This window comes from Emydura macquarii, unplaced genomic scaffold (assembly GCF_026122565.2).
Source record: "Emydura macquarii macquarii isolate MOO-44397 ecotype Brisbane River unplaced genomic scaffold, CSIRO-AGI_Emac_v2 contig_1253, whole genome shotgun sequence".
Classification (NCBI taxonomy): Eukaryota; Metazoa; Chordata; order Testudines; family Chelidae; genus Emydura; species Emydura macquarii.
In genome coordinates, this window is record NW_027131390.1 from 38,580,928 (window position 1) to 38,719,319 (window position 138,392).

General features: G+C 58.5%; 3 protein-coding genes across 4 annotated transcripts; 1 reads left to right on the forward strand and 2 right to left on the reverse strand.

Annotated features, from left to right (window-relative positions):
* Window positions 1-1,819: 1,819 nt before the first annotated feature.
* LEAP2 (liver enriched antimicrobial peptide 2) lies at window positions 1,820-11,858 on the reverse strand. The gene is made up of 3 exons (XM_067549785.1): window positions 11,613-11,858; window positions 3,408-3,613; window positions 1,820-2,782 (listed from the first exon to the last, which is right to left on the reverse strand). The coding sequence occupies exons 1-3, from the start codon at window positions 11,703-11,705 to the stop codon at window positions 2,746-2,748; spliced, it is 336 nt and encodes a 111-aa protein (XP_067405886.1). The 5' UTR covers window positions 11,706-11,858; the 3' UTR covers window positions 1,820-2,745.
* An 11,756-nt stretch (window positions 11,859-23,614) lies between these two features.
* On the reverse strand, window positions 23,615-30,004 carry BMP15 (bone morphogenetic protein 15). The gene is made up of 2 exons (XM_067548524.1): window positions 29,203-30,004; window positions 23,615-26,405 (listed from the first exon to the last, which is right to left on the reverse strand). The coding sequence occupies exons 1-2, from the start codon at window positions 29,546-29,548 to the stop codon at window positions 25,552-25,554; spliced, it is 1,200 nt and encodes a 399-aa protein (XP_067404625.1). The 5' UTR covers window positions 29,549-30,004; the 3' UTR covers window positions 23,615-25,551.
* Window positions 30,005-42,238: 12,234 nt separating this feature from the next.
* On the forward strand, window positions 42,239-89,829 carry SHROOM4 (shroom family member 4). Of its 2 annotated transcripts, none has more exons than XM_067548526.1 (11): window positions 42,239-42,271; window positions 66,567-66,718; window positions 72,469-72,600; window positions 73,833-76,212; window positions 77,694-77,755; window positions 80,542-81,210; window positions 82,662-82,792; window positions 82,875-83,145; window positions 84,466-84,643; window positions 84,869-85,141; window positions 85,674-89,829. In XM_067548526.1, the coding sequence occupies exons 2-11, from the start codon at window positions 66,603-66,605 to the stop codon at window positions 85,941-85,943; spliced, it is 4,482 nt and encodes a 1,493-aa protein (XP_067404627.1). In that variant the 5' UTR covers window positions 42,239-42,271; window positions 66,567-66,602; the 3' UTR covers window positions 85,944-89,829. The 2 variants fall into 2 exon arrangements, with proteins under 2 accessions (XP_067404627.1, XP_067404626.1); XM_067548525.1 differs by lacking the exon at window positions 42,239-42,271 and adding an exon at window positions 44,951-45,126.
* Window positions 89,830-138,392: the final 48,563 nt, after the last annotated feature.

The window sequence follows — 138,392 nt, forward strand, 5'->3', positions numbered from 1 at the left end:
GTTCCAGTCGCTAATAAACCCGACTGTTCTGACAGCGCTTCTCAAGTGTCACAGCAAATATCTGGTGAGGCGCATTAATCCCTGGGGCTGGACAAGTCTCTACCAGAAGTCTGTTTCAGTTGCACTGGCTGGGCAGAGTTCACAGTATGAAGTAAGAGGGCTGTGCCTCCAGCTTTGGAGGTGAGCCCCCCTCCCCTCCCCTCCCCACCGGGATGTGCCAGATCCTCCAGGGTCCCACTCTTCCTTTAGGGCAGGCCACGTGGCCTCGCTTCCTCCTGAGGTTGATCCTCTGGGTTCCAGCCCTCTTGCTTTGTGAACTCTGTGAACTCTGCCCAGCCAGTCCAACTGAAATCTTTTTAAATTTGCTCTAGCTCAACCAGGAGCTATGGGCTTCATGCGATATCTCTGTTGTTCCCTGGCCTGTGTTAGACAGGAGGTCAGACTAGGTGATCACAATGGTTTCCTACTGACCTTAGACTCTGTGAATCTCTGTGTTCTGGACGGAGCGGCTTTGCTCAGCCCCCAGAAACTCAGAGCCCGGTGACTGCACTAACCACCCCTAGCGAGTTTTTAGATTAGAGCTGAACCACTGAGAGCAGCCAGCAGATGGCAGCACCAGCACAGAGAACCCAGCACTTGCACCACAGCCGGCTGGTGCTGGAGCCTCCCTGCGCCAGCCTGTCTGCCAGGGCACGGGAGCAAACTCATGGCAGTGTCTGTTTGGGGCTGGGGGTCATCCCACACAGGCCCCTATCTGAGTTTTTCTTTGGACTTGGGGGCAGTGGAACCTGGGCTTGGACTGAGACCTAACGCAGGAGCCCCAGCTCCGCGTGGGGCAGGATTGCTGCAATGGGAGAGCGAAAGCCATGGAAAGCGGATTGGAGGGTCAGGGGAGGGGGAGCTATAGAGCAGCATCACTTATAGCAACTGCATCTCCTGCTGTCAGCCTCTCCCCAGGGCAGGGCAGGGCAGGGCAGGCACTTTCCCAGGGTGTGGCTGTCATTTACAGTGCAAAATGCTTTGCCCTCTAGTGCTGCCCTAAACTGCACAACTCCACCTCTTCCAGGCTGGCCCAGGCCCCGGCACAGTGCGTCAGGCCACGCTGACATGGTGCCTTTAGAGCCGGGCCGAGAACTGTTGCTGAGCACACTTGGGCTATGTGGGAGTTAGCGGGAATAGGGGGAGTTTAGCACTCCCTGGGATCAGGCCTTACCTGAGGAAACTATCCCCCTACCTCCTTTGGCCTGAGGGTGCAGGAAGGAACTAGGCCCATGTGCTGGCAAAGAAAAACCAGAGGCACTTCTCTGTTGGCCTGGGACATATTTGTTTGGCTTCCCCAGCTAAGACACAACAGCGGGCCGGGGCTATCAGCTGAGTTATCTCTTCAGAGAGGCATGGCCTGGGCCTGCCAACCAGCAGTGTTTGCAGTTCAGACAGCCCAGGGGCCGGGTCCCTGACTGGTAGTGGGGGAGCTTGTGGGAACCATGTGGTCATGCACTGGCCCTCTGCCGATATTCTCCACGTTGCTGTTCCCACACGCCCTGCCAGCAAACCTGCATGCTGGAACGGTCCTCTTAGCATATGTTCCCTGGGCACACAGGCCAAAGGAGCTCAGCTCACAGCCAAGGGGCTATCAGGGGAGGTGGGTATTTGCTCAGCCCTGATAGCGACCCTGGGATGTGTCACATCCCAGCCCTTAGGCACCGCTGCCTGGGGTGCCCAGAGCTGATCAGTTGCAGGGCTGGATTGCTGGGGAAACCCGAGAGCGACTCCTTTCTGCTCTTTTCGGGAAGAGTCAGGAAGTCACAGACTTTCAGGCCTGGTGCATTTATTGTTTGAGAAAGCGACGTGGGTTCAAATCAGTCCATGAGGTGCAGTCTTGCGGAGCCCGGCATGCTACAGGTGATGCAGCCAGCCATGAGCCGTGGGGAATCCAGGGCTCTCCAGTAAGAAGTCCATGTTTCTCCCAGGTGCCACCTTGGGGTCCCTGGAGGGGCAACTTTGGGCACTGTCTGTCACCTTTCAATGGGCAGACTGGGAGTCTGCCCAGCCCATAGGGAGCTCCCACACAGTGGGGGAGAGAGACAGGAAGCCCGAGGAGGGACCCCAAGGTGGGATGCTCTCTGGCCTTGGCAGGAAGACACGAAAAAGATCCTTCTGTGGGGTGGGGTACACAGGGTATGTGGGCATTTCCTTTGGGCTGGCTCTGAGGAGGGATCTTAATCCCCAGGTTGCAACTGCTGGCACATGTGGCTCCCTTAAGAGCCCTAGTTTTCCTTGCACAGAGCAAAGCTGGGGTCAGGTAGAAGCTGGTCTCCCAGCTCTCGTTGGGGTCACCCCTGCACTCTCAGTGCCCATTCGGTATCAGGAGCAATGGCAGTCCCTGCGAGGGGCTCTGGTCTGTGCGGGCGTCGCAGTGGGCTGGGGGAGCCCCCAGATGACTGTTTTGCTGGGGGGTGGGAGGTGCTGAATTCAGGGTTGGAATTTGCCCCTGCTGGGACCAGAGCACTTTCCCCTCCACCGAGGGTGCAGTTGGAGGGGCTGGGACTTATTCCCATCTGGTGTGGGGCAGCTGGAGCCCCCAGCCCCTGAGCAGTGATTGCAGGGCTCTGTATACGGGGCCGTGTGTCTCTCAGTCCCACCCAGGGCCAAGTATTGAGGGCCTCCCATCTGCAGATGGTCTTCTGAGCCTGGGGGCAGACGGGAAGCGTAGTCTCCAGCTGGGATTTCATCAGCTTCCAGCCTTCAGCACTCGTACTGAGGGGGAGCACAGTGCCCATTCCTGGGGAGGCAAAGCAGTCATGAGTCTAGGGGCGGGTACGTCACCCCCATGCCCTGGGCAGTGGGCTCCCCTGATCCTCTGCCACCACCCTCATCCCCAGTTCATCTCCAGCTCCTGCACAGCCAACATCAGGGCCCCCAGCGCAGCAGGGTGAACTGTAGAAACAAGCCCAAACGCAGTCCCCAGCTCCAGCTTCCACCAAGCAGGGGGTGGGGGGTCGAGAGCGAGGGGCACTGGAAGAGGTGTGTGTGGGGAGCCCAGGGCTGGGATAGCAGGAGGCTGCGGGTCGGGAGTGAGGGGCACTGGCAGAGCTGTGTGTGGGGCTGGGATAGCAGGGGGCTGCGGGTCGGGAGTGTGGGGCACTGGCAGAGCTGTGTGTGGGGCTGGGATAGCAGGAGGCTGTGGGTCGGGAGTGAGGGGCACTGGCAGAGCTGTGTGTGGGGCTGGGATAGCAGGGGCTGTGGGTCGGGAGTGTGGGGCACTGGCAGAGCTGTGTGTGGGGCTGGGATAGCAGGGGGCTGCGGGTCGGGAGTGTGGGGCACTGGCAGAGTTGTGTGTGGGGATCCCAGGGCTGGGATAGCAGGGGCTGCAATGCAGGTTGCCTGCCCTGGCGCTCCAGACTCACCTGCACATCTTGGTGCTGCACTCCAGGCCGTGCCGGCAATAGGCTCCCAGGGGTTTGCTGCCCACCATCCTCCAGAAGGGCGTCATCCTGGCTGCCCGGCGGAGTGCGGGTCCCCCAGCAGGGCCTGACCTGAGAACGGTGGGTGGGGAGCCCTGGCTGGCCATGACTCCAAACAACATCCTGCTCCCGGTAGGTCCCGATGTTCCCTAGAGTGACAGGAGAGAAGGGCTGGGAGTAGGGGCATGGGCCTGGCCCAGTCAGCCCCACAGAGAAAATTGCCAGGGCTCACGTCCCTCCCAGTGCACAGTCCCCACCTCCTCTGGGCCTGGCGTCAGGACAGCACTGCACCCCATGGTGGGGCAGGCCAGCCACAGCGAGGGCTTTGTGATCTGAGGCCGTGGGGCAAGGAGAGCTGGAACAGGAGAAGCACCAGCATGAGAGGCAGCCACCTGGTGGGGGGCAGGGGGAGCTCTGGGCTGTGTCTGGGAGAAGCTCAGGAGGGCACGGTCCCATGCCCCCTCGGCTCAGTGCAGAGCATCTCCTCAGTTATCACCTGTCCTCTAATGCCAAGCCTACAGGCAGGCCCCAGGGGCTATTGGACAGCTCCAACATCGAGGCAGCTGGGTCAGGCCCTGGATGTGGTGGAGAGAGAGCCAATGGATGGGGTGTGCAGGGAGCTCCACGTCTGACTGACCCGTGCTCAGTCCCAGCCACATGGAGTCTAGTTATGATGTGCAGCCCGTGCGGGGGGGTTCAGGACTCTCCGGGGGAAGTGTGTGGCTCTGGCATCTCACACATTGCTACCCAAAGCCCCACCCCCCATGCCCATCACCCCATGTAACAGATGGGGAACTGAGGCACACTCGCTTAGGGCCGCACACGGAAACAGTGTCAGGGCCATGAATAAGACCCAGGAGTCCTCTTCTCGTCCTCTGCTCTGCCAGACGGCACTGCCTCTTGCCTGGCTGAGCGCTCCTGCTGGAGCTGCCGAGGGGCTGTGTACTATGTGCCTGGTAAGTCCGCAGATGAGTGTCACCCCAGCCCCAGCGCTAGGATGTGCAGGCTGGCGGGGCTGGACTCCGAAAGGAAGAGATCCCGGGCAGCAGTAAGAAGCAAGTGGGAAAGGAGCCATGCTGGCCCAGGCCCTGAAGTGCAACCCTGTCCCTGTGGGTCACCTCCCAGCAGCCCCTGCTATGCAAGTCCCACTGATGCTGCTGGTCCAGTTGTCCCTGTGGCCTCAGGATCCGGGAGGGAGGGAGAGGGTCCCAGCATGGGCACCTTCAGCACCGTCTGCCTAGCTGTGATTTCTGGCCATGGTCTCTGCACCAAGGCAAAGGGTGAGAGTCACAGAATCGTAGCAATGTGAGGTCACGCTGAAAAACCGCCAGCGTTGGAGTGTGACCCAGGGCTAGCGATAGCACCCTGCTCCCCTAGACAACTGCCTGACAGAGAAGGTTGCAGGCTTAATTGGATCAATTAACTGTCACAGTGGGGATTGTTGACACCTGGGGGCATTGGGGAGGCTGATGGGGTAATTAGCTCAATAAGGAAAAGATCTATAATGTCAGGAGCAGCAAGTAAAGTGGGAGAGTGAGCTGTGGGTGCAGCGGCTCCCCCTGCCATGCCTGTATGGTAATGCTGGGAATCTAAAGATTAAAGGTGCACATAGGGCAAAGCAATGGCCAGCGTGTATGTGGTGCGTCAGAGACCACCCCAGTGGGCCAGGCAGCATGGCACAAGCTGAGGGCACACCCTGTGCCATGGGGATCCCATAACCTCCCTTGGAAGCCTGGCCCAGTGCGGAACTACCCTGAGCGTTACCAAGTTTTTCCAAATATCCCACCTAAATCCCCCTTGCTGCAGATGGAGCCCATTGCTTCTTGTCCTCTCTTCAGTGGACATGGAGAACAATTGATCCCAGTCCTCTTTAGAACAGCCCTCGGCATATAGAATCATAGAATCATAGAATATTAGAGTTGGAAGGGACCTCAGGAGGTATCTAGTCCAACCCCCTGCTCAAAGCAGGACTAACCTCAGCTATATCATCCCAGCCAGGGCTTTCTCAAACCTCAGCTTAAAAACCTCTAAAGATGAAGATTCCACCACCTCCCTAGGTAACCCATTCCAGTGCTTCACCACCCTCCTAGTGAAAAACTTTTTCCTAATGTCCAACCTAGACCTCCCCAACTGCAACTTGAGACCGTTGCTCCTTGTTCTGTCATCTGCCACCACTGAGAACAGCCTAGCCCCATCCTCCCTGGAACCCCCTTTCAGGTAGTTAAAGGCTGCTATCAAATCCCCCCTCATTCTTCTCTTTTGCAAACTAAACAAGCCCAGTTTCCTTAGCCTCTCCTCATAAGTCCTGTGCTCCAGACCTCTAATCATTTTTGTTGCCCTCCGCTGTACTCTCTCCAACTTGTCTACATCCTTTTTGTAGTGGGGGGCCCAAAACTGGACACAATATTCTAAATGCGGCCTCACCAATGCCGAATAGAGGGGAATAATCACTTCCCGTGATCTGCTGGCAATGCTCCTCCTAATACAGCCCAATATGCTATTAGCCTTCTTGACAACCAGGGCACACTGCTGGCTCATATCCAGCTTTTTATCCACTGTTACCGCCAGGTCCTTTTCTGCAGAACTGCTGCCTAGCTCGTCGGTCCCCAGTCTATAGCTGTGCATGGGATTCTTTCTTCCTAAGTGAAGGATTCTGCACTTTTCTTTGTTGAACCTCATTAGATTTCTTTTGGCCCAATCCTCCAGTTTGTTTAGGTCCTCCTGTATCCTATACCTATCTTCCAGGGTATCTGCCATTCCCCCCAGCTTAGTGTCATCCACAAACTTGCTGAGGGTGCAATCTACCCCATCTTCCAGATCATTAATGAAGATGTTGAACAAAACCAGCCCCAGGACCGACCCCTGGGGCACTCCGCTTGTGACCGGTTGCCAGCTAGACATGGAGTCATTGATCACTACCCATTGAGCCCTATGCTCTAGCCAGTTCTCTATCCATTTTATAGTCCATTCATCCAACCCATACTTCTTTAACTTGCTGATAAGAATACTGTGAGAGACAATATCAAAAGCTTTGCTAAAGTCAAGGTATATCACATCCACCGCCTTCCCTACATCCACAGAGCCAGTCACCTCATCATAGAAAGCAATTAGGTTGGTCAGGCATGACTTTCCCTTGGTGAATCCGTGAATCATATCTGAAGATGTGATCAGGTCTGGCCTCAGTTTTCTTTTCTCAGGACTATACACACCCAGGTTTTTAAACCTTTCCTCACAGCTCAGGTTGTCTGAACCTTTCGTCATTTTTGTTGCTCTCCTCTGGACTCTCTCCAATTTGTCTTGGACAATTAGTACTGGCCACAGTACAGCTAAGGCCTCTAAGTGCCAAGTGGAATAGGACAATTACCTGCCATATCTTATATGCGACGCTTCTGTTAATACACCCCAGAGGATGGGACTTTTTCACAGCTGCATCACAGTGTTGTCTCATATTCAATTTGTGAGCCACTCTAACCCCCAGACCCTTTTCGGCAGTGTGGCCATGTTGCCAGCTATTTCCCATTTTGTAGTTGTGCATTTGATTTTTCCTAAGCGTAGTACTTTGCACTTGTCTTTATTGAATTTCATCTGATTGAAATCAGACCCATTCTCCAATTTGTCAAGACCATTTTGAATTCTAATCCTGCCCTCCAGATACTTGCACTCGTCCCATATTGGTGTCATCTACATATTTTATACTATCCACTCCACCAATGAAAATATTGGACCTAGGACTGACCCATGCGGGACCCCACTAGATACACCCGCCCAGTGTGACAGCTACTCTTTGATAACTGCTCTCTGAGTACAGTCTCTCAATCAGCTGTGCACCCACCTTACAGTAATTTCATATAGACCACATTTTCCTAGTTTGCTTATGAGAATATCACGTGGGACTTATCAAAAGCCTTACTAATGTTAAGATATATCACATCTACTGGTCCCCCCATCTATTACACCAGTAATCCTGCTAAAGAAGGAAATTACGTTGGTTTGGCATGATTTGTTCTTGACAAATCTATGCTGGCTGTTTCTTTTAACCCTATTTTCCTCCTGGTGCTTACACATTGATTGTTTAATCATTTGCTCCAGTATCTTTCCAGGTATTGAAGTTAAGCTGTCTGGTCTACAGTTCCCTAGGTCCTCTTTGTTCCTCTTTTTAAAGACAGACAGGGCCATCCCTTGGGTAGGGCAGATCGGGGTGACTGCCATGAGCCCCAGGCTTTGGGAGCCCTGCTCCAGACTGGGTGGGAGGTAGGTGGCTGGAGCCTGCCTCCAGGCTGCATGGTGGACTGGGCAGGACCTGGCGGTAGCTGGGCAGTCGTGTACCAAGGGGGCCAGGCCCCTGGGAGCTGGCCTGCAGGGGGGTGCCAGGCTGGCCCTTCAAAACGCACAGCGGGGACAGGGATCACAGCCAGCTGCCTCTCAGAGCCTCCTGCATCCCCCCCGTCCCCGCTGTGCATCATGAAGGGCTGGCCCGGCACCCTCCACCCACAGGCTGGGAGGTGAGGCTGCGGGTTGCGGGGCTGGAGTAGGAGAGCCAGGCGCTGTGTGGCAGGTAAGTGCTGGGGAGGCGGAGGTAAGTGGCATGTCATCACCCCCCCGCAGGTACTGACCCCCTCCTTCCCCAGGGCAGTTGGGGGGCAGCACCATCTTCTGGGAGCCAGAGACCCCTCATGTCCTGTGGGGGGGGGGGTGCTTGAGGCCTGGGGAGAGGGCCCAAATGCAGCCTTGGGCCCCTGGTCGGTGACCCAGTGTCTGCCACTGGAGCCGGGCGGGGACCCACACAGTGTGGTTTGCCCCGTCACCCGCACTCCCTCAGGGATGGCCCTGAAGACAGGTACTATGTTTGTCCTTCTGGGACCTCAAATATAATTGCTAATGGTTCCAAGATTGCTTCAGCTGAAGGATAGGCTTTGTCAACATGAATACAACCTATTTAAATATTCTTTAACCTGTTCTTCCCCTGTTTTGACTGGCATTCTTTCTCCCTTGTTAATTCTAATTATGCTGAGTATCTGGTCACCATTAAACCCTTTAGTGAAGACTGAAGCAAAATAGATATTAAGAAGCTCAGCTTTCTTGATGTCATCAGTTATTAAATCTCCTTTTCTGCCAAATAGAGGGCCTACATTTTTCTTCATCTTTCTCCTGCTGCTAATTAATTGCCTTCTATGTCCCTCACTAGGTGTAACTCATTTTATGCCTTAGCCTTTCTGATTTTGTTCCTCCTGGGCAATTTGTCCATGTTTCCACTTTTTGTAGGATCCCTTTTTGATTTGCAGATCATTAAAGAGATGGAACTATATTGGCCTCTTCCTATTCCTTCCTATCTTTCCTTTGCATTGGGATAGTTTGCAGTTGTGCCTTCAATATTGTCTCCTTGAGAAACTGCCAGTTCTACTGAATTCCTTTTTCTCTTAGATTTTCTTCCCACAGGACAGGACCTTATCTACCAGTTCTCTGAGTTTGTTAAAGTCTGCTTTTTTGAAGTCCAGTGTCCTTATTCTGCTGCTCTGAGGCTCAGGATTACCAATTTTGGTTGGCTGTGTTCCTGAGGGTTTCATCACATGACATAATCTTTAATTAAAGATTAATTCCTGGAGACTCCAGGACAACCCTACTCATGCTTCCTTTTCTTAAAATCGTGAACACTGTCATTGCATGATCACTTTCACTCAACTTGCCTTCCACCTTGAGATTCACAACCAACAAGTCTAAAATGCCTGGCCCCCAGGTTACTTCCTCCACTTTCTGAAACAAGAAGTTGTCTTCAATACACTCCAAGAACTTACTCGACATTTTGTGTTTGGCTGTATTACTTTTCCAACAGATGTCTGGGTAGTTAGAATCCCCCATTACTGCCTGGGCTTGTGTTCTGGATATTCTGTTATTTGTGCTAGAAATGCCTCATCCGCCTCCTCTTCCTGATTTGGTGGTTTATAGCAAACCCCTACCATGACATAGTCCCTGTTTTTCACCCTAATTACCTTTACCCCAAGGATCTTAACTTGTCTTCCTTTCCCCTCCTTCTGGACCTCAGAGCAAGTGTCCATATTCTTGATGCAAAACGCAAAACCTCCTTCCTTTTCCCCCTGCCGGACCTTCCTGAACAAGCAGTAACCCTCTGTACCAATATTCCTGTCATGAGATTATGCCCCCAAGTCTCTGTGGAGCCTGAGTCATAATGTAGCTTCTGAACTAACACTTCCAGTTCTTCCGGTGTATTCCCCAGACTCCTTGCGTTTGTGTAGAAACATCTAAGCAGCTGACAGATTCCCCCACCCTTTTCCCATTTGTTGCTCTTACAACCTTGTTGTATTTTCCATATTCCCCCCAAAATCTAACCCACTGTTAAGGTGGGTCCTCGCCTATGAGCTTTTGTCACCTGTCCTCGTAGAGCCTCGTTTACCCTCCTCCGTGGGGTGGCAAGTGGGTGCACAGATTTACTCTTTCCCTTCTCAGGCAGGTGCACCCATCCCTTCCCAAGGATGAGGGGCTGTGTCTTTGCTGGAGCTGGGCACTCATAGCGCAAGACCAGGATTCACTTACCACATCAAGGTGTGTGGCCCTGGGAGTGTGGGGCATGGTCCTGCCCTGTGTGGGGAGACATGGTATGTATGTGGGCACTGACCCATACCTATGCACCCTGGCCCTGAGCCTCAAAGGGCGTTTGGGGAGTTAGTCATCTAAATACCTTTGAGGCTGTGCCCCAGCATGGAGTCGCTCATCAGGAAAGGCAGATAGGGCAGAGTGGGAGCAGGGCAGTAGTCTGGAGAAACTGAGCGATGCGTTTTCCTTAGCCAAGCCCTGGTGTAGGAGCAGCTTCCATCCTGGTCTCATCCCCTCCCATCTGCACGGGCTTCTCAGGCTTTCTAAACTCTGAGCTCCATGCCCCATTTCCAGCCAGGACTGAGGGATGTCAGCGGAGCTGGGGGAGAAGCCAAGGACTGGAATGGCAGGGGGCTGCAAGCTGGGAGTGAGGGGCACTGGCAGAGTTGTCTGGGGGGAGTCCAAGGCTGGAATAGCAGCGGCTATGGTTCAGGACTGAGGGACGCCAGCAGAGCTGTGGGTGGGGAGCCCAGAGCTGGGATAGCAGGGGGCTGTGGTTCAGGAGCGAGGGGCACCAGCAGAGCTGTGTGCGGAAAACCCATCAAGCACCTGCCTGCATTACCCGATCTGCCTTTATCAAACGCCATCCGTCTCTCACAGGTACCGACAGCATCCAGCAGTGCCCTGCCTGCAGGGGAAACAGCCTGGGAAAGGAGCTGGGTTCAGAGAACCAGACCCTCATACAACATCTTTGCAGGCAGCCGCAACCCCTGGGCCCTGCTGCAGGGACTTGGAAGCCATGGGAACCCCTGACCCCAGGCTAAGGAGTCTACCAGGTCTTCCTGCTTCTGATGGCCAGGCACAGGGAAAGGAGAGGGAGCCTTACGGGGGCTGTCCGAGCTCTGTGCTTGTAGTCCCCTCCCCAGTCTGTGCCTCCATTTCCCCTGTGACATGGGGCTAACCGTATTGCCTTCCCTGATGGGCGTGGGGGTTGTGCAGCACTGGATTCTCTGGGGATCAGCCCCGTAGCAGTGCCTGTAGCTATGTCAGTGGGCCCCATCCTGCTCTCATTGGCACTGGTACAAATCCAGAGGAGCTCAGCGTTCGTGGATCTCCAGCTTCATGAGTTCCCGTGCCTGCTGCGTGGCCCCCTCATCCCCACACCCTGCTGTCAAAGGCCACACTCTGAGAATCCCTGGCTTAGCGAGAGTCAGCCCTCCTGGCCCTGCGATTCCCCCACGTATTCTCCCACCACAGCAGCAGAGGAATGGTTCCTTTAAGCAGTGCCCAGAGCTCTAGCACCCTGTGCCCACCTCACCCACCGAGGCACCCCTGGTCTAGTTGCTCTCCCTCTCCATGTGGGTCTAAGCCTCTCACTAAGCCCCTGGCCATGGTGATCAGAGCTGTAGGGGGTGCAGGGGGCAATGCTCTCCCTTGGCAATGAGCCGTCGCACACATTTATATTAATACCCAGCCAGCACTTTCCAGGACAGTCTGCTCCACTGCAAAGCCAGAGTGACTCTGGTTTCACTCCAGCATCCCCCAGAGCAGCACTCAGCCCCCAACCCCCAATGCTCCGTGCAGACCAACCAGACCCACCTGCCAGGAGCTGAGCAGCAGCAGCACGATGCAGATGAGCAGTGCCCTCCTGGTGCCTGCACCCCACAGCGCGGAGGGGAGCCCGTTGGCCATGCTGCCTCTGCTCACGGCCAGGGAAGGGGGTGCGTGAGGGTCCTGCTCTGAGGCTGCCCACCCAGCACACACCAGCCACTAGCCCTGGGCTCCTGTGTGCTTCCTCCGGCCCCCTGGGTTTCTTGGCACTGTTTCTCCTGTGATCAAATATTTGACAGGTGCCCTGCTGTTTGGTAACTGCCTCGCCCCTGCCTTTTATCCAGCCTCCTGCTGTCCCTCCCCCATGGCTAAATCCACAAGGCTCCCAACAGCTGCCCGATCAGCCCCTTGTGACCCAGGGAGATGAGGATCCATGGGGGGGTGGGACCACAGCTGAGTGACCCAGTGGGGCAGGGGAGGTGTGGGCCCCAGAGCACAGTCAGACTACTCTTGGACTCCATGCAACTGAGCACGCCTGCTCCCTCAGCCACTGTGCCCGGCCCTGCTCTCCTGGCTGAGGGCCAATGCCCCCAGGCAGGGGCGTCTGGGGGCAGTGTTCCTATGCACAGCAGGAACTGGCCCAGCGTATGTGCCAGGATGTACCAGGCCCAGTGCGGCCTAGTGGAGCAGGCACTGGGCTGGGAGCCAAGACGGCTGGGTTCTAGTCCCAGCTCTGTTGCTGGGTGACCACAGGCAAGTCCTGTCGCTGCTCTGTGCCTCAGTTTCCCCTCCCACCCTTCGTCTGTCTGGTCTTGTTAGCCTGTGAGCTCTTGGGGGCAAGGTCTGTCTCTCATTCGCTGTGTGTGCAGCTCCCAGCACAATGGGACCCAGCGCTCAGCTGGGCCAGCTCGGGGTGACTGTCACACAAAGAGGAATTAGAGACAATGGGCCCAGCTGTGACCTACGGGAAGCTGGTGTGATTCCCTAGGCCATTACTTAGTCCCGGGGGGCACAAGGGGTTAACCCCAGCTCCCCCTCCCCTTCACCTTGCACAGAGGCTCAGGAAAGGCCCCTGAGCACGGCACAGCGGGGTGGGGTGGGAGAGTTCATAGATTATAAAGCCAGAGGGGACAGCTGTGATCATCTGCTCTGACCTCCTGCAGAACACAGAGCAGAGAGCTTGCCCTGCTTTGTGCCACCTTAACGGGCTTCCCAGGCTGGAATTAACTGGTGCAATTAACCCAACAACCTGGGGGATGATACCGGGTGAAAGGGCAAACGTGGCTTTAAAACCCCAACCCTTCCTCAGGGCAGCCTGAGAATCACTGAGCCAGGGCAGCGGGCTGAGCCCTGTGTGCCACCCGGCCAGCTGGGGACTGAGCTGGCATTTCCAGCAGCTCATGTGAGAGCCCAACTGCTGCCAGTTCAGGAGGCTGAACAATACCGGCCATGGAGGGGGGCAACAGGGATTTCTAGAGGGAGCTGCTCTTAGCAGGACATTGGTGCTATTCCAGGAGCCTGCCCTGCCCGCCGACCTGCTGCCAATGGGCCAGATCCCAGGGGGCAACTAAAAGGGGTAGAGTCCAGCCAGGGGCTATGGAGGGCCATACCCTCCCCCCAACTCTCCTATTTACCTCTCAGGAGCTGCTGCCCCTGCAGCCTGACCCTACATTCCTCCCCCCAAATCTGAGTGAGGGGCTTTGTGATCTGACATGCAGGGTTGCAGGGACCACTTTGGTCTGACCTGGCCCCGAAGTAGTCCCTGCCGTGGCCTGGAGGGCTCCAGCTTTGCAGGCGAATGTCCCAGCTGATCCTGGCTTCTGCCACTGGGCATCCCTCTGGGTCAGGGTCACAGGGCTGGGAGGGGCCCAGCTGCGCTGCCACAACCCCCACACGCAGGTAGTGCTGGATCTGAACTCTCATGAGCCCTGCGCCTGGCAGAGCCACCCGCCTGCTGAGCTGGGCAGTCAATGCTGAGTAGCAGCCGCTGGAGGACAAGTCACTTTGTAGAGAGGCAAGAACATGACGTGATGCTGAGTCATGACCAAGCCCCCCAAGGGCCCCAAGAAATCCGGGATTGTCCTCCCCTATGCAGCCACCCAGGAATGGCCTCTAGCAAAGAGGGGCTGCAGGCTATTTCATCCATCTACAGCAGCGGTTCTCAACCGGTGGTATGCGTACCACTGGTGGTACTTTGAAGAAGGCTGGGTGGTACGTGAGCCGTACCACACCGCCGAATCCGCTGCTGAAAGTCCCCCCCCCCGCCGCTGTGAAACCCCGCCGCCGAAAAGGGACAAACGGCGGCAGGGTTTCAGCGGAGGGCATTGTTCCCCCCATGTAACCTCGCTGCTGCCGCCGCAAGTCCCCCCCCCCCCTTTTTTTCCCGAGTGGTACTCGGGTCAGGTACAGTCAGGTCAAGTACTGGGTGGTACTTGACCTGACTGTACCTAACCCAAGTGGTACTCGGCGAAAAAAAGGTTGAGAACTGCTGATCTACAGGACAGGCAGTTGGTTGGTTGGGGGGGGGGGAACGCCAGGTGCTCTATCCCGAGGCCCCATTCTGCCTCGTTCGCTGCAGGCCTGCCCCAGAGGGCTAAGGGTGCCGCCTGCAGCGCAGCTTTCCCTGCAGTCCAGGGCCCATTCAGCACACCCATTACACATAGCGCTGAGCACCTGGATGTGAAATGACCCAACTGGCCTTTGCATTGATACAGCCCGGGTCAGACTCTGCTGTGTAGCCTCAGTCACTCTAGATTTGCAGCTGTGTCGCTGAGGGCAGAAGGTGGCACTGGCTCCCACGCCCTGTCATTTATCGGAGGGGTGGGTGACCCAGAGAGGTCAACTTTCAGGGGCGATACGATCCCCAAAGCCTTCCCACCCAACCTCTGATGCTGGGACAGCGGTGACACAGCTCCCCCCGAAATGCTCTGGACGTTGGGCTGGAGTGTCCCCTCGATGACAGCCAGGGAGCCCCCCCATCTTCCGATGGTGCTTCCAGTGACACCTGGGCAATGCCAGGGGCTGCAGGGACAAGGCTGCCCAGCTGCCTGGAGGTAGGGTGACCAGACAGCAAGTGTGAAAAATCGGGACAGGGGTTGGGGGTAATAGACGCCTATATAAGAAAAAGCCCTGAATATCGGGACTGTTGCTATAGAATGGGGACATCTGGTCACTCTACCCTGTGGTCACTGTCTCCCCCAGCACTTGGAACGTATGCGGGTGATTTGCGTAACGAAGGAGGTGATGTGTGAGCCAGGCTAGATTCTGGCTTCGGTTATGCTGAGTCCGCAGGGTCGCCAGGTGCAGAGAGCAGCACTTTGGCAGCTTAGCAGCCCTGCCTCTGCCACACACGGGGCCAGGTCTGTGCAGGAGCCGTTTCTAGCAGAGAAGCTGCCAGAAGCACAGAAGAGAGCATGTCCTGCAGGGAAAGGTCCTTGCCTTCGCTGGGGAAACGCTGAGGGAACAAGGTTCACAGATCAAGCCTTTCTTTCCCAGTTGCCTATAGCTTGCATTTGAATAGGCCGGGCCCAGTGCCCACTAGCACCCCCAGCTCTCCTGGGCACACCAGAGCTGAGCTTGGTGCTGGGACTGGATAGAATTGTGCATGTTGCATCATCCCTGGTCAACATGATTCAATCTGCTGTGTTTAATAATTGACCAGGCCAGTTCCCAGCCTGTGCCCTCACCTCCCATCAGGACAGGTTTATTTAGCAATGAGAGCTCATCGGGGCTAAAAAAAGCCCCTAATCAGCTTCCACTTGCTCTGACCCGAGGCAACGTGGCTGGGATGGGGCAAGGGTTTGGGCTTTTGCTTGCTAGCGTGGCCCTCAAAGAGCGTCAGGAAGCTGCCACCAGAGCCCTCTGAGGCTGGGTAGCCGGAAATAGCTAGGCCAAGGGCACGGGGCTGGTAGATGGTATTGAGGTGTGCAGCAGGCGCCTCGAGCAGGTCTTTACAGGTCCAGCAAAGCTTGTTGGTGGGCACTGCTAACGCGCTGCCACTCTTGGGCCTCAAACGCCACTGAGAGCACAAACCCGCCAGGCTAGTCATGGGGCCCAGATCAGATCCTCAAGCACAGCTGGGACCCCGGGGGTATCTGAGCAGTTTATGGGTAGGCACCCTTGAGCCCCTTTTCGACACCAACACTGGGAAATACAGAGCTGTACTCTGCCCCGCTCTGACTGCGCTGGGCTACTCTGCGTTGGGAACTGCCCAGCCAGCCAGGGGCAATCCTCAGGCTCTGTCAACATTGCACTTCAGTGATCCCCAGCTGACAGAATAGCCCCGGAGACGTAGGGCAGAACAGCCCTGAGGCTGCTCTAAGCTGTGCCAGGACTGCGCTGTCCTCTGGCTGCCCCAGATCGAGGCATAAAGCCACCTTTCCCCCCCCCCCTCCATGGATCAGAGCAGAGCTCAGCTGCGGACTGAGCCCACAATGTCTAGTCCTTCCATGGTCCAGGTCCAACCTCAACCCCAGTCTGTGCCTCTGCTTCCATTCTCTGGGCCTGATGGATAACACACACTCTGGGCTCTGCCCACTCACCTCCCATACGTGGCACAGACCCACCTCCTCCCAGCTGGCTCCAGTAATTCCCCCATAGCATCCAGCCCCTTCCCTGCTGAGAAACGCAGCCCTCAGACAGGCCCTGTCATGCCTGTCCTTTCCCTCTTGCCCCCTTCCCCATGAGCTACCAAATCGTCACAGCTGGCAGCAGCTGGTAGTCATTAGTAACCAGCATGAGCTGTAACTAACGCTCAGCTTCAGGCCTCCCGAGGGCCATGTCATGCCTCTTCTCCCAGGCCCTGGCACCACCGCTCTGCCGGCTCTTCTCCATCCAAGGAAGTACCCTGGGCCAACGTCTTTCCCAGCAGCCAGTCAAGTCAGCTGGCTCCTGCTTTATGCTGCGGGAGGGACACAAAGTGTGGGGACTAGCTCAGAACGGGAGCTCTCCTTGGGGCAGTGTGGCCTAGTGGAGAGAGCACTAGGCCTCAGGAGAGCTGGCGTCTGTGTGTTCTGTTTGTGACTCTGCCACTGGCCAACCTTGGACAAGTCACATCCCGCCCGCTCTGTGCCTCGGTTTCCCCATCTGTAGCATGGGGATGAGGACACCAGCCTTCTGTGTAAAGAGATCTATGGATTAATTATTTTGTAATTGGTCCAAGCCAGCCCCTCACTGAGTCTCCGGGAAGAGAGGAGAGGTCCCTGCTCCAGCTCAGAAAAGCCCTGTAATGCAGCAGGTTAACAGCCATCACTGTATCCCATAAGCCTGCCCTGCACTCCCTGCAGCCACATAGGCTGACCCCACACGGGGGCTGTGGGAACCCAACAAATGGAGGGGCCAGAGAGCACCGTGCAGGTGGCACCTCTGCCAGATGCCCAGGAAGCAGCATGACTGACACAGAGAGATGCCCCCACTGGGTATGAGGCATTTCTCTGAGCCTGGCACCATGATGTCTGGTTGCAGTGCTGGCCAGTGGGAGGGATGGAAGGGGAGCCCTTGCCAGTAAGAGGGGGCTGGGCACTAACGCAGACAACCAGCTGCAGGAGAACTAGTGTGAGAGAGGAGCATCAATCCACTTCGCAGCTGAATGTGGTGAAGAACATGGCAGCCTGTCTGCTAAGGGGCATGCCCCACTGCCAGCTTGCTCATGAGATCCACTGGGCAGCTGCTGGGGGAGCAGCGTTCAAGGTGTTGGTTTTGTGCTAGAAAGTTCACAAAGTTAGGGGCTATATCCTGAGATCACCACCCCCTTAGCTATAGCTACCTTGGCTATAGACAGTCCTAGACCAGCGTAAAGCTGATGGGTGTGCTAACCACCCGTCCTTCAGGCTGAATGGAAGGAGCAATTAAATACCCTTTTTTGGACTGAGATAACTGGAGACAAAAGAAGCCACTGCAAAAGGCAATTGACCGCATGGACATTCTGGGCAGGGCTAAGCCATGTGGTCTGAAGGGTATCCCTGGACTGATTGCAAATGCAGGACCTGGCAGCGGATTGCCTGGCAAGCTAGCTGGCTGTGAGAGGCAGAAATACAGTCATGCGTGTGGCCCTGGGAGGAAGCTAGGAGACAGAGCTCCTTGGGCACAGGACTGGCAGGAAAGGCAGGCTTGGAAATTGTGCACAAGGAAACTGCCTGCTGCCGTTTGCTCCTGCTGTGTTCAGGGAAACAGGACTGCATGTACCGCCTCTGTAAACAAACAGAGCCGTGTGCACCTCCACTGTAAATAAACAGGATTGCACACAAAATACCTGTCTCCTAGCACTGATTTCTCCTCCTAATGGAAACAACATGGCATGGCCTAAATATCAGCAAACTACTCAGGCCAAGAGCCCCAATTTAGGAGGCTGGGGTCAGTTATCTGGGCATTTCCCCCTTTACAATTCTCCCTGAGGGCCCCTTGCCTCCCTCCTATCTACAATAGCCCAAATCTGTCAGCCTTCAGGACAGGCTGCAAGGCACGTGTCTGTGAGAAGGCTGCTGCGGAGTGAATATCACCTGCAGTGGGACGCTGGGGAGTTGGTTTGTCCCTGCTCTGCTGCATGGTGATTTGCAGATTATCAGAGCAAAGGAGACGGGGCAATTGGTGGGCTTTCGAATTTCCTGGCGATCCCAGCAGGATGAGGGAGCCACTTCCCTCTAAGAGCCAAACAAAGCCATGAACTAAATATGTTGGTTTCCAGGAGAGGGTTAGGAGAGCTGCAGGCAGCTATCCCTTAGGTGTGGTATCCTGCAGGGAGCCCCTGGTAATTTCTACTTCCCCTTGGCAGCCCCACGCAGCTGTTAGCCCAGCCCAGCCAACTGTAGCCCAATGGCTAGGGCCCTGGACTGGGATCCAGGAAATCGTCTCAGAAGATAGGCCTGCCCCTCTGTCCTCGGTTTCCCCTCCAACCCTTTCTCTGCTCTGTTGGCTTTGATTGTAAACTGTTTGGGGGCAGGGACTGTCTTTTCCAAGGTGTTTGTGCCATGCCAGACTCCCAGGGCACTGAATAAAGCTGAAATAGAGCAATGGAAAACCAGTCTTAATGCTCCAAACAGCCTTCCCGGCATGCACAGATTTCCTGTGGGAAGTTAGCACATGGATTTCCAGCATGACAGGCCTCACACGCCATGTGGGCTCACACAACCGTCCTCCGCTGGGCAGGCAGGGGGCAGAGAAGCTGCCATACACACATTTTCTGGGAGTGCCATATCCAAACCCTTGCTCCCCCATGGATCACGGCTGAGAAAGACTCTGTAGCAATCAGTGTGATGAAAGCCCACGGCGCACAATCTGGCAGCTATTCCCCTCTGCCTTCAGCACCACTGAGCCACCAGTTCCAAACACAAGCAGCAGCTGCTAGGAAATGCAGCACCAAGCAACGGGTCCCAGGAGAAATATCCACGCTGGAGATGTGACCGTGTAAATATCCCCGCAAATGCCAGCAACGGAGCAAGACACAGCTCAAATCAAGCAACCCCATGGCCCATTCACTGACTGAGGGGTCGTGGCAAACTATTACTTTACTACACTCAGGACAACAGTCAAGGGGCTCAAACCCTGTACCTGGGCACTTCTACGGTGGGCCCACTTACACATGGAAATTGTAGGCTATGCTCAGGACAGGTACCTTTCATGCACCTAAAGCAGCTGCCACCTGCTGTGCACCTTTGAATCCCTGGGTGTATGTGCATTGGACGCTCACCTGTTCCGAGCTCCCTGTGTAACTGGCGTGTATACCTGTCATCCCGTTTATTCAGTTAACCAAGCAACCCTTTCAAAACCTGGGCAGTTGTGTTCCAGAGAGCTCAGCACACAGCACAAAAGTAGATACCACTCATTATCCCCATTTCTGCAGACGAGGAAATTGGCCTGGGGAGGGGAAGTGACACAGTCATGCCCCGAGTCATAGAATCATAGAATATTAGAGTTGGAAGGGACCTCAGGAGGTCATCTAGTCCAACCCCCTGCTCAAAGCAGGACTAACCTCAGCTATATCATCCCAACCAGGGCTTTGTCAACCCTCAGCTTAAAAACCTCTAAGGATGGAAATTCCACCACCTCCCTAGGTAACCTATTCCAGTGCTTCACCACCCTCCTAGTGAAAAACTTTTTCCTAATGTCCAACCTAGACCTCCCCAACTGCAACTTGAGACAGTTGCTCCTTGTTCTGTCATCTGCCTCCACCGAGAACAGCCTAGCCCCCTCCTCCCTGGAACCCCCTTTCAGGTAGTTGAAGGCTGCTATCAAATCTCCCCTCATTCTTCTCTTTTGCAGACTAAACAAGCCCAGTTCCCTCAGTCTCTCCTCATAAGTCCTGTGCTCCAGCCCCCTAATCATTTTTGTTGCCCTCCGCTGGACTCTCTCCAACTTGTCCACATTCTTTTTGTAGTGGGGGGCCCAAAACTGGACACAATATTCTAAATGCGGCCTCACCAATGCCGAATAGAGGGGAATAATCACTTCCCGTGACCTGCTGGCAATGCCCCTCCTAATGCAGCCCAGTATGCTATTAGCCTTCTTGACAACGAGGGCACACGGCTGACTCATATCCAGCTTTTTATCCACTGTTACCCCCAGGTCCTTTTCTGCAGAACTGCTGCCTAGCTCATCGGTCCCCAATCTATAGCTGGGCATGGGATTCTTCCTTCCTAAGTGAAGGACTCTGCACTTTTCTTTGCTGAACCTCATTAGATTTCTTTTGGCCCAATCCTCCAGTTTGTTTAGGTCACTCTGTATCCTATCCCTACCTTGCAGGGTATCTACCACTCCCCCCAGCTTAGTGTCGTCCGCACACTTGCTGAGGGTGCAATCTACCCCATCTTCCAGATCATGAATGAAGATGTTGAACAAAACCGGCCCCAGGACCAACCCCTGGGGCACTCCGCTTGTGACCAGTTGCCAGCTAGACACGGAGCCATTGATCACTACTCGTTGAGCCCTATGCCCTATGCTGTCCACTATGCTGTCCCTGATGTCCACTTTGGTGCCCAGAGATCCCATGTGACAGACACTTGCTGGGCCTCTTGGCAGTGAGCTGCAGCCTTAGTCCCATTTTAGGGGTGTGGATTTAGTCTGCATTGTCCAACTCAGGCCCCGCTTCCTAGGTCTGTGCAGGGCCATGCCACCTACAGCATGCCACAGCTTGTCCAACCAGCCAAGCAGCCAAGCACTGCATTGGCCATGGTGCCTAACTGCCAGGAGGGCCCCTCCAGCCCAGGGCAGCTTACCCAGCTCTGGTCCACCGTGTACCCATTCTGAGAACGCAGAACTTCAGCCACCAGTACCTTTCACCAGGTGATTGGCCCTCTCTAAACAGCAGGTCACTGCCCTGTTGATGTGAGACACAATAGAATGCCAGTGCCAACCTAGGACTGGCCAACCAGGGTCCCTCCAGACCAGTGTCTCCAGCAATGGCCTGGACCAGCTACTTCCAAGGAAGGCACAAGAGCCCCCCTTTTGGATCAGATGATACCCAGATAACCTGCCCCTAAGGGAGGTTCCTTCCCAACAGGCAGTAGCTGGCTGAGGCCATGGGACATGGTCATTAATTGCGCCTGGCTGTTGTCTCTATGGATTTTCCCACCAGTCAGGGAGGGTATGTTCCTGTCTTTACCCCCTTTCAGCCATGGGAAAATAGCATCTCTTCCCTCTCAACTATTGGGTCCTTCTCTCCCCCTTTCCCCTGACAACAAAACCAAACTTCATGGCCTTGTAAGTTCTTTCCTATGGACCTAGAACAAACCAGGGTCGTTTGCTTGTATTTATGTTGCACCCGCATAACTAAGGTCATGAGAGCTGTGAAACCCTTGACTGACAGGTTTGGGGTGACAGAGCTCTGCTTCTGTTCCCTGTGCACTCCCCCAGTTAACCCTGTCCACAAAAGCATTCAAAGGATTGACATGCAAGAGCTACATTGCTCACCCTCACCTGGTGTTTGTTCTTTCTTTGCCCCTTTTCCCTTACGTAGCATAGACACCACCTTGATGGGCAATGCATGCTTTGTGACTGGAAAGCAGTATTCTCCCATTTCTGTACAAGGAAGCTATAGCAGGATGGATCTTTATTATCTATATTACTATAGCACCTTTTGTGCTAGGTGCTATACAAAGACAATCCCTGCCCCCAAGCTCTTGCAGTCTCACTATAAGATACAAGACAAACAGCTGGATACAGTCAGACAGGGGAGTACAATGAAAAACTGACACATCTAACTAGAGCAGAGAGACCTGGGGGAGGGGGAGAACACCAGCAAGTCACCAATATGATGGCAGCAAATGGTACATTAGTTCTACGGTGGGTTTTTTTGAGGGAGTGGGGGGGTTAGTTGGATGGGGATCAGCTACATGGAAAGAGAAGGGAATGAAGGAGGGGGACAGACAGGTATGGAGTGAGGCTGAGGAGGGAGGATTGGAGGAACTTGGAGCAAACAACTGATCCACAGAGGGCAGAGATGACCAAAACGTGCTGGTTTTGAGTGGAGTGTCCCCAGCTCCTTGCTTTGGCTTCTCCTCTTCCTGGTGGCTAGAGACTCTGGCTGGCTCCTCTCTGCAGTTCCTCCAGGCCACATGGCTAAGATGAAGGGAGACATGACCTTCCCCACCCCCCACACACCTAGGGCGGGGGGGGGAGCGGCACACTAGGGCCTGATCCATTGTAGTTAAGAGCCTACATTCCTTTGCAGATCTGGGCACTAGTGACCCTGGGGGTCCCCCCTACAGAGTTTGGGCCCAAAACCACCCACCTGCAAGGGGGGGGGAAGGGAGGAATGTGCTACTCAAAAGGATTTCCCATCTCTTCCCCCCCCCCCCTTCACATTTTGGCATGTGAGATTCTCAGAAGCAGAGCTGGTGTTGGACACATCCTTACCCAGCTGGTCGGTTTCACTGCCTGAAAGCCTCCTGGCCCAGTACTACCAGCCGGGACCTGTGCCAGGCTGACTGACCAGAGCTCAGCAGCACGGCTCTGCATTTATATGGAGTTGCTGAATATCTTTTCAGATTCAGTTACTCATTTGCTACGTGCCTAAAACCAGCCACCCTCCCTAGAAAGCTGGGATTGCTTTACACACCACCCCTTGATCCCTGCGTAGGGGACTTCCCACCTGGGGAGAGGCAGGCCTGGGCAAGCCAGACACTCCCGACCTGCAGCCAGAGGCTAGGGCCAGGGCCTGGTGAGCAGCCACTCTCCTCCAGCCTCCTTTCTTTTCCCCTTTCTTCAGGAGCACAGCCACGGCCACATGTAGTCAAGCAGCCAGTCTCCCACCACACTGGATTGAGCATTTTGTGCAGCTCAGAGGGGCCCAGGCTAGCGTGGGCCGTGGAGCCCGAACTCTGTTCACGGCTGCTCAGAGCACAGGAGCAGCTCGGGGAAAGCCTGCGGCACACCACGTGGGGGCAGGTGTCTGCTCTGAGGGACAGAAAACCTGCAGGCTCTGGGGCTGATAGCTCCAGCTAGCACCCCTGTACATTGCACAGTAGTTTTTACTCCCCTCTGCCATCATGGGCGGCAAGAGGGAACCCGAGTCCATTTTAGCACAACCCCACTACATCAGTCAGCTCTGCAATTGTCCATCTCTTGGCTCCTGTCACACGTGAGACAGGGAAAAGGCTATGGACAGGCTCAGAGCCACTTGTCTGCCCTCAGCTCTGCCACTGACCCAAAGCGATGGGCCCTGCCCTCCAGCATAGCCCAGCTTTGGATCTGAGCTCTGGGGCTTCTGCCTCAGGCACTGGGTAACTTTGCAATGGCTTCCTTTGTGCTGCGCAAGGGGGCACCCCGCTGCCAGAGCCCTGGGCAAGTCTGTGCCTGTTCTCGACACGAGATGCCATACCTTCCTAGCAAAAGGGCCTTGTGTTGTATGGATCATCGCCATAGGATTCCCCTGCACGGCCTTGGGCTTGTGGACCCAGGACCTCCCAGAAGAGGAAAGAATTGTGCCACCCACATCACCTTCCACCGCCAGAAACATAAAGCTCTGCAGACTCTTGGCCAGTGAAGCAACTCACCGCCCCTGGAATATGGAGGAAGGGGAAGGCTAGCTGGGGCCTGGACTCAGCCCATGGGAGCTGCATGGCAAGATGGGGTCCATTGAAGAGGATCAAGATGATTTCAGGCAAGCAAGGCTCTGTCTGCCCCTAGCCTTAATTTCCACTTGGCAGGTAGTGGGTTAAGAATTTGCCCCATTAAGGATTGTTAGAAAGAGCTGCCACTAGGAGGACATGTCCCTCCCACCCAAGAATAGACTGATTCTCTTTAGCAAAACCAACCAATTTATTTACATAACACTTAAATACAGCATATAATAAATAGAAAATATCCAGGCTGTAACAGGAATTCATTAGATTATGGCAGGTGACAATACATTCATGGAAAGGGAAGAAAATGAAAGCCAAGCAGAAGTGTAACCAGAGTTCAGTGAAAGAAGGGAAACCATCAGGTTGGTGCAGCACGAGGTAAAGAGGAGAGACGAGAAGAAAGGTCTCTGGACTCTGCTTCTAAGGTGCCTCGAGCCAAAAGGAAAGGAAAACCAAGGTTGCATTGAAGACTAAAATATCATCCAAGTTGATCTGGGGGAGTGATGGGTTTTATGTAGTTCCAAGAGAACTACTGTTTGGAGTCTAAAACACGAGTGTCTGGTAAAGGTGGGCAATTTACTAGAGATCCCAGCTGCTGGGGATTAGCCAGAACTAGTGCTAGGAGATAATTGTACCTTGACTCCATTGGGCAGGCCTGCAGGGGATTGCATTTTTAAGTTTAAAAAAAAGTTTAGCGCTTCACTTGAAGTATGTTCTTTTCATTTCCTAGAGAAGGAAATTTTAAAACCGCCCTAGCTTCCCACCCCAAAAGCTGTGGCCCAGAAGGACACAGGGCTTTGAAAAAGTGACTTTCCAGATCCTGAGCACCTCCCACACCATGCATTGTCTCTAGAGCCCTCCAGTCAGCCCCTAGCTCACACAGCCCAACACGCTCCTGATGCACTTGGACAGGTTTTTATTTGGACAGGTCACATGTACATGCGATCTATCGGGATTAGTGGCCAACGCCAGAGGTGGAAGGGAGGAACAGAGCAGATACAGACATCACCACAGGACAGTACAAGCCTAATCTCAAATTAAGTATATGGAAGCCCTTAAAGTGAAGGGCCCACACAGAACACAGCAAGCCATCCCTGGGAAGAAGACAGGCATTGACCCAGGGGAAGCCTTTGAGCATTAGAACCAATATATTTTAGATTCCATTTGCCTACAAAAAAATTTAGCTTCCCTGCTCCAAAAATCTTCAGTGGAAGAGGCCCAAGCTCCAGGCATCTCTCTCCCAACTCCAGCCCAGCTACTGTCACTCTGGAGAGTAGAGACACACATACTGCCATCTTCTCAAGTGGCACTTTGGAGCAGTGCCCAGTTCACACCAAGCAGCATGGCCATTGTTCAGGAATGCAGCTGGAGCAGTGTTTTCATACAAGATGGATCCAGTTCTGCTTCATATGTGGAAGCTCAAAGAGCATCCAACAAAACCCAGATGGCATGACAGTTAGCATCCTCTCCAGATGCCAGTCCATCTCACCTCCATAGAATCCACTGAGCCATCAACTAGTCGTGCTTCCATCCAGTTCCCTAGCAAGAAGAGGAGTGCCCCAAGAAGATACGAAGTGACAGTCCTTTAGTACAGAGCCCAGCAAGCTCTCCCTTTAAAAACTACTATTCCACAATGTTTGCATAAAAATCCATTTGTAAAACGTCCCAGCAGAGCCTAGTGTGCAATAGAGGGGGAGGACAAAGCAAAGAGTTGGACAAACTTTCTTTAAAAGCCAGATCCTTTTGTGTGCGTGTGGCTGTCAAAAATGCAGAAACAAAATGTAAAGGCACATGGAACAAATTGATTCGGACAGCTGGGCTCCTGGTTCACAGGAGACAGTCGATGTGGGGGGGCCAGGTGAAGAGTCACCACATCTTCATGCAAGCGCTGGTGTCATTAGATGTGGTGAATGGCTCAGATGCAGAGGGTTTTATCTACAGGTGCAGGACTCTGCTATCATGTCTTCATACTCTTTGTAGAGGATGCTGCCACTCGGCTCGATCATCAGCACGCTGATGGGGCTGTATTTGTAGGGCACGCAGGAGGGGCGGGGGACGCCCTGGTCCACCAACTGGTTGATGAAGTTCTGCACGATGGCATGGTTGGGGGAGTTGTAGCCATAGCGCAGGATGCGGGGGCATGTGCCCTTGCAGTACTTGGGGTTGTACCGGTGGGGGGCAATGATCCAATGGTCCCAGCCCAGCTGGCTGAAGCTGACCCGGAAGGAGCGGAGAGCACACTCGTCCTTCTCAGCGCTGTTCTTCTGGGGGTAGCTGGGGAGATCCAGGCCAATGTTGCCTGCCTGGCGAGCTTTGCGACTCAGCACTGGCCCATCAGGAACCTCCCTCCAGCCAGCTTTCCCTATCTTGGCCCGGAGGTCTTGCCGAGTGTCGTTGAGGTAGAGCAACAGGAAGGGGTCATTTAAGGAAGCCCTCTCCTCCCAGCCAGCTTCAGGCTCTGAGCCATCAGCCTGGCCCAGCCAGATACACACATGACTAAGACGGAGCAGCTGGCTCTTCTTGGTGTCCCAGGCCCAAGGCAGAAGGTGGGAGGTGATGTCCCTCTCCACCCAGCTGTCCATCCTAGAGGAGATGGGGTTCCTCTTGCCTCTTCGTGGGGGTGAGCGCTTTGGGACCTCACCTTCCCCAGGCAGCTGAACCACACACAAGAGCTGGGCATGAGCCAGCCGCAGAGTCTTAGAATAACCCACAGTGGCTCTCACCAAGCGTTCCGTCTCCGGCTGGACTTTCAGGTGGTAGTCGAGGGTCTGCACGTACCAGGGACCTGCAGGGGGGGGGAAGGAGAGATGGGAATTAGTGTCCCCAAAAGCAAGACAGAAATGTCAGCCTCAAGCTTACCTACCAGCCACTTTGGTGAGCCTTTGTGCCCATGCCCCTGGAACTGCCAGTTCCCCCTTTCACCCTCTCCTCCTGGAACTTACTGCCCACACCCACCCCAGAGGTAGCTCACACTGTCCCAGGCATCTCTTGAAGCCCTCCAAGGGGCAGTAAGAATGACCTGGACAGACAGTGGCTTTCTGCCCAGTTTGTTTCTTTAGAAAAAAAGGGCCACGGGTTTGTTTTTAAATAAAGTTTTTAAATCAGTCCCCCACTCCTCCCCGCCCACCCACAAGTCAGAAATTCAGGTAATTTCTACCTGCTTCCCACCGCCTCCCCCCCCCCCCCACCACCCCCCCCACAAGGCTCTATGGACAACTGGAGAAGTTTAGGACTTCACAGAAATCACGGAGGTGACACTGGATTGAGAGGCGAAGCCATTTACACAGACTGCTTTGGTTAATGCCTATTTAACCAAAGCATCCAACAAGCCCTTGGAAGAACGCTGTGTATCAAGTTTCCAGGCTATTACCACAGGTCCCCACCCCTACCCCCGGGAGAGATCTCCAGCAAGATAGAGCAATATTCCTGATCTGCCAAAAAAGAGATCTTATTCCTTCTAAACCTTTGAGGCTCTTTATGCAGCAGAAAGTAGGATAGCAGGAGAGATTTCCCAACCCGCCCCCCAGTTTGGCGAGCATTAAGATGGTCAAATGGAAAGCACATGGAAAGTCCAGAAGGGCGAAGCCCTAGCCAGGAAGCTGCTGGAAGCTGCTAGAGCCAGACCAGTGTATCAGAGCATCTTGCAATACTGCCTGGAGGAGCCCTCCGAGGGCGAGGCGAAGACAAGCCTGCCGGCACAAGACAAGGTAGTGGCAGAGCTGGGAATAACCTCAGCCCACACCTGGAGGGCAGGAGCTTTCCTTGAGCCATTGCTGATCCACCATTTCACATGGCCTCTGGCTGAACTGTAACCCCACTTGCATGTGGGCACCAGCCACTGTGAGAGGCACATGCTATTATCCTTGGGGCAGCAGGGTCTAGTGGTTACAGGGCAGGAGTCAGGGGTTTCATTCTCTAGATGCCATGGACTGGTCGTGTGACCCTGAGAGAATTTTTTCACTTCTGAGCCTTGTGGGCCCCCATGGAACCAGGATTATCCTGAAAGCACCTTCCAGGGGGCAGGGCCACATTTGGCAGCAAGCAGGATGGCCTGACAGATCAGAGACTTAGAGGTCTGGGAAGCAGCTTGACCTCACGGGCTACTCATTGCTTCCCCAGGAACAGCAGGCGCTTTGCTGAGGGACTCAGCAGTTGGGCAGGACTGGCGGCTGATGCTGAGCATCTCCAGCAGCAGAGCAGCCATGACCCAGAGCAGCCATAGAGCAGGGCTCCAGGCCTCCAGCAAGAGGTCAGCACCAGGCCCACTCCCAATAATCTCTTTATGGCTCCTAATTAGAGCACTAATGGGAAACACTCTCCTTCCGAGCCCAGACTGGGGGCTAGTTTGCTCTGGCCTCACCCAGTCACCTGTTGCTCTTTCAGAGCTGCGTCACATACTCCCTGTCCTGTCTGCTAAGCCAAATGGGCCCTCAGGAAGGGGGTATCAAGGATTACACTTGGCTGCTACTTGCGTGACCAGCTGCGAGCCCCTGCAGACAGCCAGCAGAAGATACCAGGGCAAGTCAAGGCCAGCTGGGTGTTGCAGAGGGTAACCCGAGTGCCTGGGAGGGGACGACACCTTGATCTGCTCCCCAGGGCTGCAGCTTCTCCCCACCCCCGGCAGGGCAGCCAGTTTTGGTTGGACGTGTTCCTGGAGGTTCTGTCACATGGCCATCTTTAGTTAAAGATTAATCTTTAATTCCTGGAGACCCTGGGACAAACCTGGGGGGTTGGCAGCCCCCCCACTTCCAGACACTGGACAACCAGGGAGCAGGAGAGATGGAAAAACTGCAGCTGCGTGCTCTCTGCCAGGGGCTCAGCAGCAGAGCAGGGACAAGGCAAGGTCCAGAGTCCAGTCCACCTCCTTGGCCAAGCGCTCGGTACAATTCCCATCGTGCACAGGCGCTCAGGGCCTGGTTAGCAGGGGAATGTGTGGGCAGGACGCTGCCTTGGCCCTGCCAGCCTCTAGCTTGGCCAGCCTCAGGCCCCAGGCTTGGGGCTGGAGACCGGCCAAGGCACGGCTAGTGCCAGCATCCAAGCTGCTGCTGCAGAGTAGAATGGGGCCATGGATGGAGGGAGGAAGCCCCCATACACACCTGTCCCAGCTGGAGGGGAGGGGGGACCCTGATCCTAAGAACCCCCTTTGGGGCCTGTTCTGCAAACCCAGGCCTGGAGCGACAAGCCTGTCGAGGCCCCTTGCTGCTTGTGCCCTAGCTGCTGCTGGCAGATCAGCACCCAGGGGCTCTGGTGCCACTGGACTAGAGCCAGAGTTGGGTGGGCGGGGCGGGGCAGGGCTGAGCTCAGGGACCCCAAAGGCAGCACAGAAGAGGGGGCCGGGGGGAGTTCTGGCATTTGGTCCCATAAAGAAGCTGCAGCCTCCTGACCAGCACCTCCTACAGATGCGAGCAGGAGTTACAGCAGCAGGGTTCCCAGTGCCCCCTCCCAGGGCAGGGCCCATCAAGCCCTGGGCATGGCACAGCCCAGCACACCTCAATTCAAAAACCAGCCCCACAGGGAGAGGCATGTTCCCAGCAAGGCACCGGCTGTGGCAACCCTGACCACCCCTGCACACAGAGACTCACCTGCCCCAGGCTGCCTCCTCTTGGCAAAGGGCTTGACCAGGCGCACGGTGCTGGTGCCTAGCTTGCGGGGCCGGCGGGGCCGCCCATTCCTGTCCGCCAAGCTTTGGTACAGGCTGAGCATGTAGTGCAGCGGCTGGCCGCTGCCCAGCTTCTTCCAGCGGCGGCGGGGCCAGACGCTGGGGACCTGCTCTAGTAGCACCTGGACCAGGGGCAAAGAAGGCACCCCAGGCAGGGCACTCAGGGCAGCAGGATCCTGCCCATCCTCCCCCACGCTCAGCTCCAGGGGGAACAGGGCAGCCAAGAGGAGCAAACTCCCAAGGGAGCAGAGAGGGCCCCTGGCCAGCATGGCTAAGGGGCAGGGAAGCAGGCTCTGGTTAGGGCTAGGCTAGGCTGGGCGGCTGTATGGCCAGGGACCTCAGAGGGCTGCTGCTATGGTATCCACCGGGTAGGCGGAAGCATCCTCCTCCCCCTGCAGGGAGGTAGGTGCGGTCTGCCTAGCAATGGCAGGGCCCCAGGCCTCCTCTGCCTGCTTTCACTCAGCTGTTCCCACCCTGGGCCCTCAGACAGTTTCCTTGGGACAAGGGGAGTCAGGAGCAATCAGGCAATTTCTGCTTCCTGCCTAGAGGGCAAACCCTTCAGAATTAAAAACAGCCCTGCAGCAGCCTGACTCTACAGGGCTTCCCTGAGTGCAGCTTGAGGGTGGGTGGGGAAGGGGCTAAGCCAGGTCAGTGGGACCAGCGCTTAGCAGGGGAGTGACTTTAAAATCCTTGGGACCCAGACTACTCCAACCCCTCCTCTCTGGCTCACTCCACTGGGGTGAGAAGGGCCCAGCCCTCACACCCATTTTAAAGGACCCATATCAATCAGGATTTAAAGGGCCGGGAGCTGTTCCCGAGCTCAGCTCCTGCTGGGGCGGATGAGGGATAGTCAGACCTACACACACAGGCTGAGCTTGCACTGGCAAGAGACAGTGCTGCTGGACCACCAGCGTTTTAACCCCTCTGCCACCCAGAGCAGCTCTGAGAAAGGGGGTGAAAACATCTGCGCCCCCAGAACCTGGGGCCCCCTGCCTGGCCTCAGATGTCAGCCTTTACCAAGCGGCTGCTAGATCAGGGCAGGAGCATGTTGCTGCTCGATAGGCAAGGGTGTAAATGGCGATACTAGGTGCCAGGCAGGGGAGAATAGGCCCTCTGAGAACCAGCCACTCTGCTGCTATAGGAGCTTCTGGGAGAGTTGATACAGCGGGGGCAGCCACTTGCAGATTGTCCCATATGGATCCTGGGGCCATCGACAGCTTGCGAGGTGGCCGACTTAACAATAATTCACTCCTGTCCTTGGGTCTGCCCCATAGGGTCTCCCAGCTCTTTGGAACCTGAGGGAGGATGATTAGGGGCTCAGGCCTGGGGTGGGAAGGCTTCAGTGCTGTTCCCCACCTGCCGCGGGATTCCTGTGCCATTGTCAGTGAGTCACTCGCCTCCCTGCTCTGTGTCTCAGTTTCCCCATCTGGAACATGGGGTTGAGGATCATGAGCCACCTCACACAGGGTCATGAGGCTTGATGGGCCAATGCCTGCAACACACTTGGAGATCCTTGGAGGAAGAGGGCTGTGGGAGTGGTGAGTATTATTGGCCTTCTAGAGACTGGGAAACTGAGGCACTGAGAGGGGAAGTGACTTGCCCAAGGCCACTCAGGGGGTCAATGGCAGAGCTGAGAACAGGACCCAGTTTGCCTGAGTTCCAGTTTCCTGCTCCAGAAAGCAGCAAAGCTGCTCCCCACTGATGCAGTGTGTATGGGATCTGCTTCTCCACAAGGATCCAAGTGCCTGTGAGTCTGGTGCTAGGTGTTCCCTGATGGTGCCAGCCTTCAGGGCCAATGGCATGGAGAAGGGGTGGCAGGGTTTGCTCCCAAAGATTCACTTCCACTGCTGTGTTCTCCAACTAGCTGGGGCCAGGACCCCACCCCAGCAGCAATCGCCTCTCTTAGGTGTCAAACTCTGTTTGCTTTCCCTCTCCACACGGACCAGAGTCCATCTCCCCATCCCGCCAGCCTCACAGAGGGGGACGCGGAGCATCCATGGGAGAACTGGCCAGGGCTCTGTGCAGGGACAACATGATCCAGTGTTTAGAGTCCATTCCCAGCCCTACCTCTCACTCCCCATGTGAGCTGGGGCAAACGCTGTGCCTCAGTTTCCCCTGCTGTACTGTAAGGTCTGCAGGATATGCCCTGAGGTGGTGACATGCAAATGAGTGACTGATTATTATCTGTGCTGCTCCTGACCTGCCTGGCACATGCCTCCTGCTGAGGGCAGTTGTCAGGGGAAAGAGCCGTGTGAGGGGAGAGGGACTGGTCCCCACCCACTCCCACCCCAGTCATGGAAGATTTTCTTTGCCTGAGGCTGGCAGTTCTCCACCCGCCATCTCTAGCCAGGCTCAGAGGGCATTCCCACTCCTGCTGCCACTAGGCGGGAGACGCCCATGCAAGCCACCCCATTGTGCCTGGGGCAGCACATCATCAGCCCCCTCATCAGTCACCTGAGCCCTGGCCGCTGCTCCCAGCCACTGAGCATGTCATGCACTGGGCTGCCCCCAGGGTGGTGGGATCCCAGAAGCCGGTCGAAGGGCTGGTGCCAGTGCTTCCTGCAGTCGGGGCACAGGCCGACCTAAGCTGTAGGTCTTAGCTCCAAGCTTGGAGTGTGTGCGTGCGTGTGTGCGCACGTGCGGCGCATTCTCTTTCCCTCCAGGACATTTGCTTTTCTTTCATATCTGTGGCCATGTGGCTGCAGCTGACCTGATTCTCCAGCAGAGGTCGCTGCAAGCCTTTTCCGTGGTAGGGGGGCAGGAGACAAGGGTTTGGGGATCCGTGTCCCGTAGCGTTTTGGGGAGGGGGGTTCTCTGCCTGGGTCAATGAGCCCTGGAGCAGATGATGGAAATTGCTCCGAACACGCATCTCATGTTGGGGTTGGAACCTGGGGGGGATTTGGTGGGAGTCTGCTCCAGCCCCTCAGAGCTTTGCGGCGTAGCCAGTGTGCGGTGTTAGCACTGCATGCCCAGATTTCCACTGGGATTAGAGGAAAGGAAGAAAGAACCAATATAAAGTTCCCCCACCCCTGCGAGGTGAGGGCAGAGTGAGCAGTTCCCCTGAGTCAGGAGGTCTCCCATGCGGCATTGCCTAGCAGCCCTGCCCTCTCCCCACAGTGTATATCCAGGTGCAGCATCCAACACACAGGATCCGGACACTGTCAGGGCTCGTGCGTCCCATCAAGCTCTGTTCCCTTTGGCAGCGGGGGGCAGCCCCCTGCAAACACAGCATGAGCTCCCCTCTGGTGGTACTGCAGGGACATCGCACTAAGGCTGCAGGGCTTCTATGGGTGTCTCTCCTCGGCAGAGGACAGGGATGCCCTGTGTGACACTCCGTGCTCCAGGCCTGTTGCATCTGCCAGGCAGATTTAGCTCCGTAGCAGAGTGCCCCCCAGCAGGCAGGTAGCTGCTATGCCAGCTGCGGCTCATGCCGGCACCTCCCAGCCGAGAGGCAACCTTTCTGCCAGGGGAGCTGTCAGGCAGCAACACTGATCTGGGCCTTGCTCCTTCCAGAGCCCGCCTGGACCCCAATGGGTTGAGCCAAAGCCCACTGGAGTCAATGGGCATCTGTCCACTGGTGTAGCAGGCTTTGAGGTAGGCCTGAAAGCGCCAGACCACTTGGAGAGTTTCCATGGACAGATAAACAGGCCAAGAAAGAGAGAATTCACTGGCCACAAACCTATGGGCCACGATCCCAGCCACCAGCTTTATGCCCATTACATCTTTTCTTCCCATTATAAAAGCAAAGGATCAAGGTCCCTTTTCTGCCCTTCCCCGCTGCATTCAGGGCTGGTAGCCCAGAGACCCATGGGCCAACACTGCAGCCTGGACTCTAGGTACATCCAGGGCTCCCTGGCCGGCAGAGAGGAAGAGCATGACTCTTTGTCAGTTCAGGGGGATGTGAGGATTAGCCCTGCAAAGCCCTTTGAGATCCTTGCCCTCGGGGAGGGTTGAGGGCTGGAGAGAACGCAGAGATGAATAGACGGGGTGGGATTTTTGTGCTCAAAGGCTGTAAAGCCAAATTGACTCCCTGCCCCCAATGCCACCAGCCTTGGTTCCATTTCACAGGTGGGGAAAGTGAGGCACGGGGTGGGTCAGGGCAGTATTTTCAAGCAGCCAGGAGAACCTTGTGTTTGGGACCCTGAGGGTGCAACCCTCCTCTGCTGCGTCAGAGGACGTGGTGTGAATCGATGGAGCCGGGCGGTGGAGCCGTGGCATGAAGGGCGAGATAGCCCATACCCTAGGATGAGCTGGAGATGAGCGCCCTCAGCTGTCATCGATGTCTCTTCAGTACCTCTGGAGGCCGTGCCCAAGGGTCTCCTCCCAAAATCACTGAAAGTGTTGGACCTGGGGACTTGCCTGAGCTCAGACAGCAAGTAAGCAACAGTGCTGGGAATTGAACCCAGGTGTCCTGGCCCCGGCTCTGTTTTTAACTAGGCCACTGGTAGCTTTTAGGGCTGAAAGGGACCATTGTGAACATCCGGTCAGATTCCCTGGCTAATGCAGGCCAGGGATTTCAGCATCTCGCCCATGGCTCCCGGGCGAGCTAGACCACGCAGGCCTCTGTCCAAGAGACAGCTTATCCAGCACCCACATCCCTAGGTGGGTTGTTCCTGGAGTTAATCTCTTTCCCTTGAAAACTGTGCCTTATACTAGCCTGAATACAACTCACGTCAGCCCCTGTGCGCCCGCCCCTACTAAACTGAGCCTGTGAGCCCACCGGGTTTGCCCGACCCTGAGGGAATGGCCCCAGAGCTTAAGCCCCCAGACTGGTGGGGCGAGTCACATGTCTGGCCCATGCTGGGCGTCAGGTGGGGGCTCTGGTTAGCGCCCCGGCTCTGAGGCGCTGGGTGACTCACTGCTTAGGGTGTGCACGGAGGGGACTGTGTGGGCCCAGCCCCACTGGGGCAGAGCATTGCGGTCTGGCAGATGATTAACCTCTGCAGTGCTGGATCCCCCTGGGGTTATTAGCTGGGCAGAGGGGAGGCTGCAGACACTGCCCCCTTTTCACTGAATGATGTGTGGGGCTTATGGGAGTGGAAGGCTGGCCCTGCAAGCTTAAGCTGCTACAATGGGCGAAGGATGGGGCAGATCCCCCATGTCCCATCTCAGTTCTGGCAGTGCCTCACACCCTGCCTTGTGCTTCCGCAGCCCACGGCCAAAGCAACCATGCAGCTGTGCCAAGGATGTGCAGCACGCCTGCGATTCCAGCCTGGAGCTTTCCACACGCCCGGCTCACATCTGCCAGCACTTGAAAGCTATAAATAGGGACACGTGGGGCAGAAGAGGGACCCACCTTTAATCTCCGGTGAAAGCCTCCGGGCTGAGCTTTGCACAGAGCTGGGCTGGGGAATGCTTCCAGAAAAAGTAAGGATTGGGCCTCCTAAATAGGCTTTGCCCACGCCCCTCGGTCCCGACCTGCAGCCCTCCTGTGGTGTCAGCCTTGGGCTTCCCGCGCACACAGCTCTGCTGGTGCCCCCCAGTCCTGATCTCAGCTCACCCACTCTTCAAGCCCTGGGCCTCTTTGGAGCAGCCTCAGTGCTGAAGAAAGGTCTAGGGAGCATGCCCTTCGCACAAAGCTGCTGTCTAATGCGCGCCCGTTGTACAAAGCTGCCCCGGGCCCCGGGAGGGTCTTTGGCAGGAGGGGCTGAACCTGGGACCTCTGAATTTTAAAGCAGGGGTGTTCATTGCGTGAGTTAAAAGACCTCGCTCTGTTGGCCATGGGCTCATCAGCATGTCTTGGTGTCCACCTGGAAGGAGCAGAGCACCACATGCTATGGGTACGGGCTACAGGCTGCATGGACGAGTCAGGTGGTCTGGGCGTGGTTCCTTAGGGAACCTTCCTGGAGGCTAAAGCTACGGGGAATGGTGGTGGGGCAGCTTCCCCTGCTCCTCACCCGCTGCCATGGGAGTGTCCCTTGCTATTGCAGCCAACTCTCAGCCCTGTCCCTAAGTCAGGCTGTGCCTGAGGCTGGCCACCCGGGGACCCTGGGGAGACACACAGGCCTGGCAGGCAAGGGCTGCAGGTAGGGGCTGAAATGTGGGTGCTGCCCCTCCCCAGAGGCCTGGCTCTGACCTTGGGGGGCACCAGGCCCAGAGCTGCTGCCAGGGAGGCCAGAGGCAAAGTGCCCATGGGCCGCTCTGGGAGCAGGATGTGCTGGCGGCGAGAGGCAATACCTGGGACTGGCTGGCACATGGCCCTGGCCCAAGGTTGTGTGTGTTGCTGGGGGGCTTTGCACACATCTGTGTGTCTGCAGGTGTGAGCAATGCTTTGTGCACGTCTGCGTGTCAGGGGGAGCTGTGCATGGGGGGGTGCCTCTGGGTGTGTGTGGGTATAATTGTGCATTGGTTTCATGTAAAGGTGTGTACTGGATTGGGTAAGGGGCTGTGTGCGGGGTGGTGCAAGGTATGTGTGTCAGAATCCGGCGACTGGCGGCTCCCTTCGCACCTCGGGCTGAATGACAAAGCCTGTCCTGGCCTGATGCTGCCTGTGCAGGGTCTGGCCCAGCCCCCAGGGGCCTGGCTCAGCTCTGCCCATGTAGCTGACAGCTCAGCTTGGCCTATGCTGCAGTCAGCCACTGCCACATGGGACCCGTCCGGGGAAGGTCCTTCCCAGCTCCACTGCTCTCATGAGGGTGGCTGTGAGCTGTGTGGCCAGGTTGGGGAGAGGGGGTTAGTCTGTTAGCTCTGAGATGTGCTCTGGCTCAGTACAATCACCAGAGCACTGAGAGCTGCTTACTGCAGACTGGAGGATGCAAATTTAGGAACATACGTGGCGAGGGGGGAATCCACTGAGTGCCAGCCCTGCCTCGGGACATATCCACTGCAGCATGGTCACCAGAGTGCGGCTACTGACGCCCCAGTGGGTGGTAGGTGCTGTATGGAATAGGGGATGGCGAGGGTGTCAGTTTGGGGGGGCATAGGTGGAAACCGGGGCACTGGCAGCTGGCACACAGCTGTCTCTGGAACATGAGAATGCCAAACACCAGGACCCTGAACCCCTTGGGTGTAGTTGAGGTCTCCCTGACAGTGAGGTGGTTGCTGTCCCCAAAGGTCTCGGACCTTGTGTCTAATGGCTGGCATCTGATTTGTTTGAAGGCTCCCTGCAGCACACAGCCCTGGAGTAGCTCGCCACGAAGCAGACTCATGATCCAGTGCTGCCCCATTGCCTTCTGCATTCCCCCAGCAGCGGCTGTAGAGATTTCCTCTCCTCCTTGGCTAGGGATCTGCAGAGATGCTCTGAGCCTACTAATGCCAGCTCCTGGGGACTCTCCTGTAGTCTGAGTGAGAGATGGTGACTCTGGCAGAGCTTTGGGCAAGGAAGCGGCTACAATAACTGAGATGCTGCAGAACTGTGTGAGGGTGCAAAGCAGGGGCTGTGGGGTGGGATTGAGGGGCACTGACAGAATCAGGGAGATGGGGGGCCCAGGGCCGGAATAGTGGGGATGCTGTGGGTCAGGAGCAAGGAGCACAGACAGAGCTGTGTGTGGGGAGCCCAGGGCCGGGATAGCGGGGGGCTGCGAGTCAAGACTGAGAGGCACCGGCAGAGCTGTGTGAGTGGGGGTGAGCCCCTGGCTGCGGCAGGATGGAAGCTATGGGGCAACCCTGAGGTGAATCAGCAGAGATGTCTGGGGGAAGGTCACGTAGCCCCTGTGCCATTGTGCTCACCCAGCTCCCCTGCTGCCAGCCCCTCCCCCTCAGAGACACTCGAGTGTGGGGTCGCTCCGTGCTCAGGATATAAACATTTAACAGAGGCCAGGCTCGCCCACGGCCTCTCCCTGTCCCTGGGGGCTCGCGTCAGCATCACCTGCTCTCTGCCATGTGCCGCCACTCGCTGGCTGCCATCCCTGGAACCCAGCAAGGGCAGGCCAGCCTTGCCATAGAGCAGGCACCCCTGCCCCAACCCCTGGAGCTGGGCTGGCCTCGAGGCTGGAAACGCAGCACCTGGTCTCCATGTAGGTTAATCATTCGCCTGGTCTCATGACCCAGGGGAGGGCTCTGCAGGTGGCTGGGACAGTTAATGGGTGTGTGTGTGTGTGACCATGGCGCTAAAGGGGAGGGAGCTCTGCACCTGAGCCCCAGCCCCTCCTCTCTAGTCTGGCAGCCAGTGGGGCAGGGAGTTGGGTGCGCTGTCACCCCTGGCTGGGCAGCACATGGTTACTGATTAGTGTCTAGGACCAACTGGGAGCAGTTATAAATGTGCTTTTCTTGTTTATCCTTTGCAAGCCTGGGGAAAGTCCAACTCCCTGGGACACCGAGGGAATAATTAACAGGGGGCAGGACACACCGCGGCTCCCAGGAGCAGTGTGGCGCTGGGAAGATGCTGAAGGTGCCAGGATTTTGCTCCCCTGGACGGGGGTGCCCTGCAATGCCCAGGAGGGTTTGGTGTCAGACAGCCAAGCCTGCTGTGCTGCACGCTGTGCTCTTCTTGAGCCAGCAGAGAATGGCTCCATGATGGGCAGGGAGACAGAGCGTTGTGCGCAGAGACGTCCCCAAGAGGGACAAGACAAGGATCTCAGTGAGAGCTCAGAGCCCCTGGCAAGAGGGATTCAACAACCCTACAGTAACAAACCCACCTGCCCAGGCAGCCCTACAGTAAGAAACCTGCCCCACTGAGCAGCCCAACAATAACAAGCCTAGCAACCCTCACACACCTGCTTTCTCTTGCAGCCCCTCCAGTAACAAACCTGCTCTCCTGGGCAGCCCTGCAACAACAAACCTGGCAGTCCTGCTAAGAGACCTGCCCCCAGGAACATCCTACAGAACTAACCAAAGATGTGCTTATGCTGGGGGAAGAGTTGGCAAAGGAAGCCAGTGTCAGTTTGCAGCTTCCTTATTCCTTTCTGCACAGGAGAGTGATAACCAAGGCCTGACCCGCGTGCAGGGAAGACATTTTGACAAAGTCCATTCCAAAGCCCTCAGCTGAGCTAGGGAGGTAGGAGCGGCAGAGACGCGGCTAGTTGATTCCTGCTGGGACATGCGGCCTGGAGATGGAACCCCAAGGCCGTCCCTGGCCTGCCGCGTGCACGGCGGCTCTGCGCCACCCTGGAGTGCCAGGTGCGCCCATTCTAGGATTCCCTCATGGGCGGGCACTTCATAACAATGCCATTTTGGAGCAACATGAGCAGGCGTCATCAGAGCAAGGTGGTCAGTCTGCGGAGTGGCCCGGGGACGCCCCACGCCAGTGTCGTTTATCCCACCCAATATATATAGCTCCCAAACCTTTCCATTTCTCCAGACAAACATCCTCTAGGAGCGATTCAGGGGTGGTGAAGAGAGACGCAGGGACGTGTGCTGGTGGGATCGCTGCTGATGTGCATTTGTCCACCTGGCACATCAGAGCTTGGTTAAGGTGCCATGAGGTGCTGGGACGCAGCTTGCAGAAGCAAGGGATTAGCTAGGGTGGGCCACGGGGGCCCAAGGGGAGGGAATGGCTTGGATGTGAGCAATGGAAGATAGGGGGCAGGTGGGAGTAACATCGGGTGACTCAGAAACAACTTCTGCTCAGTTAGATGGTGTATAGTCCAGGGCCAGCGTGGAATCTCACAACCCATTTCCCACAAGAGGGAACAAAGCACTGGGGAATACATGGTGGGGACAATCCTGGCTTGGCCTGGGGAACCCAACAAGTCTTTTCCATCTGTGGTGACCAGCTGGGCCCTGCACCAACTTGAGAGTCACCTCCAAAAGCACGGGCACAACAATGCAGTCTCTGCAAAGGAGGTGAGAGGAACCTATCAACTCTTCCGTCAGGCAGCTGCAGAAGTAGCCTTTACCAGCTGGAAGTGGGTTGGTTTCAATGCTTTCTCTCTCAGGACTCCCACAATCCCCTGGGCCTTCAAAGTGCTGTTCACAAAGGACTAACCTTTCACCTCCGGCCCCTGGGTTCAAGCCCGTCCTGGGGCAAACCCATCAAAGGAGCAGGAGTCAGAGTCAGCTGTGAGCAGGCATGGTGGAAGGGCACAAGGAGTCCCGGGCCCAAGCTAGCTAGCTGCACTGAAGTCACGATTGTTCCTTTGAGGAACAGAGCCTGAAACAAAGTCACTTTTATTCTTGAAACAGAGCTCAGAGCCTCAGAATCCCTCCCCAGTTGGAAGGCGTTGACACCTCTCTTGCTCTAGGAGCCGGGTGAGGTTTGCTTTGATGGCTGAGCTGTGTATGTGAGTGGTGTGGGAAAGGGCCCTGCAGTGGATTGCTGAGAGAGAGCTGGGTTAAGTTCCTCATTCACTGGCCAGCAGGAACTTTGGAGGAAGCCGCAGCCAGCCCTCCTTTGCTGAGCTGGGCTGATCATACTGCAGGACACAGGGCATCTGAGATGTGACTGGAGCTATCTACAAAGCCTCAGTTTCCTCCTGTCCCAAGTGGGCATGACCTGTGGATGTGAGATTGAAGCTAGACCCCAGGATGGCTCTACGGGCCTCGGCACGATGCGCTGGCTCTATGCAGCTGTCTCTGCACCATAGAATTCTTGAGCCTCTGGCCCAGCCATCGGCTTCTGTGCATGACACCAATCCCGTGCACTGGAAATTGTGTATGTGGAACTGCTCTGCTGTGTGTCATAGGCCCTATACTGCTAACACCCAAGGAGATTCTGCTCAGCTCCAGTGGCTGGGGCCTGTGTTTTCAGAGCTGGAGTGAGTGCTTTACTCACTGTCTCCAAGATGCCAGCTGTCACAGCACAGAGACGCCCAGACGTTTGGGGGCTGTGGATGAGTCACATATTTTAACCACACAGTGGGAGCAGGAGGAATTGGGGGGAAGCGGGGTGGAGGTGGGGAACTGGAGGGGAGGCCAGGAGGCTCATTAGGACAGAAAGAGAATCCAAACCAAAGGAGTGAGGTAGGCCATGCCATCGAAACAATAGAGACCTGTAGGCCCCTGTGCACCGCAGGCCTCCATTTCCACGCTCCGCAGCCATGCAGGGCACAGACAGATGCCTGCAGTGGCAGGGCCCGAGTGACTGGCCCAGAGGGCAGTGGCCCACGCTAAGCAGAATGAGCCTCTGGCAGCTTCTGGTGTATGTAGTGTCTTCCTCCAGCCAGCAGCCAAGTCTCTAGCCTTGTTCCCTTCCTGCAGCTCTGCTGTCCGTGCCCACCAAATGCGGCAAAGCAACCGCTGTGGTAGCTGGTCTGTCCATGGAGCCCTCACCATTGTGGCTGGGCAGCAGCGTGTTACACCGAGGCTGTAAGCACTGTGGTCTGTACAGCTCCAGATGGGACAACCCAGAGCAGCTCCTCAGATGTCCCCTGGCACCACTCTGCACCAGCACCCTGCTCTGGATCCAGGCCCAGGCCTTGTCCCTGCTTGTCAGAGGTAGCCCCCTGCAGCCTTGGCCCCTCTGCTCTCTGCGCCGTGACACTGGTGGGGAGTCCCCACAGAGCGAAGCCAGGACAGGCAGAGGAGCCAGACCGACATCGCCGAGCTCCATCACGAGGGAAGAATCATTCTCAGCCTCCCCGTGGGGTGGTGATGGGCCCGTGGAAGCAGGCAGTGGTGGCGGAACAGACCTGCCTCCCCTCTCATGCCCACTGCCCAGCTGTCTTCGCTGGGCCTGAGCCTGACGGGCCCTGCCACACCTGACTGGGTCCGTGTGGGAGGCCCCCCTGCTAGGAGTTAACCCCACACATGGCCAGCTGGGCCCTCTCCTAGGGGCAGCGTTGGCGTGAAAGGCACTAGCCATCTGACAGCAACACCAAGCCCTGGAGCAGGATCAGGGTAAGGAATACCCCGTCCAGCTGCAACTGCCAAGGAGTTGTGCGGAGTGATCAGAGCTGGCCAGGAGATCTGGGCTGGCAGGTCACTCTGTGAAAAGCACCCCGAGGGCTGGAATGACCATCTGTGCCCCGAAGGACTCCCCCCAACAAAGCCCTGGGCGGGTGGCGGGTTCGGTCCTGACCCCGCTGAGTCACTCCCACCGCATCCTGCAGCACAGCAGCAGGGGCTTTCCCCCTCCCAGCAGGAAGCAGGCCTGGTATTGCATAACCAGTGGGCGCTAAGAGCGTGACAGCCCATGGCAGCATGACGGCAGGGCCGTTTCTCCCTGTGGTCTCCCATGCACAGGCATGCCTCCCCTCAGCCTGACGTCTGACAGTCCTTCCCAAGACGTCAGCCCAAGGAGCGTCGGAAGAGAAACCGTTTCCTCACTTCCTGAGGGTTTGGCCACAAGTACGAGATTAGGAGACCCACACATACAGGCCTGAGTGTTAATGGCAACGCAGTGAGCAGGCCGGGAGCACTGGGGAGACAGTCACAGCACCACTTGCTATCCAGCAAGGGGCATTCTGCGTATCCATGCAGCACTCATCTGCCCTGAGCCTAGACATAGATCTGATATTAGCCCTCATGTTTCAGGCTTAAGCCAGTCTCTATGAGACCAGGATGAAACCTACCATCAGGGCAGATCTGCTATTACAGGGCTCTTATATCTAACATGGGGGGCAGATTATCCCACATGTGCTACTGCAGGGGTCTCACACCATCCTCTGGAGCATCTGGTCCCAGCCACTGTGGACCCTGGGCAGATGACCCTCGGGTCTGATCCAGTCTGGTAACCCGTGTTCCCGTGAATGAGTGCAGCACCTTGCTTAGGACAACTGTTACAAGGGCTCTCAATCTTCATGCTTCAGGGCAGGCACTGATCCCCAGACGGGCTCAGGAAGGAAGTTTGACCTCAATGATATATCACAGGGCTTTTCCAGTTTTTGCTGAGCACCCAGCATTTGCCACGGTCTGAGACAAGAGACTGACTTAGATGGACCTTCACTGTGTCCAGTGCACCATTGGCTGTGTTCCTGCAACTCTTGCACTGTGTCCCACAGCACAGTGGGTTGGCACTCTGTGGCTCAGGGGGTGTGGTCTGACAGCTGGAGAGTGTGGCTTGATCCCAAGTTACCTAGCACCTGTGCTGGAACCCGCTGCAGCCTGCTGCCGGGGCTTTCGGCCCGTGAGTGACACCACAGTGTTGCTCTGCCCCTGCTGGCGTATGCATCTGGGTGAGTAAGGACAGGGATCTGTCACATGCTTTCAGTTGGCTAACCCCTGCTAATGTGACTGTAAAAGATGCAGGCGGCTGGATCGACCACATCTGAGGGAATGAAATAAATGCTTCCCCAGTTGGCGTAGAGTGTGCGAGAGCCTGGGACTTCTCCCTTGTGCCAGGATACTCCCTGGGTATTGAACTGAAGTTAGGAGCAGATGTGCCCCCGAATGCAGGGGTGGTCTTCCCCAGCGCTTGCCCTGCTCCCCCATCTCCCTCTGCCTTCGGAAAAGGCTGTGGGAACGGAGTGAGCTCTCTTGTCTGCTGGTCACTCAGGCCTGAAGCCAAAGCAGGGCCACGTGCCCAGGATCCCGCACTCAGCCAGGCGATCTAGGGTTGGTTGGTTTCATTTCCTCCTCAGCTGGGCTAGGCTCTCAGCCCATCGCCAGACGGCCCGGCTGCAGACGCCCAGACCCAGTGCAGCTTTGCTAGTGTTGCTCACCCCTCTGACTCGTCTGCAGCCGGTTACCCCGGGCAACGCGGATTCACTCCACCTTGGGAGGGAGGCTGGAAAGTTTGTCAGGGTGCTCCGGTTTTTTCCCCACTGCTGCCCTGAAAGCCCCGGGGATGAGCTAATCGCTTGGTATGTCCTGCAAGTGATTTCAGGCTGGGCTGAGGTGAAGCACTGTGTGGCCAGCAGCAGAGTTAAACTGTGGGGTGAGGATGGGGGGGCAGATGCCTGGGGACAGGGAAGGGGGGAGCAGCAGGGTGATTTTCAGGGTGGCTCATTCTGGGGCACGTCTGATCCTAACTCACAAAAATGATAAACTTAATTGAAAAGAAATTGAAGAAAGGCCAGGCAACAGGCCCCCGGTCTCTATGGCAACAGCATAGGGTCCGTAGCCCCAAGGCAGCCCTAATGTCAGAGAGGAAGGATGGCCCGGTGGTTAGAGCACTCACCTGTGAGTTGGGCCACCTGGGATCAGCACCGTGCTGGCACAGATGTCCTGCGTGACCGTGGGGTAATCGCTCAGCTGCGGTTCCCCATCTGTGAAGTGGGGCTAATAGGCTGCTTCACTTCATAGGGGTGCGGGAGGGTGAATCACTGCAGTTGTGGGGTGCTCTGATGCTGTGGGGCTGGGTAAGTAGGTAGCTAAGTTATGCTGGCTGCCCCCAGGATCAGAGGAGCACCAAGGTGGTTTTGTGGAGCATGGCCAGTCTGGGGGAGCTAGGGCTATATTGCCCCCCAAGTGTCAGGCTGGTGACACTGTACCACCTTTGGGCATGTTTGTTTCCTTCTCTTTTTTTATTTTGAAACTCACCAATTAAAAATGACCAAGCAGCAAAAATCACCAAGAATGGCAACACTGCTGAAAGGCAGCCTGTGGGGGAGGTGTTGCTTCTTTCAGCTGGTTCTGTCTTGCTCCGTGCTCGCGCACCGAAGGGGGCCAGCGTGGGACATGCGCACACAGGACGCTCTGAGGGAGACTGGGATCATGCCATTGCAAACCTGTGCGGGAGGCAAAGCTGGGAGCTGGGATTGCTGGCCAGTGATTCATTATTTGCATTCCAATAGCACTTCCAGACTCCAGCCACGGTGAGTTCCATTGTGCTAGGCACTGCAGACACACGGGAGGAATCCGGGCCTCACTGAAGTCAAGGGCAAAGTCTCCCTGGGCCAGGACATCACTCACGGCAAGAGAGAGTCGCTGCCCTGAAGAGTTTGCAATCTATTTTAAGAGAAGGAGGGGAGGGAAACTGGGGCACAGATAAGTAATGTGATTCACCCAAGGGCACATGGCAAGTCAGTGGCAGAGCCAGTTTTAGCCCCCAGGTCTCTTGAGCCCCCTTTCCCCGTGCCTGTCCTAGTCACTGTATCAAGCACCCACAAGGCCTGAGCCTGCTTCCTGGTGGTGGAGACTGGACAGTGCCTGTGGCCAAAGGGGAGACTGGTTTCCAAGCACATACCTGCAGTTCCTGTTTGTACACACATCTGTCGACACAGGGGCACACACTCTGTGTGTGCAAAGCTCTGCCCATCGTGCACGTCGCTGTGTCTAACTGGGACCCAGGCTCTCCTTGGGGGGCACTGGGTAGGCCCAGGCACTGTTCCGAGCGGTGAGTAAGATATCACTTGTTTTCCCTTCCTTGCCAGTTCTCAGGAGAAAGGCCGGCTGGGGATTGTGCATCCCAGCAGTTAATGTGCCACCAGCTATGCAAAGTGGACTTCCCACGGCACACACACATGCCCGATGGTACATACCTGCACGCACACGTGACGAGGCAAGACACATGCTTCCTTGCACACACACACAAAATGCACTGCACACAACCCTCAACATACAGACCTGTGAGAAGTGTGAAGCACACACGGGCCCACCCACATCTAGCCGCATGCACCCGGCCCGAGCGGGCACGCAGGCAGGCATGGCCATTGGCCACGTGTGCACACACACACTCGTGTGCTCCAGCACCACTTGTAAACACTCGCACATGCCGCCCCCCCACATCCATGTAACCGCGCCGCGCCCCGCCCCCCGGCTGTAGCCGCAGGCGGGGGGAGTGTAACGCTGCCTCCCCGCCCGGCCGCGCCTCATTGGCCGGCCCGGCCCCCGGGGCTGCCCCCGCCCCAGCTCCCGCCTCAGTCTGTAGCACACGCTGCGCTGCTGCCGCTCGGTGTTGTTTCGCGGGCGGGCCGGGGATGGGGAGTTAGCGGCCCGGGTCGGGGCGGGGATGGAGCCGGCGGGGGGGCGCTCCGAGAGCCGGCCGGTCTCCTTCCAGCCCGTTCACGTGCAGCTGCAGGGGGGCGCGCCCTGGGGCTTCTCCCTGCAGGGAGGGCTGGAGCACGGGGAGCCCCTCATCGTCTCCAAGGTAAGGGCCGGCAGGGGGCGCGGTGCGGCCGGCAGGGGGCGCCCTGAGCCGGCAGGGGCCGGGCCGGGCCGGGCCGGGCGGGGAACTTTTGTCCCGGCCGGAGCCGGGAGCTGGGGGCCCGGCTGGGGGACGGGAGCTGGCTGCGCCCTGGGGAGCGCGCGGTCCCTGCCCCGCTTTGTTCTCAGCCGGGCTGGAGCCCGAGCGCAGCCAGCGGGCCTGGGGCCGGGCCGGGCCGGGCGGTGGAGAGGCGGGCCCAGGCTCGCCCTGCAGAGCGGGCGCCTGCAGGAGGCTCGGCCCAGCTCGGCTCGGCGCAGAGGGGCGGGGAGCGACGCTGGCCGGAGCGCGGGGCCTGGAGGTTGAAGAGCGCCGGGGCAGGGAGGGGCTCCGGGCGGCCGGGCCGGGGCGACCCTTGGCGCGGCCTCCCCCCGCCTCCTCCTCGCTGTTGGCGGCTCCGGGGATCGGGCCGGGAGCGAAGCTCTTGTTAAGGATCCGCGCTCCTCGCCCTTCCGAAGCTGCGACCTGGCGGGGCTCCCCTGCTCCAGTAGCCCCTCGCCCTGGCACCCTTCGCTCAGGCGCCCTCATAGCAGGGCCCGGGGTGTCCCGGCCCTGGCTCAATTCACCCGGCACCGGAGGGGCTCCCAGCCCGGGGCGAGCGGGCATGGACCACTCGGCCTGGGGCAAGGTTTCCTGGCCTGGTGATGCGCTGGCCCAGCGCCTGGCACACGGCAGGCAGCTCTTTACTCTGAGCTAAGAAGACAAAACAATCCGAACCCAAATTGTTTTCTTCTTTCTGAGACTCGGGGGGAGAAATGAGTAAAAAGTAGTCTGGGGACCCTGTACACGCAGATATTTGAGCTGGGCAGTCAAGACCAGAAGTAAAGTTTGGATGAGGGATGGATTTTAAAACAAGCCACTGTTGCCATCTCCTGCAGTGGGAGCAGACTGTGTCTGGCGTAGGAGGAAGAGCTAAAAGAGACTAAACTCTCCTCTCCTTCCTCTGCAAGTCATTGCCGGGGCATGGAGATGGGTGCCAACATCTGTATCTTACACAGTCCACTGTTCAGCTTGCTCGGGCTGGGACGATTTACCAGAGGCAAGGGGTAGAACACAGGAGTGGATGCAAAAGGCCCCAGTGGGGTGGGCTGGGCTGGATGGGGACTGCACTGCCTGAGGGGTTCATCTCCCTTCCGCCAACTCCAAGCACTGAAGAACTCCTCTCTGGCTGTTGCTTGGGGGCTTTGTCCTTTGATGATGGGCCTCTGGTTAGTCAGTGTCTGGCAGATGTGAAACTGAACCGCTTTAGCTGCTGCAGCAGAGAAGGGACTGTCTTTTTTCCTCCTCCCAATCTTAACTGCTTTGAGGGAGCAGGGATCTGTGTTACTCTGTTCCCCCCATTCTCCATTATTGTGAGGTCCTCGTCCCCTGTGCCCAACTTTTGATTCTGAAAAACATGTAGGGTACGGGGGGATAATCAGCTGCCTGTGAGCTTCCAGTGTGCTGCTGTACTCCAATGCCAGTGTGATTGGATCATTGGATACATAAATGGGGATCTCAAGTGGGAGCAGAGAGGTTATTTTACCTCTGTATTTGGCAGTGGGGAGACCATGGCTGGAATCTTGCGTCCAGTTCTGGTGCTCCTAATTCAAGCAGGAGGTTGATAGGTTGGAGAGGAGTCAGAGAAGAGTCACAAGAATGAGTCAAGGATTAGAAAACCTGCCCTGCAGTGATAGACTCAAAGAGCTCAATCTAGGTAGTTTAACAAAGAGAAGGCTAAAGGGGGAATTTATCACAGTCTACATGTACCTACCTGGGGAACAAATATTTAATAGACCTTCCTCTGCTACACTGAAGAGCCCAACATGATCAGGGAGTTGAAGCCAGAGAAACCCAGAGTGGAAATAAGGCATACCTGTTTAATGGGGACAGTGATTAATCATTGGAACAAATCACCAAGGGGCATGGCGGATTCTCTGTCACTGATGGTTTTTAAATCAAGATTGGATGTTTTTCTAAGAGATCTGCTTTAGGGATTATTTTGGGGAATTCTGGGGCCTGTGTTATACAGGAGATCAGACTTGATGATCACAGTGGTCCCTTCAGGCCTTTGAATAGATGGACTCCAGTACCTCTTATGCTGAAGCAGCTGCTTGAGAAACACTGGCCTTCCTAGGTGGCTCTGAACAGCAGCAGTGAAACCGAACAGCATCTTGTTACTGTAAAGGTGGCAAAGCGGTGAGCTGCTGTAGAGGCAGTGGGACAGGGACTGTCGGTCTGCAGACTCAGGAAGACAGCACCGCATGATCACATGTGGAGTGGGAATTTTGCCACCAGAAAGACCGGGAGCTTTTTCTTTTCTTTTTTTTTTTTTTAAATGAAAGTTAGATTTAGAAATCTGGTCCCGTGGTTCCTCCCCATTTGTTCCATGTGTGTTGCAAGGAGACGCTGCCCTCTGATCAGAGTGGAAATGGAAACTTATGTAAAGGGGCTGAAAGGGAGATTAAATAAACCCCGAATGCTGTTCATGGAGCTGAGGACACATGACTCTATTAATCCCTCGTTCAGGGCTGTGCCTGCTTCCCCCCCTTGCAGTGGAAATACCCAAACCTGCTAATAACCGTTCCAGCTGGCTGGCACTTGAGCAGTCTGTGTTACTGTTAGAAATGCAGAATGCTGGGCTGCAGCGCCCTGGGGGTGTGAAATAGAGCAGAGTGGCTAGATTCAAGCTGCGGCTGCGCTGTCTGGAGTGCGTGTCTCAGTGGCGTCCGGGCTGCCGGCTCTGAGGAAGGTGCTAGCACACTGGAGGGAGTTGAGAGCAAAGGGACAGAAGAGGCTAGAGAGGCTGATCTAGGAGTTGGGGGGTGGAAGGAGCCCCGGGGTGGGTGCCTAGCTCAGCTAAATGCCTGCTAAGCTGGGTGGGTGAAGGTGGGACAAGCATCTGAAAAGTGAAATCCCCAGGGAGGGTGTGTGGTTGTCTAGTCTGGGCCTGGAGGGTGTAACTGGGAAACAAGGGCAAGGGAACGTTTTGGCTGGATATCAGGAAAAAATGGCTCCCGGTGAGATCTGTAAGCTGCGGCCTGGCCTCTCCCCAGGGAGGGGGTGGAGGGCAGTGGAGGTTAACCCTTCCTGCTGCCTGGTCTGAGGCTAACGATGTTGTCCCCTGGCCTGCTCTGCTAAGGGCAGGGCAGGGCAGGGAGTCAGTGTGTGGGGAGTGTGGATGAGAGGGAGCTTGCACCAGCTCTTGTTGCTATCAGAGGTGGTGGGGGTGGGGGTGGCAGCCTGGGAGGATTGTGGCACCCACAGGGCTGCTTTGGACCCAAGGAAACCGTGTCGGTGTGAGCAGAGCTGGTGTTGGGGACGGTTCTGAATGTCAAACCATTCTATCCACCGCTGGCTGCGTTGCACCCGGTCCTCCTTGTGGCTCGTTCTGCTCCTACCTTCATCCTTGCGGGAGCTGCCCTAATGAGACAGGATAACCCTGCCCAGCCAGCCACATCCTCTGCCTCCCCCGCAGCTCCGAGAAAGGCCTGGAACTCCTGCCCTGCAGCCCCATCGCGCGCAGAAGGGGAAGTGTCCCCTGGCACCACCTCTGGGAGCTGAACGTGGCGCAGTGCCTCCATGCCAGCCGCTGGGCTGTGTGAATAGCATGTTAGCTGCAAGCTGTGTTAAACTCCTCCAGGTGGCGCCGTGTTCTTGCGGGCATGGATGGGCCCCTGACTCCAGGTAGCTGCTGCCTGTTCTCTAGCAGCCTTGGCCCTTGGTTCTTGCTGCCGACGTTCGCTGCCCCATGTATGACAGCAGTGGTTCTTGTCGGTGCCCTTGCAAAGGGGACTTGTTCAGGCATGGTTCCCCCCCATAAGTGGGTTGAGTGTGGAGTTCAGTTCTGGCTATCTGTGGGCAGGGAGATTAACGTATTGCTGGGGCAGAGGGAGCTCTCCGGGCCGGGTTTCTGCCAAGTTTTCACCCCAAGGGCCAGCTCCCTGGACCCTGGGTTTGTGTTTGACCCCTGAGAAGATCTGTGCTCTGAGCCCCTGATGCATGGAGGACAGGGCCGTGGGCCCTTCCGGGCTGGGAAGCAGTCTGCCCGGGGCTCTCGCGTGTCTGTATTGCAGGCTCAAGGGTAGCTAGCCTGAGCCTGGCAGTCCGGACAGCCTGGGGCTTGGAATCCCAGGGGGTCTGTCGGCTTGGGTGGCTCCCAGGAGCCGAAGGGGCCATCTGGGCTGGGGTGAGTCACCCGGGTGCCAGCATAGGACCATGGGTTTGCGAGTGCCTTGCAGCAGCTGGTAGGCGGGGAGTAGGGGAGGAAGGTTCCTTCCAGAGCCGGACAGGTCTCCTCCCTCCAGCAGCTACAGGGGTCTCGGACGTATCCGGGACGGGCCTGGAGCGCCTGGGACAGCACCTTGGCCAGGAGCCCAGACCCTTCTCCCCACAGAGTTGTGCTGAACATCAGGGACTTGCCCACTCCCTGAGCTTCCCAGGCGGGAGGCAGTGGGCATGGGGGAGTAACTGGCAGTAGGGAGGGCGGGGGCAGCTCCCCAGCCCCTGCTCGAGGGACTCCAGGAGATGCTGACAGTGTTGTAGTGATCCAGGGCTCTTGGGCCAGCACACTGCTTCTGGCAGCCCCCTGTTCCCTGGCACGACGGAGGTTGCTGCCCCCCCCAGCTCCGTGGCCCTCTCCCTGCCAGCAGCTGACGTTCACGCGTGGCCCTGGCCTGTGACCCAGCTGCAGGGCTAGCCAGTGTGACACCCGGCCCATGGGGCTCCGCAGTGGAGGGGAAAGACAGGAAAGCTTTGGCTGCCAGAGGAGCCTCTCCCAGCTGCCTGGGGCTCGGGTTACACTTTCCCTCCGTCTTGCTGCCTGGTAATGAGAGCCAGGAGCCTCCAGGGACCAGGGGAGTTCACTGGCCGAGGTGTGTGTGTGATCCAGGTCTGCAGGCTGCTCAGGTCTGAAGCAAACACCCTGCCCCGGCCTTGGCCGGCAGCACCCTGGCCCTGTCTCCTCCCCTTTGGAAGCGATTGTTCAGGGGTGTGTCTCCCTTGGGTCTTCTGGCTGCTGGACGGGTTCCTGTCTCCACCCTGAGCCCTCCTGCTGCGGGATGCACTAGCGGCTGCGCTGGGCTGGCAGCTGGGCCATGGTCTTAGCCTGGTGGGAGCGGGCAGCCCCCTGGGCTGATGTGCTAGCAGCACGGGCTGCACAGATGCTGCTCCCACTAGGCTGGTTGCTGGAGAAGGACCCTGGACGTGTCGACTGCTTGTGCTGATCCTCTCGGTTGGTAACTGTCTCCTTCCCAGCCCACCCCCATTAGAAGCAGGGCCCTTGAGTCTTGTCCCAGGGGTCCCGCGGCTCTAGCGCGCTCCCATCGTTCGTCATCTGTCGCGGCTGCGTCCTGACCCTGTGATTTGGGGAGTGAGAGGCTGCAGGAACTGGCACGGGGCAATAAATGGTTAACTGGCCCAGGGACAAGGCTGTTCCCTGCTGGAGGTGGTGCAGCATTGGGTGTGGGGGGGTTGGGGTCTCAATGGGAGCGAGGGCCCCTCAGCTGGGTCAGACTCTGTTTTGCACCTGCTCGCCTGGGGCTGGCCCAAGTGCTTGGGATGAGAGAACAGCTGATTCCTTGGGTTCAGGTGGCAGAACTGGGGTGAAAAGAGTTTGAGGCTTGCTATTTAACCCATTATGTGACCTGGCCTTGCACAGCTCTGCTTTAGTACCCCCCCCCCTCAGCTCCCGGTAGCCCCCTGCGAGCCCAACTCTGGGCTCCCCACACAAACAGCTCTGCTGGTGCCCCTCACTCCCGACCCGCAGGCCCCTGCTATCCCAGCCCTGGGCTCCCTCCCCCCGCCCACAGCTCTGCCAGTGCTCCTCACTCCTGTCCCGCAGCCGCCTGCTATCCCAGGCCTGGGCTCCCCACACACAGTTCTGCCAGTGCCCCTCACTCCTGACCCACAGCCCCCCTGCCCGGCGTTTCCTGTGCACAGGCTGCTGTTCATTTCAAACTTTGTCTTTGTGCTGTGGACAAATCTCATTATTATTTCTGACCTGGGAGCAGAACTTGAACAGGGGGTGGAAGGTCAGTGCAGGAAACCTCTGCCCTACCTAGGGCCTGGCTGTTTTTGCTGCGCGTGGCTTAGCGCCGCTGAACAAAGGGCGCTTGTTACAGCATTCCCTGCGGGCGGCCTGGCTTCCCACCCCAGCTCAAGCTGTGTGGAGCTGCGGGGTGGCACTACCCTGGCGTCTGCAGGGGCCCAAGGTAGCGTGAGCACTGGGTGGGGCAGGGGTGATGCCTCTTTGGACCCCTCAGCGTTGCTAATGTGCCCCCATGCAGGGAGCAGTGGGCCCCTCTGCAAGGGAGAGGGCGCCAGAGATATTTCAGTGACAGCCCTAGATGGGGGGTGGGGGGAGGAGATGGGGACAGGGAAGCAGCAGGAAGCTTTGCCCGAAAGTGGTGGGGTCTGTTCAGGCTGCATTTGTCCAGCAGCAGTGCCCAGTCCCTGGCCCGTCACGGCAGCATTCGAGCGCCTGGCAGCTACTGAGTCCTCTTGACGCTCCTTGTTATGGGTGGGGAAACTGAGGCAGAGAGTGGTGAAGTGACCTCTCAGGAAATCTGTGGCTGAGCTGGGGGCCCAGCCCTGAGACTGGCCTTTCTGTGACCGCAGATGTTTTCTCGGGGCTTTGCTGGAGCCGCGGCTCCTGCTTCTATGGTTGGCTGCTGCCTCCTGCCAGCTCCCCGGACAGAGCCAGGCCTTGCTGCTTGCAGTGAGGCTGGAGCTGGGCGTAGACCCCAGATAGCTCGGCTGGGTCCCTTTGCTGCGTGCCCAGCACTGGCCCGCCTCTGCCTGGCCTCGGCTCTTGGAGTCCTGTTGGCAGAGGGTGGGCCCTGGGGGGCTGGCGTGCTCCTGTGCCCCAGCTGAGGCTGACCATGGAGCATGTGATGGGGAAAAGGGTGTGGGCTGTCCTTGCGGCTGCCATAGTTTGGATAGTAAATGGCGATGTGACACCAGCTGCTCTCAGCAGCCATGGGCCTGTCCTCCCCAGGCGCAGGGGCCACGCAGGTTGTGGGCAGGCTGACGGGTGATCGCCCCTGCTGACAGGACGGGAGCCCAGGGAGGGCATCGGGGGTGGGGGGACTTGGGGCTGTGTCACCATGTGGGCGGATGGGCCTGGCAGCACTATTCAAATAACGTTTTTCTCTGTCGTTTGGCTGCTGGTCTCCAGATGTGTGCCAGCGGGGGGGCCGTGGCTTGGCTGTGCTGAGGAGCCTCCTTTGCCCCCGCTGGGGGCTGGGATCTACTTGGGGGAGGGGAGGGGAGGGCCGGGCCGGGTCAGGCCAGGGCGAAAGCTTCCTGGAGCTGGGTGCGTCTCAGTGCCGCCCATGAGCAGAGTGGCACAGCTCAGCGCCCGGGGAAGTGGGGGGGGGGGGGTAGGGCAGGGCTGTGCTTCCTGCCCAGGCGGCTGGGGGACGAGCTCTGGCAGGAGGGGGCTGGACTGCACTAGCCCCTCTGTGACCTGCTTCCAGCCGGCTGGGCCAGTCGGGAGTCCCAGGAGTCCCAGGGCTGAGTGTCCTGGGCACTCGCTCAGTCTGTTGGCACAGCCTGTTCCGTGGGCCGAGAGGGGGGCTGCCTCCGAGCCCTGGGCTGTGTCTGCCGTGCCTTGAGCCCCCCCCCGGCGGGTGCCTGCTAGGTGGGGTGTAGGAGGTGCTGCCCTGGCAGCAGACCTCAGGGAGCCTGCGGTGGTGCAGAGATGGGGTGCTGTGCTGGACTGAGTTTTGGGTGAGCCGTGAAGCTGAGCCTGGGGGGTGGGTATGAGAGATCCCGTGGCGGGGGATGTATGACTTACAGTTGGGGTGGCCCAGGGCTGCAGTGCGTCCTTAGACACCCCCCAGCGACAGCACGTCTGGGGCGCTGCTCTGCCCATTGTGCGGCAGGGGCTGGGGCTGGGCTGAGTGGGAGGAGCTTTGGGTGCCATGTTGGGGGGGGCTGTTGCAGAGGAGTGGGGGGTGTCTTTGCGCTGTTAGAGGGGTCTGGGCGCCCTGGTGGGGGACAGATCTCTGGGTAGAGGTTTGTCTCCCAGGCTCCCTATGCTCTGCCCCGCTCACCTGGGAGCGGGGGCGCCAGGGCGTGTGGCTGGCTCTGCAGGAGGGGCCCCCGGCCTGAGGCAGAGCCGGGGCGTGGGATGATCAGGGCAGTCTTGTCCCTTCGGTACAAAGATCATGGGGGCAGTTTGTGGGAATTAGCCCCTGTGCAGGGGTGCCAGGCCCTGGGACTGTGCTCTGCAGACAGCTGGGACAGCCCGTGACCCAATCCCATTAGCTTCCCCCAATCGGTTGAATCCATGCATCTCTCTGATGGTTTTTTGCCCTCGGGGCTGGTGCAGGGCCCGGTCACCCGCCTTGTCTCCCAGGCTGGTGCCAACCCTACCCGGGCCCTTGCCAGGAAAACGTGGGGAGGCGTCGGTTCTGCAAGGCCCTTCTTGTTCCACCTGCCGCCTTCTTGTGTCAGCAAAGACCCCTCCCCATTGCCTAAATGCCCCCAAGGGCACGGTGCACCCGGCAGGAAGGGGGGGGATCTCACCGTATGTGCGCACACACTCACAACCTATGGGCAGACTGAAGTAGAGTAGGTCCTACCCAAACAATGGCCACTCCCCTCTCCTTGCAGCTGGTAGCCGAGGGACATTGCTCATCAGAATGGGGTAACACAAGGCCCGTCCTGTGTTTACAGACGTGACTCTGCCCCTTCTTTGACCATGAGACCCACACAGCCCCAGCCCCATCTGACAGGAGTGCAGCACTGCTGAAATGCAGCCACCTCTGGGGTGGAAGGCAGCAGTTGGCCAGTCACGGCAGACAGAAGAGAGGAAAGTCATGCCGGATAGATGACCTAGGAGAGTTGTGTCTTTCTCTGCCAAGGGGCTAGCAGCTCTACCGCAGGGGGGATGTGTGCTGGCTCCCGCCCCGTCTGTGACCGCCTGTTACAGTGGGTTTGTTTAGACACCTGAGTAGCTCTGCTCTTCCCATACGGGGCAGCCAGGTGACTTCACCCGTATGGGGCCGGCCCGTCCTGAGCGCTGCCCTCTGGGAGTTTGGTGCATCGGGGGTAAAAGCAGCAGCGTGGCATTTAACCCCTGGGGGTTCTCCCATCCAGCCAGGGGAAGAGCTGGCCAAAGGCCCTGGGCTGAATGGGGCAAGTGGCCTGGAGCAGGAGTGAGTGAAAACGGCTCAGGGACCAGGATGGAGGGAATCCTTGCTCAGTCACCAGCTGGGCAGCGGCTCAGCCGTCACCCTGCTGAGGCCGTGCAGGGCCTGGGGGAAGCGAACTGGGAGGCTGCCCCGTGCCTGGGGTCAGGTTTATCACTGAGCCCCCGGTTTGTGTGTGATCTCCTCTTTCCCAGGCGGGTCCCTTGAGGTCAGGGCAGCGAGGAGCACCTCGCCCCCCAGTTCATTCCCTGCCCCCAGGATCAGACCAGGACTAGAGCCACTCTGCCCCCTTGTTTGGCACCTCTTGGCTGCCTGCCACTGCTCCATCCCAGGCCAGCTGAGCAGATCCCTGAGCAGCATCCACTCGGGCGTCTGTGAAGGGAAATCAGGCCTCGCCAACTACTGAAATTTTTTGTGGGAGCGGAGGGGGGGTCAACAAAGGCGTGGACAAGGGTGAGCCAGTGGATATAGTGTACTTGGACTTTCAGACAGCCTCTGACAAGGTCCCTCATCAAAGGCTCTAGAGCAAAATAAGCTGTCTTGTGGTATGGGGGAAGGTCCTCTCCTGGATCATTAACTGCTTACGAGACAGGAAACAAAGAGTAGAAATAAATGGTCAGTTTTCAGTGGTGTTCCCCAGGGGGCTGTAGTGGGACCAGTGCTGGGCACCATAGTCATAAATGATCTGGGAAAAGAGGCAGAGGGTGAGGTGGGAAAACTTGCAGACAATACAGAATTACTCCAGTTTTTAAGTCCAAAGCAGTGTGAAGAATTAAAAAGAGATCGCACCAAACTGGGTGACTGGGTAATGAAATGGCAGATGAAATTCGATGTTTATAAATGCAAAGTCATGTACATATAAAATGATGGGGGGAGGGAGGGTGTCTGTCTGTCTAAGTTAGCTGTTACCACTCAAGAAAGATCTTGGAGTCGCTGTGGATAGTTCTCTGAAAACATCCACTCCATGTGCAGCAGGCGTCAGAAAAGCTAACCGGATGTTGGGAATCACTAGTAAAGGGATTGATGATGAAACAGAAAATATCATCGTGCCTGTATATAAATCCTGTTTACAGCTCTGGTTGCTGCCTCAAAAAAGATATATTGGAATTGGAAAAGGTACAGAGAAGGGCAACAAAAATGATCAGGGTACGGAACAGCTTCCGTACGAGGAGAGGTTAAAAAGACTGGGACTGTTCCATTTCTAAAAGAGATAATTAAGGGGGGATATGATCGAAGTCTATAAAATCAGGACTGATGTGGAGAAAGAGAATCAGGAAGTGTTCTCTACCCCTTCACATATCACAAGAACCAGAGGTCACCTGATAAAATTAGTAGGCTGCAGATTTAAAACAAACCATGAGGAAGTACTTGATTTAGCTGGGGTTGGTCCTGCATGAAGCAGGGGGTGGGACAAGATGACTCCTGACGTCCCTCGTCTTCTAGGATTCACATGATGCTCAGTCACCCTGTGGAACTCGTTGCCAGAGGATGTTGTGGAGGCCGAGACTATAACGTGGTTCAGCTAAGTTCCCGGAGGACAGGTCCAACAGTGGCTGTTTGCAGGGCTGCGTCCTGACCAGCTTGGCTCTCTGGGTGTCCCTGACCTCTATCTGCCGGGAGCTGGGAGTGGATGATGGGCAGGGGTCACTCAATTATTACCCTGAATGAATTGTCCTTCGTTACCCCAGATGCACCTGGCACAGGCCACTGTCGGAAGGCAGGACACTGGGCTCAATGGACCATTGGCTGACCCAGCGTGGCCATTGTTCTGTTCTGCCCACGCCCCCTGAGTTTAGGATTCAGCCCTTTATCTTTGTAGAGACCTACATCGCAGCCCCCTCCCCCACTGCCCACTCCTCAGTCCTGCCTTGGGTGCTCTGCCTCCACAGAGGACATGTGGGTCGGTGCTTGTAGCACTGGTGGGCCTGGAAGTGCCAGGTTCTGTTCCTGTCTCTGATTGGCTGTGGGCGCCAGGAAATTTTGTCCCCTCTCCGGGCCTCAGTTTCCCCATCTGTGCAGCAGGGGGTGATGGTACCAGCTGCGTGGAGGGGAAAGGGGCTGTGGAGATGCAGAATTGACCAGCTCTTGTCTCTCGAAACCTTGGCTGCATGTGTCTCTCCTCCCCACTCGGCTGAACTGGGCCAGGCATTTGGGGCTGTGCTCTCCAGAAGGAAGCTGACCACCCAATGTGGACCCGCAGACCAAAGCATCCTTCCCAGCCTGCTCTCCGGGCGGGGCCCCGGGGTGGGCCTGGCTCTGGAGTTGGGGCTTGCTTTCCCTGGGGACTTGCCCAGTGGCTCTAGCACCAGTGCTGATTGCATCTCTCGTTGTTGGGCTGGGAGGCGCATGGTCTGGGGTGTGGGCGGCTGCATCCCATGTAGCGTGGGGGGTGCTGGTGGGTGACTGGGCAGCAGGACCTGCCCATGCGCTCAGTACGTCCTTCCCCCTTAGTGGGGGCTGAGTATCTGGTTGGGGGTTTGGCCCCTTTCCCAGAGGCACGGGGCACGGCGCTCCCAAGGCACCCACAGGACTGTCTGCACCTGCTCCTATTTCCCTCCAGGCTGATGATGGGCTCTGGGGATCTGCAGGCTGCATCTCTCAGCCTGGATTGCAGCCTCTGGAGAGCGTGAGCTCCTGTAACCCTCTGCCGGGCTCAAAGTGCAGAGACCCTGCTAGGGCCGACTGTGCTCTCTGGGTGTGGCTGGAGGGGGCGGTGGGTGCCCAAGGACTGCCCGGGGCTGCGGTGGGATGTGTGGGGAGCCGCTCACTCGGCTGGGTTAGCTGACGGGGCCGAGAGCCCCTCTCGGAGCAGAGCGAGCCTGTGAGTTTGGAGGCTGAGACGCGCCCGGAGGCCTGGGAGGGAGGCTGTGGATGGTGGTTGTGAGTACCTGGCGGTGGGTGGGATGTCGCACGTGCTCTCGCCACGGGCACGGCGCGTGAATGGGCCCCCGGCAGGTTTGGGTGGGGGGGGGGACTGGTGAAGTTCCAGGGGTTGCTGCAGAGTCAGTGGCCCTAGATCAGGGGCCAAGCTGGGCCTGTTTGGAGGGTCCCGCCCCGCTCTCCTTGCGTGGCTTCTGGCTTATCCCCCTTGTGCCTGTGCGCGGCTCGGAGCAGCCACCGTGGGGCCTTTATGGCACAGGCTGCTTGGCCCAGAAGGAGCAGCTCTGAGCGGAGTGGGGCAAGGGATGGGGGCTCGGGACTGGCCCCCCATCCCAGTGTGTGGGGCGCACTCAGCCCAGCGCTGGACTAGCCAGAAGACACCTTTGTATGGTGGTTTCTGAAATGACCTGTCTGGGCTTGTAGACACAGGGCAGGGGCTGTCCTCGGGCTCTTGGCAAAGGGGACATGGCAAGCCCAGGTAGCAGTGACCTGCCAGCACAGCTGCTCAGGCCCAAGGGGGGCCCTCGTACTGCAGGGTCCCCGGACACTTGACTTCTCTGCCCAGTACAGGAGAATCACTTTGTCCACCACTGAAATGTGGCCGCCTCTGGGCTGGAAGGCAGCAGCTGTTGAGTAGCCTGCGGCAGCGGTACCCAGTGGTTAGGACAGGAAGCGAATGATTCAGGAAATGAATGATGAGCTTTTGGGGGCTGGGGGATTGGAACGACCCACGTCGGAGTCTGGCCGAGACAACAAGGCTCTGGGGGTGCAACGGGCCCGCGGCTGTTTTCCCATGCACTCAGGGTCTCTCCTGTGCTGGCGGGGAAGGTGGCGCATCCAGCCCAGCACGCTCGCACTGTACAGGGAAGAGCGGCGGGAGCTCCCCGCTCAGGTGGGACACAAGCCCCTTTTGCTTCTGGCAGGCGGGACGTGGCCCGGCTCCGTTGTTGCCGGTGGGGCGCAGGGTGTGTGTGACCGTGACCGTCTCCCCGCAGGGCAGGTCGGGCTCTGGGGTGGCTGCAGGGCTGTGCGGTGCAGCTGGGACGCCAGGCGGGCTGCGGGGAGAGGCAGGGGGTGCTGTGGGAAGGCACCAATGTGATCACCAGGGGGCAGCACTGGGGGCCCAGCTGGGGGTGGCGAACGGGCTGGGGCGACGAAGGTCTGTCCGGCTCGGCAGGGGCGCTGGTTCCCCCAGCTCTAGCACTGGTGGAGCTGCTCTCGGGGGGGGGGGGGGGGGGCTCAGCACGGGTGGGGGACAGGCAGCCTCCAGCCTTTCTGCGCCGAGGGGGCCCAATGGCCCCTGGCCAGAGCCAGAGCGACGTGGGCAGATGTGGCTGCTGCCTGCGTGCATGCAGCAAACAAACCGCAGGGACTCGGCAGAGCCTCCCCCCGCCTGCTCCATCGTCACTGGGAACTGCCCCCAGCGTGGTGCTAGGTGCCCAGACAGCCGCCGTCCTGGCTACCCCTGGGCTTTGCCTCCTGCAGCCGCAGAGCGCAATGGGGGCGGGAGGGCGGCCGGCAGCTGTGGCCCCAAGCAGCTGGGCAGGGCGGGAGCCCCTAGCCCCAATGGTGACTCTCTAGGCCCCAGTGACTGCCCCGGTCACAAGCCCAAGCTGGATCTGTGCGTGCTGGTGCCGCTGGCCCAGCCTGGTGCCTGGCCACCCAGCAGGGCTCGCTGTGCCCCGGCGTGGGGGCTGGAGCAGGAGCGGGGCTCTTACCGAGGCTCTGCTGGTGCAGCCTGTGCCCTCCTCGCGGTGCTGCGCGCCCAGCGTGCTGGGCAGCCATCTCTGTCCGCGGCTTCGCTTCGGGGGGCGAGGCGATGCTGCGGGTACATCTCCTGCAGGGCCAAACAGTCAGGGCACCGGGCTCCAAGCCTGGCCCTCACCTGGTGCTCACACTGTTGCTCCTGCTCCTCTCCCGGCTCTGGGGCTGATGAGGCTGTCGGGCAGCAGTGTTTCCTAGTGATCACAGCAGGGCATGAGCTGCTTCCGGCCTGCTGTGTCCCTAGCTCGGTCACTAGCTGTAAGACCCTCGGGGGGGGGGGGAGGGGCTGGTGGTATGTTGCCACTGAAAGGACCCTGGAGGTGCCAGCCCCCTGTTGGCCCTGGGAGCAAAGGGGCCCGTGGCCGCGGCTACAGCAGAGAGGGGCCCTGCTGTTCCCATAGCGGGGCTGGGGTCCTGCGGGAGGGGGGTGTCCCGCTGGGTGCAATGCCCTGTGGGGTGCCAGGGGGTGATGGTGTGGGTCCGGGTCCCCTCCAGCTCTGCGTGGGGCAGATCTGACTCTGCTCTAGACTCCCCTCTGCCCCAGCCACAGGGAGCTGGTGACTCCAGCTGCTCCCGGCAGAGCTTGGGCCTTAGCAGGAACTTCCAAAGTGGCACTTAAAGTTGTCCATGGGTGCCCGTGTCCCATGAACAGCCCCTGGAGGCCGGGGGCGGAGGAGTGGGAGGCGGAGGAGTGTTCTGCCTCTGCCCAGGACAGGCAGGTGGAGGGTAAACCAGCCCCTTTATTTCCCGGGGGGGGATCCCAGCCCAGCCCCATCAGCTCTCCTGCCCTTGAGCCTGGCATTGGTAACCCCCACCCCCCTGAGGCAAGGAAAGTCATATCAGACAAGCCACCCTCCCTGAGCAAAATCAGCCATGACCCTGGTGTCTGGTGTGTCTCCGGCCCCTGCCCGGGCGCCTGTGTAGGGAGCTCTCTGGCTGCCAGCCTGAGCAGAGGGACCACAGAGCAAGTGGCCGGAGCCCCCCTCGGAGGGGTTTGGCCAGGCCAGGCTGGGGGGGCTGGTGCTGTTACCATCCCTGGTCTGGCGAAGCAGAAGCTGGTAGTGCCCTCTGCGCCCAGGGACGGCGATGCTGGCACGTCTCGCCGTGGTGCCTGTCGTGAGCTGCAGCTGCCTGTGCGACGCTGCTGTTGTGCAGTTCCCTCCCCGCTCCCTTCCCAGGAGCCCCTTGCCTCCCCCGGGCTCTGAGATTCCTCCCTGCTGCAGCCCCCCCGCCTGGCCCCCAGCTGGGATCTGAAGGGTGACTTGCTGGGCGTGCGGTGGGCGGGAGCTGCGCCTGGGCCGTCCCCTCATCTGGACTCGATTTCAGCCGTGCGCCGGAGACTGCAGGAATCCGGGGCCGGGAACTGGAGCAGTATTTATTTGTTTCCCAAATCCCAGCTCTGCCCCTCCTGGCATGGCTCAGAACTATGTGCTGATGCTGTGAGTCGCTGTGCTCTGTAAGCAAGTCGGGGGGGGGGGCCCAGGCATGTCCGTGGGGCCCCAGGCGCATGCCTGGGGCGCCAAGGCGGCTCAAGCTGCTGGGGGGGGGACATGATGAGACATGCACCTCGTCTCCTCTGACCTCAAGCATGGCTCACTTGCAGCCTTAGCCCCTCGGGCTTGGGGTCTGGCAGGGCTGTGCTAGCAAAGCAGGGTCACATCTGGTAACTACTTGGCCAGGAGGCCCTGTGCCTGTGGACGGCTGGCGGGCCTGCAGGAGCTGGCACAGGTGTTCCCTTCTGAGTCAGTTGCACTGGGCCCCAGTTGGCAGCGCCAGGCTGTTTGCCTGTAGAGGAGAGGATCGGGGGCAGGATCAGCCCAGGGCCACCTGGCTGCGTGGGAGCAAATACTGTATGGCTCCCTGTAGGCAGGGGGTTGCACTAGCCTGTAGCGCCCCCAAGACCCAGGCTGGGGCCCCAGAGCCATGCCAGGGGGCTGAGGAATCCGGCTTAGGGTCTCTGCGTCTCTGGGCAGAGCAGGGCCCGGCGGGTGCCCTACTGGGTGCTCTTGCGTTGGGGGGTCAGCACAGCTGGCTGTTCTGTGGCCCCCCGCTGCGCCCCACTGGGGAGTGACTCAGGCAAGGTGCCCAGGTGGCAGCAGGGCCGGTTTACCCCGCTCCAGCAGCCAGAGAAGGATCTTCAGCCTCAACCACATCCTGTTTGGGGCCGAGTCTGGGTGAGAGCCAGTGCCAGGAGCTGCACCCATCACTGCCCTGGCCATGCCCGTGCACTGGCTGGGGGGAAGCAGGCTGGCGTGGGCACTTTGCAGCCTGGCATGGGAGGGTCTTTTAGAAGCTGCCCCTCACCCCACGTGGTGCCCGGCGGGTGGGGGGAGCAGGAGAGACCATGTATTGCTTGAGCTGCTGTCACACTGGAGGCCATCGGCCCAGCTGTGGCACCGAGCGTGGGGAGAGTGTGTGGGGGGCTCTGGTGTGACATTGGGACCTCACTGGCACCACTTGAGGATGGGGGGCGTTCCGCCCCTGGGCTGGGCCTGTTGGAGATCCAGGGCAGGACAGGGGAACAGAACCGGAAACCAAAACATGGGCCCCTAGCCCTGGGTGGGGCTGTGGATGGCCCCGTGTGGGGCCCCTGTACCCAGAGGGATAGTGAAGCTAGCAGGGCCTGGGACATCTACCCTCTCTCCTGTTGGTCTCTTTGTTGTGCCTCAGTTTCCCCTTGCTGCAGTGGGGTAGTGCTGTACTCCTGCCTGCCTATGGCGCTGTAAACCCCTGAGGTGATGATGCTGTGTCAGGGCTGGCTCCCCCCCGGCTGTTCCCCTGTGCGGCACCCCGTAGTAACACATGTGCATGGGTAGCTGCTGCTGGGTCTGGCTGCAGAGTGGGCACGGCGCCCTCAAGGCCTGCAGTGGCTGCAGATGATGATGTCGGCCCCCTCGGGACTGTGCTGGATGCTATACGAACGCAGAGAGGCCACGCTGCCCTGCGGGTGGGTGCACCACGCGAGCCAGTGCAGGAGGGCAAGAACTGGCCCTGCCTGGCTAGCTCTGTGGCTTGTAGGTTTGGTGGCGGTTTCCATGGGGGGCAGGAAAGCAGCTTAGAGGTTTTATGATCTGGCACGAGAAGCCTCTGCTTGTGGCTGGCAGGGTCAGCGTGTCGCTAGAAACGACGGCCCCGAACCTGAATGTTCCTTATCGAAATGTTTCGTGTGAAAATGGCGCCGCCGGGGCTCGTTGGAATCGCAGTTCAGGTCTTTCTGGCTCCCGTTCTCCCCTTGTCCCAGGACTCCAGGTGTTGGGGCTTGAGGAAAAGCTCCAAACATCACCGGAGGAAACCCCGGGAGTTGGCAGCCCCCTGGGGTTATTTATTTCAGGTGTCGGGAAAAGCTCAGAGGAACGGTCGCGACTTGTCCCTGGCTGAGCCCCGGGCCAGGTGGCTGGGTTCTGTGGCATCGCAGCCATGGGAACCTTGCACAGGGTTGGAGGTGGCAGCAGCTGTTTGGGTTTGGTCCGGGAGTTTCCTGGTGCGTGGGGGGCAGAGCCATGGTGTCTGGGGGCACAGGCTGGCAGGCAGCCTGTCCTGGCAATGGTTACTTGCCAGCCGAGTCGGCAGGGCTTTGGGCTGCAGTCAGACCCCTGATGGTCTGTCCCAGTCTCGCTTGCAGTGCTTGGCTCCCCGCCCCGGGGATGATCTCCTCCCCAGAACAAGTGCGGCATGGGCAGCCCCTCCCCACGCACATCTGCAGGGACCCCCATGCCCAGGGGAGAGCGGGAGTCCTGTCTCCAAGGCCATATGTCCCTGGCTTCTCCGCTGAGATGGGCGGCACCAGGGCCAGTCTGCCTGCGTGGGGTGGTCTCTTCTCTGCTGGCAAGGAATCAAGGCCCCCAAGTGGGGCTGTCGGGGCCGGCACTTTTGGCCATGGATCCAGGCCGGCCAGGCCGGGAGCCGAAATGCCCAGCTTCTCTCTCCCACAGAGCCCTCATCCCACTCCTGCCACAGGGCGAAGGTGCTGATGGCACGGCCGGGCGCTGGGAGCGGGAGCGCTGGACGCTGGGCTGGCATTTCAGCTGCACAATGGGCTCTTGTGCTGCCCAGACCCCGCTGGGGAATCTGCGGGGAGAGCAAGAGACATATTTCAGCTTCCTTTCTTTGCTGGGAAGTTCATGTGACTAGGGCGGGGGAGGGAGGCGACTGCGAGCCCAGCTGGGCTGAGCGTCCCTTCACTTCAGCCTAGCCTGTCTTGGGAGCAACGCGGCACCCTGGGGCAGGAGCCTCCCATCCTGTGGCAAATCCCCCAGGGGCTTCCCCTGCTGGCACTCCAGGCTCAGATCCAGGCCAGTTCTGCAGACCCAAGAGCACCGGACCCTTCGGAGGCTGGTACGAGCTGTATCACAGCCCAGTCCCTTGTGCACTGCGTGGGCAGCGACAGGGGATTTGGCTTTCCTGCCGGGGGTTTCCAAGTTGTGTTGGGTCGGGGTGGAGGAAGCAGGGGCCCTGGGCTTGGAGAAGGGGCATCGCTGGCCAATCTTCCCTGCAGAAAAAGGAGCTGTGCTGACGGTGTCGGCCGGGGGTGGGGGGTCCCCATCTGGGATCTGTCTGGTGGAGCAGTGGTGAACAGGGGTGGGTGTCCACCAGAAGAGAAGGAGTTAAAGTCCTGGGGGACGGGAGTGCCAAGGTGATGGATGAGGAAGGGGGGCCGGAGGGGGCTGGGCACAGCTGTCCCCTTTGCCTACTGGGTGTTGGAGTGGGGAGAGACCAGGCCAGGGCTGTGACTGCAGTTCCTGGTGGAGGCCCTGCGGGGCGGGAGGGTGGGGGCTGCGTGAGGTGCAGTGGGCAGACGTGTGGAGTTGGGGGAGGGGGGTTAGTCTGGGCACCCCCCGTGGGTAAGTGGCAGATCCAGCAGAAGGTGCAGGGTGGGGGCCGGCCAGGAGACCTGCCCTGTCTGTCCCGCCTGGCTCGTGTTGGGGGAGGCAGGGCTGTCGCGGGGGCAGTGCAGGAGCTGCACTTGAGCACCACAGGGCTTTGGGGCTGTCCAGGGGCCGACCGGCTGTGCCCTGGTCCCGTGGTCGAGCGGTCGGTGAGCAGCAGGGCTCTGGCAGGGGGCTATGTCTGCCGCATGGCGTGCACTGTGGCGTTGCCCGCGGTGAGTGCAGCTGGCGGTAACAGAGCAGCAGCGCCACTGAGGAGCCGACCCCTGGCCAGGGACTCAAGGCACCGTCTGTCATTTGCCGGAGTCCCAGCGGCACCAGCTGTGCCAATGCAGCCCAAAGGGTCACGCCCCAGGAAGGGTGGGCGCCCACCTGCCATGGTGATGGGCACTGGAGCAGTGCCCAGCTGGGCAGGCAGGAGCCCATGCTCTAGGATGGTGTGTTCCTGCCAAGATTGCGACAAGGGGTTGGAGGGTCCCTGGCGTGGGAGGGCACTGCCAGGTGTGACCCAAGTGCTTGGGCCTGGGTGGGCTTAGCTTGCTGGCCACACAGTCAGGCCCTGGCACAGGGTTACTCTCCCCACTGGAGTCAGGTCGGGCGCTGCCAGCAGCCAGGGTCGGATCAGATCCAAAGCTCTGGATTGGGAAGCATGTGGCAACCCCGGCCTGGTGTGTGGAGGTGTGGGTGGGGCTGGGCCCTCATCTTCTGACTGTGCAGGGCTTTTCAGGGCCTGCCCGTCTAGCTGAGCATTGTGGTGCCCCTCCCCCCCACTGGCGCTGGGCAGGGGAATAGCCGTGGCAGCTGGGCCGGGTGCTCCTGTGTGAGCAAGGGGGATGTGGGGCACATTGGCTCTGGCTGTGCTCTACGTCCCCCTCCTGGTCGCTATTAACCCGGGCCGGGGCGGCAGGTTCCCGGGTGTGGGTGGCGGAGGGGCGTAACCAGAGCACCTGCAGCAGGCTGAGGGGTAGTAGAGGCCTGGACCCCCGTCCACTTTTGGCCCCCAGCCAGCGCTGGGCAGGCTCCCCGGGTGTGCTGCTGCTGGCTGGGCCCTGGTTTTGATCCGCACAGAAATCCCCCTCCCTAGAAAGCTGGCTCTCCATGTGAGCCGACCCAGGCCCCAGCGAGCTTAGCAGGGTGACTTTCCTCAGTGAATGTCGCCGGCTGGGCTGTCCTGAGCTGCCCATCCCCATGGCGTCTGGGTGCCAGCCCTGGCCCCAGAACAGGGCTGCCGCAGGCAGAGATGGGAGCTCTCTGGCTGTCACCCCTTCCTGCTCCATCTCCCTCCAGCATCTGCGCTGGGGAGGCCAGAGATGGTGTTGGGGAGGCCCACAGCCCTCTGGGGACAGGGCCTTGATCCCCAGGACTCACGCAGCGGCTGCGTGGTGGTGCCAGGCCAGGTGCTGGGCTCAAGAGCCCCATCTGCAAGTGGGCCCGTCTCCCCTGGGCCTGGCTGGGTGGTGGAGGAAGCGCAGCTGCTGCCCTCCCATTGCATGCGGTGCCCTTTTAACCCCTGGTGTGCCAATAGCCAGGCCCCGGATTCAGTGATGGGTTTGAGCCAGATGTGACGGATTGAGGGAGGTAGGAACCGCACTTCTTGGAACGGGGTGCGCCGCTGCCGCAGGGGAAGGGAGAGGACCCCACCTGCTCATGCTGCTGTGCCGTGCTCTGCCACTAGTCATGCAGGGACATGTGCCCCAGCACAGAGGGGCTGGGAGATGCCCATTGCGGGCCCATGGTGAGCATCGGCCAGGCGTGGGCACAGGGCCAGGCGGGCGCCGCGGCAGGGGGCTGAAACTGCGTTAACGGCGGCCCTGGGGCAGAGCCTCATGCACTAAGATCCTCCCTTAGACGGTGCTAGGGAGGGGCGTGTGTCTGTGGGGTCTGTCTCTGTCTGTCTGTGTGATGCAGCGTGTCTGTCTGTGTGATGCAGCGTGTCTGTCTGTGATGCACGTGTGTGTGTGTGTGTGTGTGGGGGGGGGGAGATATATATATATATATATATATGCACTGTGCTGGGCTGGATCCAGGCACATTCTGTGGACCGGGGCAGCCTGGGCTTTCCTTGTTTGACGGCCGGGTGCTCCTAGCAGCTCCCTGCGGGATGTCGGCAAGCCTGGCTCAGGGCCTCTGTCCCCCTCTGCTACCCTTGGGCTGCTGGCCACCTGTGAGCTCGGCCTGGCCAGAGCCGCAAGACGCCAGCTGCAGATGGCAGGACTCTGCGCTGTGTCTGGGCAGCGTGGCGGGGGGAGGTGCTGGGCAGGGGCTGAATGCCATTGCCGGTGTTTGGGGGGTGGGGGAGGATTTTGTTGGTGATGGATGGGGGATGTTGGGGTGAAGGGAGGGGTTGACAGCTGGGGGGCTATCACTGGGAAGGCTTCAAGCCCTGACACCCCCAGTGACTTTCCAGCCCCCCAGTATTGGCACTGGCATGCACCCTCCTTAAAGGGCCCTGGCAGGACGTCTCTGCAGCCATGGGGCGATCCAAGCCCTGACCTCACGTCCCTGGCACACCTGGTGTTTGGTGCGCTCCGATTCCCGTTGTCCCGCGGGCGTCCCTCGAATGCAGGCAGGGCACCGGTGAGGGGTGGGTGAAGGCTGCCCAGCCAGATGCGTCAAAACAGGTTCCCTAAGTTGCTGGCCAGGACATGCCTCTCTGCCTCCTCCCCCCCGGTGTCCCCTGCCCGTCTGATCACCGGCTCTGTCTTGGCTCCGCGCCCAGGTTGAAGATGGGGGCAAGGCAGCCCTGTCCCGCAAGATGCGGCCCGGAGATGAGCTGGTGAACATCAATGGCACCCCACTGTACGGCTCGCGCCAGGAGGCGCTGATCCTCATCAAGGGCTCCTACCGCACGCTGAAGATGATCGTCCGGAGGTAGGAGAGTGGGATTGGGTGGGCACAGCCTGGCGCATGTGTGGCGTGCCTGAGAGCTGATGCCCAGGACAGGGCCCCTGTGTGGGTCGGGGGGAAGCCACAGGAGGAATCCAAGCAGCAGTGTTGTGAGGTGGGGTGTTGTGAGGTGCTGGGGGGCTGAGCTGGCTGGGCAGAGGGTCGGCACGTCCAGGAGCTGCCAGGCCCCAGCCATCCCAGCTGGGAGCTCTGCTGAAGGCAGCTGGGGAAACCACAGAGCGGGGGGACAGTTCCCCTGGCAGACCCCCAGCTGCCCCCTGCCCTGTGTGCTGGCTGCCCCGGGGACTCCACCGCAGCCGCTCAGGAAGGACTGTGGCTGGCCAGGAGCTGCCATCGGCGTGTGCTGCCCAGCTGTGGGGGGCCGTGGGTCCAGGTCCCTGCCAGCCTGTGTCGCCCGGAGGTGAGGGGGTGTTGGGCTTTTCCCATTGACAGAGGGGCAGGAGCTGGGTGAGCCCTCCCCTGGTCATCTGGCTCTCCTGGCCCCTCCTTCCCCCCCTCCCCACATCAGCCAGCAGCTCAGGGATACCCCCCCCTTCCCCCGCACACACACTCCATCCCCGCCGGGCCTGCGCCTGGGCTGCAAGCTTAGCCTGTGGTGGGGGGCGGCCCCCCCTTCACCAGCAGTTGGGGTGTGTCCAGCTGCTCTCAGCCCTCAGCGCCCTGCCCCCCCAGCGCCCTGTCCCCACCCCCCAGCACCCTGCCTCTCCCTCCCTGACCTTTGCTCCCTTGGGCCCCCTTGTATCCCTGCCAGGCGCATGGCAACTTCAACTCAGCTCCAGCAGCCAGCTCTGGCACGGCTGGGCGCACAGCGGTGTCTGTGTCTGGGCAGATCCTTGCCAATGATGTGGGGGGCTCTGGGCTGCTCCCAGGGGGTGGCCCTGGAGAGGCTGGGCTGGGTGGGGAGGGCTGTGTGCCAGTGGCCCAGGGAAGGCCCCTGCTGCTGGCAGTGGGGAGGTGGGGGCCTGGCTGGAGGAACCCTCCCCTGCTCCCCGGTGCCAGGCCAGGCGAGCCGGGGCAACCCTCGGGGCTGGAATGCATCTGTTTTCCTGCCAGCAACTTGAGTGGTGCCCAGCGTTCGCCTGCTGGACCTCGCCCCTCCAGCTGGCCCTGGGCACGGTGCCTTCCCTACTCCAGGAGCCATTTCCCCGGGCCAGCAGGTCTCCCCGATGTGTGGCCACTCAGTGCCAGCGACGTGGGCCTGGGGGAGGCTGAATCGTCCCTGGCTCTGAGCTGAGCTGGCTTTCGTGGCTTGGGCCGCGTGTTTCCTGCCCCCCCCCCCCAGCCTAGCATCATGGCCTGGCGGAGGTGGGATGTCCTGGGGTGTCCTGTCCAGCAGCCCCAGCCAGACGTCCGCTTACCTTGCCTGGCCCTGCCGCCCCCCCCCAGCCATGTGCTGCCCGTTCCCTTGGTCTCTTCCCCGTGCAGAGCTGGCTGAGAGACCCCGACCCCCCCACCTTCCTTTTCCCAGGCTCTTCCCACGCGCTTCCTGTATGCGGGCTCAGGCGGGAGGGCGGAGAGCGGGGAGGGGAGCCCAGCTGGTTGGCTGCAGCTGCTGTGGTTTGTTCTGTTTCAATCACAAGCAGCGAGCCCCCCTTCCCCCCCCCCCGACCGGATCCCGGCCCAGCCCTTGGTGTGTCCTGACGGCCGGGCCCGACAGTCTGCCTGGCTTCTCCGTGTGGCCACAGGGGGCGGCCGCAGCCCCTCGCAAAAGGCTGCGGGAGATGTTGGCAAAGGCCCCCCCTGGACATGGCCAGCCGTACCCCCACCCCCCGGAGACCCCTTCTCTGGCCCTGGGCCCTTGGCATTGTGGGAGGCAGTGCGGGGGGGGTGACACACACACGACACGATGGACGGATGGCCTGCTCTCCCCTGCAGCTGGGGATGTCCCTGATCCCCGGGATGGCCCATCTTGGTCAGCACCCCACAGGTGCAGGATCGTCCCCTTTCCAATGGGGGCGAATGGCTCTCGGGTCTGAGTCTCTCACAAGGACCCAGGCAGGGGCCTGTCTAGGACCCGCTGGTCCCGCCGCCTCTGACCCGGCTCAGCCAAGGCTGCCCCCTCCTACCAGCCTAGATCTCCGGCCTGGCTGCTGCACCCCTGCCCCTTGGGCCGCTGGGTCTGGCCGCTGCCCACTGTCCCCATTTCCTCCCCTGGCGGCTTGCAAGCCAGGAAGCCCTGGGATGCTCTCCAGCCCCGGCCACTCCCTCCCTGTTTTCTCTCCCATGTGGCAGTGAATTCCTCGCTGTCCGGAGCCTTATCTCCCCAAACATCGCTTCCTCGCTCCCTTCCTGCCGCCGTGGGCCCGGGCGGGCCGAGGATTGGCTGCTCAGACCTGGGGGTGGGGCTCCGGCCCGGCCGAGACTCCCCTGGTGCTCTGGGATCGGGTCAGTCACAGCCAGGCGCTGGCACAGGGCGGGCACCGGCCCTGCGCTTGGCACGGGGCTGTGCCGCCACCGGAGGGGTTGGGGCAGCAGATCGTCCCTGGGGACGGTGCGCTCTAGTCTTCGGGTTCACGCAGCCCAGGTCCCCGGAGCTCCCCGTCCATGGTGAGTACGGGGGGCCCTGGCCGGGGGGACGGCACTGAGGGCCCCTTGTGGCTAATCTCTGGGGAGCAGCTGGGTTTGCTCTGGAGGGGGTGGGGGGGGAGGGGGAAGGACACACACCCGGCTCTGTGGCTTGTGCCTTGCCGAGATGTGGGGCGCAGCTGGCTCCTCCCCAGCACCTGTCGCTGCCCCTGCCAGAGCAGCCTGTCCAATGGCTCTGGGCTCCCCGAGCTCTGCCGGTGCCCCTCTCTCGCAACCCGCAGCCCCCTGCTAGCCCAGCCCTGGGCTCTTCCACCCCCCTCCCCCCCACAACTCTGCCACTGCCCCTCACTCCCGACCTGCAGCCCTTGCCGGGAGCCCAGTCTGGGCAACTGTCCCTAGGGAGTGAGGGGCTTGGGGATGGCGCTGGGGCTCCAGGCTGGGTGTCAGTGGGAGCTAACGGCGCAGGGCTACAGGGGTGGGGCCGTTCCTGTATAGTCTGGGCCCCCAGCCCCTGCGCGGTGGCACCTGTGGATCCTGCGGCTGGGCTGGGTTGTAGCTAAGTTCCATCCCTTGGAGCTGGGCCTGGCCCCTGGGGGCCCCGTGCTACAGAGGAGCCATAAAACCTGGGCTCCGGACCCCTTAGGTCATGAAGGTCCCGGCACACTTTAAGACCCCGACTCGTCCTTAACCTGGTGTCCTGGCCCCAGCCCAGCTCCAGATCAAGCGTCTGTTGGGACAGGCTGTGCCGGAAGGAGTCGTGTCTGGGTGGTTGTTGCTGTGCTTCTCCCCGGAGGCTGTCGCAGCCCTCATGCGAGGAGCTGTGAGGTCCGGGGGGTGGCCGGTGTCAGGTCGTGGTGCTGCAGGGCGCCCATGTCCAGGAGCCGGGATGGGTGTGTCCCACACCCAGCCGAACGGGAGCCTCTGCACCGCTGGGGGATGGGCGCCCCATTGCGCTGGGTGCTGCCCCAGGATCTCGCTGTGTCCAACTAGCCCCTAGTACCACCATACCCCAACTACCTCCAGGGAACTGGTCCCGGCCCCAGCTCATCGCTGGGACTCTCGTGGTGCCCTGCAGTGGGACAACCAAGCCTGACTCCGGGCTTTCCTGGGCCTGATCCCGACTCTCCCCCAGGTGCGGTGCCTGCTGGGGGCACGTCTCTCCCTGGGGCAGCGATGCTGTGGCTTCGGGCAGGGCCCTGCTGTGCTGAGTGCTCATAAATCGGAGCCTTATTGCTATGCTATCCTGGGCGCTGACCCTGCTCCACAGCTTCTTCTGCTTCTCCCTCCATGCGGCCGTGCCCCAGGCCCCACCTGCCTCCTGCCCGCACCTTGCTACTGCCACCTGCTGGCTGCTAGTCAGAGACCCTGCTGCAGCCCGGGCTCGTAGACCCCTGCCCATCCAGTGTGCCAGTGGCCTGCAGAGGCCCGGCCCTGGGCTCCCCACCCCCAGCTCTGCCGGTGCCCCTCACTCCCAACCCGCAGCCATTAGCAGAGTCAGCTGGTCCTGCCAAATTGTGAGCCATGGGCAGGTTTTGTGATGTGCCGGGGAAGGACTCTCCCTTCCCATGTGACGGGGGGATGGAAGGTGGGTGGTGTGTGTGGGTGAGCCCTGCCTTTGCTGAGTGCCGCCCGTGCCAGGGGTGCTTTGGGGGCATGGGAGGGGGCTGCGTGACTGCCCAGGCTGGAGTAACTACTGTCTATGGGTTGTGACTTCCCACTGACACCTGAGGAGCGCAGACACCCCAGCCCCTGGGGCCCAGCTGGGGCATGTTGGTGCTAGCAGGGCCCTTGCGCTCCTGGGAATCTGGAGAGGGGCTTAGCAGAGCCGACCCCCTCCCCTCCAATCCCTGGCTTCTGGGCGGCGCTGCCCCAGGCTGTTGGCCTGGCCTGGCCTGGCATAAAGCCATTCTCCCCCTGACTGCCCCTTCCTGCCAACATCCGTCAGCTGCCCAGTGCGGCTCCCATCCCTGTCCCTTTGCCACGACGCTCCCCAGCCTCGTGCCTTGGCCTCAGTTTCCCCTCGCTCCGGGTCATTGCGGCCATGCCATGCTCCGGTTTCTCTTCCCGGCTGGTGGGGGGGCCTGTGCTGAGGCAGAGCCGTGGGGTGAGCTGTGTGAAGGCTCTGCTCAGCGTCCCTGGGCGGGGCCTGCTCCCTGCCCCATGGATCCTTATGCCTGGGGGTGGGGGTGTTAAAGCAGACTCAGCCAGTCCCAACCACTCCCTGCTTCCTGCCAGTGGGAATGTGTCCAGTGGCAGGGAGTCCCTTGGCCTCGCTCCAGGAGCCCGGGATCTAGTCCCACAATTGACCCATGCACAGCCAGGCCCGGCTAATGCCCCACTCGCAGGTGCTGAGGTTTCGGGGGCCCTGGCGGCTGGGGTTAGCTGCTGGGCGCGGGTGGCAGTCTGCCCTGGGGCTAGCAGAGGCGGCTGGGATCTTTATTTAGGGCCCTGCCCCGGCTTCCTGACATGACCCCATCTTTCCAAGCGCCCCTGCCTGTGGGCGCGATGCTCGCAGAGGTGGGGGTGGGGCTGCCTCGCTAATTCCTAGCTGGCGTGAGTCAGGCCCCCAAAATCACACAGCAGGAGCTCTCCCCGCAGCTGGTTCCTTTGTTTCCTGGCGCCTGAGCCTGTCCGGCAAGAAACCTGCCTGTGTAAAACCCATGCTGGGGCCTTGCGCTGTCCCCTGGCTCCGAGCGCTGGCACCCCCAGGCTGTGGGAGACGCCCGCTGATAGTGAGCTGCGTGGTCGGGGGGGGGCGGTGCTCCTCACCCAAAGTGGGGGGGGCATTTAGCCCCCAGCAGTGCCCCTCCTCTGCCTGCTGGGGCGTCCCATTGCTGCACTCAGTGGGGAGCTTGTCCCTGGTCCCATCGGGCAGGAGGGGGGTGGGGGGGTTCCATGCCAACCCATGCCCCTGGTGGTCTCGCCTGCCTCTCCCTTCTAGGTCAGATGGTGAAACGCAGCTGTTCCCACCGCCCCAGTGCCTCTGGCTCCCCCTGGCCGAGAAGGATGGGGGATCCCTCAAGGGGGAGGGTGGGCTAGGCAGAAGCAATGGGGGAGCCCTGTTGGTGGGGGGAGAAGAGGTACCCAGTGGGGACTCCTCAGGGATCCCCGGGGACGGGCAGCTGTCCAGGAAGTGACTCCAGCCTGGTTTCCTCTCCCTTCCCCTCTCTCTGTGTTGCTCTTGGCAGGAGGACCACGCCCGTCATCAGGCCCCACTCCTGGCACCTGGCCAAGCTTTCTGAGGTCCGGGCCGACGCAGCTGCCGTGCACTGTCCCACGGATGCCTTCAGCTTGTCATGGCACTCGGGATGTGATGCCAGGTGAGTCTCCGCAGCAGCTAGGGCCGGCCCCGCATGCCCGGCCCCAGCCCCGGCGAGCGACTGGCTCTGCCCTGCCTGAACTCGTGGCCTGGCAACGGGGCACCTGCAAAGGGCCTGGGCACGTGCCTGCCTCTAAAACACCCCTTCCGAGAGCAACCCGTCCGTGAGCTTCCTGCTGGCTGGCCCTGGGGCCCCTGCCCTGGGGCCGCCCCGCCTGCCTGGGCCTCCAACAGCAAGCCCAGGCTGGGCCTCAGCAGTGGCTGCTCGGTTGCAATCTGGGCATCAGTGGCCCTGTTGGGTGAGGCTGATCTTGAAGCTCGGCTCGTTTCTCTTCCCTTGCGGGACTGCAGGGGGCAGATTCTATCTCCCGGCCCCAGCCTTTGGGATAACTGCAACCCACTTCCCACCAGACTATTGATCCTTCAGTCATCTGGCTGATCTTGTCTCCGTCGTGCTGTCTCTGTGGCTGGGCCACCGGGAAAGCTGCCTTCTGCTCAGAGACCTGGCACACGAAGGGCTGGGACTGGAGGGCCACGTGGCCCCTCTGATGTGCTGCTGGCTGCCTCACCAGAGCGCGCTTTATAGTCCCAGCACGAGTGTGCGATTCCCCCGGGGGCCTGGGCCATTGCTGGAGGGTCCCTTGCCCCGTCTCGCTGGGCGACGCTGCCGGGATGGGTTCCCCTGTTCTTCAGCTCTGGTTTGCTCTGCTGAGCTCTGATTGCTTCTCACGTGATGGGTGGTGTAACCAGTGAGCAGCTAACAAATGCCAGCCCTCTTGGCCAAGTCGGGGGGCTGCGAATGCCAGCTCGCCCGCAGTCCCAGGCGGGGCAGGCAAGCACACGTGGTGGGCCCAGCCTGCCTGCCCCTGAACCTGCATCACGCAGAGAGATCCCCGATGCACCTGCCTGCATGGGGCCGGAGCAAGGGTTGGAACCAGCCATCCCAGCGGGAGGCCCTGCCCTGCCCTGCCCCGCCCCCTCTCGCGTGATCCTGCAGTGCCCACAGAGAGCAATTCCTTCCTGACCCTGGCCACAGAGCTGCCCAGGAGCTTGCCAGCGGTGTCTGAGCTGGAGGCGCGGGTGGGTTGCCAGCCCTTGCCCCCTACTGCAGGCTGCTCCATGCCGGGTCCAGGGGTGGCTGGTCTGTCCCTGGCCTGGGAACCGCACTGCCTGTGGCGCTGGCGGGGGGAGGGCATTTGCTGTTGCTGCTCATGCCGGCCGTGTCTCTCGCAGTGACCTGTCTCTTCAGTGGGCCCAGCTGTCTCGCCGCTGCAGCACGGACAAGAGCAGCTCCATCAGCAGCATGGAGAGCCTGGACCCGCCCAGCCAGACGTACTACGAGGGCAGCCTCTCGCCCGTCGACCAGGGCATGTACCAGAGCAAGCGGGACTCTGCCTATAGCTCCTTCTCGGCCAGCTCCAACGCCTCTGACTATGCCCTGTCCCTGCGGCCCGAGGAGACCTCCTCCACCGACTCCATCCTCCAGGGCCTGGGCCCCGGCCGGCCCCACGACGGGCGCTACCTGCAGACGGGCAGCGATGGGGCTGACGGCTCACGCCAGCTGGGTGGGCACCCAGCCCCCAACTCCAGGCCATCCTCGTGCCCGCACGAGAGCAACCTGTCGGGTCTCTCGAAATCGGGTGCCCCTCCTCAGCCCCCCGAGAGGAGGGACAGCCTCCGGGCCTCCCACCCCCTGCCGCCTGGCACTGAGAGACGCCGGGCCTCTGCCCCCGCCGACGCCCTGCACCTCAAGGGCAGGTGGACCTCGGACACCCTGCTGTCCCTGCGAGACAAGGAACCTGAGGGGCTGGGCGGCCACCCGAAGGAGAGCCTGGCTCTCGACCAGTACTACATGCTGAGCTCCTACCTGGACAGACGCCAGCCCAGCGCTGAGCAGCTGCTTGGGGAAAACCCAGAGTGTCCCCCCGGGCAGCGCCAGGACGACTGCGCCCACGAGGGAGAGCCAGGAGCCCCGGCCCCGTCTGCTTGGAAGGGGCATCGGCACAGCGCCCCGGAGCAGCTGCTGGCATCCCAACTGCGCTCGCTGACTGTGGCGGCGGGCAGCAGCCACAGGGACACTCTGCTGCAGGACGGGCATCAGTGGACTGTGAACCCGCTGCATTTGGAACAGCCAGGCCCCAGCCAGCGGGCAGAGGATGGGGAAGAGCCAACGGGTGCTGCCCCGGCTAACGACCAGCGCTGCCCCAGCCGGGCCCAGGACACTTGCCACGGCCCGCACGGGTGTTCCCCAGCGCTGGAGAGCCCCGGCAGCACCCCAGGCGAGCCAGCTGCGCCGCAGCAGCCTGCGTGCGGCTCCGAGGCACTGGCGGAGGCCGGGGAGAGCAGGCCGGCCGGCAGGAAGCGGGGCCCTTCCCATCTGCGCTCGGCCCAGCTGCGACGCCGGAGCGAGCGCTTCGCCACCAACCTGCGCAATGAGATCCAGAGGAGGAAGGCCCAGCTGCAGAAGAGCAAGGCCTCTGCGGTGCTGCTGTGCGGGGAGGAGGCCGTGGAGGAGACGGACGAGCCCTCCGAGAGCCCCCCAGCCCCCCTGGCTCCGCCGCAGAGCAGGCCGCCCAGCTCGGAGGACGGGTGCTCCGTGGGCACAGCACAAGCCAGATCCACGTGTATCAGCCTGACGCTGGGCAGGAGCCCCAGCCGCCCGGCCCACGGGAGCGCCCCCGGCCCACCGCCTGCCCGGGAGGGCCCCAGCCGCCTGGCCCACGGGAGTGCCCCCAGCCCACCGCCTGCCCGGGAGGGCCCCAGCCGCCCGGCCCACGGGAGCGCCCCCAGCCCACCGCCTGCCCGGGAGGGCCCCAGCCGCCCGGCCCACGGGAGCGCCCCCAGCCCACCGCCTGCCCGGGAGGGCCCCAGTCGCCCGGCCCACGGGAGCGCCCCCAGCCCACCGCCTGCCCGGGAGGGCCCCAGTCGCCCGGCCCACAGGAGCGCCCCCAGCCCACCACCTGCCCGGGAGGGTCCCAGCCGCCCGGCCCATAGGCGGGAGAAGCAGCGGGCTCCAGCAAGCGGGGGCCGGTGGCGGTGGTCTCCGGAGCAGAAGCTGCAACAGGCCCCGAGCCCTGGGGAGGCGAGCGCCGAGGCGCCGGAGGACACCGTCCTGCTGCCCTTTGCTGACCGGCGGAAGTTCTTCGAGGAGACCAGCAGGTGCATGGTGCGCCTCCCGGCCCAGCACAACAACTCCTCAGGCTTCCGGCCCAAGGCGGCCGAGCCGAATGCCTTCCAGCCGCTGAGCACCGAGTGCCGGGAGCTGCGGCGCCGTTCCGTGGACCACTCCTTCCTGCCCCTGGCGCCCGGCCAACAGCATCCCGCCGCCTGCCCCGAGTGCTGCCTGGATCCTCCCGTGTGCTGTGCTGGCCTCCTGCGGCACGGCGAGTGCGAGTGCTTGCGGCCTGTGGCCCGGGCCTGTGCCGGCTCGGTGCTCCGTGAGCCCTGCCTCTACTGCCCCACGCGGCTCTCGAGGAACGTCCAGCCTAGCCACCATGGCTACCGCTGCCACTCGCGCCCTTGGGCACCATGGTGTCCCGACTGCTGCTGCCTGGCTCCCCGCAAGGCCCTGGAGGAGAACGAGCCCTGGCTGGGGAGGAAGGCATTCCTGCAGGTAAGAGATCCTCCCTACCAGCCGTGCCCGCTGCCCGGCGCCAGGTGGGGCAGCCCTGGCACCGAGCCCCCTCCCAGCTGGTTGAGCTGCCTGGCTGCACATCAGCTTGTGGAGAGGTGCGGGGGGAGGCTGTCGGGGGGATGTGTCCATCTGTCTGTCCATCCCTGCGGATGGGGGAGCCAACCCTACATAAACTCCTGGAGCTTCTGCCTCCTGCCCTGAGCCCTTTGCCCTGCGCCATGCTGTCCTCGCCCAGGCTGTTTGAAGTTCGGGGGGAAGAAGGGGGAGAGGGGGTGTGTTGCAAATGACAAAACCACATGTGGTGCCCACTGGCCCTCTTCACCCCCAGCATCCCTGTGTCATGGGGGTGGCATGAGCGAGGGAGGGTTGTGCTATGGCCTCACGTAGCCACTGGGCATCGCTGGCTGGCTGGAGGACGAGCCTCCATTGCATAAGAAGCAGCACGGTTGGGGTTTGTTTCCGTCCTGCCTGGGGAGGAGACCCAGGGCTTTCTGCGAACCAGAGAGTGAGATGCAGCCCAGCGGCCCCATGGTCAGGATGCTCCCCGGGAGGGACCTGGGTTCAAGTCTGCCTGATTCAGAGCAGGGACTTGACCCCGGGTTTCCCACATCCCCAGGGGGCGTCCTCCCCTCCGGGCTACTGCCAGTTCTGGCCTCTCCCAAATTCCAGCCTGGACTCGAGAAAGTTTCTGCAAGACATTTTCATGTGGCTGAATCTGCCTTGTTCTCCTCCCCATCTTAGCGAAAAGTTCCCGACTGGGTCAGTCACCGTCGAACGCCAGCTGGTCCCATCCTGCCAGTGGGTCACATCCCCTCCCGGGTGCCCTCACACTCTCCCGTGGGGCTCCTGGGCCGCCTGGCACGCTTGCGTTCACGTGAGTGCAGGCTGGCAGCGGCACGGCACTGGCGTCCCTCAGTGGCGGGCGAGTGGATGCCCATTTTCAGATGGGAGACGGGGAGCCAGTGGGGCCCCTCACCTAGTCTGGGGGAGGCCATTTCCTGGAAGGGCCCAGCTCAGAGGCCTTAGTACCCACCTGGCTCTGCCGCTTGTGCCCTGCCCAGCCCAGTACCCATCAGGCTCCTACAGAACCTGCCCGGCCTGCCGTGCTCTGGAGGATGGAACTGCCTGCGTCGGCTGGCGCGAGCCCCGAAGGTTGCCTCTCTGCGCCAGCTGGGCACCAGCCCCGCAGGCAGAGATGAGCAGTGGGCACGGCAAATTGCCTGAGCGGGCTGGGGGCTTCAAGCGCAGGGGGGCCAAGCTGGCAGCTGCGACTCTGCCGTGGTGCCTGGGATCTGGCCATGGGGCTGCGCAACTAAAACACCCCCTGCCCTGCCCCGTCCCGTGCCCCAGGCACAAGGGTTCGGGGGAGGGTGGCATTTGGCACTGACGGGCAGGGAGCGTGCCGGAGGAGGGGCAGGGGCTGCTGGTCCTGGCGATCTCACTCTGATTCTTCTGTGCAGGAATTTCCTCTGGACGAGTGGGAGCCTGGGGTGATAAACAGGAAGGGCAGCCAGTCAGTGAGGTAAGGGGCCGGGGGCCGGATGGGTTCCTACTGCCAGGAATCTTTGATGTGTGGCTGGGGGGGTCACTGGGATGAAATGGCTAGCCAGCAAAGCAGGGCAGCTGTCTGCCCAGTCTCCCGAAGAGCCCCGTGCCCTCCAGCTGGGGTCCCCTGAATGCAGCTCGCCCGGCGCTGCCCGGCTCCCCCTTCCTGGCCTGTGGGGAGTAGCCTAGCGGTGCCCAAGGGCACGCTGTGGGGTGGCTCAAGGCTTTGCAGGAGGGCGTGGGAGCCCTGGGGAAGAAGCCCCAGAAGTGCTGTGGTACTGAGTTAGCGGCGTGGGCAGGAGACGGGGCCGCGGGGGGCATAAAGGTGTCTCCCCAAACTCGGTAGTGGAGCGGGAATGGGGGGGAAGCTCTCTAGCCCGGACGTGGGCGGAGGCCAGGGCCTGGCGTGGAGGGGTTGTGGTGGGAGTGCAGGCTGGTGATCTGGGTGAGGAGCTACAACCCACGCTAGCATCGCACTATAGGGTCAGGTGGGAGCAGAGCCATCCCTAAGGGACGGCAAATCGGGGCAACTGCCCTGGGCCCCGTGCTTCCAGCCCAGTCCCTGCAAGGCCAGCTGGGGGTGGGGGAGGACCAGGAACAGAGACCGTCAGCTAGGCAAGGGGCCAGGAGCGCACAGCAAGGTCTGTTAGCAGCAGGGAGTCACCCTGCTGTACCGACAGCCTCCCGGGGGTCCTGAAGCAGTGGGCCTGGGCAATCCAGCATGTGGCAGGCCGGCAGCTGGTCCTCCGTGCATGGGACAGCCGCGGGGCACCGAGGTGCTTGGCCAGAACTGGGATGGCAATGTGGACAGGGCAACAGGCCTAGCTCCGGGCTCACAGCCTCACCCCTGGGCCCCCTGGGGCATGGCTGGCCTGCGGGAGCGACCATGCCCCGGGGGCTGCTGTGCACGTGGTGCTGCGGGCCAGGGCACAGGGATACTATAGTTCCTAAATATCCATGGAGATCTGAGCTCTGAAGGACAGACGCCTGCATCCCGCTCTCTGAGGGAGCCTCTCAGCTACTTGTGCAAGGCAGAGAATCGATTCTAATCCAGGGGGCTGGCTAAAAATCAGCCCTAGGGTTTAGGTGTTAGATGTGCCTAGAGGATTTAGGAGCAGGAGCCCACTGATGAAATCTTGCGACGATCCCAACCTTGGGGCCCAAGTCTGGGTCCGGGAGCTGAACTTTAGGATCTTGGCCTAAATTTCCCAGGTCTGCTTTTGGTTTTGAGGTGGAACCCCAAATGCACGACACCGTGGAAAGAAGCGTTAAGGCAAAGCAAACAGCCTTTCCTCTGCCCTCTGTCTCCCCCCTCACGGCCCCTCGGGAGAGCCGGGGTTGAGCCTTTCAAGTCTTTTTCAACGTGTTGAAAGTGGCAGTGAAAACGTGCCGTCGGCGCTGGCCTGCGGAACAGACGAGGCTGCGGCCGCCACGCTCACCTCGCAGCGTTTCTCACGCAGCCACACATCAGGGCCCCCAAGATCAGACGCAAGCTAGTGGCTTTGATGCGGGGGGGGGGGGCTGGCTGGGATTCACCAAACTGTGATCTACAGAGGGTCCGTCTTTGATCTGATGGGCCCTTCTGGCCCTTGCATGCTCTGAATTGTGTTTGCCACTGGATGTGCCCATAGTGGGCCAGTCCCTTCCTTGGGATAGCTGGGACTTTGTCGTGTGCGCTGGCCTGGTGGCGAGGCGGGGCAGCTTAGAGGAGCAGCTGAGATGTGGCCTTGCCGTGGGCTCTGAATTAGGGTGAGGCGATGCAGCTGATTCCCAAAGGCAGGTGCAGCGGAGGAGGCTCAAAGGGACCAGGCTATCCAGGGAACGTGAGCCGTGTGCCAGGCGAGTACGCCATGCTCCTGCTCTTCCCGGGGTTTAGCTCTGCTGGTTGGTGGGGTGATCCTGACCCAAACAGTTACACTGCAACAAGGCCTAGTGCGGATGGGTTATGCTGGGATAACGGGGCCTTGTTCAGGTACAGCTGTTCCGCTGCCCATTTTGGTCTAAGCAGATGTACAGAGCTATAACCATGTCCATGCTAGCAGGGCTGGGCTGGTGAACTAGGTAGGTTTTGGTGTGAGCACACAAGGCTGCCTAGGTGAGGTAAATCGGCACAGGAGTGCAGAGTCAGTTGTCCATGTGCCTTTACTGCTCCGTGATATGGTGGGCCAGGGAATGGGGCCGGCGGAGCCATGGGGCGAGCAGCTGAGTGGTGCTGTGCCGGGCACCTGCCCCTGTGGGCGAATTGAGAGTTAGCACCGGCTGGGACAGGTCAGCCCTGGGGAAGCGTCCCCCACTCCCAGTCAGCCCGCGAGCATTGCGCTGTGGAGGGCCATGGGATTAGTGTGGGAGGAGGGGAGGGCGAGGAAGGATTGCCCAGTGGTTAGGGCACTGATTCTGGAAATCCAGGTTCAATTCCCGGCTCTCCGCAGACTCCCCTGGGAGGTCACTTGGCCCCGCTTCCCCATCTGCAAAGTGGGGGTAACGGCCCCAGTAGTGTGAGAGGATAAATCCGTTGCAGAGTGTGGGGCGCCCAGGTACTACAGGGAGGGGGGGGTGGAGAAGGACCTTAGAGAGAGGGGCCCGTGCTCCGGCCTGGGAGGGGAATGGGCGCACAGAGAAGCCAGCCTAGGATTTCTCTCCGACGCCCAGCTGCTGGCTCCTGTGGCTGGCCGATGCGGCAGTGCCGGCTGTCCTAAGGCCAGGCAGGAAGTGGGGCCGGGACTGAATTGATTTTGGGGGGTTTGCCCCCCATGTCTTCCGCAGCGAGCTGACGCACTACAAGATCGGCTTCCCGCGGGAGGAGCCCTTCCAGCCTTGCTTCGAGCAGGCCTGGCCCCCTTGCCACCGGGCCGCATCCTCCCACGACCTCTCCTGGGACTGCGAGCGTCGCGCGTCAGAGAGCCTGGCTTATGAGCAGGGCCCCAGCAAGCCTCTCCATCGCCCACTCCGGGGCAGGGCCTTCTCTGAAAGCCATCTCAACGTGGAGCTGCCTGGTGCCCGGGGTGGGGATAGGAGAGACGCCCCCTTGGCCAAGCTGGCCGAGAGCAGGCCTGGGCCCGCCAAAAAGAAAGGGCCGCCCCCTCCACGGCCCCCGCCCCCTAACTGGGAGAAGTACTGGACTCGCCGGGCCTCCCTCCACCACCTGTATCTCCTGGAGCCTGCTGGGCCCGGCTCTGCCTCGCTGGCGGCGCCCCTGGAGCAGCCTCACCACCAGGGCGGCAGCATGGAGACGGTGAGGCAGCGCTCCCAGAGCCTCCCGCTGGACAAGCTCCATGGGGCCTCGCCCGAGCCCGGGGCTCAATCGCCGGGCACCCTTTCTCAGGAGCCCTTGGGCACCAGGCACCTGGCGGAGCAGGAGAGCAGCCACTACTACTGCCACGGCTCGCCCCGGGAGCCCCTGGGGCTGGACACGGGCTCCAGTCACGCACCCAGGCAAGTATCCCTGCTGCCCCTGCCCCGAGGTCTCTCCCCTTTCCCGGCTCCCGCTGGAGGCTGCCCCTGATCCCAGGCACTGGAACAGGCTCCCAGCGCACGTCCCGCTCTGCGCCTGTTTCAGGGGGGCCCACGCCTGCCCTGCTCCCTGCTGACAAGAAGCCCCGTCCCGCCCCGTCTGCCAGTTGCTGGCTGGGGCCTGGTGCTACGCGCTGGATGCTTTGGTGGGCGTCGGTCACATATAAGGAAGGCTGCTGAGCTGGCAGGGCCTTGGAGCCATCCACCACCCCTCAGCACCAGGCCGACGGACCTTGGGGCGTCTCAGGTCCTGTCCCGTCACACCGTGTGCTCGTGGGGCTGAGCTCAGCACCTGCGCCCCCTCCAGCGCAGGAGCCGGGCTGTCATCACGGCCTGCTTGGCACTGGGTGATTGACCCTGGGGCCTCAGAGAAGGGCTCCCCCACTCACTCTCCCCCTCCATTTGGCTCGTGTGCCCCTCTCTGTGGGGGCTGTTCCCCTTGCCTGTGAGTGCTGACTCTCCAGGGCGGCTTTGGGCTGGCAGTTCGTCCTGCATGTTGCCACCTTCCGCAAGGTCCCGGGGCCCGTCACGACTCACGAGAGCCCAGAGCAAAGGCCTGTTGTATCAGGCTGCCCGTGTCCAGGGGCTGGGGGTGGATCCCTCCAGCCCGGCTTCCCCTGATGGCAGGGGCGTCCCAGAGAGCAAGAGAAGAAGAGCTGTGCCCTGGGGGATATTTTCCTCTGCTTGTTGGTACTTCAGCAATATGGAGCGTCGCTCACTTCTTCCCCCCGCCCACATTCTCCCTCCCATCTCTCCGGGAAGGCTCCTCTGAGCACTCCGGGCTAGGATGGGGGTGTTTGTAGCCCCTCACCAAAGGGGCGGGTGTTGGCCCTTTAACGCCGAGGTCTCTTCTCCCAAGTGTGTGTTGGATGTTTGAGTCCAAGGGGCTATTTAAGCAAAAAATCCCAGCAGAGTTTCAAATGAAATGTCCCCTCTCTTCTCAACCCCGGGTCTCCTGACAGTCGGCTGCTGGGGGAGGGATCCAGAGGAAGTGGGAAGGGCGGGACCTGATTGTGGGATGGGACAAGCAAGCAGGGGAAATGCTCCCCCTGACAGAGCAAACCCTTGGTCCTCACTTATCCTTAATAAAAGCCAGGCTGGGCGTGAGCCCAAGGCCTTGATAGCCTTTGTGTCCCCCCGTCCCCCCATCACCTGCTCCCCTATGAATTTGCTGTTCTGCAGCAGATGCTCTTGTCAAGCTTGTGCAAAAGCCCCTGAGTGAAGGCGGCGTCCGGAGTCCAGCCAGTCCAGAGCCGCCTCTCGCAGCGGGTGTGGGGGGGAGGTATCTCCCAGCACCCAGGGCTGGCGCTCTGGCACCATTATGCTACGAATGCTCCTGAATAACACACTTCCTCTGGGACTTGTGCTTCAAGGCCAGACGGGCCCTCGGAGGAGGAGCGGACGGAGACGCCCCAGTGGGATACGGGAAGGTCTGTAAACGACAAGCAATACCAAGTGATCAGCTGGGGCCAGGAGCGCCCGTGGCCCAGGCCCCCCAGCCTGGGTGAGTGGCACTTCCCTGTGCATTCCTGTGACACTGGCCCACGTGACAGCCGTGGCCACTCACTCCCTGCCTCCTCCTGCAGCCCCAGCGGTGGTGGAGTCGGCCCAGGAGAGCGCAGAGGTGGAGAGCTGCCGGCTGGGCAGGCAGCCGCCATGCCGCATGACCTCGGAAGAGCTGATGCGGGATGTGGCAGGCCGGGACCGCTCGCTGGCCAGCGTGCTGAGCCCCTCCTCTGGCATGGTGACAGCTGCTGAGGTCATGGGAGAGCTCTTCGCAGCAGGGGACCGCCGCTCCTGGAAGGACCATTACCAAGCGGACTGGCGGGCACAGAGCAATGCTGCAGCTCAGGAAAGGTAGGCCGTGTCTTGGCTGCTCCCTGGCAGGACAGGCGGGGCTGGATGTTGATGTGTAAATAGCTGGTGGGTGCAGGTGCAACCCCTGGGGCTTTGGGGGGGTCACAGAAGGGTCACAGCGGCTACCCTCCCCCCCGTGGCCCCACGGGGCTGCTGAATGCTGCGGCATCACCTCTGCACCGTCGGGCTGTTCTCTTGTGGCTGGTGGGGGTGGCTGCTGCTGCAGTGCCCCCCGCTGGGGGGGCAGCGCCATGGGGGGTGGCAGGGATCCCTTGTGCTCAGACTGGGGGGTGGCGAATTTCACATCCACTCCCGGAGGTGAAACTGACCAGGAGCACCTAGCCTCAGTCTGACCTGGCCAGGATGTAGTGCGGTGCCAGGGGCTGGGGGAGAGAGGGGGGTTGAAGCCATGCCTGTGATGGGGGGGCTCTCCCAGCATGCACTGCACAGTAACGCCCTTGGGGCGGGGCACCTCCCCCCGGCCTTGTGGAGCAGGAGGTTTGGAAAGGGGATTTCTAAGCGCTCTGGGAGTCGGTTTCCCTCCCCCAGGGCACATCTTGGGGAGCCCTGCACTGTGATCGGGGTGACCCTGTGATGGGGGTGTCTGCTGCAGCCCATGGCGCTGGCGCCTGCTGTGCCATGCTGCCCTCGCTGGTGCCCGGCTGTGACTGTGCCCTCGGCAGCAGGGTGTGGGCGAACGGTTTTGAGGTGCAGGCTGGGCGTCCTGGTCTCTGCTGCCCGTTCTCCCTGCCGTCGCTCTGGGACACCTTTCCTGGAGCAGCTGGCAGGTGCTGGGCTGGGGTCTGCGGGTGCAGGGGTGGACATAGGGCCCGGATGCAGACGGGTGCTGGGCTGGGCCCTGCAGGGCAGGGGCAGGTGCGCGGTAGCGCACAGCCCTGCTCTGACGTAGGAGACAGGGCAGCGAGCAGGTGCCATCTCTATGCTGATACCCATCTGCACCAGATGGCAGGAGAAGAGGCCTGGTCCAGCGAGGTCCGGTCCCTGCTCTCCTTCTGAAGCTGCTTAGCAAACCCCTGGGCTGACGCAGGGGTCTCAGCCCCAGGTGTCTAACACTTGCCCCCCCTGGTCCGACAAAGCACAGCCCCTGTCTCCGAGCTGGAACCAAAGGGTTGAGAGATCTGGTGCCTTGATGGCAGCCTCAGGGGTTCAAAGAGTCTAGGGGAGGTGGGAGCTATTGAAGTTCAGGTGCAGATTCTCCCATGTCCCGGGCAGTAGCTTCCTGATGCTGCAACTGGGTGCTCGGTTTCCCTCCGCACCGGGCTGCGTCCCACCCGTGTGTGTGTGTGTGTGTGTGTGCAGGGAGGAATTCCAGCCCATCTCCCCTCCTCCGGGGGGCGCCGTCAGCCCCGCTTCCTACTCAGCCTATTACAGCACCTCGGCGGGCAAGGCTGAGCTGCTCAGCAAGATGAAGTTGCTGTCGGAGGTGGCAGAGGGGGCCGAGGAGGAAGAGGAGGATCACGAGCTCATGCAGAAGAAGGTAAAGTGAGGGAGGGGTTACAAGGATTGTGCATGGTCTCTAGGACTGGATATTGACAGGAACAGAACCCAGGAGTCCTGACTCCCCTGCTCTAACCACTAGTCCCCACGCCCCTGCCAGAGTGGGGAACAGAGCCCAGTAGTCTTGACTCCTGGACTCCCATGCTCCAGCTGGTGACATGGCCCCTCTCTTGCCCCCTGCCCCGTGTTTCTCTCTCCTCCCCAGGCCCAGCTCATTGAGAGCATCAGTCGGAAGCTGGCGGTGCTGCAGGAGGCTCAGCGGGGCCTGCAGGAGGACATCAGCGCCAACGCGGCGCTGGGGGAGGAGGTGAAGTGCCAGGTGAAGAGCGTCTGCAAAGCCAACGAGTTTGACAAGTTCCGCCTCTTCATTGGAGACCTGGACAAGGTGGTGAATCTGCTGCTGTCCCTCTCAGGGCGCCTGGCCCGGGTGGAGAATGCCCTCAACAGCCTGGACCCGGTGGCCCCCGAGGATGAGAAGGTATGGGGGGGAGCACAATCCTCTGCATTGGCAGGCTTATCCCAGCTCGTCCACATCACCCCCTGGCCCGGACACCAATGGTCTGAACCTGCAGAGTCCCCAGGAATCCGCCCTCCTCCACCCCATTAGCTGACATGCAGCCACCTCTGGGTTAGGGCACAGTGGCCCTTTAACAGTGCACAGCAATGTTATGTAGCACATCAGGATCGACAGTGGGGCAGACTCCTGTGTCCAGCTGACCCTGCAGGGGGGATTTCTGTCCCCAGGTTAGACTGGCTGGGACGCTAGGGCTAGCACCCAACAGGAGACAAGATTTAGCTGGGCCTTGACTCTGACTCTGCCTTAGCAGAGCTCAGGCCGGCGGTCTATCTCTGTTCCAGGAGGGCTGCGGGTTGGAACTGAGACGCTGGCAGTGTGTGTGTGTGTGGGGGGGAGGGGATAGCTCTGGTGTGGGGGGGTGGAAAGGAGGGGCATGGCTCCAGTGTGGAGTCTCACCCACCCCATCTGTGGTGGTTCTCCCATGTGCCCGCAGCTGGCACTGCTGGAGAAGAAGCGGCAACTGACGGAGCAGCTGGAGGACGCGAAGGAGCTGAAGGCACACGTGGACCGGCGGGAGCAGGCCGTGTATGACGCTGTCTCGCGCTGCCTGCTGGCCGAGCAGCTCCAGGACTACCAGCACTTCGTCAAGATGAAGTCAGCCCTCATCATCGAGCAGCGGGAGCTGGAGGAGAAGATGAAGCTGGGGGAGGAGCAGCTCCGGTGTCTCAGGGAGAGTCTCCTGCTTGGCCCCAGAGATTATTAGTGCCAAGCCGAACCCTCCAGGGGCCACATGGCCATGGGCTCCTCTGCAGCGGGGTGGTATGGGGCTGCTGGAGGAGCCCGGAGCAGAGAGGGGGCCGGAGGTCGTCCTGCAGCCCACCACGGCCTCCCAGCTGGTGACCCAGACGCATGGCACCAGCACACATCATTCTCCTCCTGTCCCCCGCGGCGTGTGCACCGGCACGGGGGAGCCCATCAAGTGCCTTTGCCCAAAACAGACTGGTTCAGCCCTTCCGAGGGCCGCCCCGCCCTGCTGCCCCAAGGAGGGCGAGGCTGCCCTAGCCATCTCCTGCAGCACCCGGGCCGGGCCATCAAAGCCTGCGCACGGGAGGAGCTCTGCCACATGCGTGGCGGCCCACCAGCCCCTGCTGCGGAGCACGCAGGGATTTCGGGAGCTGCACTGGAAGCCAGAGGAAACTGGAGTCTTCAGTACGCCAAAGCAGATGTTCTTTTTGCTTCCCCAGCCCACGCCAAAGTTTGCAACAGGCTCTGCAGCCAGCCGGGAGAGCCCCCCACTGGGCCAGCTCCCTCGGCCATCTGCCCAAAGATCCCCACTTCCTCACCCGGCGGCCATGCGGGTACCAGCGGGATGGGGTGCAGGGTGCGGCGGCTCCACTGCCACGGCTGTCGGTGGCACTACCAAAGAGGATCTCGTGCCAGTGCCTGGTTGCCTGGTCCCAGTGTGTGTGAGAGAGAGAGAGAGAGAGAGATCCCTGTGAATGTTATTTATTTTTGTATTTTAAGTTGCTTTTTTCCTACCCAGCACAGAGGAGAGGGGGAGCCAGGGACCTTAGCCCAAATCTCCCCATCCTGCAGCCAGGGCCAGCTCCTTCACCAGCGCCACACCTGCAGTGGGCCCCTCGCGTGGGTTTAGCCGAGGCGGGGCCCTGCATGCTAGCGCGGGCCCCTTGTCTTCAGTTTGTTCTGAGGCCATCCCAGGAGGGTGCGAGAACCCAGGCCAGGATTACCCTGTAGCACTCACACCTTGATTCTGCCCCAGGTGCAGCTGTTGCCGTGTGGGGCAGTGCGTGGGGCATGAGAATGGAAGCCCAGAATTCCTGGGTTCTCTTCCCACACCCCCACTGACTGCATGTGGCTATGCATTTCCCTCTCTGTGCCTCTCTCCTGCCGAATGCCACTTGGACATCTTGGCAAGGGACAGGAGGTCTGTGCATAAACCCCCGTGCTCCAGACCCTCCTGTCTATGACAAGCTCAGCTGCCTGGTGCCAGGCGCCCACCTGCCATGGCTTTTAGGTCCCAGTGGCCACCTCTCCCCAGGGCCCATATGGGAGCTGGAGACCAAGGAGGCGGGATTCTCGTTTGTTTGGCCGTGGGGCAGCATTAGCCACCTGCTGCTGCATGCGCCTGTGACCACCAGCTCTGCTGGCTGTGGAGGTGACGAGTGCACAGAGGGGGAGGTCCGGGCCCTGCTGTTGCACGTATTCACACTAGGGCCCGGACTCTCCTTTGCTGGAAACCTCCTGGCACCCTTGCCCACTGCAGGTTGGCGCAGGTGTAGCACTGCCTGCCCTGGCCAACCCCTCCCCTTGCTTTGTCCCTCCACTCTCCCGCCCGCTGGCTCTGGACGCTGTGCCACCACCAGGCCTGTCAAGGAGGCATCTGCTCCTCTTGTCTGATTGCAGGCACAGCGGGAGTGCAGTTCCTTGCCCTAGTGCAGTGGATCCTGGGCCCCCTCCTCCCCGTGTGATTGCTGATGGAATGGGTGGCAGCCGACTGCAGGCATCCCAGGCAGGTACCCCCTTGTCTGGCTGGTTGTCCCATCCAGTGTGCCTTATAAACATGATACCAAATGAGCAAGCAGCTCAGGGAGGAGAGACCAGCAGGAGAAAACGCTCAGCCAGGAACCAAACTCTCTCTGCAGCGGGGTTCAGGCTTCCGGCTTGGCTCCCCTGTCTGTCCTGGCCTGCTGCTGTGCTGCTGCCCTTCACCTCCCCGACTTGGAGCAGCGTCTCCCCACCCGGGGGTTGCTCCTGGGCTGTTACTGGAGCTGCAGTGGGGCCATGCAGGCTGGGATTGCCCAGCATTAAGGTTTTGAGCTGGTCTGTTCCTCCCGGCCCCCCCACTCCAGCCCTTCTGGGGTTAATTGGTTCTCCTCACCCACGTGGCTTCTAAGTAACCAAAGGAATTTGCTGGGGACCTGCCACAAATACTCAGCCCCTGACATCCTCTTCCTCTCCATTGTGTTTGGAACAATGGTCTCATCCCACTGGGCATTTAACCCCCTCAGTGCTGGCCCGGGCCTGGGCAGGGAGCCCCTACCCTGCTGGTGGGGTCTCTGTGCCTGGCACCCATCCTGGCGTATCGCTACACAGTGGAGGAAGCTGGTGCAGGCCTCTGGGTACCGTCTCTGGCCAGTCAGACCTGTCTCACTCCTGGGAACTGAGCAGGACCGCTCTCCCCTGGGACGGACCCTGCTGCAGCCGGGCGTGGGGGGCCTGTTCCCAGAACACCAGAGCCCCGCTGGTGCGTGGCGAATACTGCAAATGCTAGCTGTGCTGGATCTGTGTGGGCCCATGGGGAGCGCGAGGTGCCCTGGGTGGGGACATAGTACTGGTTGCCATGGATGGGTGCTGGGGAAGGCAGAGCCCGGCCCCAGGATACGGCTCTGTTCATTGTGTGCCAGAGATGGGGGCAAGGGATCTGCCCTGGCCACAGCTCCGGGCAGCGGCTGGTTAGGTGAGGTGGAGCTAAACTGGGAGACAGCTGGGCCCTGCCCATACCCTGATCCTAGGGGGCCCCACCTGCCGTTCCTAGCCTCTCCCTGGCCTTGTGCTATGCAGAGATGGTTGGGCTAGGCCGAGGCAGGTTTTGTGTGCCCACAGGGATGGTGCAGATTAGGGCTCGGTACTACCGGGGAGGTGCTGAGCCCACGTGCCGCCTCCTCGTTGCACTGGGCGTTGTGCGTGCTCTGCACCCAGTGGGGGTCAGGCCTGTGTCAGAGCAGGGCCAGGCTGGCCCCTCAGCCTTCCCACACTCAGCTGCATGGGCACACCATGGGGAGCCGGCTATAGCCAGATGCCCTGTCACGTGCCATTGCTGACGTCATGCCGCCAGTTTCATGTACCTCATTCCCTCAACCAGGAATGGGCTGGAAAAAGGATAAAAAGCAAACACATTGAAAAGAACCTAATGCCTCGATAATGCAAAAATAGCACTTAAACACTGTGATGGGTCATTTGCTTATGACTCATCTGGGTCCCGCTCTTTATAAGGGGAGGTTTCTGAGTTAGTGATCCGGGGAAAAGAGTTAAAACTCTACATTTGTCCAAAGCTCTTTAACACTACGTGCAGCTACACTAAAATTTCAACAAGTCTTTCCCACCCACAGAGAGACTTTAGCAAGGACCAAATGTTTCAAATGTCCTGGCAGTAAACGCTAACCCTGCCATAGTCTCTCGCGGCTCTAACATTAAACCCTTTAAAAGAAATTCTGCATAAGCTTTTTTGCTGAATTTGCACATGCATCTTTTCCAATCAAGCCTTGGAACCTGACTAAAAGTGGACATAGCCAAAAAGGAAATAGCTGCTTTAGAAAAATAAACAACTGATTTGCAAATAATTAAGGTTGAGTAATTATAATGTTATGTGAAAATGCAGCAAAGGGAGCTCAGCAGTTCAGTGCAGCGCGTCCTGTTGCCTCCAGGAGGTGATTAGAGTTATGGGATGAGAAAAAGCTCCTGAAATAATACAAGAATATTGAACTGGAAATACTCACTGTTTCCATTTCTGGAATCTTTTTTTCTTTGCAATTAGCAGTTGCAATGTTATGGCCCCTTTTAATGAGTCTCCTACCCCAGAGTGTTCAGAAATGTAAACGGGCGTGGGCTGTCCACCCCACTTAATTCACTTCTACTCCTTAACACTACCCAGATGTACTCCCCCCTTCTCCCCCACACTCTTTGTTTGACCCCTTGTACTTCACTCAGTGTGGAACTAGCCTGATCAATATCACGTTGGTTCTAGTCAGTTTCACTTCCTGATTTTTCATGCACTTGCCCAAGGCTCCCAGGATTTGGGTTTCTAAGGCTACAGGGAAGGTTTAAATCCACCCAAACCCTTTGGCCCCTGAAAATGAATCATGTAGATGCATGCAGCTCCACACGCAGGAGCCATCAAACGCGATTGTTCCTTGTGTGATGTCAAAGCCAGTCAGGCCCTCTGGTTACATCCTCCTCATGCTAATTTCACCTATCCCCCTGCATCCTGGCCTTTCCCCATGAGGATCAGATGACTAAGCTGGCCTAGGATAGTGACCTCCCACTGTTCCCTGAGGGCCCAGGAAAAGCCAGGCCCTGGGAGGCTGAGCCCACAACACCATAGACGTGAGCAGTGGGAGGTGTAGATCGAAGTGCCGTGCCGCTGGCCTGTGGCTTTCCAGCGGGTGGAGGGAATTTGTGGTGAGTTATCAGCCAAAGGGCACGCGGGTTGCCCTGCCGACAGCCAGGGGTGGCCGTGTGTGATGGGAGCAGTGGCTCAGCTGCTAGATAGTTTCTCTCTTGTGGTCCTGTCGGGTTCTTGTTGGCCACTGCCTGGACAGCAGCTGGGCAGCCCCAGGCTCCATCCTAGGCAGCGCCCGTGCGAGCCCTAGGGCTTGGAAAGGCTGTCCATTGGCTTTCAAATGGCACTTTGGCTCCTTCCCCACGGGCAGGTGCTCAGGCAGGCCAGGAGCTCTTACTGGGGTGAGGAGATGGGAGGGAAGGAAAGTGCCTAGTTTTTGGAATCGCAGAGGTGGGTGTCAGATGGCACCGAGACCCTGCTGGCTGCCTGCTTTCCCTGTACAGAATCCTGCTAGCATTAACTCCCTCTGGGGTGTCAGCCCAGGGACAAGCCAGATGCCAGTTGTGTACGATGGGGTTTGTGCTAGTGTTGTATAATTTCAGGCACCGCTGTGCTGCCTGCACACTAAAGGAGCAGTGGTCTCCGTAGCCATCCAAAGCAGTGTTTTTTACAGTGTTATGTGTATTTTCTAAGCTGTTGATTACTATGCTTGTGAATGTTCCCTAGATCTCTGGGACTTGGGTCTGTATCCCCGCCGGGGGGCGGGTGGGGACAGGGAGGCGAACCAGAGGAGTGGGGGACCCGCTGCATTAAATGGTGCTAAAGACAATGAGCCGCTTGGTGTTGTGTGATCGTTCGTGCAGCTCATGAACTGCGGCGTTGCTGCGATGCTGACAGGAGGAAGATTTAGGCCACGTCTATAGCAGAAGCAGGTTGCTGGTGTAGCTGCCCTGGCATCCTATCCCAGCAAAGCCCCCAGCGGGACACAGTTCACCCAGGCTTCTTGCAGCCGCCCTGAATGACACCAGCTGGAGGGGGAAAGCACAGCTGCGTCTGCACTAGTGGCCTTTGCTGGCAGAAGTACCTGGCCTTACACATGACAGGCTTGCAAATTCCTCAGACCTGGGCCCACTTCTGAGCCCTCCCCCATCGCAAAGGGTGGCCCAGGGGAGCCAATGGCTCATGTGAACCAAAAGTGACAACCTCGGTCTTGGCCAACCCTGGGATAGATGTAGGTATCTCTGCAGCTGAAAGCACAGATCTCTGCCACTGGAGCTAAGGCGCTAGAGTGTCTGGCTAAGGACTGGACCTGGCCCATGTCCTCTGTGTATTGGGCAGGGGAGAGACATAACACGCACTGCCCAGCAGGTTACACTGGCTGCATCTTCAGTGGGTTGTGCTGCTCCCACAGCTAAGGGAGTCGTCAGTACAAAGATTCCCTGGGGCCACCAGGGCGAGGAGCTGTGGAGCAGCTGGATGGGGAGGGGGCATCGCTGCCTGGAAGTGATTGCTGCAGCTGCCCCTGCTGTGTCGGTCAGCTGTGACCCACATCCTGGTGGGGAGTTAGGGCCCTGCAGTCTCCAGTGGGAGAGGAGCTAGGAATTTGTTCCTTTATTTCTAGTCTGAATTTGTCAGACTTCAGGCTTCCAGGTTGTGGCTCTGGTTCTGCTTGTGTCTGCCAGACGAACGAGGTCGAAATGGCCCCTTCCCCCTCCCCCCCCAAACTGTCCCCTGGGTGGAGCGTGGGAGCAGAACACTGCTGTCTAGCAAGTCCACCAGAACTATTAGCTTAGGTTCCCAGGCAAATCTTTATTCTCCAAAGCATCACGCCCGTCTGTGGTGTGACATGGGTCATGCCGCACACCGTCATGGCGATGCATGAGGCAGAATGAGCCCAGTTGGGTTCCGATCCCAGGTTCCACTTGTGCATGTGCGAAAGCCGGCTTTTTCCCTTGGCGAGGGGATGGCTGGCTCTGGGGTCCATGTGTGACCCTCCTCCCCGGCCCTGCCCCAGCGCTGTTCTCAGAAAGCACTGGCCACCTGATGGTGGAGGAGTCTGTTAGCGGGATCACAGTGAAAGGAGCGGCCTTGCTGAGCAGGCCAAGGGCATCGCCGCTCCTGTTACACAGGCTCCTGGAGACGCCAGAGAGTCAGGCCTGCTTCAGCGAGTGCTAAAGCCTGTGTTGCACCACTAGATGGCACGCTGAGCCTGAGGCTGGGGCCTTCCACCAGCCCCCAGGCTAGCCCAGCTCGGGCAGGCCACCTGCCAGCGGCCCTTTTCTCTTTGCTACCCCACGCCTGGCCTTGCGGAGTCACAAGCAGTTGTGCTGGGGGCAGCAATGGAAATGGGCTCCAGGCAGCAGGCGGTTTGACGCTGGGTGTCCAGCCAGCTGGGCGCTGCCCCTACAGTTATTGGCTGGGCTTCCATTCCCTAGGAAACCCTGCATGGAGCTGAGAGCTGCACATGGTGCTAGTCTCACCCCTGTGCCTTCGGGCCGGTGCAGCCAGCCCTGCTCCTCACCCTGGCTCTAAGCTAGTCCGAGTTAACCATCCCAGCCCGCAGGCCTGTCTGCAGAAGGAACAAGCTGGGGGGATGTTGCTGGGACCATGTTAGCGTAGTTCTGGCAACTGCCCCTGTTTCCCCCCCGTGCCGGGCCTGCAGGGTCCCACTCTAGGCGTCTGCCTTTGCGGCAGCTGCCCCCCTCGGGCAGTGACTCACATCTCGCCCCCGAGCCAGGCTTTTCTAGGCAGCACAGCTCCAACCTGCACCGTGAATTCCCCAGCAGTCGGGCCCCCTATGCCATCCTGCTTTACTTCTCTCCTCCAGGCCAGGAAACAATGTGGTGGCCACAGCTGTTACCCCCCAGCCCTTTCTAAGCACACAGAGAAAACACTGCAAACACTAAAGAACCGACCGACATGCTACCATCCTTCCCAGAGCTCATCTCCCCTCTTCACAGGGCTCTGGGTGGGGTCAGGCCTTCCAATCCTTCCCTAAGGAAGGGGGCCCTCATTTGCCCCAGCAGCTGTGACTCTGTCCTGGGGGTGGCACCTCCAGGGCAGTTACACCCTGCGTGAATGTGCCTAATCACCCCGCACTGTTCCTAACTCCTGGACGGCGGTGGGCCCCTTCCCCCACAGAATTACAGACAGTCCCTGGCCTCAAAGGTACAGAAATTTAACTCCATGTTTCACTTAATTCAGTGAGATTTGCCCAGGAGATCACAGGCCGTCGCCAGCTCTGTCGCATGTCGTAAACAACACTAGAGTTTTGCATGCACAAGGGGCAGAGCTAACAACACTGGCCATGGCGAATTTTGCCAGCCTGTGCCTGGTGCCTGGGGCAGCTACCACTTTAAAAGTTCCTGGTGCTGTGACAGGCTTGGCACTGGCAGCCGGTGCAGAAAGAGGAGAGATCAGGTCACACCCAGCCATACTAATCCAGCCATTGCAGCCGGGGTGACAGATACCCGCCTTGGGAGGGCTCAGGCTCCCATGACGATGCTCAGACAGTGGTTTTCACATGGCGTCTCAGCTGCCACGTCCAGTGTGGAGCTGTTCAAAAGGGTTGGTAACAAATGCATCCGATGCTGGTGTTTTGCACCGAGGCCTCCTGAGAGCCAGTCTGGACCTCTCCCAGGGCAATGTTAACCTTCCCCACCGGAGGGGCCCTGCATTTCCCTAGCAACCTGCCCGCATGGGTCAGAGGGAGACACGTGCATACAACGTGAGCGCAGTTTGCATCCTCTCTGCGGGACACGTGCAATGTGAGCAGCCCCCTGCACACCCCCAGAGCCAGCCTCTCTCCCTGAGACTGCCTCCATCAGCCAGCTGATGCCTCAGCAGCTCCCCCTGCTGATGGCTGCTTCAGCCCCGGTCTCCTCCCCCACCGCCCAGCTGCCTGAACCGCCAGCCTCTGTCCCTCCACACATGGCCCTGCTCCCCCAGGGCCCCCGGCTCAGTCCCATGTTCCATGCCCCACAGCCACCTCAACTCTGCCACCCAGTGGCCTGGCCAGGTATAGCTAGGCTGTGCCCAGGCTAACGCTGCCCAGGGCTTGGGGTGTCATTCCATGGGCCAAGTTAGTAGCCGTGTCCCTCCCTGAACGCCAGCAGCTCCCCAGGGGGCATCCTGCTCTCAGCCCACTTTCCTGCCGCCAAAGGGCCAGGCAATAAAGAAGCATGGAGGCCCAGGAGTCTGCTGCACCCAGGAGCGGGTGCAAGGCTTAGTCCTTAGATGGTGCAAACCAGCATGACACCCCCCTCCCCCGATTGATGCTGCATGCCAGCAGCTGGAGGATTTGTCCCAGTGGGGCCAGTGGAGCTAGGCTGATTTAGAGCAGTAGGGCGCTGGCCCTCTATTCAGTCCTCTAGCCTCGCTTTAGGGTCCTATAACCCAGCGCTGGGCCCAGGCCCCCAGGGCGCCCTACAGGCTGCCCAGTCAGTGAGCTGCTCCCCCAGGAAATTCCCATGGTATGTTCCCGGACCAGCACCCCGTGGGCAGATGCGTGGCACTGTCCGGGGGAGACAGCTTGGCCTCTCAGAAGCCAAACGCCTGCGCAATACCCCTGTGCTGCTGGCTCAGCCAAGTGCCAGGAGCAATGTGACAGTGGCCACGCACAGCAGCGGGGCCGGCCTTGGTGCAGACGGGTGGGCGCCAGCTGGGATACAGCCACAAAAGGTCAGCAGCATGCAAATCCCCACGAGAGCATGAGCCTGGCTAAAGGGGCATTTGGTGGGCATGCCTGGGGGGGGTAGGTGGGCTCCTTGCCTCCCATAATGCACTGGAGCATGGGCAGGTTCTCCCAGGAGTTCCTGCGTCTTGGGAGGCCCCCACTCAAGCACCCCACCAGGCAGGGGGTGCCACATGAGCCCCTTGCTTCAGTTTCCAGCATGGACCCGCTTACGTGACACCCCCAGCTGGGATGCTAACTGTCATAGGGTTTTGTGTGGGGCAGCTTCCTCTGCCTAGGGAGGTAACCCACAGCTGGTCAGTGTGTGATGGGTCCTGCCTTGGTCTGATCCACAGCGGGCGTGAAGCCATTACAGAGCCCAGCTGCCCCAGGAACCAGCAGGCCGTATCGCTAATGACTCAGAGGGCAGCACCAGTGTGGCTGGGGGGCTGGAACAGGGCCCGAGGGGGCATTTGGAGGGTGGAGGCCCTGCCTCATGCCAGCTGGCAGTGAGAGCAGCTTGATCCCTGTGTGTCTGTAGTGTACGTGTGTCCAGAGCATGAATTTCACCCCTGGGCAGGTGCCAGGGGCATAGGTCCCACTTCTACCCTGAGGGCTCGCATGCTGACCCTCTGCAGGGGCTGATTTCACATCCAGGCATGATGCTTCGCAACACGGGCGCTCTCCTGGCCACTGGGAGGCGACGCTGAGCCAGACGTGGGCAGCCATGCAGGAAAGGGACGGGCGTTTCCAGGCAGTTGTGATCTTGACGGAGTTTTTACAGAAAGCAAATATGGTTAGTAAGCGCACTGCGAGGCCGGTGGGAGGCCACAGCTGCCAGCTGGGCGGTGACTCAGCACATGGGACGGCAAAAGATATGAATGCCTGGAGGAAAGCCAGAGCTGGAGAGCGAGAGGTGGGGGGGAGCAGCCCTTATTAATCCAGCCCCATGCTCTGCCATAGCAGCAGCCATTTCACAGCTGGGGAAACAGAGGCACAAAGCAGCACACTGATTTGCTACAGTCACCGCCAGGAATAGATCTGGGCTTCACAGCCTGGTGCACAGCCCAGCCTCATGCTCTATCCACTGGGCCACGCTGCCCCCCAGGTAGACTCCTGCACTGTAACGCTGGCACCTTGTCACCTATAGGACAAGCCAGACTGGCTGATGCAGTGCAGGCCCAAGCGATATCAGTGGGACACAGCTGTGCCTCCAGCGGGCCAGGCCAAGGACCAGCCCCTAGCTCTGCACCAGAACAAGCTGCTACTTAAAGGTTTGTAACCCCCCTCCCTCCCCATCGAGCTGGACTGAAGGCAGCTCCCCACTCAGCCGCAAGCTGAGCTGCCCTCACGAAATGCTGACCTCCAGGGGGGAGGCCTGCGAGCCAGCAGGTTAGCATCGCGTTCTCCAGCGTCAGCCTGCCTGTGCTGGGCACGGGTGGCAGGGCGCAGGATGCGAGGAGCGGCCAACATCCTGGACGGTGCTGAGGGGCGCCTGCCCATGCCCTGCTCCCAGCCCAGCTCCATACCACGCTGCTCTGCCGGAACTCAGGGCGCGGCGGGTTAAAGGGAGGTGCGCTGGGGCTGGATGCACAGGGGACTCCACTAGTGAGTGCGCGCCCCGAGCTGTGACCTTGTGGAACCTGGCGGGGGCAGGTGTGTGCAGCGCTGGGGTGGGGTCTGTGTGTGGACAGGGCTATAACAGCCGCTGGGGAAAATAGCACCGCATGCTGTTGCTCTAGTATTGGGGCTGTGCCTAGCGGCCCCCACTGGGACCAGGGCGCCACTGTGCTAGGTGCTGTACAGAACGATACGGACAGTGTGGTCTAGTAGCTAGAGCGCGGGGCTGAGACTCTGACCCCCTGTCATCTAAGAGCAGACGTGGCTGTTGCCACAGGGCTCTCCGTGGCTAGGCCCCATTTGTGGCATGCCAGGATGCCTGGGGGAGGCATTCAGGGCAGCCTTTCCGGCCCCGCTCATGCTTCCTTTGCTGAGCTGCAAAGCTGTGACGTGGGGCTCCAGCAGGAGAGGCAGGCCCATGGGGAGTCACTGACACAGCTGGAGAGTCGCTGCCTCAGTGGGCTAGCAGGACTGGGATGGAGGAGCCGTCGCCTCTCTGTGGGGCAGGGAGGGGGCTCAGATGGGGCTGACGTGACTCAGCATGGGAGGGGCCTTTGCCCTGCTGTGGGGCGGGGGAGGAGCTGGCTCTGTCTCTCTTGGCCATGCCCTGGCAGGTCACCCAGCCCAGCATGGCTGTAGCCAGTAGGGTGGGAATCAACATGCTGCTTCCCATGTCCACCCCATGTGGGTAAGCTTGGGCCGCTATGGTGGGACCCAGCAGGGCTCTGTGGCACTTGGTTCCCCCCTTGGGCTAGCTGGGCCACACCCAGCTTGCTGAGCATGTCTGGCCTGTGCAGCTGGCTTCAACTCAGAGGCTGATGCTGGCAGATCTGAAGGTCACAGGTTCAATCCCTGCCCCTAGTGACTCTCCTGTGGTCATATTAGCAGGGGTGCAGTGCCACAGGGGGCAGGACAAAGCCATGACTCTCTAGGGCACAGGGCAGGCCTCTTGGAGAGTCAGTATCTCTATTCCCCTCTTCGTGCAAAGCCCATGGTGCCAGCGTACTTTCTTTCCACCTCCCTGCCCAGGGGCTGGGCTGGCTGCCAGGCAGGGTGGCCTGCAAGTCACACCCTCATGGGCTGCCCTGCTTGTATCCTGCTGGCTGGGTGAGCCCTAGAGGCCTCATGCCTGCAGACACAGGGAGGGTGGGGAAAGGCCCTGCCCTGGCTCCTGTGCATACAGCACCCCTTTTTCCCCCCCTGCTGGGGTGGCGGGAAGGCAGTCAGGGCATGTGCTGGAGGGTCAGAGGAATCCTTTTCCTTTCTCCAGCCCATCACAGATAGTCACGGATCAGCAGCAATCACCCTATTTTACAGATGGGGAAACTGAGGCACAGGGCGGGGCAGTGGCTCACCCAGGATTCCCCAGCCAGGCAGTGGCGGAGCTGTGACTAGACACCAGACCCCTAGTCCTGCATCTTCGGGGGAGGTGGGCAGATGCAGAGATTCGAGAACGGGCTATTGGGAACTTCGAATCCCAAGAACTCAGTCCCAGATTTTCCATGTCTAGGGCAACTGGGCCCCCGCCCTCAGGAGGGAGGGTTTGTGGGTTATGACTTTGCCAGCAGCATTCACAGCCTTGCCATCTCTGCGAATAGCAGCTAATCCCACTCCCACTCCTGTCCCGTGGCTCAGGTGCTAGCTGCACTGATATATTAAGACTCTGCGTGCGTTAAATGCTATTTGCTGGTTAAAAATATATTCGCGGAGGTTTAACTAGAGCATGTTGCCATAAACCACACTCAAGAGACTTTTAACAACCAGCTGGGGTCTCCCCTACTCCCCTTGTTGGTGGGCAGACTTGGTGTAGCCACAGATCAGTTAGGACCTGATCCTGACCCATTGAACCCAGCTTCCACAATAGAAGCTAGATTGTGCCATGAGAACACAAGCAGTGGGAGCGCACGCTTCCTAGCGCAGCCCCCCTTACCGCCTTCTTCTCCTCCCCCTCCCCCCTTGATTCACCTGGCCCTGGAGGGAGCCCAGTCTTCATCTGGGTGGGGAGCCCTTTCAATCCCCAGTCTCTCTCTACTGAGATGTAAAAGAAGGGGGGTCAATTGTGATAGTGTCTTCTTTAAAAAGGCTGATTTTGCACCGCTGAAAACAATGATCAGCTCGGAGGGTGAATTGAAACAGAAAGATGCAACTGATAATGAGGAGCTGTTTGAGAATATTATCATTACATGACCCAAAAGCCACAATCTCAGAATCAAGATGAAAGGCTAAAAATAATCACCTTGGCTTAGAGGGGAAGTGTAAACAGATGTAACTACCCCTCCTTCCCCCCTTCAGCTATCCTCCCACCCCCGATATATAACAAATGGAAAAATGGGAAGTTGATGAACATGAGTATAAAGTAGAAGCTTAGCTTTGTAGAAAATTGATAAGGGAAGCAAAAGGACACAAGGAAAACTCTATGGCCAACAGCCTTAAGGACAGTAAGAAGGAGTTTTTTAAAAATATATTAGAAACAAAGGAAATCCTAGCAATGGTACTGATCCGTTACTAGATAGAAATGGCAGAATTGTCAATTATAATGCAGAAAAGGCAAAAGTGTTCAATAAATATTTCTATTTGGAAATAAAGTAGCATGATTGGACTAGATGACCTCCTGAGGTCCCTTCCAACGCTAATATTCTATGATTTTATGATGTATTCACATTATATAATGATGATTAAATACTTTCCATTCAGAGAATAACTCAGAAGGATATCAACTAGCAGCTACTAAGTTAGACATTTTAAAATCAGCAGGTCTAGATAACTTGCCTCCAAGAGTTTTAAAAGAGCTGACTGAGGAGCTCTTTGACCCATTAATGTTGATTTTCAATAAGTCTTTGGACACTGTGGACATTCCTACAGACTAGAAAAGAGCTAATTTTGTGCCAGTATTTAAAAAAGATAAACAGGATGATCTGGGTAAGCATAGGCCCAGGTGAAATGATGGAATGGCTGATATGGGAGTCAAAACATAAAGAATGAATTGTGAGTCATATAATTAATGACAATCACTATGAAAATAGATCCTGTCAAACTAACTTGATATCTTTTTTTGATGAGATTACAAATTTCATTGATAAAGGTAATAGTGTTGATGTGATATACTTAGACTTCTTATAAAGCATTTGACTTAGTACTTCATGACATTTTGGTTAAGAAACTTGAACTTTACAATCAACTTAGCTCACATTTGACAGATTAAAAACTGGTTTGCTCCCAGGTTGCAAAATGTAACTAAATGGGGATGCATCACTGAGTGAGTGTGTTGTTAGTGGGGTCCCGCAGGAATCGGTTATTACCTACGCCATTAAACATTTGTACCGATATCCTGGAAGAAAACATAAAATCCTAAGTGATAAAGTTTGCAGATAACACAATAACTTGGGGGAAGGGGTGGCAAATAATGGAGAGGGTGAAGCCAGGTCACTGATACAGCGCAACCTGGATCACTTGGTAACTTGGTCCCAGGCAAACAACGTGCATTTCAATAAAGCCTAATGTAGATCTAGGCAGGAAGAAAGAATCAGGCTATTCTGCCAGGACGGGGGATGCTATCCTGTGAAGAAGTGACTCTGAAAAAGACTTAGGATCATGGCGGATAATCAGGTCAACATGAGCTCCCAGTGTGACGCTAAGGCTAATGATCCTTGGCTGTATAAATAGGGGAATCTCAAGTGGGAGGTTATTTAGCCTCTGTGTTCTGAGTCCATGTCTGGTGTCCACCATTCAAGAAGGATGTTGATCATTTGGAGAGAGCTTGGAGAAGAGCATGAATGAAAGGGTTAGCAGACCTGCATTACCCTTGTAAACTTGTTGTGCAGAGAAGAGCAGGTTAAGGGGTGACTTAATCGCAGTCCATAAGTACCTAGATGGGGAACAGAAATTGGATAATAGAGGCCTCTTCAAGCTGGCAGACAAAGGTCTAACACGCTGGAATGGCTGGAAGGTGAAGCAAGACAATTTCTGAGTGGAAATGCGGTGCACATTTTTAACAGTGAGGGTAATTAACCGTTGGAGCCATTTACTAGCCATCGTGGTGGATTTTTGATCACGGGCAATTATTAACTCAAGACTGGAAGAGTTTCTAAAAGATCTGCTCTAGTTCATACAGGGATCAGTTCAGGGACGTGCTCTAGCCGGCGCTGTACAGGAAGACAGACTAGATGAGGCCAGTAGGTCCTTCTGGCTGCAGACGCTGAGATGCTAATTATTTATCACTTGTATTCCAGTAGCCCGGAGGGGATCCAGCCATGCTCAGCGCCCCATTGTTCCGAGCGCTGCGCAAGCAGAGCCAGGCCATGCCCACAATCTAAACAGCCGAGCCTGAGAGAGGGGAAAAGGCAGAAGCAACCTTCCCCCCGCAGCAGCTGGGCTCAGAACCAGGACTTCTGACTCCAAGGCTTGCGCTGTGCCCATTGGGCAACATGGCCTCCCTGTTCCAGAAAACGGTCAGCCCCTACCCACACTCAGAGCAATGCTCTTGTTCCACACAAGCTACTGGGTAACTGTGATCGCAAGGGCTTTAAGGGCCTGACTGTTACAGTGATTTAGGCACCTGACCAGGCAGACGGGCTCTCAGTTCTCTATGTAGGTGCCCACGCCACTGATATTTTCCTAGTGGCAGCCCAAGTGCCACCTAACCCTCTAGGTGACACCTGAGCTAACTCCCCTCTCCATGGTGCCTAACCCCCCTAGGTGGCTAAGTCGCCTCTGGCCGGCATTCTCAAAGCAGGCGAAGTGCTGCTGCTGCTCGGAGCCCTAGCTCCTGGCGGCCCCGCTGCGGAATTGTTAAACCACGCACGATAATGATCACAGCAGCGTGGTCCAATCCTGCTGCTCTGAGCGAGCCGAGGAGCTGATCCCTGGCAAGCCCCGCAGGCCGAGGGATGGATGCAGGCACTAATGCTGGGGGTGCAGCAGGTCAGTGTCTGCACAAAGACAGCACGGCCAACTCTAGCGTGAGCGAGCGAGATATTGAGCGTGACCAGACAGAGCGTTTCAGCTGCTAGGGCCTGAGCTAGAGAGTGGCTGACCTGGCTGTCTCTGGGAAAGGATTCTCAGCTGAGGATCCTGAGTGGCGGGAGACACCAATCTCCGGGGCACCAGGTCAGGCGCTGAGACCCCTTAGCCACTCTCCTCCCCACATCCCCGGCATTTCACTCCTGGCTCGCTCAGTGGCTCCCCGCTCAGTCAGCCGGCTTCTGCAAAGCTCTGTCTTAGGGGCTTAACTATCTCCTCACTCTCTATGGGACCTCAGTGGCATGGAGCTGCCTGACCTGGGGCTGGAGAGGTTAGGCCGTGCGCTGCTCAGCCAAGCAAGGCCTAAATCCTGGTAAGAATCTGGCCCTGGGGGGCTGCTGACTTAACTGATGTCCCAGGTGCGAAAGGTGCCTTGGTCCCTAGTGTCGGTCCCTGATGGTACTTCTCAGCGGCGGTAATGAACGTATCCTGCCCCCAGCCAGGCTAGCGGGGTTATCCCATCATACACTCGGAGCAGCTGGCCCGAGGAAAGTGGAAGTGGCGGTGCGATAGAGTCACTGCCCAGCATGACACACCCACCGGAGCACCTGCCTCCCGCACCCTGATCAGCTCATGCGGCCACACCTGTGGCGAGGTCGCCTCTTTCTTCCGGGTCAGAATTTCTAATTAGCCGTCCTTCCCTGGGAGCCAGGATGGACTCGGGGTGCACTGGGAGCCCCTTGTCATTGCCGCTGGTGACTATACGGCTTTGCTGATTGCTGATGCCACGCGGGGCACAGAGCAGCCCCGGGCCCTGCTCTCAAACTGCTGCCAGCCCTCCTGGACTTCCCACATCTGGAGGGATGCAATGAAGCCTGAGCCCTGTAGTCCCACCGCTACCCACGTGAGGGCAGTAAAACAGGCTCCGGGGGGTAATTCCAGCTGCACAAACACCTGGAACCATGCAGCTGGGCACAGCCCGCTTCCCAGGCCTTTGGGGGAGAGATGTAGCCTGTCTCAGGGATGGGTGCTGGCTGATGGGACCATGCTAGCTGCCTCTGCCCTGGCCCTGCCCTGTGCCAGCTACACCAATTGCTGAGCTATGTGGTGCTTTGACTAGTGCTAGAGTGTATCATTAGCCCCTAGGACTCCTGGGTTCTGTTCCTGGCTCTGACTCATGGCCTCACCTCGCATCAGTCCCTACCTCAGTCTCCCCAGCTAGGGGAGGGGGCTATTGATCGTCCCCCATCCATAAGTGCTGGGAGATCTGTGGGGGAAGAGCCCAGTGGCCATGCAGAGCTTTGGGGCTGTTCTTTTCTGGACACCAGGGCCCTGAATTTAGCTGCAGCGGGGGTGGGCAGGCCTTTTCTGGCCCACCCTGCAGCCCAGGCCTAGTCCTGAGCAGTCAGGGGGCTGTAGAGGGGGCGACGGAGATAGAAACCAAGAATATTAGAGTTGGAAGGGACCTCAGTAGGTATCTAGTCCAACCCCCTGCTCAGAGCAGGACTAACCTAGGGGCTGGAGGATGAGTTGCTCAGATCACATCCCCAGGAATTTAAGGAGTGAGGCCAGAGTAAAAATTGTTTGATCTCTGGGTTATTGTTTAGTGGTGGGCCTGGAGCCAACCCCCCAACTCTGGACTGGCCCTGCACTCTGGTTGGGGTTCCCTTATGATCAAGGCCGTCCCCCCACCCCCGGCTCCTGTGCTCTGTAGCACCTCCAATCCACAGCCTTGTCTCTTCGCCAGCCAGGGTCGAGGCTAGATCCCAGCGCATCACTGCAGCTTTGGAGAAGACTGAGCCTGCTCCTGTGTTGCCGCTGATAGCAATTAGCAAGCTCTCGTCCTGCCTGCCAGTCAGTCAGGCAGGCCCAGCCGCACTTGGGATGGAGCTGGGGTTGAGAGCCATAGACCCAGCCTCCTTTCCCCAGCCATCAGCTCAGAACTGTGCAGGCGGGCGCTGTGGAGGGGCTGGCATGGCTGGGGCAGATCAGGCAGCCCATGCGGCTCGCCAGCCCGGCTCCGCTTGCAGCGGGATCGCTTCTCCAGCGCGTGCCCGTCAGCTGCTGGCCCTGCCCCTGCCAATGTGCGTCTCTGCAGAGATGCCGCACTCCATGACCGAGGCCCTGGCTCGGCGCGGCAGCACATTGGAGCTGGGATCTGTGCAGGTGGCTGAGGAGCCGGGCGTGGGCACGGTGCACTGCACACCGCCAGCAGGCAATGTCCGTACCCACCCGGGGGGCAGGATCAGCCAAACCAAACCAAACCGGACCAAGTCCTGCCCCAGGGGGGGTCGCTAACCTCAGGGGCTGCTTTGGGATCCCCTGTCGCTGCTTTCATGTTTCAGAGGATGGGCTCTCTCTGGAACAGGAGGGGGCCCCTCTGCAGCATGGGGCCCGAGCGCCCCACCCCTTCTCTCCTGCCTTCACCTGCCCCCAAGTCCATGGGTGCTTGGCGGAGAGACGGACACTCCAAGACGCCCCGCACTGCCTGGGAGAGGCTGCTAGTTTGGGGCCCCACAGCCATTCCCGAGAGGGCTGATCCCAGGCTCTTGTGCACTGGGGTGCAATGGACCCTCTGCGGCCTGGGGTGAGGCACCGCCCCCCGGCTGAGAAGCGGGGCTAAGGCCTGGCCTGCTGCCCTTCTGAAGGACTGTGTAGCACCTGGAGAACAACAGAGGTGCTGTTGCTACTGATTTAATACCAGGTGATGCTCACCCCTCTGGCCTGGCGCTGCTGCCACAGCCCTGCCCCTGTGGGCATCGCTGAGCAAAGCTGTGACCCGGCACACTTGGGGGGCAGCTGGTCTGGGCGGCGGAGGTCTTGTCCCTGCCATCCTTTCCAAACCTCTGCCCTGAGGCCAAGTAGTGGGTCCCAGCCCCCAGGGCCCCTGCCAGCACCACGGAGTAGGGACCTTTGTGCCGCGCCGCTCCAAGGGCCGAGTTCAATGCCGATGCTGCGGTGGCCGCCGCAATAGCTGATCCGGCGCCTGGGGCGAGCCTCCGCTGCCCGCACTCGGTGCTTTGGGATCCCTGGTTTCCAGCCAGGGCTGCCTCCCCCTGCATCAGCCGACAGGCGCAATCACCTTCAGTGCAGCCCCTGCCACGGCTCTTGCATGAACCCAATGGCTGTCAGGGCCCCGGGACCTTCTGCCCCACAGTCTCCTGGACAGGACTGGTGGATTCCTGAACTCTGCCTGGTGGGGGCACCCCTCCAGCATCTCCACAGCCAGCTCCCCTGCCCTGCCCTCCCCCTGACCTGTACCCTAGGGCTCAGCCCCTCCTTGTCTCCCTCAATACCCTCATCTGCTTTAAGGGTGTCAGCTGAGCTCCCCTCCCTTGGATGACGCCTGCTTCCCTCCACTCCGGTGACCTGTCCTCAGGGCCTGGCCCTGGCCCTGCCCCTGCCCCCAAACTGCCAGGTTAGTTCCCCGGGGCAGTAATGTCCCCGGCTCAGCCCCCCTTGCCAACAACGTGCCACGCGGGATGTCCTGGCACCACCCCACCACCACATGGGCCAGGCCAAGCTTCTTTTCCCAGGCCAGCCCTCTCCAGCCCATCTCCTGCCCTGACCACAACACCACCATCCCTGTGTCCTCGGGGCTGTACCTGGCTGCCCTTCCTGCCCACGGGCGACTGCAGCCGGCACCCCTCCCTCCCGCTCCAGCCCACAGTGCTGCAGGCTGCCACCGCCTCCGACAGCCCAGTTTTCTTGCCTCTAGTCTGGGGGTCTCAGCCCATGTGACCCAACAGGCGGAAGGGCCACGGCCCCCCCAGCCCGGTCTGTATTGCGAAGTGGGAGGCAGAGCCTGGCTGGATGGTGGGGGCGGTTCCAGGGCCTCAGGATGGAGGAAGGGGTCCCAGGCTGGCAGGGGCGAGAACCCCATGTGAACTGAGGCCTCTATAAATCCTCTGCCTGCCCCACTGCTGCGATCACGCTGCCCCTGCCCCCCGGAGCCTCTCAACTCGATGCATTCACGCCTTGACCCTGCTAGCTCCCCCCCCATCTCTGGTCTCCTTGCCTCCATCTTGCCCAGCCCCCGCGTCCCCAGCTCCCAGGCCCTCCACAGAGCCTGGCAGGGCCCTACACCTACCTAGTGCCAGCGCCGTGGGGCTAGGGACTTCATAGGACTCCTTTGGACACCGCAGCCCAAATCTTCATGGCCCTGCCACCTGCAGCATCTTCCAGCGCTCTGGGGGTACGTCTGCATGGCAACTAGACCCCTGCGGCTGGCCCCAGCTGGCTGACTTGGGCTGTGGGGCAGGCCTTTGGGCTCAGCTCTGGGACCCTCCCCACTGCAGGTTCCCACAGCCTGGATGTGACACTGCAATGAAACAGACCGGCGGCCTGAGCCTGGGCCAGCCCCGGAGCTAATTGCGGCGTAGATGTACGCTGGGTGTCTGGCGGGCGGCATCTGTCTGAGTTCATGGTCAGCTCCGCAGGGCAGGGCCAGGGGCTGCACGTGTGCCGAGCTGACTGCTGGGGACTGATGCATCGTCCGGAGGCTATGCCGGGGTTTCTAGCCCAAATCCTCCAGGAACAGAGAAGTGCTTTCCACCAAACCTCTCAGCTCCAGCGTTGGCTCCACTCAGTTGGTTTATGGGCTGGCACCACTGGAGGAGAAAGAACCAGCTGTGGGACGGGGAGAAAGGAAAGGTCAGTGCAGGGTAGAATATGGAGAGCTGGAGAACATCCCCCACCTACGTATCTCACCAGCGAATTGAGCAGCGCCCTGGCTGTGCCCCTGGCAGAATGATTGTCCCCACTGCCAGGGGTGCAATGATCCTTCAGGCATCTGTTGATGACCCGGCTTGCACTGGGAGCCTCTGGTAGAGCTGGGACTTGAACTGGTCTCTGGAGTCCTAGGTCAACCCCGTCCCCATCAGCCTGTCCTGCCTCCCGCTTGACCCACGGCTCGGAGGATACTGGAGCCCGGCTGAAGTGCACCTGGCTCAGGCTGTGTGAGGACAAATGGGGAGCTCTCCAGAAGGGGAAGGCTCTCCCCACTGATAACCCTGCCCAGAGCGCAGCTCAGTCGGATCTGCCACCACTCCTGAGGGCAGGATGACAGAGGCAGACCTGGCCAGGGGACCCCCCCAGCTTTCTGCCTGGACCCTAGAGCTGGGTGCTCAACCGGGGGCTGGCTGCGGTGACTCCAGAGAAGCTACAGCCCTGTGGGCTCTGCACAGTTCCTACCAACACCATGTCCCAGCCTTGAGCACAGACGCGGCCGTGCTGGCACGGAGCCATCAGCGAGGGAGCTGCTCCTCCACAGCGGAACAGCAGCGAAACCTGCCCTAGGAACTGCGCCCGCAGTTGTTGTGATCTCAGTGTATGTATGTACTGCAGCTGTGGTGACAGGTGTCATTGTGAGGCTGAGAGAGATCAGCTGCTGGCTAGATTATGCAGATGGGAGAGATGGATACAACAGGTGACTAGAGGGCAGTAACAGATCAGCTAGAGGGGCAGAATAACGGTGTCGACGGCTGGATGTGTGGAATAGATGGATGTATAAATCAGAGCAATACGACAGACTAGCCAGCGGCATCGTGAGGAGGTCGCTAAAAGCTGCGGCTGTTCTCTCTCTGGGATGTGGCGTACAGGAAAATTAAGCTCGCTCGACCCTCCAGAGACGCCATTGGAGCCTTTCCTGCTTCTCCCCCTGCCCTGGAGAATCGCTGAGCTGGGCCCAGAGTCCCCTGAAACCAACACCCAAAGCGGCTGGCTCCTGACAAGCTGCAAACCGGGCCACGTGCGTCACTGCCTGGAAACGGCTTCCAGCCTGTCACCGCTTTGTGCCTGCCTCGCTGGCTGGCGTGGTGCGTGCGTGTGTCCTGCAGACGCAGCTGTGGGGACACGCGGGGGGGGGGGGAAAGGGGTCGCAAATTGAGACTGGAAGCAGCCTGCGACTGCCAGGATGGGTGTCAACTGGCGCTGCGACTTTGGCTGTCGGCACACGACGTCCCGACTGCGGGGAGGGCCGTGCTGGCGGGTGGATAATCTCCCCAGTGATTCATGCCTTTGATCCAGGTCCCCATTTAAATGCCTCGCTCTCTCCTTTGCCCTTTTCTTTTTTTTCATTCTTTCTCTCTCTCTTCCCTTTCTCCCAGTCTCCACCCTCTCTTTCCTTTTCTCTCTGTTTCTTTTCTTTTCTTCTCTCCCCCCACCCCCCAGCAATACATGAGCGGACCCCTCGCCTGGGAGGAAAGTCAGTGATACTGGAGTCTGTCCTCCAGGCCTCTGCTCTCTACACCGTCATGCCACTGCTGCCGCTTGATGAGGGTTAATCTAGCTCAGAGGAAAACACTTTGCGGCGCGGGAGTGACAATCCCCCCCAGCACCCAGCGGAACGAAAGGGATTAGAGGCAGCCAGCTCTGCAGAGCTAATGATGGCAAGCAGCATCCCGGCAACACGTGAGCCCAGCTCAGGTTCATGCCGTCAGCAGCCTGCAGCCAGGCCCACGGGCTTCTCCACCATGGACCAGCAGCCGTCAGGAAGCAGGCCGAGGTTGAAACCGGCCCCAGCAAGAGATGCCAGGGCTGAGCTGTATAAAAACTTTGACGCACAGGCAGAATCTGCTGCTGCTCCTGCCTCTCGCTGGCTGAGGTAGAAGCACGGGCAGGATTTAACACCTCTGGCTTTTCCATAGCCCCATTCAACCCAGAGTGCGCCACAGCCTGCAGCCCACAGCCACTCTGCACCCAGCTCTGGGGAGGGGCACAAAGAGGGGAGTAGAGGGAGGCAGAATAGCAGCACCCAAGGGAGACATGCTCTGCCACGCTAAACAGGCTGGGCTAGTGAACGGGGGAAGGGAAAGAGAGGCAGAGAGAGGCGAAGTAACTGGCCCAAGGTCTCCCAGCCAAGAGCCTTCGGCCCTAGCCCCTGGAACACTAGCCTCACAAGGCTGAGTCGCATGGTCGTGAGATCGTCACTGACCACAGTTAGCCAGAGCCTTGGCTCTAAGTCTTAACGAGCCACAGCAGCTCAGTGTCCCTGGACACCAGGCGCGGCCATGGCTCTGACCAACTCTTCTCTACGCGACGACCGATGTTAGGTCGCCTAACAGCCACCACAGTACTGCGGTGCTGCCTGCCCACACTGCCCTCCATCTGCCGGCGCTGCGCGGCCGCCCTAGGAGCGCTTCCGCCCACTTACGAGGGGCAGTGGCGGGGCTGAGAGGCCAGGTGCTCAGCTCTGCACACAGCTTCCCACTGGGATTCCAGCTGCTCCCCTCCGGCCCGTGGCTCCCCACTCCTGCCGGGATCCTGGCTGCCCTAGTGGGGCGTGAGGAGCCCGGGTGACAACCCAGCTTAAGGCTGGGCAGCAGCCTGGATCGGAACAGGAAGCCGGGCACTGGGACTCCAGGGGCAGCAGGGTTTCAGAGGGGAGCAGGGAGCACAGGCAGCAGCCTGGCTGGGAGTGGGGAGCCAGGCTCTAGCCCGAGCCCCCTGGCCGCCCCCACCCGCCCGGGGTGACAGCCCAAGCTGTGAGCCGGGCTCCATGCTGGAGCCGTGAAATGGACAAGAAGGACAGCCAGCAGCTGATGTAAGTAACCCGCAGGATCTACACGGACCTAACTGCCCCGACATAAGCCCTGCGCCCCTCGTGGAGTGGAGTTATCACGCCGTGTGGCAGGGCATTTACGTCAAGGCTGCAGTGTGGACGCTGACATGGTGACGCTGACACAAGCTGCCTTACGTCATCCTAAGGCTGTAGTGAGACCAGGCCTGAGAGTGCAGCAACGTCTCCAGCCCAGACCACTTCCTGCAGCAGCTGGGTTTCGGTCCTACACATTCAGAGCTAGAAAAGCCCCATTAAAGGAGCCGTGGGATTTGGCACAGTCCTCACCCACCTTGCCCAGCCCAGAATTAGAGAGCAGGGACTAAGCCGTCATTGACAACAATCTAGTTTGTGTGACTACAAAAGTAACCTGCCAAATGGGAGTCCATGCCACGCTGTATCCCAGGGCTGTGAGCATCCCCTCTTGATTTTCTGTATGCGGCTGGGCCAGGGAGTGCTGGGGCCAGGGCTCAGCTGCAATCCGCTGACACAACTTGTGCTGGACTATGCTGACTGCCAAGCCATGCTCAGCGCCCCGGCAGCTAAATTGAATGTGCCCAAGCAAACATGATGGAGACAGGACCAAAGGGACTGGCTTTCACAGCAGCGTTGGGTGCTGCTCTCTGCTGAAGATCTGGCCCTCAAAGTCGAAGGGAGGGGTTCCTCCCCTCCACTACTTCTCCTGTGCTTGGCTGAGTCCCTTAGCTGGCTGCCAGGGGAGAACTCCCTAGGGCAGGCAGTGTGTAGGACAGCCAGAGGCTGCCTCGCCCCTTTGGAAACTTGTCTATTGTCTCCAGTGTAGAGAACAGAGATGGGGGCTGCATGGCTGTCCTGTAGCATAGGTGGTTGGTGCAGGTTGTAGGGCAACTCATAGACAGCCTGAAGGGGGAGCAGTGTCAATTACAGTAAGTCCTGGGGGCTGTCTTTGATACTGGGGGCAACAGCCCAGAATCAGACAAGCTTCCAGCCACTTAGGCTGCACCTGGAGGAGGAGCCAGGGAGCCAAGCTCAGCTGGAGAGGAACAGGAGCGGCCTGGGGAAAGCCAGGTAGCTGAGAGCAGAAGGGGGCTGCAGACACTTGCAGGATGGGAGAAGGCAAGGTAGGAAGTAGCCCAGGGATACAGCAGTAAAGATGAGGACTGTGCAGACCTTGACTGCTTGTTGTAGGGTGGGCTTGAACCTGCAGAAAAGGGTGGGCCTGGGTTCCCTCACTAGGGAAGTAGCAGCATAAAGGGGCAGTGAACTAGAAGACTGCCTGAGATGGTTGGTACAGAGAGACTTTGATACCCAACCCCACCCTCCAGAAGGGGAAAACTACAATGACCTGACCAACGAGCCAAGCAACGAAGAGGGAGCTGTTGCGTAGCTGGAGTGCGGTGTCCCATTTTGGTCACCAATGTATTGAAAGGATGTGGAGAAACTGGAAAGGATGCAGAGGCGAGCAACAAAGCTAATCAAAGGGCTGGAATGCGAGCCTATGGCAAAGGCTGAAGGAACTGGGTATGTTTCATTTGGAAAAAGGGTGATTAAGGGGGGATGTGATATGTCGTCCCGGCAGAGATTGATCAGAGCAGCATCTCTGTCATGGCCCTAGACTATTCCTGGAGCTCTTCCATGGGTGCTAAACTCACGACACACGCCTCAGAGCTGCTAGTCTCTTGGGGCTTGGCTTCTCTCACTCACAGTAACACTGTGGCTAGAACCACCTAGCCAAGGGCGCTGTGGAATTGGATCTCGGGCAAATCCCATACCTGTGGAAGAAGGTGACCTAGCCCTGGTTAATGTGCCTGGCCTTGCCATGCCCCTGAGACGGGGAGGGTGGAAACCAGCAAGTAGGAGCTGGCAGCGGAGAGGTCTGGCGTGGGGTGAGCCGAGCCTTGGGAGCGAAGCTAACTCCAGGGATGGCCCCTGGGACATGCGGCCAGGCTCCAGGAAGGCAGGCTTGGGAAGTTCTGCAAGAGCAATAGGGTGCTGAAGAGGTGCAAGTCTGGAGGGGACTTTGGGGCATGTAATTTGGTTTGTAGAGGAGGGGCCTGCGGAGACACCCTGGGACCTGCTGCGCTGAGAAGAAGTGTGATTTTAATCTGTTGGCTTCTGTTTGACTCGGGAGGGCTTTGCTGCTGGCTCAGGGTGGGGCGTGTGAAAGGACTCTGAAGAGGCCGGGGGAGCTGAGGAGTTACAGGTGAACTTGGACACACTGGAAGGGGACAGAAATTCAGTCATCTTGTTGGAGGGCTAGGCCATGGAGACACAGGTAGAGATATAGTGCGGAGGTGGTGATGACCAAAGGAAAGGCCCAGCCACAGAGAGGTGCCAGCTGGTGAGGAGTTTCTGTGCTAGAGAATCATGGTGATTAGAGAGAGACCTGATCTCTCAGGTGAAAAAGATCTAGTCCCTCCCCTGGCTCCCAGAGCATGTTGTTCTCAATATCCTAGTCCTCTGGCTTTGTCCAGTCTGGTTGTGCCCCCACCATGTGCTGGGGCCTGCACCGTGCTATTCCATGGTTTAGTTGTCAGTTTTAAAATATTGTGATGAACTGGCTCTCAGGTGTGTGCACCGCTGCCTCCTGCTGGAGGGGATCCGAACTGCTCAGCTATGTGTCCGATGCGCACTGCCAACATCTGATGGGCTGTGCTGAGGTGGCAGACCCCTGGGTGCCCAAGGCAAGGGGGGGGGTTCTGCTCCTGTGAAGTTCCCAGCGGCCCCAGTCAGGGGCTGCATCTCTGGGTAGCCTCAGACTTGTGATGATCTGACTGGCTTTGTAATTTTGAAAGCATTGTTTTCAATTTAAAAATCACAGGCTGTCCACTCTGCTCGTGCTCACCAGAGGTGGGACAGGTGAAAGTGAGTGACTTAATGTTGTTTATTTCTGTTCTTTCTGCATTCCAGCTTTAAAACCTCCCCCCCACAAAACCGCAAGAACCTTAGAAATATTGTTCTTGTGGCCCTTAAAGTTTTCAGTAATTTCAATCTACATTTGGAGACCGTATCTATCTGGCTTCTTCTACTGTCACCATCACAGTAGTAGCAGAGTCTATTTAATTATCAGTTTCTCATCCACGCTTTTAGGATGTGATCCCACAAGCTTCTCCCGTTGGGCTGGATCCACCCACACAGAACAGTTTGCAGGAGCCCGGGCCTTCTTCCGTTACTGATCTGGGATCTTACACCAAAAACAAAAGTGTCTTCAATTTCCTTCCTGACTCAGCAGCCCACAGCCTGGCTCGCAGTTGATGGATACTTCAGGACCGAGCTTATGGTAAACACAGAGGCTGGCAGCTCCGCACAGTCGGGATCTACTGCCTTATTGTCCCCGCATCTGCTTTGAACAAACCGTGGCTCTCCAGAAGCCGCTCTGAGGGTCCTTTGCGAGGCTAACTTCCACCTGAGAGCTCCGATGGAGCTAGAGCACATCAGTGCTGCCTTCTTGGAAACATGATGGGATCTCACTCCCCATCTTTCCGCATGACACGACCAGTGGCCACCCAACCCCAGCAAATCCCCCGACCCTCCATGGTCTCATTTACTGAGAGTTAGGCACAGCTTGGTACAAACTCTAGTTCCTGCTGCCTGACTCCTGCTAGTGGCAGGAATAACCTGCAAGGCTTTTGGAAAACAAGCCGTAGCGATCGCTGAGTCTGGAGACATCTACCCCACCTCACTACAGCCTGGGATGAGGAAGGATGGAGGTTGATTGGAAGGTGGGTTGTTTTAGCTCTAAAGTGCTTTGTAAAGTGACTCTAAAAATGCAACCATCAGGCTCTGTGTGATGTCTCTGTGACCGCAGATCAAATGCGCTCAGCTTATGAGGGTTTTGCGAGCTGCCAGCCCTGCGGACTCCCCCTGCGCTCTACAAACAGAGCTGGGTTATGTCTGCCTGGTGCATCACCACCAGTAACGAGGAGTCTGGGAGCTGAATTAAGCTCTTAACTCCCTCTGTGCAACTGTATTCCCTTTAAAGGGGTCCCACACTGGCAAGTGAGGGTGTAATCTGAAAGACCAAGGATCTGCATGGTAGCCAGGCACTTACGAATTTAGCCCCCTGAGCACAGTGGTCTGCCCAGGGGGAACGGCTTGCAGGATTGAGGCCCTGGATGATAGATGTGTTGATGCCCAAACCAGGAGATCATTCCGCTGCCTCTCACAGAGCGCTGCTGGCTCTGGGGGGTGACAGGAGCATATGGTGCAGGTAAGAATAGCTCATTTTTGACACTGAAGTGACCAGGCATGAGTGAATAGACAGAGGGAGCGGATTCAGTCTGTGGGGGCATAGGGCATCATGGGCCATGCGCGCAAACCGTCTATGTGTGGTGCATATGCCAAAACCCCCCTATGTTAGAATGGCAAAATGCAGCCCGTCATTATACAGTTTTTAATGACCTGTTCACATAGTGTTTTTCCCACACAACCTCTGCCTCATGAAGTGAAGCGGTAGCTATTTCTTTTTATCTTCCTCATTCAGGCCTTATTTACCACAGTTATTCAATCCTTGACTGACTAAAAAGCTCTTCATTGCCTCCTGGGTGTTTCGATGGTGCTCTCCTCACCGTGTGTGAATGCTTCACAAACAAGGATGAATTTGTCTTCACGTCACCCCTGTGAGTGGAGGTGGGATGACCCCTAGTTTACACAGGGGAACTGCGTCTCAGGGTGATTAAGGCCAAAATTGTCAGGAGTGAGTGTGAATTTTGGGTGCCTAAATTGAGACGTGTAGGGCCTGGGTGTTTTTTCCCAGAGTATTTTGCCTATGCTAGGCTCAAAATACAGCTCCCATTGAATTCAGCAGCTGTCAGATGTGTGCCAGTGTCTCACGCTGGGTACCAGGGAAATGAGGCACACACAGTTAGTGACTACCTGTGCAAAGTTTGGTTTAAGTGACTTGCCCAGCACCACCTGGGAACTCTGTGGCAGAGGCAGGACTATAATTCAGTTCTCCAGGGCGGTGCTTTAACCATGAGACTCTCCTGTCTCTTTCTGCAATCCCCTGCCTCAGTCAGTGTGCACCTTCCAACGTCTACCACAAAAGAAGCAGGGATCTTACAGACAACAGCCTCCTTTCCTACCCAGCCTGATTCACCCCGGCACAGGTCCATCCTGCATGCTGAATGAGGCAGGGCTCCTGTGGGAAAAAGTACTGTGACTGTGTAATTAAAGAGTGTAGCAGACTCCATCCCCATAAAGGTTCCAAATGAAGGATTCCTGGCATCTCCTGGCTTTCAAGGGCTTGACTTTGCAACCTTAATAATGTTCTAACACAGGCTTTAAAAAATGGAATTTGCAGCATGTAGAACCATATTGACCTTCAGCTTGGGTCATCAGCAGGGTTCAGACCTTTATCCACACAGCACCGACTTCTGCTGCTCAAGATAGCCGAGTAACTGACTGCAGCAGGCTGAATATGCGGCCCAGGGACTAGTGGGGAGGGGTGGGGCAGACAAGCTCTGTCGGTGCGTTTTACAGACATTTTCTGATGGCTGAGGGCTGTAGAGACTCTGGACTCCTGGGTTCAATTCCAGGCTCTGGAGGGGAGTGTGCTCTCGTGATGAGAGACTCTTCTGCCCCACTCCCTGCACCAAGCCTGTCTGTGTCCCTCTCTCTTCTCCTATCCTCCCTCTCATCCATACCTATATACCCTGCCTCTCCTCCTATCCAATGTCCCTCCTCTCTGGTGCCCCCCAGCTCCTGTCTCTCACCGCTCCTCCCTTTCTGGCTAGTGTCCCCCTCCCTCTGCTTCTCCCCACCCTCTGGCTCCTGTAATCCCATGTCCCCCATTCCTCAGCTCACTGCATTCAGGCTGTGCCCTCCTCCATGCTGCCTGCGTCAGCAGGGGGAACCGTGAGCATACGAGAGGCACAGCCTCCCTGCTCACAGATCTCATGCCACAGCCGGCTGGAGCAGCAATTGCAGGGAGTGACTCTAGCCCCTGGAGGCTGCAGCCCCAGGATGGAGCATGTTCAGGTGCTACAGGGCATGGTGCATGTGCCATCCAATCATATGAAAGAACCGTGAGGGGCTGGAGCATGCTCAGTGCAGCCTGCATCTTGGGGGAATTTAGCTGTCCAACTCTAACAGGTCATGCAAACTGTTCAAAGGCTCAGAACTTGACCCAACTTGGACAGATTTTTACAGGAACCTGCCAATCTCCTGTCCCTGCTCCAAAGCCTGTGGGCAGTGGAATGCCTCAAAAATGTCTTTCATAGAAGTGTAGGACTGGAAGGGACCTTGAGAGATCAACTAGTCCATCCCATGCACTCAAGGCAGGACTAAGTAATATCTAAACCATCCCTGACAGGTGTTTGTCTAACCTGCTCTTAAAAACCTCCAATGATGGAGATTCCACAGCCTCCCTAGGCAATTTATCCCAGTGCCTAACTACCCTGACAGCTAGAAAGTTTTTCCTGCTGTCCAACCTAAACCTCCTTTGCTGCAATTCAAGCTCATTGCTTCTTGTCCTATCCCCAGAGGTTAATGAGAACAATTTACCTCCCTCCTCCTCCTTGTAACAATCTTTTATTACTCGAAAACCATTATCATGTCCCCTCTCAGTTTCTCTTCTCCAGCCTAAACAAACCCAGTTTTTTCTATCTTCCCTCATAGGTCATCTTTTCTAGACCTTTACTCATTTCTGTTGTCCTTCTCTGAACTTTCTCCAATTTGTCCACATCTTTCCTCAAATGTGGCACCAGGAACTGGACACAGTATGCCAGGTGAGACCTAGTTAGCGCATTTGTCCCTAACCTTATGTTATCAGTCAACTTTGTAGAAATTTTACAAAAATATTCAGCCTGAGACAGATGCCCGGACCGGACAATTTCAGCTAGCAGGCTTAAAGCTGGGCAAAAGTATCAGCAATTGAAAACCAGGGCTTACAATGGGAGGTGATAGGTAACCTTAGCAATAGGCCATACTACCAGTGCCACCTCTGGGAAACAAATCTACACCTTTGGAACATTAAAAAAAGGCCAGTGCTTCCTTTGGCAGGTGTATTTCATTGGGTAACTAACATTCCCCCGTCTGGATTTGAGCCTGCTGGGGATATTTGGTTACTTTCCTCCTCATCCATGTTCTGCTGGTGGCATAAGACCCAGATCTCAAAGTGCTTCCTCTGCAGCATTGAAAGCAAGGCTGAGCAAGGGCTGTATGAGATGGGGATCCAGGCGGGGTGAGTAAGTGACATGCCCAAGGTCCCACGTGCCTGAGTGACATTAGTGTCAGGGAGAGTGGGAGGCGGTGAATCAGGGCCAGGGCCGGGGATGGAAGTGGGAGGCTGAGAACCCCACTTGTGTCGCTGGCCCTGGGGTGAGGATGTGAAGCCGTAGAGGGGATTATGCACCAAATAGCCGCCTCCTGCCAGGCGCCCCGAGCAAAGGCGCTGGAAATAGGGGTGGGGAGGGGCTGCAGCCCCGGCTGGAAGGGCTCTCCATCCTAGGCAGGGTTCCGTGGCCAGCCCCCCCAGAACCGCCTCCCCCGGGACTGGGGCCCGGCTCCTTCCCAGCCAACGCGGGCGTGGATCGGCAGGAACCTGGCAGGCAGCAGGCTGGGGCTTGCGGGGCCGGGGGCAGGAGCGGACGGGTTTGCACAGGCACAGGCAGCGCCAGGCTGCGGAGCAGGGGAAGGTGCAGCGGGCTGGGCTGGGCCGGGCCGGGTCGGGTCGGGGGAGCACGAGCGAGCCCCGCGGCTGGTGCAAGGGGCGGGCCGGGGCGGCGGAGCCGGCCAGGCAGGCGCGGAGGGGGGGCGGAGGCAGAGAAGCAACATGTGCCGCAGATCGCGGCGCTGCCGGTGAGCCAGCCCAGTCCGGCCCGGCCCGCACGTGGGGCCGCGGAGCGATGCGGCGGGTTCGGTAGCGCCGGCCGGTCACAGCCCGCGGGGTTCCCCCCACGCCAGCCGCGGAGCCGCCGCAGGTAGGTGCCGGGACGGGCACGGAGCGGGCATCGCAGCGGCTCCCTGCAGCGCAGAGCCGAGACCCGCCCGGCCCGGCCCCGCGCTGGGATCTGGCCGCAAAACCGGCCACCTGCTCGGGGCGGCGGGTCTGCTCCGGCTCGGGCATCTGTGCGGCCGGGCAGCCTCCATCGGGGGGGTTCGCGGGGGGGCTTTTCGTGGGGAGAATTTCCTCGCCCCTCCCCCAACAAACAGTGATCGGGGGCAGATGTGGGTGGTGTGTGATGTGTGTGTGAATTTGGGGCTTAAATTTCCTCGTCCCCTCCCCCAACAAAAACCGTCACCGGGGGCAGGTGTGTGTGTGATGTGATGTGATGTGTGTGTGTGTGTGTGGGGTGGGGGCGTGAATTTGGGGCTCGCAGGCCGGGGATTTGCTCGGAGACCCTAGAGGGCAGGGGAGACTGTGCTTGTTTACTGCGAAGGGTGAAGATGCCCGTGACTGGCCAGCCCTGCAGGCAGCAGAGTGAAATAAAAGCAGGCGGGAAGGAAGCCGGGCTTTGCACAATAATTGTGATCAGAGGGTGAAGAAAGAGGAAGAGTTTGGAGGGGGAAAGTTTGACAGCGAAGCAGCCGCCGGGTTGTATTTTGACATGGAGGGTAAATTTCAGAGGCGAGGATGTGCCCGCCTTTAAAAAGACCATCTCCCGCGAGTTCCCAGCCACACGCTCCTCCTGCTCCCACCCTTGGATCCCAACAGTGCAGCAGGTGTGGGCGGGAGAGGGAGGCAGGCAGAGGATGGCCCGGCAGCATGTCATCTTGTCCTTTGTTGAAGGGTCGCAGGCAGCAGAAGAGCCCTGAGCCCGTCAGGATCTGCGCCTCGGTGAGAAGCGAGGGAGATGGCTGAGAAGCTGGGCCCTGGGGACTTGTTCTTCAGGAAGGCCAGGGAGTCGGTGTCTTCCTTGGACTCAGACAAGCTGGCCCCAGCCTCCCCGGAGGCAGCTGGTGAAGAGTCCTCCGACAGCGAGGGCGAGCAGGACAGCTCCTCTCACAAGCTCATCAGGAAGGTGTCTACGTCCGGGCAGATGAGGAGCAAGGTAAGGGCACCGGGGCCCTTCTGTCCGCTGGGCCCCTTTTGGGGGCTGCATGTCTCTGCTGGGATGGGACAATCCCCAGCATCTGCGTGGTGAGACCTCGGGGGGGGAACCCCACTGGCCAGGGCCTGAGTTGATTGCCAAGTTCATCAGCTCCTCAGCCAGGGGGTGAATCGGGGCAGCTGCCCTGGTGAAGAGCAGCCGCAGAGCTAGCCCAGCATGTGTTTGTGGGAACAGCAGCTCTTGTGTAACACAGGGCTGAGTGCTCTGTCAGGGCCGGACCCAGGGAAGTGAAGGCAGCTGTTTCTGGGCACCGTCTGCACCCAGAGTCCACATCATGACAGGTGCCTGCCGGCTGAACCTTCACCCCACGGATACAGGAGGAGAATGAGGCCAGAACAATGTCTAAGGGCACAGCTGGAATGGGGTGGGACCTGCCCCCCAGAGGCCAGGCTAGAGATAGGAACCAGCCCCCTCCCCCTTCTCATGGATGTGTAAATCAGGCCAGTGGGCTTACGCAGGTATAAAACCAGTGTCAGGGCGATCAGGATCAGCCTCTCTACATCCTTGTTGGGAAAGAAGGGAAATGGAACCCAGATCCCACCCCGGCTTCAGCACCCCAAGATCTGTTCCCTTAGTGGATTTTTTGCACCTTCCCCTGACGCGTCTGGCGGTGGCTACTACGTCGTCTGTGTGTATTTGGCTCCCAGGTTCTGTTTTGGCTCAGTACAAAGATGGGGACGTTTGAAGAAGTGAGATCTGGGTTTGGATTTCAAACACCCCCATGGTTTGGGGGAGTGAGAATCTGGGGATTTGTTTAATTGTCGTCCCACAGAGCAGGGGTCTGTTATTTAGGCAGGTTATTGCTCTTCCTAGCTAAAACTTTCTGTGTCCCGAAAAGAGACTTTAGGTCCCTCACCTCGACAGACAGATGGGGGGGGGGGAAGGGGGGGAGGGTTGCATGAGGATGGATGGATAGATATACATGGTGGCAGAAATTGTAAGCAAGGATATGCAAACTCGTTCTGTGTTGTTATTGATTTGTGTCGTTGTGATGACTAGAGATCCCAGCCATACAGAAATACTCTAACCCATGGTGGCTCTGGGGGCTCCAAAATATCTAGGCCATGTTCGATCCCCTTTGGGCAGCCTCTCAGGTACTTTAGCCCCTCAATTAAATTCCCTGTAAAGCTGTCCTGATCTCATCTGATGAGAAAAACCTTCCAGATTTTACATACCAGCCTTTGGTTGATGTTGCCTGGGATTTAATGAGAGCTTGGGGTCAGAATAGCAATATGCCATTTTGGTAGGACCTACAGCAAACAATTGTGTGGTGATGCTGCAGTATAAATAGTGAGGGTAGAAAGAAAAGTAGCTAGCTCTGTTTGGAACACAGGTAGTTGAAAGAGTCAGTGTTGGACAAATGGCAGAAAATAAAGCAATTAGAGAGATGTTTTTTATTTTATTTTATTAAGAAGATCTTAGAAACAATAGGGTGAAAAAATCAATTACCAGGCATTAAAAAAATTAGCTGACAAATGTTCTTTGAAATCCATCTCCGGGCTGTGTGCAGCAGCTCAGAGACAATCATTGTTATTGAAAAAGGTTTAGACGTTTGCATGAGTCAAAACAGTATCTGCAGTTACATGTGGTAAGGGTAAAAATGACGAGAACTACCAAACTTCATGCTGCAGGGCATAAACCGATTACCAGATAGGGGGTCAGGAAGGAATTGTCCCCAGGGAATAGCATTGTACAACGTAGTGTACTAGGTTGTCCTCTGAAGCATTTGGCAGTGGAGACAGGAGTCTGGGCTACATGGATCTTTGGTTAGTGCTGAAATGGCAGCAACTCAGTTCTTATTAAAATGTGTTATTGGTGGCGCCACTCTCTGCAGCTCGGCAGATGAGAAATTCAAACCAAGCCATGCCAAGAAGTGCCGCAAAGGGGAAACAAACATGGTGGCAGAAAGCAGTCCTGAAAATGCACTCAGGGAACCAGCACATACTGTCTTCTTTATGTCCAATAGCATTTAAGATTTGTTGTCTTTTCTGCATGTCCATATAAGGTCAGATTCTGCTATGATACCTCAGTGTAAATCCGGAGTGACTCCATTTAAGTAAATAGAGAAACTCCTTTTACATCAAATTAACTAAAATCACAATATGGAAGTCACAGAATAGGTCAGAAGAAGGGAAGTTGCTTCATGCCAACGTGGCGCATCTACGGTGGAGGTTTGCATTGGTATAGCTACATCTCTGCAAACATCCCTCCTGCAGAGAAAGGCTGAAACTAGCCAGGTCAGTTTCCCCACTGTTTCTAGTCAGTTTTACTTGCTGGTTTCCTGTCCCTGACACAGAGCACAGGTGTTTGCAACTTCAGCATTGCAGGGAAAGGTTTCAGTCATGCATGTGTGAAAAAGATGAGCTCCGCCTGTTTTCAGGACATTAACGTGAGAAGCATTGGGAGATACCTCATTGTATCTGGTGTTGGTATGTTTTAAAGATCCAGAATCTGAATCTGGGGCTTAGAATGAGTTGATGATGTTGGCCCTGAGCGCTGCCACTCACCTGAAGCCGGCAGCATTGTCTCCTTGCTAGCCACATCTGCAATGTTGCCACCTGAACATGAATTTAGGGTGAGCAAAATGCCCCTACGGAACAGTGGGATGCCATCACATGAGGGAGCAAGGTGGCCCTTCCCTGCTGTGCTGTGCTGGGGGTGGGCAATGTGGGCGCTAAACCATGATTGCAGCACTCATTTGGGCTCTGTCGCCTGAGTGTGGTGGGAAATGGGGGCATTTGGTGCACAGAATAAGATGAGTCCGGGCCTGAGCCGGTGCGTTAGCAGGCAGGTGGGGTCTGTAGTAGCAGCGTTCCCTGCCTGGGCAAACCCCATGTTGCTCATCTGTGCCACCTGCCTGCTTGTCTGGAATGGCACCAGCTGCGCTGTGAAGGCAGCTCAGTCCAGCGCTTTGGGCTAGAGGCCAGGCCCAGGTCCGTGGGTCGGGTGGCGTCTCTTCTCGACATGGTGGCGATGGCCGCTCCAGTAACGCATATAATCGTAAAGAGGAAAACAAGGCAGATGGGTGCAGAATGAGGCTGGTGTTACCCCTCCCCTGCCAGACTGCCTGGAAGGGCACAGGGCCAGAGGGAGGAGGTCAGTGCCATTCGAAAGTGCCAGGTAATTGCGGCTGGGCAGGAAATGCGCTATGGGAAACGGGGCTGGAGGATGGCCGGGTGATAGACGTGTGTATGCTATGGGGGCTGGATTATGGCTGTGAGGAGAAAGCAGCTGTGAACAGGGGAGCTAAAATCCACTCAGCTCAAATGTTCAGAGAGCGATTGAGAGAGAGGGTTTTGTATAGGGCCGGATTTGCCTGTGTCTTTGGCTGGGGAGTGGAAGGACCCGCCTCAGGCAATGGTTTTCAGGAGGAATGAGTCTCAGGAGTCCTAAGCAAGCCTCTCTGGGCTGTGAAATCAGTGACAGCAGCAGCCAGGCCCATTGTGTTCCCCTGCACGACTTCCCAGGATGAGTCACTGCTGCAGTCACCCACAATGAAACAAGCTCATTGCATGATGGCGTTGCCTGGCCGGGCTGCGATTCACACGTGGCACCGATGCACTTGGCTTCATGATAGCCGAGTAACATGCGCAGGGTGCTGCTGAGCTGAGCGTAGCCCTGGGCTGTGTGGGGCCCGCTGCCCCCCTGCCTTGCCCTGGGAGTCGCAATTCACTCCTATGCAAGGCAGGTGGAGAGCTCTGATCCCGGGGCATTTTGCACCTGCCTGGGTCGGGAGTAAATGACTGCGTACAGCTGGTCAAGGGGAATCTGGCCCAGGGCTTTTCCTTGTCACAGTAAGTAGAGAAAAGAGCAGGCTCCCTGGAGACAGGAGCATGTTCTGGTTCCTTCCCTCCAGGTGCTGGGATGGTGCGGACACTTGTTAGAATAATATAAGCTGGTGATGGAAAACTGTGTCAGTCTGCCCCGGCCCTGCCTGGGACAGTGCAGGTGTGTTCCCTCCAGACTCTCCTCCAGAGCTCCGTCCGGTCTAGTTCTTCTGGGACGCTGTTCCTCAGCCCAGTTCCTCTCTCTTGGGGATTTTCCTGATGCTCAGCCTCAATGCTGTGTTTAAAAACTTGCCTCCCCGTCGCGCTGTCCTCCCCATGCTACAGGCTGCGTTCTCGTCTCCCGTCACTCAGCCGAGCTGCACCTCTTTAGCTCTTTGAATCTTTCCTCCTAACTCCCGCCTGCTCTCTGGCTGTTTCGGTTGCTCCTTCGGCCTGCACTCTGTCGTTCGTTAGTATCTTCCTGATGACGCGGGACTCAGGACGGAATGCTACAGGCCTCATTCCCCGCTGCCGCTCCCCCCCACCCTGGGGGGCCCTCCAGTTCCCCTCTGCCACTTGGGCACCCCTTAGGCAGTCACCCCTTGGGCAGTCACTGGCCTCAATGCAGAGAGCTGCGATGGCATTAGACCTGGAAACGTTCCATGCATGAAAAAGCTAAACAACATCAATCAGGCTAAAAGGAAAAGGTTTCGTTTGCTGGCTGAGTGGGACAAACGCCCCAAGCGATTCCTAGTGAGCCGGAGGGGGCAGAGGGAAGGTTCTCCAGTTGGGCAAGCATGAATGGCATGGGAATGAGCAGGAATCACTGTGGTGTTGAACCCCTGGCTCCCAACTCCCTGTCAAAGGCAGGGGACGGGAGCTGGCACTGACTGCTGCTGCCCTGGATTCCCACTCAGAGCAAGCACACGGGTGGATTGGCCCTAACTTTGCCCTACGGCTGCTCTGGTGCCCTGATGTTTTCCGGTGCCTGCATGAGTGCTGGGTGTGTGGAGAGTTTCTAGCCCTCCCCTGGCATTTATGGAGCAGAAATGGGGGGTGCATAAGAGCTGGATGGCTGTGCATGAAGCAGTCTGCCTAGGATGATGCTTTCCTCACTGCGAGAGCATTGGTGTTGCATCTGGCTTTGCGGGGAACTCACCAGTGAGGCCCCTCCAGAGGAGATGGAGAAGAGGCTGCTTGTTAATAACCTGAAGTGACCCCGTGTCTATTCCAAGCTGTAAAGACGCGTCTGACAAGAAACAGCTTGGCGGAGGAGGTAGGGAGGGAGGGTTAGAGCAGGTACCTGGGAAGCAGAACTGGGCTCTGATAATGACTCACTGTGTTCAGCTTTGGACAGTCACTTCCCCTCTCCATCCCTCAGTTTTCCCCTTGTAAAATGGGGAGAACGAACTGGGAAGCTAAACTTATTCCTGTCCCGAAGGAGCCAGGAGAGGGTGGTCAGCTGACACCCCGGGGAATCTGCATGGGACCTTCCCAGCCATTGGGCTGCCCTGAGATCAGGAGCCGAGCCCATGTGGGGCTGGAGTTGGGGGCAGGCTTGCTCACAGGCCGAGCAGGACTCTCTGCTGAACGGAGAAGCCCCCCAAAGCCCATCCTAGGTAAATCTGGCTCTGGCCCCTGTCAGAAAAGGATGGACTCCTGTCCTGATGGCGTCCTGCCGACCGCATGGATTGGCTGTCGCTCCAGCGTGGCTGAGCTGGGGAGGGCAGGAGAAAACTGAGCGCCTCTCCTGCCCCGCAGGGAGCGCAGGCACAGGCTGTGCCAGCGGGGTGAAGACAGAACGTTCTGCTGCTGGGGCGGGTGGGCGGGAGGCTGCCCATTAGGTGCGTTTGTCTCTGGCAGGCAGCCCTGAGGAGCTGTTCATTGCGCGCTCTCTGCGTTTGCTCCCTCGATGAGCTGCCTTATTTATCCGGTGCCGGCTCGCATGGCTCCCCAGGGCCTTCATTAGCGCCACTTCATTCGCTTAGCTTGTTCTGTTGGCTAAAATTAGCCTCCCTCTTGTAAAGCAGATGCGTCCCTGAGTCGCCCCCCCCCCCCCCACCCAGGCTGCAGCCCCCCCTCCCCCCCCGGGCCTTCGGTGCCACGTCCACAGAGAGCAGTGCCTGTCCCCTTCGGGCGGGCCCTGCTAAGTGGCCTCTGACGCATGCGGCACGGACACCCCTATGAAGAGGGCCCGGCTGGTGGAGCTGAGGGGAGGGGAGGGGGAAAGCAGGGCTGGTTGCAGCACCCTCTGCTGGAAGGGGTGGCCACGCCACTGGAAATGCCATAGTCCTTGCTCTTCAGCTGTGGCTGGAGAGTCGTGTGGGGCTGGGGATGGCTGAGGGGGGCCCAGAATGACAAGAACAACCTCACAGGCCCTGCCTAGGGCAGCTCGGGGCCGGGGGCTAGCCCGGGGGTGATCAGCAAGTGTTTAAGCTCTAATGCCCCGGGGAGGGGGGCTGCCAGATCTCAACTCACCTGCCCCTGGCCTGGGATGGCAGAGAATCCTATTCCTCAGGGCGCCCTGCTGGGTTTACTGGGCTGCCCTTCGAAGGAGCGGGCAGTGCCCTGCCTAGCTGCCCCACCCAAGGCACATTCACAGCCTCTGTGGCAGTGCGCTCACAGCCCAGGGGGGCCCGGGGAACGGGGAGGGGGTGTAGGGAGGAATTATCCCCTGATCAGGAATGAAGGGCTGTTCTCCTAGAATCATGGCACTGTAGAGCTGGAAAGGCCCACAAGAGGTCGTCTAGACCTAGACCCTCCCTCAGTGCTGGGGCAGGATCAAGTAAACCTAGACCATCCCCAGCAGGTGTTTGGTGCCCCCGGCTAGGCCCTTGTCGTGCAGACTCCAATCACTGCATAGATTCCACGGCTGGCGAACATTTTCCGAGGGACCAGTTTACGGCAGAAAATGCTGATTGCACAAAATCGAAACATTTTGGCGGGACAGGCTGGATTTCATCTAAATCTCTGTTGCCAAATCATTGGCCTGTTTAATTTCGATAAGGTTGAAGCACTCTGGGTAAACGTACCCCGTGTGACAGTCCAGACGCCAACGGCGAGACGAAGCGCGGCGACTGCATCAAGGTGAAACGTCTCCATCAGCTCATTTCTGAGCTGGAATTTTTTGGAATTTTTCATTTCACGGGAAATTCTGAGCTTTTGCCTTTTCGCTGTGACGTGGGATGGAAGCAGGTTGGGAAATTCTGGAATTTCCTGGGCAAGGGAAATTCTGGAATTTCCTGGGCAAAGGAAATCCGAAGTATGGACCAGCTCTGATATGGACCATTAGACACCTAGTCTGACCTGCATAACACAGGCCAGAGATGTCCCCGGGAGGGACTCCAGCTAGAGCAGAGCCTTTAGAAAGACATCTGGGCTTGATTTAAAGACTCCGATGCAGTGTCTGAGCCACGCAAATGCTCTCCTGGAGAGGGAAATATTACAAAGGGGATCTGAGACCCAGCGGGAGGAAGGGGCTCAGGTGTCTGGGGCTGTGTACGAGTGGGAAGAGATACCTGGACAAACAGGGCGGTAAGTGGGTTACAGTGTCATTAAAGGTCAATCCATTTTCCAGCTGTCAGGTGTCAGTGTGACAGATCTAATCCCTCCCCGACCAGCCCAAAGCACAATGCAATGTGGCAGGTTTCTTAATCAGGAAAGGGGACTGAGAAAGAAATTGGGCCAGTCTTTGGGTGGTTGTGCTCTTCATTGCTTCTCCAGTGCATGCACAGAGCTTGACGTGGGGAAGGGCAGGGAAGGGGGTTTAAAAGGAAAGGTTCCTTTTACCTGTTTTTTTTTAAAAAATCATATCAAGTGTTGCCTTCCCTTTTTTGTGGCAGTCTCATGAGACACCCCCCCCCCCCCCGGGATCTCTCTCCGCCTCTGTTGAAAAAGGGAGGTCTGTTGAATCTTTCACAAAGAGTTTTTGCACCAACTGTTTTTAGGGCATCAAATTAAATTGGGGTTCATAAAAATAAACAGGATGAATTAAAAAATAAAAATGAGTTCCCCTGTCAATTAATCAGCTTCCTCTGATGTCATCGCCTTATGAGTTCCCCCGTTGACCCTCGAGTTCTCCAGCAAAAAATAGTCTAGACAAGACCTGAATTTCTAAGGGGAAAACAAGGCGAAAAGCAGCTTACTGTAATTTTCAGTACATTTTATTGGGTAATGGGGAAACCAGTCCAGATCTCATCACTAGTCACAGCATCTGGCATGAGGAACAACTCCCCAAAAAGCTAGGAAAGGTAATCGCGCTACAATCCAGCACTTAGGTGGATGCAGGAAACGTCTGTCTGCTCACAGGTTGGATAGGAGATGGGGACCATGCCCTTAACTCAGATCCTCAAGCAGCTTTCTCTCCCCCACCATCTCTGTCTTGAGAACTAGGTGTTGTTCCATTGCAGGAAATCCAAAACCTTGCCTATTCACACGTTTGCCCCGGTGTATAAAACCGGTTTACTTAAACTGGTGCCTGTGGGAGTGTTCTTGTTCCGGTTTATCTTCAGCCTGCTCCCAATTGACTTACCCTCACCTGTAATAAGCCTGCTTTAAACCAATGTGAGCATCCACATGGCCTTTGGCGTCAGTTTAACCCAATTGGTTTGAAATCACACCTTGAGGAGAACCGGTGCAGCTCTGTGTGCAGAGGAGCCTGGAGACTGAGCGCTCAGACCTTTGGTCCACTCACCAGAAGGGCCTGGACTTTGTGGCCACTCCGCTCATGCTGCTACCTGGACTCCTTAAATTCACTCTCTTTACCCACATAGGGAAACTTCTGGTCTGTCTGCCGAGGTGCGTCTGCATGCAGTGGCATCTGTCTGCCTAGCTACCCCCTTCACACTGCTGGCTCTGTGCCCCCGGGGTGGCGTGTGCAGTTTCTATGGGTATGGTATGCTGCCACCCTATTGTGCCCTGGCACGTGCCCATTCAGTTTAATGGCTCACAGCACAAGTCCATTGGGGCAGCAGAGGAGGGGGGAAGCTTGTACTGCCATTGCCCAGGCTGCTCCTGGTTCTCTGGCCTCGGAGAGGACACCAGCCTCCAGGGCTGTCAGTCTGGCACCAGCACTGAAAAGAAGACAAGACGTGTGAGCGTGTGGATAGGGGTGAGTATGTGCGTGTGCGTTATGCCTGGGTGTGACTGTGCATGAGTGTGCAGCAGGTGTGCGAAGGTGATGGTGTGTGTGCAGGCATGCATATGAATGTACATGTCTGGCTGCAAGTGTGCGTAGGTTGGTAAAGCAGGTCAAGAAGTGCCACTTAACCTCAGCACCGTCGTCGGCTCCCAGCTCTTCTAGATCCCAAACTGCCTCCAAACAGGGCCCGTCCTCCGGCCGGATTCTCACACGGGGAAAGGTCTGTTTGATGCAAGCTGCGCTCCTGTACCTTGTAAAGTCACCAGTGCCCTGCTAGTCAGAACCCAGCTTGTGTCATGTCTGTGCCCGGGTTTATACTAGCTGGGCTTTACCAGTGTAGCTGGGTGGTGTGCTATGCCGGCAAAGCACTCCTAATGTGGACACAGCTTAGACCAGCATAGCTTATTCCAGTCCCCTGAATGAAACAAGCTTTGCTGGTGAAAGCACAGTTTAGCTAGTGTAACCATGTCTACAGTAGGGGCATGTGTGGCACACCCTTGTTAGTCAGATCACACCTCTTCACACCCCTGCCGACACTGCTACGCTTGCAGAACTCTGTCGGGTAGACCTGTTTCTGACCCTCCCAAGAGTCCCCAGTCAGCAGGTGTGGCCGGCCTCCTTCCTGGGGTATTTGTGAATCAGGAAATAAATGGCGTGGTCCGAGTGGGATGGAAAACAACCCCCGGAGCGGAGAGCACTGGCTGAGGATTCAGCTCCTGGTGCGTGGGCAGCACACACTTGCTTTCTCTCACTGCTGATGTCCTTCTACCTGCTCCCTTCTGCTGCTTGGCAGACCAAGTCAGGAAACATGGAGCAACCCGCTGAGAGAAACCTGCTCTAATCTGCTTGCCCACGAGTTAAAGGCTCCCATGGAAAGCAGAGATCTTTCCTTAACCGCTTCCGCAGTCGCCCACTCAAGCGCCCTGGCTGCTATCTCGGGGAAGGCAGCAGACTGAAGCCCTTTCTGGGAGCGGTGGAGAGATGAAACCGACAGAGATGAGCACAAATGACCAGAACATAGAAGAGATCAAAAGGCTGCATTGGCCTGGCCCCTGGAGTCCTTTTATCTCTGTTTGATACCTTCTGCCAGGGCTGAGGTGGAAGCAGGGCCTTCCCTTAGGCTTCCCCTTGCAGGCAGGGGCCTGACCCCCTGCGATCGGAGGGGCATGGGAGCCAGCAGCACCTGTAAATGCCCCGTGTGTCAGAAGCAGTGTGGAATGGACACCGACTGCCTGACCAGCAGCATCCCCCTGGCTGCCTGCCCAGACTTCACAAGCATTAGGGCAGGTGGAGCTCTGTGGCTGCTCCGAAGCTTATCTGTCACTCTCCAAGATGATGCTCTGCAGCTGCCAGGCCTGATGAAGGGACCCAGCTACCAGCTTCTTCCCCAGCCTTTAGATCATGGCTCCCGCCTCCACTCTCCATAGCCCTGCACGGTGCTGGCAGGCAGTCACTGCTGCAGGCAGCTGGTGCTGTGCTTGCCCGAGGCAGCCCAAGGAAGGGCAGCGGGCGTGATTGTGGTGGGGTGGGGTGGGGGAGGCCACTAAGGACTTGGGAGCTCATGAAAAGGGGAAGGGGAATGGTGGGGGTGGGGGAGGAGAATAGTAATCCCACTCCCCTTCGCCACCCCCCCCCCACCACTAAGGCAGCAGGAGGGCTCAGAATCGCTCCAGAAACTGAGTGGTGGGCCATTATTTTTTCGGGCCCAGTACAAACTTGTAACACAGGCCCCCTCCCACACCCCCCCTACAATCCCTCAGCCCATGCATCATTTTTCATGGCTCATGAGAGAGTTTTTCCTCATGGTAATGGGGGTTGCAGCCTGGGCTGGGCCCCCCCAGGGCCTCTGGGCCCCAGTAAAGTGTACCCTTCCCCCCCCCCATGTGGGGGCCCTGGTGGGCTGGGGTCTATGTGGGACTGGGAAGGCAGGGGGCTGTTGTTGCTGGGTCATCTGATCTTGAGCAGTGATTGCTGCTGGTGTTAAGCGAGATCTCAGCGAGGGTGTTGCAGGGAGGTGTATGGATGGGGGGGGTCTCTGGGCATGCTTTTGGTCTGTAATGTGGGGGGGGGGCAATGGGGGCCTCTAGTGGTGCTTCTAGGTATACTAGTTCTCAGTACAGGACATGCCTGTTGGACAACACTGCCTGGAATCCCTCCCAAGCATGGGGCATTGAGCAGTTGTTTGCGCTGAAGTTTGCCCTTAAATGTTTTGCCTGGCCCTTAGTCACTGCCTGTGGAACTCCCTGCTACAAGGTGACCCCAAGCCAAACTGCTGCTGTGGCATAAAAGGATTATCTTCCATTGCTGTTTGCGATGTCGTCATGGCCGTGTTGGTCCCAGACAGTAGAAAGACAAGGTGGGTGAAGTAATGTCTTCTAAGGGTCAGCTTCTGTTGGTGAGAGAGTGTAGCTCGTCAGCTTGTCTACTGCACCAACAAACTGGCCCACTGAAAGATGTGACCTCGCCTGCCTTGTCTCTGTAGAAGGGTCAGGTGTGGGTCTGGGGAGAATCCCTCAGCTAGAACACGAGCTTTCCATCTTCTGGCTACGGGGCATGATCTGGGGTCAGGAAGGAGTTTCTTCCCGTGAGATCCTAATAAACAATCTGGTGTATCATGGGGGTTTTACACCTTCCAGTGTTTGCTATTGGCTAATGCCAGGCTCCAGCCACTAGCCTGAGGCCTGGGTAGTGGCTGAAATGCTGCTTGCCTTTTCTCCTTTGGGATCCGGCCCCGTGGGCACTCTGGTCTGGAACTTCCCCTGGGCTCAATGAGAATTTGGGGCGTGAAGAGACTGCCGGGTCAGGGCCATTGTTTGTGTCCTTGTGCGTGGAGGTGGTTGATGTCGGCAGCAGTCCTATACTCTGGAAGAGGGTGGATTTTAGCTCTCCACTGCAGGATAGAACAGAGGGGCGCAAGGGGCCAGGAGAGGATTTGTATGTAGGTCCCACCAAAATAGATCTGTCACAGGTCAGCTGCCTCCCACTTGGGGTTTAGAGGGTACCTGGGCCATATAAATGGGCTACCTGAGACCAGATGGAGGAGGCAGGAAAGGGCAGGTGGCCCTAGGGTGAAAGGTGAAAGGCCCCTAGTCAGGTGGACCACAGTTGTGCTGCTGAGGTCAGCCGCAGGCGAGCGCTGGTGATGGGGCTTTGTGGCACCAGCGGTGGGATGCCGAGTCCCATCCCAACGGGGAAGGCTGATGGGCAGAGCTCTGGGGGGCTGCCTCCCACCCCAATAAGCTCACCTGGAGGATGTTCTAGGGCAAGAACCTTTCTTGACATTCTCAAGCCAGTATGGCTAACTTCAAAACTCCCACGATTATTAATAGATGAACAATGTCAGGTTCTGTTTGTTTGCCGACTGGTATCTCAACTCTTAGGCTGCCCTCAGGTGATGTTTTTGAGATTTTCTCTGCTGGGAGGGCTGGGCACTTACTTTTTTAGTGACCACTGAGATGCCAGTGTAGTCCCATGACTCCAGGAACTGGGGCTTTAAGAAAAATAGCAAATATTGCGAGATGCAGAATAAGATCCCGAGAGGTGGTGATGCTGTGTAATAAAGTTGGCTTTGAAATGAAGTGTCCATCTGCTTTCTAGCTTCCCTAGAGAACGTTCCCGTGCTAGATGGTCACCGTTTAATTTGGGGCCTGCATTCCAAAGGGTGGCCACGGTGACCTGTTTAATAAATGGGCCAGGTGCCTTTTGTTGCTTCTGTGTATTGAATAAAAAGGGCCTGCCAGAATGGGGGGTGGGTGTTTGGGGTTTTTGGCTTGTTTTTTACCTTTAGAAATATCAAGACTGGTACGTGTGTTCCTGGTTTTACTATCAGTCCCATGGATCTGAGCTTCACAGCTGAAAGAAAGGGACAGCTGGGCTTGAATCTTTAGCACAGGCTTCCTTTCTCTGAAGTGTTCGTTAGTCGCTGAGATGGACAAACCAAAGAGATTTCAACAGTCTGCCTTTCTCGTGGCTCTGGTGATTACACCAGGTCACTTCAGCCGTCCTTTAGCCATGACCTCTCTATGCTAGCATTTCCCCTAAAACATCCTATTCTTGCATCACCTCCAGCTCGGCACCTGGTGGAGACAGGGCCAAGTATAAACCACAGTGTCCTCCGACCCAGGGTTAGCTGGTCCCCAGTCCCTGCTGTGGGAGCTGCACCTAGGGCAGCGGGATACTTTCGGATCGGTGTCAGTGTGGCTGAAACCACAGAGTCTTCCAGGGTTGACAAGACTGGCATTTTAGCGTAAAACACCAAGAAGATCCTTTTTTAAACAACAAGTAAAGAAAACCCCCTTTGGCCCATTTTTCTTCACCATCAAGCAGCATCAAAGGGCACGAGCCCCGTGCTTTCCCTTTGCAATCCCTTTAAGATGCTGCTCACGCTAGGATCGGTGGGTTAGAGAGGACAAAGCGGAGTCTGAGGACAGGGAGGAACTGGACCTCATCCTCCTGAACTGTTCGGTGGCCTGTGGGGGGAATGGGAGACTGGCTAATAATAGCTAATAGCACAGCGCGGGAGCTAGAGATTTCCTCTGCTTAATGAGCCCATTTCTGCCAAATTGTGGCCTCGTCCTAGAGGGGCTGCTGTTCCCCCCTCCCCTTTGGGAGGAGGAGAGGTGACCCAATTAGCTGTCCTTCAACCAGAAATCCAGAGGGCAAGGTGGGGGGCCTAATTAAGTGTTCGCCTATCAGCAGCTGCCGGCATTCCCCAAAGGCTGGAGCCAGTAGCTAATTAACAGACATTTAATGGGAGAAGCCAGAAAAGGAAGCCGCGCACCTGCCTTTATCCAGTTGCCTTTGCTCTCTGGGCAGCGAGCTGCTTCGCCAGCCAGACGCCTCCCTGCTCGCAGTGCTGGGAGGATAATTGGCTTAACAGCAAGGGAGGGGCAGAGGCCAAAGTGGCCTGTATCCAAGCATCACTGGCCCCCCTTGATCACATGGCGTCTGTCTGCACAGCAGAGAGCCAGCCAGTGCCCTAGCTTTGGGGCAGGGCTGTTCTGGGCACTGCAGTAGATGGTGATCGCTGCCCATGAGTGGTGTGCCCACTGTAGGGCACAGGGCCTGGTCATCTCTGGGTAACTGACGCAGGGCAGAGCACGGAGCAAGGGTCTAGCCGGGTCTCAGCTTGGGTTGCAGGCTGTGGGGCTTGCCCACAGATTTCTGCGTTCTTCGCTGGCTAGGCAGTGTTTCCGTGATGGCCAGCGTGCCGTGGGGCAGAGCCCAGCTGTGGGCTCTGCCGGGGACAGCGCTAGTCCTCTCCCTGTGCTCCTGTTCTGGGGTCACGATCACGTCACAGGGACGGGGACGTCACAGGCCAGGGTGGTGTCAGCCTCTGTCATTTCCTTTGCCTGTGACTGGCTGACAACCCTTCCAATTTGGGCAGAATAGGCCTGTTAGACGCTTCTTTCCTGGCTCCAGGTGGCTCTCAGCTTCTGGGGATGTCAGTGGGCTCTGGGTTCGAGTGATCCCCATGTGTCCACCCTTCAGAGCCCTGCAGGAAGGTTGCTAGCATGGTATGTAGGGTTGCCAGGTGTCCGGTTTTTGTCCACAAAGTCTGGTTAACAAAGGGAGCTGGCAGTGTCCAGTCGGCACTACCGACCCAGCACCAAAAGTCCGGTTACCCGAGTAACCGTCTGCGATCGGCTTCCGTTCCGCCATGGCAAGGGCAGGCGCTGGGATGAGCTGCCCTGCTGGGGCTGAGGGAGTGCTCAGGAAGTGCCCAGAGTGGGCAGAGAGAGGTGTCAGCACCAGGGAGGGATCCTGAAGCACGTGGTGTTTGAGGAGCCAGGCTGGTGGCTGAGCTCACCGCCCGGGCCCCCTTCTCAGCCTCCTTTGTGCCCTGCATCCTGGGACGCTGCCCCGTCCTGCCCCAGGCACCCTCCTACCCCTGGAGTGTGGCTCTTCCTCCTTTGTCCTGCCCCAGTCACCCCACACCGTGCCCCTAGAGCCCTGCTTAGCTGGCTGGGGTGCTGGGGGAAGAGGGGGAAGGGAAGAGGAGCAGGGGGCAGGGCCTCGAAGGAAGAGGCGGAGCAGAGGTGGGGGGAGGGGTAAAGAAGCAGAGCAGGGGACTGGGGGGAGGTTCTGGGGCTCAGTGTCCAGTTTACACGAATTAGAAAGTTGGCCACCCTAAATACTAAGCAATCGTGTGAATGATTCAAACGAAGCGACAATAGCTGAACAAATGAAGCTCATTCGGCAGGGGTTACATTAACCTTGCTTTACTGTAGAGCTAAAGGCTGGATCCATTTCCCTGGCCCCTGGGGAGGTTCCCCTACAGATCTGAATTCCACCACTCTGTTCTGCTCTCTTTTATTTATCATCTGGTCTGCGACTCGCTCGCGAGGTTCCTGGGGTTGGCTGGTCATTAGTGCTACGGAGGGAGGTTCTGTTGTGTGGACAAGGAGCAGGTCAGCAGGATGGTCCGAGGTTGGTGAGGGGCGACACACCCTAGGTGCATGGACCTAGATGGATCCTAGCTAGCCAAGTGCCTACAGGCTGATTTACAGTGGGCCTGGCCTGGGGAGGTGAGTGTCTGCTCTTGTTTACACAGATGCAATTGCCACTGGGGACAAGGCCTGACTGGCCCCCAGGGATAGTTCCCTTGCAGACAGTTCTGCTGGCTCCTGCACTTCCGTCCTCCGGGGACTTTTCTCATTCTCAACCCTTCCAGCTGCAGTTTGTCCAAACTTTGGTGACTTCGCCCCTCCTCCTATCCCCCCCAAAAGCAAATCCCCCCAGGCACAATCCCCCCAGGGGAGGAGGTGAGAGAGAGACTGAATTGCAGACATTGGTCCTGTCACTTAATGCACAACTGGAAGGTGCTCTGATCTTGTGCTGGTTGCTGGAAGCCTCTCTAGAATAGACCAGCCCTGTACTGGTTTCCTGTCCATTCCTGGCTCTCCCACCTTCTCTCCAGAACCTCTAGGTCTTGCGCCTGTGTGCTCCATAAACATCAGGCTTCTCCCTGCCCCGCCTCTTCAAATGGCTCCTACTTTCCGGAATATTCTCCCTCTTTCTCTGATGGAACCTACTCCCTCTGTGACCTCCTGTCTCTGCCGCTGGCCCCTTGACTCCCCATTTTCCTCCAGCTACAGAACCACCAAACCCCCTTTCCCGAGTCTCTGTCAATCCCTGCAGCTAATCGTTCTCTGCCCAGTGCGTACCCCGCCCCCCTGCATTACCCCCCTCCAGCTGCCACGCTACAGCTGCCGATGGTACTTGTAACTGACATCATTTCCTTTTCTTTGCCACTGCGGCCTGTAATTGGTCATGAGCATCATGCTGCGGTGCTTTTGTCCGAGGGAGCGGGGGCTCTAGAAAATGGAATGGCATTGTGCTAAGTGACCATGCCAGCTGCCATTTTTAGGTGCCTCTGGCTGGAAAGAATGGATCGCTGATGGCTTGAAAACTGCCTCCCAGCTCCACCTCCTTATCGCTGCCTTTCATATTATTTACATGCACTCCAGGGCTCTGCAATTTCCCTGCTCCCGGAGGCCCATTGTTTGTGAGTCTCTTCTTAACAATTGCTCCAAAATTAGCTTAAATAAAAGGATAAAATTGCACTTTAGTGCTTTTAAAAATAAAAGTAGAAAAAATCTCAATTAAATTCTACTTGTTGTGGGGAGCCCTCGTGAACCAATGTTCCCCTAGATCGCTCAGTTAATCAAGCTTTTATCTCCCCACCCGCCTTGCTGGGGTGTTTTGGTTTGGTTGATGCATTGACCAAAGGTTTGTGAAATCTCTTGTCTGCCAGCCAGAGGCTTGGAAGATTTGATTGATTTCATATTGTAGAACTCATCGAAAGGAGTTGGACGTAGAGCCTGGGGATTGCGTTAGCAGGGACATTGCAACAACCCAGGGTGCCCCTTGCAGTCACTTCACTGGGAGTTAGAGACCCGGCGCAAGATATTGGTCAGTTAGTCTGACCCCATAAGCAGCACCTGCCTGCAGTGGGAAACTGACAAGCCAGAGATTTCCCTAGGCTGACTCCCATTCCTCACTTCTCAGTGTCATTGTGAGTTTGGACTCCCCTGAGCTGGAGACACCTGATTTTCAGACAGGGCTGAGAACCTGCCCTCTGGAAACCTGCCCTCTTTCCGCGGGCTCAGTCAGGCACCTGAAGTTGCTAGTCACTTGGTTTTCGAAAATGGAGGCCACCTCTTTTAAACGGGCATTTTCATTCCCGAAGGTGACTCTGCAAAACTCGCCCGTTCCTTAGACCACAGATTTGCTGCTTGTGCGTGTGTGACTCAGATCTGCAAACGTGCGCGACACAAGCAGGCTGTGCTCCCGTGAGCCCCCCAGAACCGGTGCAACTCCCAGAGAGGGGCTGACTTCAATGCATTCTTGGGCACCAGTCCAACCGGGGACGCCTGTGCAGCCCAGTGGGAGGCAGGATTTAGGCTGCAGAGTTTTGTTCCTGGGGATGATTCAGGAGCCAGAAAGAAGCCAGCCTGGGTTTCGTGTCCCGGAGTGAGTTTGCAGGCAGGGGGTCCAGGTGCCGAAGATCCCTAGGAGGGGGCGGTAGGAGAGTCTAGGCAGACGTGCAGGGAGAAAACAGCTTGCAAACTTGGTGAACTAGGTTGTAACCTGAGCCATGGACTGTGCGGTCATTGCAACCTAACGAATACAGGGTCCCACCGTATCATGCAAGCCCCTTTTCAGTGCATTGGCGACTGTGTATCAGGAGCTGGAAAGGCAGCTTTCGATCCCTGCTCTGACCCAGGGTCATGAAATTGGGGCTCTATGACTTACTTCTTCATGGCCTGCCTGGACAGAAGTCCCCACCCTTCCTTCCTCAGCCAGCGTAACTGCCAGGCGTTCATGCCCACAGCTAGGCAGTTTCGGGCTATAGTCAGTGGATGGGGACTGAGATCTGAATGCAGCTTCTGCCTGTGTGATCTTGGGGTTCGTCTATGCCAGGAGAGTGAGGGGGCTTCTAATGACCATGGCTTTAAATGCCACTGAGCATCAAGAGTTAACTCAGACCCTCGTGTTCGATCCCTAGGGTTACTCAGGACTGGCTCACAGGATTTGAAACAAGACTGACTTTGTTTCCATTCGGCGCTAAGTGGAGGTTAAAAATGCTGTGTTTTAAACCGTGGCGCATCTGCCCAGTCTAGACAAACCTCTCTGTTACATGGGGACAAGGGCCCTTCCTTTCTCCCAGCCTGTGTCAGTCTCACATGTGTAGATGGTGAGCTCTGGGGGGTGAGGGCTGTCTCCCCCTGGCCTCCTGCTACTGGAATGCCAGCTAACCTCTGCAGATGTCTGGGGCGAGCTGGGTGGGCAGAGAGGACCCCCAAAGCCTGCAGTTCGACAAGTCTGCGTCAAGCCCTGCTAGGCAAAGCGCTCCCTGGCACAGACCTGCCCTGTGTAGTGCGGGGCCAGGGAGAAGCCAGGAGTGTGGGGCATCCCATGCACACCGTGGGGTGCTAGCTCAGTGGCTGGGCCACGGACAGGGCTGAGGAGTTTCTTGAAGCTGAGGTCATTGGAGCTGGATCTCCTAGCCCCAGCAGTGGAGCTGTGTGGCTTTAGATCTCTAGGTTCAATCCCCCCTATTGACAACTCCTGGAGGGTGCATGTGGCGTTACAAGTGAGTGAGTGTGGGCTGTGCATGGCGGGGGGTTAGGGGTATTTGGTGCCTGGTCTGCTCTCCCAGAGCAGTGGCGGTTCATGGCTCCCTGGAGTCACGGTGCATGGGGGTGTGGGATGAGGGGCCTGGGCTGTTGTCAGGCTCCTCGGAGCACGACTGGTGTCTCCTACCCGAACAAAGCTGGATCTGAGTGAGCTGCGGGCTGCCCACCTGCTGTTGAATCCAGATCGCACCTCCTTGCTGATGGGGGGCTGAAAACATTCAGCCGCAGCTCCTCCACACTGTGCCCCTGGGGGGGCATGCCAGGAAATGCCGTGGGGCCTGGTCTGCTGCCATCCGTGTCCGTGGCACAGCTCCCAGGGAGCTCAGCAGCAGCAGATTTGGGCCCCCACGTGTGGGTGGACAGCTTAGCTTGCAGTGGTGGGTGGGGTGCAGGTCTGGGGGTCCCAAGGTTTGTTCTAACCTCCGGCCGTTGCAATTAGCAGGCAGTCGCAGGGCTTGTTCTCTGGTAATGGGGCTTGTTGTACTGCTGGGAGCTTTGCTAGGCTGCAGTTTATTACGCAGTGGGAAGGTGAAGAGTGAAGGAACAAGGCTGGTAATAAATAAGGTTTATGAGGCAGTAGGAGCTTGACTGATTTGTGTGGGAGTGGTAATCATGCTTCTTGGAGCTGAGGGTTTCACTGCAGGGAGGAGATTGACCAGCATAGTTATAGAGGAAGAACTATTTAGCTCCAGATATGTCAGCATAACTCCCCACATGGGCACCCTATTCTGGGCTAGCAGTGACTTCGGAAGCAGAGTCACTTCTACTCCAGCATGGCGTGTCCTGATGGCGAGTTGTCTTGGCATAGCTAGAGCAGGAAAGTTATGGTCAATTTTCCCCAGTCTGACAAGCCTTTCATTTTTTTCTGTATTCCAGCAGTGCCTAAAGTTCCTGGCTGAGATATAGGGCCCCAGTGGGCTAGGTTCTGTGCCAACGCATAGCAAGAGGCAGTCCCAGCCCTGACGGGTTTACAGTCCACAGAGACAAAGGGAAGGATAATGATTGCATCTGGTCCATAGCCTAATATGGTCAATCCTCTCGACCTGCCTCTGGGACGCGGTGCGGGACGAAGCCCCGGAATAAAGGACAAACCATAGTCCTTTGTGTAGCAAATGTAGAGTAAGCGTCTCTTTCTGGGACTTCAGGGCCAGGAGCTGTTGTTCCTGCCAGGAATCGTGTTTGACAATGAAAGTGAGGTGGCCTCAGCTGTGTGTGGACGTAGGTATCGCTGGGATGATCGGGCGTGACACCCGTCACAGTGAGAAAGGTTCCAGGGAGTTGAAATCAGCCCTGAACGCTGGGGGCAGGCAGCGGCTTTCTGGTGGGAACTGTAGAGGAGAGTGCGCTTAGCTTTTGTTTAAAAATAAAATGTTTCTCATCTGCCTGGCTGAAAAGAGCCTGCTAAATGATTTCCAGCTCTTTGGGGCAGGGACCGCCTCTGTCCTGTGCATACAGCACCTAGCGCAATGTGGCCTGGTCTATGACAGGGGTCCCGAGTGCTCCCGCAGTACAGGCAGTCAAGTATTGTGGGTAATTATGAATAACTGGAACAGCTGCAGTGATTGGACTTGTATCGTTTCCACCCAGGCAGTCATGTCACTTTCAATGCCCGTGCAAAGACGGTGTCACTTGCGGTGTTTTTACCTGTGAAATGGTCATGTTCCTATCAGCTAGACATAAACCCGAGTTTGGGTGTGAACCTGCAAAACCCAACGCGCTATTAACTACTTGTTGAGTTGTCAC

Bases quoted from the DNA above. Each gene is read 5' to 3' on its own strand.
- LEAP2 (XM_067549785.1), bottom strand. From the start codon at position 11,705: ATGGCCAACGGGCTCCCCTCCGCGCTGTGGGGTGCAGGCACCAGGAGG. The intron at 3,614-11,612 runs GTGGGTCTGGTT...CTGTCACTCTAG, and splicing joins TGCTGCTCAGCTCCTGGCAG to GGAACATCGGGACCTACCGG. The intron at 2,783-3,407 runs GTGAGTCTGGAG...TTGCCTCCCCAG, and splicing joins TGCAGCACCAAGATGTGCAG to GAATGGGCACTGTGCTCCCC.
- BMP15 (XM_067548524.1), bottom strand. From the start codon at position 29,548: ATGCTGGCCAGGGGCCCTCTCTGCTCCCTTGGGAGTTTGCTCCTCTTG. The intron at 26,406-29,202 runs GTGAGTCTCTGT...CCCCCCCTGCAG, and splicing joins GAGGAGGCAGCCTGGGGCAG to GTCCCTGGTACGTGCAGACC.
- SHROOM4 (XM_067548525.1), top strand. From the start codon at position 44,989: ATGGAGCCGGCGGGGGGGCGCTCCGAGAGCCGGCCGGTCTCCTTCCAG. The intron at 66,719-72,468 runs GTAGGAGAGTGG...TGCTCTTGGCAG, and splicing joins CTGAAGATGATCGTCCGGAG to GAGGACCACGCCCGTCATCA. The intron at 84,644-84,868 runs GTAAAGTGAGGG...TCTCCTCCCCAG, and splicing joins ACGAGCTCATGCAGAAGAAG to GCCCAGCTCATTGAGAGCAT.